General features: G+C 36.8%; 4 protein-coding genes across 8 annotated transcripts; 2 read left to right on the forward strand and 2 right to left on the reverse strand.

Moving 5' to 3' along the window:
- The first annotated feature begins 693 nt into the window (after positions 1-693).
- On the forward strand, positions 694-2,110 carry Tcs3 (Probable tRNA N6-adenosine threonylcarbamoyltransferase Tcs3). The gene is made up of 3 exons (XM_067792076.1): positions 694-955; positions 1,014-1,493; positions 1,551-2,110. The coding sequence occupies exons 1-3, from the start codon at positions 841-843 to the stop codon at positions 2,003-2,005; spliced, it is 1,050 nt and encodes a 349-aa protein (XP_067648177.1). The 5' UTR covers positions 694-840; the 3' UTR covers positions 2,006-2,110.
- Positions 2,111-8,595: 6,485 nt separating this feature from the next.
- On the reverse strand, positions 8,596-15,590 carry Pdh (Photoreceptor dehydrogenase). The gene is made up of 4 exons (XM_067787269.1): positions 15,274-15,590; positions 12,947-13,174; positions 9,035-9,208; positions 8,596-8,968 (listed from the first exon to the last, which is right to left on the reverse strand). The coding sequence occupies exons 1-4, from the start codon at positions 15,364-15,366 to the stop codon at positions 8,672-8,674; spliced, it is 792 nt and encodes a 263-aa protein (XP_067643370.1). The 5' UTR covers positions 15,367-15,590; the 3' UTR covers positions 8,596-8,671.
- A 6,520-nt stretch (positions 15,591-22,110) lies between these two features.
- On the reverse strand, positions 22,111-76,581 carry ringer (ringmaker). Of its 5 annotated transcripts, none has more exons than XM_067787280.1 (3): positions 76,367-76,581; positions 30,536-30,938; positions 22,111-30,412 (listed from the first exon to the last, which is right to left on the reverse strand). In XM_067787280.1, exons 2-3 carry the CDS (start codon positions 30,929-30,931, stop codon positions 30,230-30,232), a joined length of 579 nt encoding a protein of 192 aa, XP_067643381.1. In that variant the 5' UTR covers positions 30,932-30,938; positions 76,367-76,581; the 3' UTR covers positions 22,111-30,229. The 5 variants fall into 5 exon arrangements, with proteins under 5 accessions (XP_067643381.1, XP_067643385.1, XP_067643384.1 ...); XM_067787284.1 differs by lacking the exon at positions 76,367-76,581 and adding an exon at positions 34,967-35,115; XM_067787283.1 differs by lacking the exon at positions 76,367-76,581 and adding an exon at positions 33,464-33,611.
- Positions 76,582-123,231: 46,650 nt separating this feature from the next.
- Positions 123,232-124,108, forward strand: Cpr72Ea (Cuticular protein 72Ea). Its single transcript, XM_067792006.1, has one exon. The coding sequence runs from the start codon at positions 123,299-123,301 to the stop codon at positions 124,106-124,108; it is 810 nt and encodes a 269-aa protein (XP_067648107.1). The 5' UTR covers positions 123,232-123,298.
- Positions 124,109-127,215: the final 3,107 nt, after the last annotated feature.

Below are 127,215 nucleotides of genomic sequence, written 5' to 3' on the forward strand. Positions count from 1 at the left end.
TTAATGAATACAATTTTTCCTCTTAATATCGGGAAGCGTGAAAAATAATTGGATACGTTATGACTAAGAGACTTATTTTTGTGGAGTATGCTTGTAATTTTTAGCGTTTTCTTCATTTTTATGAAATTGTCACAATTTTTAGGTTAAGGCACCATTAATCGATCACATTGGAGATGGTTATGGATATGGGTATGGTTAAGACTATGGCGTTAGGGATAAAGGGCGAATTAATGGTGACTTATAACCATAAAGCCATAACCAGATAAAACAGCTGATGGAACCTACCTTAAGGAAATCAATGTAATCGAGTTAGCGTTATGGTATGGCCACATATAACACACAGAAGATTGCTCATTCACAAGTTAAAAATTGCTTCGTTCTGCGCATCTACGTCACTGTTGACTGCTTGAGCGAATGTAAGAAAAAAAAAACAAGAGCTAAAGGAAAATGACGTACGAATTTCCAATAAAAAACAGCTGATATTTTGTTTACATGCGCAATGCGCAATCTTCTGTGGTTTGTGTGGTTTGTGTGGTATGGCGCCATTAATCGATTACATTGATTTCCATAAGGTAGGTTCAATCAGCTGTTTTATCAAGTTATGGCTTTATGGTTATAAGTCACAATTAATTCGCCCTTAAGGAAGTTTAATAAGCCCTTTAAAGCGGCCATAGATGTAGTGTCTGATCCTATCGATCAGCTGTTTTTCGAAATGACAACTCACAAGGCCAGCTTTGTTTACAAATATTTTTAAATTAGCGTGGTGTTTAAGGATTCGGCAAACTAAACTTAAAACGAGAGTATTTAAAAAAATAGTTGCTTGACAATAACAAAACAAGAATGGTTTGCGCATTGGGCATCGAAGGAAGTGCAAACAAAATAGGAATTGGCATAATACGAGATGGAGAAGTGCTGGCGAATGTCCGTAAAACCTATGTAACACCGCCAGGCGAAGGTCAGATGGATTTATTAATCTTTCCCAATTGTTTTTATACAATTTCAAGTTTGAATAGGTTTCTTGCCCAAAGAGACAGCCCAACATCATCGAGAGGCAATATTGCAACTAATTAAAAACGCTCTAAAGGAAGCTAACCTGCAACCAAGTGAATTGGATGTTGTTTGTTATACCAAAGGCCCAGGTATGGCGCAACCATTATTAATTGGAGCAATAGTAGCGCGAACACTTTCGCTACTATGGAAGAAACCACTCTTGGGTGTTAATCATTGCATTGGACACATAGAAATGGGACGTCTAATAACAGGAGCGCATAATCCGATCGTCCTCTATGTGAGTGGCGGTAATACGCAAGTAATTGCATATTCCAATAAACGCTATCGTATATTTGGTGAAACAATCGATATTGCTGTAGGTAATTGTTTGGATAGATTTGCGCGCATCATAAAACTTTCAAACGATCCCAGTCCGGGATATAATATTGAACAGTTAGCTAAGAATGGAAAGAATTTTGTAAAACTACCATATGTGGTAAAGGGTGAGTGGGGATATCTCGGATGATAATATCTCTATATATAACAACCTTTATTAATAGGTATGGATGTAAGCTTTTCTGGTATACTTTCGCATATCGAAGAAATCGCAGATCCAAGTAAAAGACGAAATAAAAGAAAAAAACCTGAAGAAGCTGTGAAAGACGAACCAGAGTATACAAAAGAGGATTTATGTTACTCATTACAAGAAACCATATTTGCTATGTTAGTGGAAATTACAGAACGCGCAATGGCACATTGTGAATCAAATGAGGTACTAATTGTTGGTGGCGTTGGCTGCAATGAACGTTTACAGGAAATGATGCGTATCATGTGTGAAGAGCGTGGTGGAAACTTATTTGCTACTGATGAACGTTACTGTATTGATAATGGACTGATGATTGCACATGCCGGCGCTGAAATGTTTCGTGCTGGCACACAAATGCCATTTGAAGAATCGTTTGTAACGCAACGTTTTCGCACGGATGAAGTGTTGGTCACTTGGCGTGATGATTAAGTTGAAAAAAAGAAATAAAAAAAAGTGTTGAATTATATGTTACATTGTTGTAGAAATGGAATAAACCTTGATGGATAATTAAAATTTTATTTTCCAGTTTTTCCAAAATTATACAGTGCTATTTTTTTAATTTACTTATTTGCGTATGTATGTATGCTTAGCTTAGGAAAACCACTCCACGCAGCTTGGGAAAACGTGGATGTTTCAATAGTTCGACTACACGTACGATTCTGGTCCGCGCTGATGCGAAGTCTCTCTGGTCCAAGAACTCCGCTCTTTTGTCAGATCATACTGTGGCGCCGCTCTTGGTTTGTTTAGTAATAATGAAATATTCAATCCGGTTAACATTCGTTGCAAATAAGTAAGTTCTTTTTATTGTTGTTGTAGCATAACGTTAGAAGAAGCAGAACTTCTTCAAGGTTCAAGGGGTTGTGCTGCGCAACCCCTTCAAGGGGTTCCACATGCAACATATGTCTACTTCAACCCAATTGTTAACGTCAAGTATCCGTGGCGGGCAGGCTAGGCTCTGGCGGCTTCGAATTCCGCACGGAAAGAGAAGGTTGATTGACCGAGAAGGCTCGTCATTCCTGTTTTCCTATTTTCCGGAACGTTCTGGATCAATATCCGATGAAGGACCATTACCATTTATAAAACTCCCTAAAACCTTCGGATAGTCTTATCGCTAAATGAAGAAGAGGAAGTTCTGACCTCATGTTACAAACGCATCGCCACATAAATCCTTCCACCATACTCCTTTCGCTGGAGCGGTAATAATTCTTAATTATTATTAAATATTAAATCTTAAGATTTTCAAAATTGTACCTGTGTTAGCTTCATATACATATGTACATAGCTTGTTGTTGTTGTATTAGCGACAAATAGCTTCCTAGTGGTTTACAAAAACAAAGATATTTGAAATCGGCAAGTCAGGTGAAGCAAGTATTCTATATTGGGTGTGGAGATTGCAAATGTTAGGAAATGGTAGTGAGAGACGAAGGGCTGTCATTTCAATCTAACCCCATTTAATTTGTTCCGTTCCTCCCACAAATTGTCATCCTCCCAGCAGCTCCTTGCAGCGGGACTGCGCCATATTCTCCTGCTCCGGGAAGGTATCGAACCCAATCCGGGTCCTTTTCCTGACCCCGGCCCTGAGAAATGGTTTTGCTGCGTTTGCCGGAAAATAATATTTTTAGAACGGTCATACTCTTTTCAGTGTGTCACGTGCAAGGGATGGTTGCATCGGACAGGTTGTACCCCACCGGGTTAGGGGGTTAGAATATACCCGCGGTAGGTATGCCTGTCGTAAGAGGCGCTAAAATACCAGATTCAAAGAGCTGTGTAGCGCAACCTTCCAGGTTGCCTGCGCAATATATAGCTTCCCAAAACCCAATTGTCAACCTCACCTATCCGCGGCGAATCCTGTTTCACTAACAAACGAGGCTCTGGCGACCCCAAGCTCCTCATGGAACTTGGGGTGGGGAGGGAGGGATGGCCTGAAGGTTTAATGTGCTTATATAAATCGTTCCCGAGATGGTCGGGCTACCGCCTTAATGGTGCTGTGTTACCGGAGCGTACCGGATCTGTATCCGGCAAAGGACCATCACATCGATAACACTCCCCAAAGCCTTCGGGGAGTAACCTTATTGCTACAACAACAACAATATCGGACAGGTTGTTCGGGGCTAGATTCCAAAAAAAGACGTCCTCGTAACTTTTATAAATCTTTTGTGGCTCCTTGCTGTTCACGCCCGAAGTCTACGCCCCCCCACTACCTTCGATCTGTTGCTTAGCAAGCCACAACAAGTACCCGCTGCTGCTCGTGCCCTACGGCGCCACCAGCTCATACGGGCGCTCCTACTCATAACTACAATCTCCCCAGTAGAGTGGGTAGCAATGCCGAGCATCAGCCCTCGCCCCCGTCTTCTTTCCCCCTCTTTTCCGGCAGCAATCGTGTAGGCCAGGGAAACAGACTCTTAGTCCCTACTACCTTTTGCACCGTCTGCCAGCATAGAATATATATGTTTGCGACATCCGCCCAATGCATCTCCTGCCATGGACGGTGTCACTTTCCTAGATGTTCTGGTCTCCGCGACGGAAACTCCCCGACGGGCGCCATGTTGCCAGGCCGCAAACCCAAATACACCGGGTATTTCAATGCTTACCCAGGGCCGTCCAGTCCCAGGGCCACAACAGCAATTGCGTCCTATCCTTGCACAACCCAGGCGTAGTCACCCGTCACTTACTCCTAGAGTGACGACGTCTCCCCCGCTGCACTTCAGAATTCTGCAGTTAAACTGTAATGGATTAACTAGCAAGATCACGGAGATAGTCGATTTAATGAAGCGCACAACATCCGCATTGCTGCGATCCAAGAGACTAAACTCCCAGCAAAATCTGCTCTGCAGACCTGTTCTGGGTATAAGGTCCACAGAAAAGATCGCGAGAGCGGAAATGGAGGCGGCTTCGCGTTTATTATACACCATTCAGTGCAATATCATATATTTGATCCCGACATCGGCCGCAGGGACCATGTCCCATAACCTCACGGCTTATCTGTCCCTAGAAATCATCAACATCTACATCCCTCCTGCCACCTGCTGCCTCAGTGGATACCGCCCTAATATCAGCGTCTTACTGGCGATAATCGCATTATCTTAGGCGATTTCAATGCCCATCACGATCAATGGCATTCAAACTTGCAGGCGGACAGCAGGGGTGAGTTTGTGGGGGATCAAATAGAAGAAACGACGTTCTACACAATAAACGGATACGCCCCCACTCGTATGGTAGGAAGCAGTCACAGTTCGCCAGATATATCAATCGTGAGCGCAGGACTCGTAAACTGCGTCAACTGGCAGCCGATGGTAACATTGGCATCCGACCACCTGCAAATACTTATTTCGCTCGAGTGTACCGCCGACTTCATCGCCACCGAAAAACGCACTTTCATAAACTTTAAAAAAGGAAAGTGGGACGAATACAAATCCTTTACAGACAGCCGCTTTGCTGCCCTCCCTATCCCGACTGATGCTCACCAGAGGAGCGTGCTTTCCGCAAGGTCATTGAACCCGCCTCGGCTCCCTTTATTCCCGCCGGAAGAATTCCCAAAATTCGGCCTCAGTTTCCGGCGCAGGCCGCAAATTTAGAGACAGAACGTGACCTTATAAGACAGCTCTATCCCGGCGACCACCAAATAAGGGATATAAACAAACGCATCAGATTGCTTGTGGATGAACACAAGCGGGCGAAATAGGAGGAGCATTTAAGTGGTTGTAACCTCTCTGCCGGTGTGGGTAAGTTTTGGTCCACCGTTAAGTCCCTATCGAATCCGTCTAAGCACAATGAGAAAATATCCATCGCCTTTGGCGATAAAGTGCTGTCGGATGCGAAAAAATGCGCGAGCGCTTTTGCCGACATTATATAAAGCATTTTACGGTTGACCAAGTTAGACGGAGAGCCAACAGACACGCACATAAACATAAATTCAGCGCGTCCCCAATTACCATCACCGCCAAAGAGGTTGAGGATGCCATCGGTGAAGCTAAACCATCTAAAGCAGTGGGCCCAGACGGCATCGCCATGTCGATGCTTAAAAGCCTAGGAAAAGAGGGTTTTAAATATTTAGCACATGTATTCAACCTGTCCTTGTCCACCTTCGTCATCCCCGAAAAATGGAAAATGGTCAAGGTGGTGCCGCTACTAAAGCCTGAGAAACCAGCTAACATAGGAGAGTAATATCTCCCGATATCTCTGCTATCGCCAGTAGCCAAGACGCTTGAACCCAATTTGCTCCCCTATTTCAAAGCAAATTTGCAACTAGCCTGTCATCAGCATGGCTTTAGAAAACTTCATAGCACAACCACCGCGCTAAATGCCATTAGCACCCAGATAAATTGCGATTTATATCAAAACCCCCACCATAGAACAGTACTCGTTGCACTAGACCTGTCAAAACTGGAAGGTTCTACCCCTCCTCCAAGTCTTAAAAGGTGGACCGCAAATTATCTGGGTGGTCGGCAGGCATCGGTGCAATTTAGGAACGCAACATCCAAACCGAGAAGAATAAAACAAGGGGTGCCACAGGGTGGTGTCCTATCCCCACTTTTGTTTAACTTCTACATATCAAAGCTTCGCCACCAGAAGGAGTCACTATCGTTTCCTACGCCGATGAATGCACAATAATGGCCACAGAAGATCGATGAGCTTTGCAACAGAATAAACGGCTACCTCCCTGAACTCTCCAGTTTTTTCGCCTCGCGAAACCTGACATCACCGACTAAATCATCGGCGACCTTATTTACAACATGGACGTCCCAAATGTCGACCATTTTAAACGTCCACGTCAGTGGCACTACGCTACCGACTGTCTTACACCCCAAAATCTTGGGTGTGACGTTTTATCAGGATCTACATTTTGGTGAGCATGCAGCCGCAATTGTACCGAAAATCCAGAGCCGCAACAAAATCCTCAAATCTCTTGCTGGCAGTACTTGGGGTAAAGATAAAGAAACGCTCATTACCACTTACAAAGCAATTGGCCAGCCGATTGCATGCTACGCGTCCCCGATATGGTCGCCAAGCCTAAAGACTACTCACTGGAAGAAGCTACAGGCCTGCCAAACTACTGGCCTCAGAACCGCCACGGGTTGTGTACTTATGTCCCCAGAACACCATATACATAATGAGGCGAGAATACTCCCCATTAGGGAGATAAATGAAATGCTAACCAAACAGTTCCTGTTGAATACCCAGCAACCTGGGCATCCCAACAGACATCTGATTGATGAGCCAACACCGCCCAGGGGCTTAAGGAGTCATCTCCGTAAGCATTATGAGGAAATACGACGCATGAGAACACAGCCGTATGAAGTTAAAAAAATACAAGCAGGTCCTCAGTGAACTCCACAAACAGGCGTCGGACCTCTATGCCAGGAATTGCCCTGTACGTTTCCACTTATACTTGGACAAACTAAAAATGAATCATTAGCAGTACGTGGAACGTGGCTTGGATACTGATGATACATCAGGATATTTATATATTTTTTTAATTTTTTTGCATTATACCCGTAACTCCTCATGGACCGGCCGTAGGTCCTCATGGACCGGCCAGTTCAACCTACCTACCCGTAACTTTCATCAAACAAAAGTAGCAATCATCTACATGGTTTTCAGGTTCTCTCCAGAGCGCTGGCATTGAAAAGGAAAAGTACTCACGTTCTCCCAATGACCACTTATACAGCTTTGTTTTGCATGCGTTACAAGAAAATTTCGGTAACCATGACTTATGACTGTCTGCTACTCTGAAACCAAAGTAGTGCAGATACGCATCTTTGAGCGCCTTTGTTATTATTTTGCCACTTTTTTAATCATATAACAACCACAAACATAACAAAAACACTTTGAATCAACTTTGCAACACTGTCTCTGCATTTTTATTTGCTCTAATCACTTTTATTACTTTACAGTTACTGTTGAAATGACTTATCAAGCAGTGCCACTATTTAAAAGCTGCTATAACAGCACAATGGTGCTATCATGCCAGAAATCGGAAACTAGAATCAATCTTAAAAAACTGAATGCAGATTCGAATTCAGCATATCAAATATAGTTAAGAATCGTTATTATCTGCTCAGATCCAAAAGTTGACCTGAATTTGTAAACTTGTGTTATTGTAGGCTTTGAGCTTGATTCGAACCCGCGATCTTACAAATCAGTAGGCCGATATAACAACAAAAATTGTAAATTCATTTAAAAAAAGATAAACGCGAAAAAAATTAATTAATGACATGCTTGCTATTGCATACAATTCAAAATTATAGATTGTACTACTTTTTCTTTATACATAATTCCTTCCAAAGAAATAAACGTGATTGAATTTTGAGAAGAATTTAATGTTTTTTCTGTCGTTTGTTTACTTTCTGAATTTTGACTTCTGAATTTTGTCTTCTGAAATTTGACTTGTGAATTTTGACTTCTGCAATTTGACTTCTGAAATTTGACTTCTGAAATTTGACTTCTGAAATTAGACTTCTGAGATTTGACTTCTGAGTTTTGACCTCTAAATTTTGTCTTTCTGAAAAAAGGGTTATGACTAATGTTTTCTGAAAAAATGTGTTTATGAATTTTTGCTTTCTGAATTTATGGGGGGCACCCCGACATACAAAACATATGTCCTGCTTGTAATGTGTCCCCACATGACACCAACCATCTCTTTAACTGTATTGCGGAACCAACGCCTCTTTTAACACCCCTCTCATTATGGTCCACCCCTGTTGAAACAGCAAGTTTCCTTGGACGCCCTTTAGAGGATATTGATGACAATTTATGATCGGTCGTACCTATTAGCTGGGGGGAAGCACTGCTACAACAACAACAACAAGAGAGGTGGAGTGAGTGAGAGTGGAATTGGGGGTCTGGTGCGACTGGGAGTGGAAGTGAGAGTTGGAGCGGTGGTTGGAATGGGAATGGGTTCGGGAGGAAAATAAAAGAATTAAGGAACGGCAAGAATAAGAAGAAACATATATAATAGAGAGTGAAGAGCGGAAGCGAAGGCAAACCAATCGGGTAAAGCAAAGTATCTATCTAATCTATTTTTTTAAATATTTTTTATTACTTGTTTATTTGTAAATTTTTAAACATAATCTTACTTTGCTAAACAAAGTCGTGCTATTCATTCAACTCTTGTTCAATACCACGCCAATAACTCTTCATTTCCATTGGAAATAATCGTTTGCCCTCTATTATGTACACCTGACCATTCTGCTCTTTTTCCAAAGCACTCAGTATGCAACGCGAGACATCAGCTGCACTCTGTTTATTAAGACGATCCAACACGCGATAAGATTCATCGCCCATATCGGTGAATAGTATTTTCTCAGTAAAGTTGGTAAACATGTCGGTAATCGTGGCACCCGGACAAATTGTGATGAACTTGATGCCGGTGCGAGCCAAATAAAGATCAGACTGTGAATGAGAATAAAATTGATTGGATTATACGAAAATATTTCTAGTGAAAGTATGGAGACTTACACCCAAACAACGTGTGAAATGAATAATACCCGCTTTAGTTGCAGCATACACAGGCATCAGAAACATGGGATCCAAACCAACGACAGAAGACATATTTGCGACTACACCACCGCTACCGCCATCTTCCTTGCTCATCACTTTGAGAGCAGCAAGTGTAGAGTTTATCATGCCGCCCTAGAGGAAAATTTAAATATAGTTATCATATATATTATTTCTAATTGCCGTTTTTATGTACGGGTCCCTTTTTCGCTCTTATTTGGAATCCAAATCTATAAATAAAGTTTTGGTTGTAAAGATGGAGATTCGGGCTATTAGCGAGCTTTGGGCAATTTTGGTCGTAGAGCTTTTGTTTAGCTATATTTTATTAAAATAATTTCTTAAAAATAAACGATTGTGAGCGCACAAAGAATATTTGTACTGCATTACCGACAGTTGCTATCATACGCCAGATGGCAGCACAAGCACAGCTGACTGAGCTGATGTTTGTTTATATTTGATAAGAGAATTTTATATTGGTTGCGCAAGATGCGCACGGGTCCGGCTCGTTACTTTTATAACGAAATTAAATTATGTACGATCTGCGCTGGTTAATGCATTACTATTACAATTACATTACTCAGTAATTGTAAATTACATATGTGTAAATTGTATGATCATATCCGTGTAATGTATTTCAATTATAATTGCAATGACAATACTCAATGCAAGGCCGCATCAGTTATTACAATAAAAGAAAAAACAGCGGAATGGCGATCCCCAAACAATCTCAAAATGGCGCAAAACTATAAAAAAAATTAAACTTGTTCCAGAGGTAGTCCCGAAATGAATCGAACATAGTACTAAAACAGCTCCAAAATAGTTTTGAAATTATCTCTACAACAACCCCGAAAAGTTTTCGAAATAGTCCCGACATAATTATACCTTGAAACAGTCCCCGATTAGTCTACGAGAACAATCGAGAAACGGTACTGAAAACAAAAAATACTTTCCAAATATTCTAAAAACTGCCTTAAAATTATCCGAAGATTACTCCGAATGTTTCTAAGTGGTCCATGAGTCCAGCAATGGTTTCAAAAACAATTTCCAACTAGGTCCGACCACAATCCAAAACTTGTAACGAAATGATCCGTAAAAGTATAAACTAAACCAGTTTCAAAATGCACCCGAAATGATACCAGAAACTATTCCGACATGATTCTTAATTGATCGCCAAATGATTACAAAATTATATCGAAAAAGTAAAAGGAAGACAACACCGAAAGGATGTCAAATTTATCTGAACATATTTGGGAAGTTATCCCGAAAAGGTCTGAAATTTGTTCGAAAAAATTCCGAAATTATCCAAAGAATCCCAAAACTTTCCGAAGACATTCCCGAAACTGTACGCAATTAGTCCAAAACTGATTCCGAAAACAATTCCTAAATTACCACAAAATCATCCTGAAATAGCACTGAAACAATCCCGAAGTTATAAAAAAGATGGTACCTAAAATATCCTGTGTTAGACGCGGAAACAACACAGAAATGATAAGGAGATCACCCCAAATATTCGAAATCGCTTCCGAAAGCAATCTAAATGTGGTGCCCATATGATTTCGAGAACATGCACAGATAGTGCCGAAAACAGTTAAAAACCTGACTTTTATTCTTAATCCTCAATCTACTATATGACGTAGATATCAATTTAAATAGTTTAAGAAAATGTTTCTTAGGGGGAAAAGAGCGAGAAAGTTAGCTCTGTTCACTTCGAAAATTTGTTTATACGTAAGCCAAAAACACTTAATTTTATAAAAAGGATCAAGGAAGGAAGGTCATCACGGTTCCAAAAATTGATTAAATCTTGTTCTAACTACAGCAGCGAATAGAAAAATAGCACTGCTAATGTCTTCAAAATATCGCAAATTCAAATCTTTTTTTGTTATTTTCGATGTTTAAAAAACATACTGCTATGAATTTTGTAACCGAAACTATGCAAACCAATCTCAAACATGTTCCGAAAAGATTCAGAAATTCCATAAATGTTAAAATTTCGAACTTTTTGTCTGATGTTCTGCAATGTTTTGGGATATGCTGTTTTGTAGCCCAAAAATTTTAGTGGAACAAAGTACAAGTTGGAGGTCTATCAAAATTCGCATTGATTTTTGACAGTTTTTTTTCGAAAGGTGTGTTAAAATCTCTTCCATATCAAAAATTGGAACACGCTCCGGAAAAAAATTGCCAAAAATCAATGCAACTGGCCTACAAATTACATACTGAAAAAATTAAGTGAACTCGAATGAAAAGTTCAAAATTTTCGTAAAGTTTTTGAGATTAAATGAAATATGGCAATATGACTATCAAAATCTAAATAAAAATATACTTAATATCGATTACACGGGCTTGACTTCAAAGCATTAAATTTCAATTATTTAGGTCGCAATTTGACGAAAAAAAAAAAACATATGGCATGAAAAAGTTTGCTTTCCTATTCAGGAAACCGCTTGAACGATTTTAATTTTTACTTGAAAATGAAACAATTCAAATAAATATTTATTTTGTATTTTTGTTGGGCCAAGGAATAATAAATATTTTTATTAAGTTTTAATATAGAAATAACTTACAAAAAAGTGGAAAATGATTTAAAAGTGTACACTTTTCACTTTCTTTTATGTTCATAGGTACTATCCCCCAATAAACCCCAAATATAGTCTCCCATCATGTTTTCATTATATTGGCCTCGATAACGTTATTCGAAGAAGAGCTCTGCTTTACTTTTTGGTAAATTTAAATCTCTAGTCAAATCATTAAAATCTTCAGTAGTGATGAAATGATATTTTTTTGGTTGTTCTGGTGTCGGTAAAAACTCCTTATCGGCATTACTTTTATAAGAACTAAGAGATGAGCCACTTCGCTGCCATAATTTTTTCGGTGGCTCTGGTACTGGTCGTGTCAGATCATGTGCGACTGGAGCAGAAGAAGATTCAAGATCAGGGTATTCCATAGGTTTTGCATTTTTTCCTCTACGTCTTTTACTCGGATTCACAATGCAAAAGAAGCAGTCTTTAACGTGGTCTTTTGGTTCTCGCCCGATTCTTGGTGTTGCAAATTTCATAGATCTTTTCTCACCTCGATACCAACCTAATGTCTACTTTAATTGATTTACTATTTAAATAAAATTGGCTTACCTTCCAAACATCTTTTACAATAACTACAAGCAACATGTGGAGCCCATGTCTTGTCTTGATTCCAAACAGGCCAACCAAAATATGCTTCACAGAGGATGAGAGATGTATTTAATTCATATTTACACTTTCGCGACGACATTTTAGGTTATTCTAGATTTTTACAAAACACCTGATCGTTGTTTAGTTATCACTCTAGCGCCATGAGTATTGTTACTATAACTATTACGAAAGCAAACTTTATACCGAAAAAAAGGTGTTCTTTTCATTTTTGTTTATAATAAAACACAAAATCATGAAATAAACTTTAGGACAAAGAACAGCATTTTTTTTGTAGAGTCGTGTTATCTGTTTTAGTTGAAGTCTGGGCCCGTATTACGTGTTACGATCAGTGACTGGAAACCATTTTCACTCAAGCGGTAACTATGCAACTGTCAAACTTTTTCTAAAAATTATTATAAGTTATGGATCTAACGAGTACTATTTGTTGCTAATTCAAATATGCCATTAATCCGATCCAACATTTCAGAGCTACTGAGATTTAAAAAATATGAGTTTCGATCACGGATCTTAACACGTAATACGGGCCCTGAGTCGAAGGATTCATTGTAAGTGCGGACTATAAAATTCGATTGAATTCAAACCGTTTCAAAAAATTATTACTCCTAAAACCAATCATTTGATTAATCTTGCCATTCCTACCCGGCTCCGCTGTGACTTAATACGAAAATCCACAGCTTATAAAACTTACCAAGTTGACTAAAATTGTACGTTGCACATCTTGATCATTGAAAATTCCAGCTATATTAACAACAATATCAATCGAATCAAATGCCTTCTTAAGTTCCTCGTACGCATTTTCAATGGCCTGCCTATTCGCTACGTCCACTTTGACGAGCATAATCGTTTGTGTAGGATGAGCAGTACGTAATTTGGAGATGTCTTCCAAATTTTCTTGTATATCAATAATAGCAACTTTCTATGTAATAATAAAAAAAGGCGGAAATATTATACATCGTAGTTTGACGGCTAAGTGGAAGACGTCGTGTAACGGCTAGAAATTGCCAAATTTCGTAAAATATTTGAAGAACGTAACGTTTCAGAATTTGGTTTAAGCCTGAATTTTTAGCCATTCATCGGTTTTAACATTTTTTCATCCTTCATTTTACCTAAATTTAAAACCTCTCAATGTACTGCTACAGTTTTAGTTATTTTATACTTAAATTTTACACTTTACTGCCCAATAAGTCTATATTCGCAAAACTTTTTTTAAAAGAAAAACCAAAAATTTAAAAAAAATTTTAAATAGAAGATTGTACACTGTTTTAGTATTGAAAGACAACCAGAAAGTTTAAAAAATCTTAAAATAGAAATTTGTTGTCACTTCTGGTTTTAAAACAAAACCAAAAAGTATAAACTTATGTTGAAAATCTAAAAATAGAAACTTCATTTGTGGAAAGTGTCATAGATTCTTTTTCACAACATTTTGTCATACATATGAAGTGTTCTAATAAACAGTAGTAATAGTTCAGTGGGTAGACCGCAGGATTCTGATCCAGACACTTCGCTTTGAAACCTGTCTACGGACCGCTTACTTTTTTTAATACAAGTTTAGCCTGGTCTGGTTAATAATTGAAACCAAGCTCAACGCATTCATTTTCACAAAAAATGGTATAATCTAAATTTTAAACCAAATTTAATTTTAGTACAAAAGTTTCAGATTTAAGCTCAAACTTTTAAACGTGTTCTTATTCATGAATCGTGAATTTGTTTGAAGAGAACTTTAGTTTAAATCGCTCTCTAGCTTAACTGTCTTAAACGCTCACAGACGTTTATAAAGAGTGGACTAGACCTTTTCAAGTTTATAATGAGAAAATATTACTTTGTATTGAGAAATGTAACTTTATATGGAGAAAACACAAATTTATAATAGGAAATCCAAATTGATAATGAGAAAATGAAAATTGATAATAAGAATCGTAACTTCTTATTGAGAAAATATAAATTAGAAATCGATTGTGATTGCGATTTCAGTATTTTGACCGCGGTTCGATTCCCGGTGAAACCTGTTGAAATAAATAAAACATTACGAAATTTCCTGATGATGATGACGTGGCGGTTTTCGAAATGGGACCATAGCAATATACCATATAATATATAATAACAGTAAAAGTTTCCTTCTTATCAGTTTTCCCCAATAAAACCAAAAATAATAATTGAATAACAATTATCATTTCCCGGTGTTAAGCTCATTAATTCTTAAAAATCTTAAGTAAAATATTTAACTTTAATACTGTAAAATTGTAAGTAAGCTGATCTGGAGTCGATGAGCCAATGCTGCAATATCTCGGGGATACAGTATAAAGACAATATAAATTCTAATGATGTTTAAAGCACTCGGAAGCATTTAAAAAGCGTGAGGACGATTCCGGGAAACATATTTAAGTCTGTACTTGCACGTGAACTAAAACCAAACGTCTGTTTGGAATGTAGGTATGTGCGGTATTGCTCTCGCACATTCCCTCCTGTTTGCTCGCAGGCTCCTGTTCTCCTGATTTATGGTATATGTAAATGTACTATTACATAAGTTAAGTAAAGAGTTTTAAAATTATAACCACTACCGTCGCCGTTCAGAGCAGATATTTTTAAGCTGTGAACGCAGTGCAATACAAGTCTACTGAAGTAAAAACAAGTACAAATAAAAACGAAATATTTTTATTTTCTCATTATGAACTTAAATTTTCTCATTAAAAATTTTTTTTCCTCAATATGAAGTTCCGTTTCTCATTATTAATTTATATTTTCTCAATATCAAGTTACACTTCTCATTATCATTTTATATTTTCTCATTATAAAATTACATTTTTCGTTATCGATTTGCATTTTCTCAAAATAAACTCATATTTCTCATTATCAAATTATATTTTCTCAATGTAAACTTGAATTCTCTCATTATAAACTTTAAAAGGTGTAATTTTGATTTCAAATTCCTACACATCCTTCAACCATTTGTTGAGACATGATCGTCTTCCACTTAGCCGATTTTATACAAATTCTTTTCAAGTCATCTGTTCTCACCGACGCCTCATTGGCCAACAATTGTTTGCAAACTTGTAAACCAATTCCTCCCACTCCGCCAGTTATCACTGCATTTTTATCACGAAATGCCATTTTATATTTTAAATCTTCAAGTGTTAAGTGTTCGATTAAATTTAAATTTATTTGTTTAACAATTTGCCGATGTTGTTCACTCCTTTCGATTACAAATCGACTAACGATTTGAGTTCCAATTGCTTGCGCATATAATTTACAAAATAGGTTATAATAATCCACTTTGCGGTAGTTATGTGATTTTAGAATACTCGAGTATTTCGTTAACAGTTAATGCACCCACTAAAGCCCTTTAAAGTGGCCTAAAGCGTTTTTATAGTAAGCGATTTGCATGAGTGGTTTTAGCAAATCGACTTAGTGGTTTTCGCATTGATGATCCCTAAGATATTTTATATCAGTTGATATATATACTTTCTGATATGCACATAAATATTCGAGGGGTCTAATAAAGGTAAGGTACGTTAAATTGAAAAATTGCATCCAGCGATTTTTCTGTTGAGGCTGCAGATTTAGTTGGAAGACGCTAAGATTTAGTTGGAAACCGAAATTTATCCTCGTCTAAAATTTATCCGTTCAACCTCCTGAATCTGTGAACATTTGTTGGTAAGGTGTAATTTCAGTGGCTGTTCCAGCAAAATAGAGGGGCACGCTCTGGCCGGCTGGTCTGTTGATATATGACTGGATGGGCTATTTATTGGTCTACGGGATGGGAACAAATTTATTGATCTAAGAGCAAACAAAGTGATGTTGAGAGACATCATACGACTCCTACCCAGAGCAGACTAATTGGCCATTTTACTTACTTAATTGGCGCTTAAACACTTAAGCGCCAGTCGTTTGTTGGTTGTACTAACTTGCGCCAATTAGTTACGGCAAGGGAACTTAAATCGTTTTCAACCTGATGTTTCCAGCGGAGTATGGGCCACCCTCTTCACCTGCTTCCATAGGCGAGTTCGGATAAGAATATCTTTTGGCCAGAGAATCACCTTTCATTTGCATATTATTATTAAATCTTCTTTGGTGTTCGCTGTCGCCAACGCGTAGAGGCACGTAGATCTTTCGAAGAACTTTTATCTCGAACTCTTAACACAATTGGCGAATACTTTTTTTATTTATTTCGGACTTGCCACCGCTGCGACACAAATAATTCGTGGGATTTGCGTTCGCCATGTGCTTCCATCAGATTGTGTCCCATAAAAATTCCAATCGACGAACTTTATGGCAGACGATTAAGTGCCCCTGGTATAAGCATTGCGGCTGTTCATTGCATTTCTGTCATTCGTGTGACTTTTTGTCAGACTGCACTGATTCTTTCCCACATTTAAACACGTCTGTTTTAAAGGCGTAATGGCCATTTATAGTTTTTCCCGGTTCTGCGCTCCACATGCTTTCCTCAACAGAGATCTCTATACATCGACTACTGAGTGGAATATCACCATATCTAATAAATTCATAAAAAATGACCCCGGCTCCCTCTGAAAACGGGGGTCGGGTCCAACTTTCTGCATGGGCGGCACTCTGCCTCGTTATAAAAAAATACCCTGGCCGGTCCACCAATAGTGTGGAATCAAAATCAAATCCGAACAAAATCCCTTTGTATACAAAATGTCCCTCTGTGTACAACATTACAACAACCACATGACAATTGCCAACTTAAAACGCAGATATCTCAGGACAGAGATACAATTTACCTTTTGCGCCTTCGGAATATTGTTGTGGAGGTCAATACGCGTCGTTTGACACCTATCCTATTGACGTATATTAGTAGTCGACCCCTGTTGTATGGATTCAAGGGGTTGATAAGGGCAATACAAAGCTTTAAAACTTAACAGCTTCCGCAACCCAATTGTCAACCTCACCTACGCAAGGGAATCCTGTTACAAATATGAATTTATCATATGCATGTTTAGCAGGCGAGGCTCTGGCAACCCCAAGTTCATATTGGTCATATTAATCGTTCCCGAGGATATTGTCTTGTTTACAAAGAGGCACAAGGTCCCAAATTCAATCAGGCCTAAGTTAGGAGGGTTGACCATACAGGAGAAACCTTGCACAAAATATCTAGGAATCATCCTAGACAGTAAGCTGTCATGGAAGCTCAACGTAGAGGAGAGGGTGAAGAAGGCTTCAACGGCACTTTATGCATATAAAAGAATGCTGGGTTGTACGTGGGGCTTATCGCCCTCTCTTTTTCATTGGGTTTTACTGCGATTGTAAGCCCTATCCTATACTATGAAGTTCTTGTTTGGTGGAAAGCCACACAAAAAGCAACCTACCTCAAAAAATTAGAGGGGGTATGCAGACTATCAATGCTTAGCATTACGGGAGCCCTGAAAACCCCGACAGGTGCACTGCATGCCATTCTACACATTCCAACTGTAGACCTGGTAGCAAAGAACATAGCGTTAACAACTGCAACCAGGCTCGGTGCCTCGGGCAGCTTGAGCGCCGACCATACGGCAATAGTAGTATAGCGTCATCAATCAAAAGACGAACAGACTACTTGATTCCCTATCTGCGCTTCGAGGGCGATCTTAAGGACACAATAGAGCTGGATGGTTGGCGCAAGGGTGCTCAAATGGCGGACTAGGCGATACATGTGTACACAGATGGTTCCAAAGTAGTGGAAGGAGTACGGGCTGCGGTATACTGTGCTGATCCGGAAATAAACAGATCCTACAGGCTGCCGGATTACTGTAGCGTTTTCCAAGCGGAAATAGTAGCCGTAACCAAAGCAGTAGAAACCCTGGAAGAAAATAGCCCAAGCTGCAATCGTGTTAACTTTTATATTGAGAGTCAAGCCGCAATTAAGTCAATAATCTCGCATAGCACAGCATCTAAATGCGTATTAGAGTGTAAGCAGTCCCTGGAGAGAATCGGGACAGGGAGAAGCATACATCTACATTGGGTCCCATGGCATATGGGAATAGATGGGAATGAAAAAGCTAAAAAGGTGCATCCTTTGAAGCTTGCTCTGTAGACGTCTCAATTAGACTGGGCGAAATTAAGCGAAGGCGACAGGCGCACATGAGCAGGAAAGGCGTGGGTTCAAGCGCGGGGCTGTAAAGTGCCGAAGATTATGTTTAGGCCTTACAACCTTAGACGAACAAAGTTGCTTCTATCATTAAAAAGAGAGGACTGTAGACTCATGACGGTTATTCTGACTGGACACTGCCTTCTGGCGTCACATGCCTTTAAATTAGGCTTGGTCAGTGATAGCAGATGTAGGAAGTGCGGGTTGATGGAGGTAACGATCGAGCACATTCTGTGTTCGTGCCCTGTGCTTGCTAGGCTAAGACTCCAGCTATTAGGAGTGATACAGCTGTCAGATCTAGAAGCAGCAAGTGTATTAAGTTCTAGGAAGCTTCTAGTATTTGCCAAGAGGACAGAGTTATTTTATAACATAGGTCCTGGTTTTTGATAGGATTTTTCAGTTTGGTCGTTAAAACAAGCTTCTGGTAACACTACGGACTTATTCAGTCTATGTGAGGTCCTCATGGACCGGCCAGTTCAACCTGACCTAATCGTTCCCGAGATGGTCGGGATAGTACCTCTATGGTGCTTTTTTACCGGAACGTACCGGATCTGTATCAGGCAAATCACCAACAACATCGATAACACTCCGCACTCTATCGTTAATACAACAACAACAACCCCTATTGTATATTATTACCGTTTTCAAACCGGCAGCCGAAATATTCCTCTCAACCTTCGATAACTTCTCGAGAAAAGAAAATGTATGATTCCGTGACCAATGGAACTTTTGTTATTCCCGCCATAATATGTACTCTGATATATAAAGCGAACAAAAATTAAAAAAAAAACATGTTTAATTACGATGTTAAATAGATACATATAATGGCAGCTGATATTGCACTTCAATTACAACAAGTTAATAATAAAGACAATTTTTATACGTATGTTTATTAAAAAAAAAATTGTATTTAGTAGCTGTCAACATAATTTAAGTATTAGTTATCTATAACGAGAGACCAAAATCAATCTTCCAATCCTCACCACGATGATCCAACCAATGACATTGACTGTGGTGGCAGGGCCGTGGAAAGGGGGGGAGGCAGCTAGGGCAATTGCCCTGGGGCCCGGAAGGTTTTTGGGGGACCGGCAAGGCAAAGCAGTATTGACAGTACTCTAACTAGGATTTCATAGATACATACATATTTTGTTGCTACGAAAAATTGTTTTAATTTTGAAAATCACTGAGCTAAAATCATAAGCATCCAATCAAATACTATGGGACATAGTCGTAGTCGAAATAAAATGTGATTTTAAGTAAGATAAACGTTTTTGACACAATTTATAAGCGCTATCTGTCAAAAATGCTTCAACTAACTTAAAATCACATTTTATTTCGACTATAACTATGCCCCTATCGGTTTGGTCGTATTACTTTTTCATTTTTGTAAAAGCCAGCGACATCTGTAAATACAGGTTGATTATAAACTAAAGCGTTAATTTGAAAAAAATAGTACACTTGACTTGTTTTGCGAAGCGCAAATTTGTGCAAACATATGAGTATGCCGGGGATAAGCTTACATCAAAGCCCTCCACTTAGCAAATTTGGGATGTGATTCGCTGCCACCATTTCAACTTCTAAACAAATTTCATGACTTGAAGATGGAAGTATTATTTCCTAACATGGGAGCGTTCTTTTAGTCTATTGTCTCGCGTGAAAAATTTTTTACGTTCTACTAAGTATGAGCCAAAATCGCTTGACAAGCCTTGGAACATTGGCGTTGGAGTCCAGCCTTGCTCGCAGCATTATTTTTGAATCGGTAATTTCCTTATTCGCAGACCAAAAAGCACGGAAGGTTTTCCTTGGCTGATTCAAGCTCTTAAAATGTACATATTTAGAAAAAGTTGATGTAAGCAAATCAAACAATGAAATCTAACATTTCATTTATGTAGTACATAAGTGCTCCAGTAAATCTTATTTTATATGAAATAAAACTGACAATGTGAATTGAAAAATTTATGTATGTTATGTTATTTTTTTTTTACTGGATTGAGTTTATTTTTTAGGGGGGCCCGTAAACGCAAAGGGGGACAGCTGCCATTTCGTAGAACATGCCATTACGTAGACGTAACATCAGATGTCGAAAATGTCAGTTGAGAGCACTGTAAGGCGACCGATAGTTCTGCACTAGTTCGGAATTAGTGCATTCCGCTGCAGGGGAGTGACTTTTGCAAGACTTTGATCGATTTCTCAGTGGGATTTTAAATGTAGGTTACATTTACAATGGCAAAATCGTCAATCCGCTACATCAGAAAAACACATTTGGATGATGTGGTAAGTTGCTGTACTTTTCGGAAGCAATGTCTACCCTCAACTGTTGGTCAAATTAGGGAAGATATGAGGCGGAAATTTAAATAATAATATTGTAACGAATTTTGGGGAATTTCGCTTATTTGAAACCTGCTAGCGTTCGAATCGCTAAACTGTTGAATAAATCACTCCAATATTCAGTATTACAAACTTTATTTAGATTATTTTGTGAGTAGTACTTCAAAATTATAGTTCACAACCAATAGCGTGTTTAAATCAAAACTGATTCGTTATTACTCAGCTTGCGCTGCTTTTATACTCTCGGTTTCCTAGTTCGCCCATTTCTCCTAAGGTCTAGTAATTTCGCGAACAGTTGTAGCTCAATCTTGGTTAGTTTCCAGCTATATACATGTATATCTGTAGTCCCCGCCTCTCCCATAGCCATATGCGTGTGTATGTGTAAGTAACTACTTCGGCTGACGACTACATCTGGTTGTGTGAAGTATCTATTCGTTGCCTTGTACATACATAAGTGTGGCTAGCTTTAATGTGTACATGTACATGGCTGATTCATGTTTTTGTTGTAGTGTGATTATTAACTAACAGCTTAGTGATGCTGATATTCGTCACAATATTATGCCCTAGACAGCAAATGTCAACCAACGCTTTCTTATATGGGCTTCTAAATTAAGTGTCCATGATACAGTCGTTATTTACATTATGATATTTATTCCTTCAAGACCCATGTCTCTCAAAGTTTTTATTATTATAGCAAAAGCAAAACCGAAACCGGCATCAACTTTAAGAAACGAGACTAAAACCGAACAGGGGTTGAAGTTTAACCACAGAAGGGGTAACATTACCAAAAACAATTAAAAAGAGCTTAGTCGGCTGCTTCTTCTCGGCAACAACCGATACCGACAAGTTATTGTTTTATAATCGGCTTATTGTCGTTAGTGAAATTATCGTCGAGCAATCGGCTTGTTATCGCCAAGCTTTCGATTTCCTTTTGGTTTCTTATCAGCTTGTTATCGTAACCTTATGTGTCATCAGTTCTATATTGAAGTTTTATCGATATCTGTTTCATAAAAAACCGTTTAGTCGACGATAACACGGCAACAACAAATCGATAACACTCCGATAACTAAGCAATAGCTTTCTGATAACAAATCGAAAACCGTTTGATAACAAATCGATAACTTTTCGAGAGCAAATGGATAAATTTTAGATACATTTTTTATAAGATATCGATAAATTTTCGATACATTATCATTGTTTTTCGATAATAAATCTCAATAATAAATCGATAACTATCTGATAATAAATTATTAACAATCCGACAAAAAAATAAATAACTTTTTAATAATGAATCGATAAATTTCCGATAAATAGTCGAATAATAATCGATAACTCTACGATAAACTTTGCTATCAATAGGCTTTCCACCAGAAGGTTACCTCAAATCTGTTTCATTCTTTGGACAAAAGTGTAAAGACTTTATCAAGCAAATATTAAAACAGTTATTTATTTACTTTTATTAATTTAGTTTTATTAAATTTATTAATATGGAAATTTCATGTGTTGTTTTGTATTGCATTTATTTCAATATATTTAGCTACATCTTTTTCAAACACACAGCATTTTATATAACATACGTTGAATACTGTGTAAAAAGATCGACAAATTTTTCATACAAAGTTTAAAAAGTAAATTTTTCAAAAATAAAATGGATCGAAATTTCAAAAAACCTTTAGAAATTTTGTTTATTTATACATACATATACATACATTTATAAATATTTGATGAAATATTTAGTATAATATTTTTCCAATGAATGCGTAAACTTTAGTTTTTTCGTAATTCTTTTTTGACTATTTTTACATTTTTTCGTGTATTCTGACGCAATTATTCATAAAAAATAAAAAAATGGTTATAACGCTCTTATAATAGCAAATTTGTATAGAAAAGAAAATTTAAAAAAGTGTCACAAATCTTTTTTGTTTTTTATAAATAAGGGGGTTGTTATATAACTAGCCCTCACTGCGTACTTTTAGGTTGGGTTCACACATCTTACTTAAGTTTTGATCTCACGAATTGTCCAACTAAATCACAGCTTAGATACAATATGGAATCCGAACCTTAAGCCTATTTCACACAGAGGCTTAATGAAATAAATTGTCATTGTTCTACATTAAAGCTCATATTGAACTCAATATCCCATACAAAACGCAAATTTTTAATTATCTCATTACTGCCTTATTGAATACCTAACGGAGTGAAAGATCTAGTCGGTTTCAATTGGCGCTTCCAATTTCATTGTCAATGTAACAAATAACAATCAAAAACAAATTCAGTAATTTACGAAAAAAAGAAAAACTCATATTCATTAAAATTATTTTTTGCAAAAAGCATAATACTTTTTGGAGCTGCTGACAGCTTAATGAAGCAAGTGGCCCTGTGTGAAAACGAAAAATTAATTATTTCATTAAACGAAATTGTAACTCCATTAAGTTTCTGTGTGAAAGAGTATTTTACTCTTATGCCATTTGTAGCTCCAATCAGAACAATTTCAGTAAAGACTTATCTCCTTAGCAACAAATTTAAGTTTTTTCTTGACGTGTCTCTGTTAATTTTGGCACTGCTTTGAAATTATGTAATTCGTCTATGAAAGTTTTTCAAACAAAATCGGAAAGCAAACCAAAATTGTATAAGACTTACAACCTACATACGTATATATTAGAGCGGGTCAAATTTTTTTCCCATCTGGAGTATAGCAAAAACGTAATCTACAGATGATTCTAAGAAAAATTGCTTAAGACATCATAGCTCTGGATTTCGAGGTCCCCACTTTTGCAAAATAGATATTTTGCATTTGAATGTAGGGTTTGGCCAAAAAATCCTCATAGCTTCTGATAGAATTATAGCAAAAATATCATATTGGGCTTACTTTAAAGGTATTTTATGTATATTTCAGAATCTGTATTAATATCTATAGTTTTTGAATTTTAGTAGATATATTAGGCTTAAATTATGAGAAATTAGCCTAAAATGAACTTTTAACTATTATATTATCATTTTTAACAAATTTCTTATGGACAATTTTTTTTTTCCTTACAGCTAAAATAAGTTCAGTACATTTCCAACAACTTTCATTCGGACAGTTTTTCTTTTTTCGAATTCGTTTTAGTAGAAATACATTTTTGCTTATTACTTGCAAGTATAGGTTTTTTTTTAGGTTACAATTTGACCCGCTCTAATGTATATATAATATATATGTAAAATAGAAAGTTCCTACTAAAGTTAAATGTATAGATATGAAATCAACATATTCTATAGTATTGGTATAGACTATAATGAAATAGTTGCACAAATATTGTCCGATTTTACAAACTAATTTCATTGCAGTGAGGACGAAGTTGTATTATTATTTGATATTCGCGGAGCAAGCGTCAAATACCCGACACGCACACATACAAAAATTCAGTCAATCTCGTTGTTAATCGCCGGAGCCCTTTAGACGAAATTCCTTTCAAATATTTTGGCATTTTTAGGTTAAATGAAACTTTTTTCAAATTAAATAAAAAACTTTTCAAATCAAATGATTTTTTTTTATTTCATAGCTACACCAAAGTAAATATCAATATTGTGGGGCATTTAAGGGAATGTTTGATTATTCTGCACCTTCGGTTTTAGTTCGAATCGTTGAATTGTCGAATAATTAACTCAAATATTCAGCATAGCAAAATGTGCTTTAATTAAAACTCTACTGTAGTACTTAAATTTTTTACTCGCGTACTTATAGGGTCTTAAAATCAAACTGATTGATTCTCCTTCAGCTTGCGCTGCTTTTGTACCCTCTGTTGCCTCATTCGCCTTCCTAACTAGGGTCTAGACTTTTCAACAACAGCCTTCTCGAACAGTTGGTTATTTATTTCTCATTTCTGTGCTCGTATTCACGTTTGTCTTATTGTTATATGCGTGTATATATGTGAGTAATAACTTCTGCAGTTTTAGCTGTTGTTTACATGTATTTATAATAACGTCTGAGCTCTAATGACCTAATGAATGAAGACTAATCTCTTTTCTCATCAAACAGTGTTAGTTTTCGTATGGTACGACGCTATGTACATTTTAAACGCAATATTAAAACTAGCAAAAAATTGTTAGAGCCATCTATGGAAAAAAACTATTAAGGCGCCAACTCATTCCAAGCGATATTTTTCTTAAATAATTCGAATCAATCACCTATAATCTTTTTTATTTAACTCACTTCGTTGCCGCTTTTTTTATGTTTCTTAAAATGGGCCACATAGATTTCAATCAACTGTACCCAAAAAGGAGTAGAGGGGATCAATTATGCCCCAATGTAGACAACAGATACAGGGTTGGGTGTATACGGTGATAGCAGCTGCGCATTGTGTTTACAATTAAAAAGAGAGCGATATCGGCGTTCGAGCTGGTGTAGACGAAATATGTAATTTTGGCAATAGAAGGGAGCAAATACTCAAAGTGCGCGAGATAATTTTTAGTAATGGATGGAAGGAAGGATCATACGGTATGGATATCGCTCTGCTTAAATTGAAAGGATGTTTTTCAAAATGTGAGACCGTAAACCCAGTAGATATTTGCGGTTTCGAATTAAAGCCGAATATGCCAATGCAAATTAGTGGATGGGACACTGGACCTGTTAACGGTCGGGCAGATGAAGTTCACCTCAGAACAATTAAATTTCATACAATGCTAAGGGATGAATGCCAGCACCATTATCCATCGACCAAACTAGAAGAAACAAATATTTGTGGTCGATTAAGTGGAGGTACGGCGGAAGTAGGGGATAGTGGAGCAGGGGCAATCGTGGAAAATCAAATTTGTGCGGTGCTAACTGCTGGTGATATAAAAAAACAAATGAAAATATTTATAGATTTAACAAATAGAAAAGTTGCAGACTTTTTAAGACGCAATATAGATTGAAGTGTGTTGTTATAAATTCACTGTTGAGTGGAATATCACCCTTACTCGACAGAACACCGAATTTGGAAACATTTTGAGATAGGTCGTTTTCGAAATAACAGTTGAGATATGGTGACATTCCACTCAGCAGTCGAAATAGTGATATTGTTTTCATTTATATATACAAATAAATTGTTGTGATTGCGAGAAAATAAATATTTTTGATTGTATGCAATGAAAGTGATACACATGTAAATGCCTTAAATTGTGAGACCAAAGTTTAATCACTATTATAATAAAATATTATACTTTGTTCTTTATACTTAAATTTTTAAATATTTTTTTAATTGAGTTGTATTTTAAAAATGAAAATTTTGATATTACATCAAAAAAGAAAATTCGAGTAAGTTTAAAATAAATACTTCAAATGAATAAAATAAATTTAAAAAACATATAAATATTTTTATTATTTGGATTATCGCCAAATACAAAGGCCATGGCAAACTCCGTGTAAAACAGCTGATCCAACCAACTCCTTGGAAGCCAACGTAATCGGTTATTGAGGTCATAGAATAACGCCTTAGTCATAACGTTACCATAGCCAACCAATTAGTTTTCGGTTTTCCCCCATTCCCATAATCTATAAATTTTTACGCTGCCGAATTTATTCACATGGTGGATATTATATTTTTCATTTCGAAATTTTTTACACTTTCTATTTTATGAATGGTTAAGTGAAAATATGTTTACGAATTTGGCGTTGTGAATATGGAAATTTTTCCAGGGCTTTGAAGAGCTGATATTTATCAAAATATGATTTTACTTTGACAAAAGGTGTCGCTGGATGTCGCACTGAGCAAATTGTTTTGAAACCCTCAGAAAGCGGAGCCCCTATTAATTTATTAATTATTTTGGTTTTTCCTACAAATTCCTACCTGTTTAATGCCGACTGCTGAAATACACTCGGAGTGTTTGCAAAACTACTTCCAAAGGGGCGACCCCGCTTAGAAGAACTTGTTTTATAATTGAAATAACGTTTTTATTAGTTATTGGTGTTGCTTTGGCCGGATTTGAACGCAAGATCTTCAGCGTGTTTGGCCGAGCACGCTAACACCATCCCAGCGAAAACAGTATGTAAAGTAAGAGAAATATTGTGATTTTACATTAGAACTCTAATGTTGTTCTTTAGTGCATCTCTTATCGAAAACTAGGTCAGATTACATGGTTATAATTCGGCGGTCGCCGTGGTGTGATGGTAGCGTGCTCCGCCTACCACACCGAAAATCCTGGGTTCACGCCCCGGGCAAAGCAACGCTAAAATTTTAGAAACAAGTTTTTTCATGCACTCCTATTGTATTTCTGCCATGAAAGGCTATCAATGAAAACTCATCTGCCTTGCGAAAAGGTGCATATGACCGACCAAGCGGGAAAGGCGTGGGTTCAAGGGCGGGGCTGTAAAGTGTCGAAGATTATGTGTAGGTCTTACAACCTTAGACTAACAAAGTTGCTTCCATCATTAAAAAGAGATGACTGTAGACAGATGACGGATATTCTGACTGGACACAGCCTTCTGGCGTCACATGCCTTTAAATTAGGCTTGGTCAGTGATAGCATATGTAGGAAGTGCGGGTGCGCTTGCCAGGCTAAGATTCCAGCTTTTAAGAGTGACACAGCTGTCAGATCTAGAAGCAGCAAGTGACTTAACTCCTAAAAGCTTCTAATATTTGCCAAGAGGACGGAGTTATTTTATAACATAGGTCCTGGTTTTTGATAGGGTTTCTCAGTTGGGTCATTAAAATAAACTTCTGGTAACACTACGGACTCATTCAGTCTATGTGAGGTCCTCATGGACCGGCCAATTCAAGCTAACCTATTATCGATATGGCCCTTGAAACAAGCCTAAAAAAAGTTCCGATATAATTTGGCGATAGTCCCACAATATTCCCTAATTTATACCCAAGTTATTAAAATAATACATCGAGCCAATGCTGGGCCATTGAAAGTTCGATGAGATATAATTTATAATACTAATATGGTTTTAATTTTTTATTTGGAACTTTTTTTATTAAATATTTCATTGCTATTTGTTTTGTATGTATTTTTTTTACTGTTCATGGCCTAGTTCCAGCTCTAGTCGAGATTGCGTAAATTATTTCTTTTTGTTGTTATGTTGATTAGAATGCAAAAGTAGAAAAATATATTCCAGAATTTTTTTACATTTATTTTTAAACATACAATTTGCATACGCTCAACCTTCCCAAAATTAACAAAGTTTCCCTTAAAAAAAATCTCCAAAACAAAACGGGAATAAAACTCTTTACATTGAGTTGCTAAATGGTCCCAAAGTAGTACAAGTAGTAGTTGGCGCCGTTTATTGCTGAGTACAAGTATGTGTGTCCGGTTTCTCTTTCTCCTACGCTCTTAGCTTTGCTGTTTACATGTATGTGTGGCTTACTTCGCTGTTTTTGTGCATTTATTTACTAGCAGCATAGTGAATTATCGAAACTGCAAATATTCGCCACAATATATTTATGCTTATCGTCTTTTATGATATTGCTATTTATTATTTATTTCTTTAAACCGACAACTATTTCTTACTAATCTCATTTATTTCTTTAAACCGATAACTATTTCTTACTAATCTCAGACCCTGTCATCCAATGCCATCTGAAATCCGCATTGCTCGTCATTTAAGTACTATTATTTTAAGCACAGGTACATCTTAATATATAAAAATCACGTGTCACTATGTTTGTTCCCGATTGACTCCTAAACTACTGAACCGATTTTGAATTTGTTTTGCACCCCGTGTGTATTTCGATCTAACTTGAAATATATATTGTATCTCAGTTTATAGTCGCAATATTATTTTATTGCAAATTTTTTTGTTTGTTTATACGTAATAATAAAATGTTACGTATACGCACCGGCACTCACATTTTTAGGTAGTGCTGATATACTTCCGTGTAATTGGTTGGAGTTTAATTAAACAACGTGCTTATCAATAAAAAATATTATAGCGATTGATAACAAGTATAGCACATCACCAGGCCCGCCGAGAAGGTGGGGAGGGGGGGAGGGGTTTAGAGGTACTATGGCATTTTTTTTAATATATTATCCAGAGACGGTTTGGGACTGAGACTCGGAGTGGGACTGGGACTGGGACTGGGATAAAATACATACCACCCTCCGGGACAGGCAATAAGGGATGCAGAAGAATGAGAAGAAATTGAGAGAAGAGAAAAGAGAGGAGATTGAGAAAGAGATAGAATGAGACGAAGATGGAGATAGATGAAGCAAAAAAGACGGAGGGAGGAGTGAATAAAAAAAAAAAATAAATAAAAAAATAATGAATAAAAGGATTAGGAAAAAGTGAAGAGGGGGAGGGCAGAGTCAGACGGAAAAAGCTTATTAAAGTGTATGCAGATATGCCAAATTTAGGGCAGAACAACGTCTGCCGGGTCTTCTAGTTTCTTATAAAATATCAAAAATTTCCCATGCAATTTGTTTGGGGCACCTCTTTACATTCAAATTATAAGCTAAAACTTTTTCTTTGAAAAAAAAGGGCTTATCTGAAAAATCTTATCATAATGGCCTTATCTCAGATCAAAATTTATTGAATTTATGCTCAAATAGAGCAATTTTCTAAATAAAAGTCTTAAATATGGCGTTCTTCAAAAGTTGTATGAGATGGGACGCTTTCGAATCGGCAGACGAGATAGGATGGTATAACACTCAGCAACTGATATATGAAGCTAATACATCACACTTTCAAAATCACAATAGTTACTTATTGGGTGTAGAAGTAAGGTGCAAAACCTGAAGATCTCATAAGTCAAAAAATAGTTTCATTTGAATTGAAAGAAGTTCCATTTGACTTGAAAGAAGATTCATTAGAATTGAAAAAAATATATAATAATATAATTTGGGAAAAATTTAAACAACGGACAAACGGACAGAACGGACAAACGGACAGGACGGACAAAGCGACAGCTGTTTCGATTATACCTTGTAAATTTCTTAAAAGCCTTGGGATTCAAATCCGCACTCCTACGATGGCTGAAGTGTTACAAACGCATTCAGTCACGTCATGCCTTTTTTTATTTTTTGATTATTTGAAAAAAATTTCGTTTGATTTGACTTGAAAAAAGTTTTATTTGACTTGAAAGAAGTTTCATTTGACTTGAAAATGTTATAGATAAAATAATAAAAATATAGTTTAAGAAAACTAAACAACACGCTTTTAAATAGTTAGTTTTAGTATCTACAATCCACTTAGATATTTGATGCTCATAGCACCGTAGCACAGAGGTTCGTGTCTCCGCTATTATAAGCGTGTTGATAAAAACATGTTATGTTTTTACTAAATAAAATACTCAAGAAAAAAAATAGCTTTACTATTTAACTAATAAAATTATCACAAAAATTAATCAAACAAATTACTAAGTAAGCTGTTCTAAAAAAACATCCCTAGAAGTGTATTTTCTCTTTATAAGCAGTTTCAATATATAAAAAAAATTGTTATATGTAGTATGTTGAACACTAAAGTTTACATAAACCTACATTTATGTTTTATTGTGCATTTACGTGCTTTCATTTGTAAATTGTTTTTTGTTTTTATGTATTAAATATTCTTCTTAAAGAGATTATAAATTCATCTATACGAAGATCTTTGTGAAATTATTGGCTCTAATGAGCGTGGTCGTAAGTGTCTTTATGCTGATAACCGGATACATAACCAGATGCATCCACCAAATCCTTGCGCCCAGCCATACCCTTACCCTTACCACTAGCATCGAAACGTTCCTTATGAGATCCAGTATATTTGCTGGGATCAGTGAGACGTTCAACAGCTGACGCTGCTTTGCCGGCCTGAAAAATAAAAAGCTTTTAATGCCGCAAAGAATTTGAATACAGAATATCTAAACAGTTTATCACTCAGAGAAAGCTTTATAATATATGTATACGAAAATAAATAAAATCAGAGAAACTAACCGAAACTTGTGCCACACCAGGCGCTCCACAATTAGCCAGCTTCTTCTTTATTTCACTCAATTCAACATTTCTCGTCTTTGCCAAATCCTCAAGGAATTTATTATAATCTGCATAGGAAATTTTTAACGATTTGAACTTCTTAAAATGTATACCCGTATCTGTGGTAGTGATCTTTTTATCGATCACTTTAGCTTGTTTCATCCATTTGTCGCTCTGTGATAATGTTATCAATTTACCATCCGATTTTGTATCACCAAATTTGGAGAATGCTTTAAATTGATCTTGCAAACTGATTTTGGGTTCATCTTCCAAGGCCAACTGAGCTACCTCAGCTACTGGTGGTTCGGCGGAGGGAGCAGGTGAAGGGCTGCTGCCATTTGTTGTTTCACCGGACATGCTGGATCTGAAAAAAGTGAAATAAAAGAAATTAAAACTTAAGCGTGTGGTTGAAATGTTATGATTGGAAATGAATGATGAAATACATTTCAGTGCGCTTTTGTTTTGAATTTAACTGGGTTTCGGTTCAAACAATTAAGGAAGCACTTTGCTGGTTCATAATTCTTAAAAATAATTTTTTCATCCGAACCCGATATTGAAAAACAACCTAATTATGCCATCAGGTATGAATAAGCCTTATTTAAGTTAAAAAGTTCAACATAGCGTTTGACTTCAATGTTTGGGTATCAGAATCCCTCCACCCTCTCTTTCAAGAGTTGTCCCATAATATCCCACAAGTACTGCAAGAATAATTTTTCATCTGCATTTCATCATACTTTTTACTCCCGTTTCTCTCACCCTTCCTGCTCCACCTTCTGCTACTCTTACATATATGTTCCTCTAACTCCACTTTTCGTACTTTCTGCCTGATTTTAACAGTTAGAACCTTCAAAATTCACCATGTTCTTTCGTATATCGCAAATATTGTTGTCTGAAAAATTCGAAGAGATCGGTCGTATATATAGCATATGTCCCCTACAACCGATTGTTCAGATAAGAAGCTTTTCGCAATTTCTACACCTCTTTAAATTTCACCAAGTGCTTACGTATATAACATATATCGTTAGCTTAATGCGAAAATGTGCTAAGTCACTTTTTTTGAAAAATTGTATTGCAATTCAGTTTTAAAACTGAATTCAAAATACATCGATCACAAAAAAAATATTTTTATTTTTCATTTTTACGTGCTGTGGGCAATGATGTGTAAATGTGCTATGTCGTCAGCTGTTAAAAACAATGTGCTAAGTCAACCTGTCAATAATATCAATCTGAATTACTAGTCATTTCTTTGTGCGCGAATTTTATTTATTTATTTAATTCATTCAGTCTAAAAGTGCATGCTTTGTTATTGTTGTTGTATTAACGAGAAAGACACTCCCCAAAGGCTTTGGGGAATGTTACCGATGTTGATGGTCCTTTGTCGGATATAGATCCGGTAGGTTCCGGTAACAAAGCACTATTAAGGTACTAGCCCGACCACTGCTGGTATATGATGGGAGGCCGTCCGGCCAGTGAAGCATACGTAAAGCAATTTTTGTAAAACTTTTTTGAACTTTCTCAATTGTATAGCAGACCACTTCTGACCAAGGATATATAAAGTGCCTTCAACGTTAAAGGGGTCTTAAAGTCACTGGTGTTACGTCCACTGAACCCAACCATTGCAACAAATTTTGATACAATAAAGTCAATGTCACTAGAAAAAGAGATTTTGGATTCAAAAATTACACCCAAGTCTTTACTCTCTTGACAACGATTAAGAGATTTAGCATTTAGTTTGTAGATAAAGTATGTTGCAGTTGTCTTTATGGAATAAGACACAACACAGCATTTGTTTGAATTTAAAATAAGTTATTGTCGGCGCACCATCCGGCAAAAGAGCCCAGATCAGAACCGTTAGAAATAGTTTGACAAAAAAATAGTATTTTTTGTGAAATATATAGTTTTAGTGTTATATTTCAATCATTACAGGTGAAGAGTGATGGGGAAACATATTGAGTAAAAAGTGCTAAGTCAGGAGAAAAAAAATAGCTGCTGGGTTAGCATACATGATTTTTATTTATCTTTTTCAAAGCTTCTACACTCAAAAGTATTGCAACTAAGGTATCCTCATTCACAGTTTTGAAAAAAAAGGTTATTTCAAAAATTATTCATTTGTTTTTTGTCTCCTGTAAAATTCGTAAAAAGTGACTTAGCACATTTTCACATTAAGCTAACGATATTGTTGTCTGAAAAAATTATAGATATCGGTGGTATATATAGTATATACTCCATATAAACTCTAATTTCTGCCCCCTTTTTAACGGCTAGAAGCTTCAAAACTAACATTTACGTTTACGGCATATATTGTTGAGATAAGTGATTCATGGTCAAAGCTATTTCATGCAGGCCACAAAAAACGTGAAACTTTGCATCCTCACACAAACTATCTTCCTATTTTATATTTATCTTAAAAATCGCTTAGGTATGTACATCTGTTCACTATATGTGACCCGGCCAATGAAAAGGCGGCTTATGACTCAAAAAAAAAAAAAAAACAGCTGCTAATAGCTGTTTCTCGCAATTTCTGTTTTGAGTCATAAGCCACCTTTTCATAGACCGGGTCACATATATTTCATATCTTATACACCCAATTATTTGGATATTAGGAATAGGATAAGATTATTGTTCAGCCCCATTCATGAAAGGTATGAAGTCTTCGGTACAGCCGAAGACCGTCCCGCCCTTACTTGTTTAGCTTATTTTTTTGTCTATCTAGCCTTTTTTCTGAAAAATTCTGGCAAAACTGTATATGACAGGCGCATTCAGCTCTTTTTAATGAAATTTTTTATCCTTCCACTTGAGAAGCACTTCTTTACCTGTGCGCTAGAACACTTCTTTGCATAATGACGATTTTTGTTTGAAATAATAAAACAATGAACTTTTTATGAGTACCGGTAATTTTTCCGTCTGTCTGTTCACAACGTCTCCCTACAAATTTAATAGCTAAATAGTAATTCTGATGTCTCATTTGTAACAACAAATTCTCGAGGTATTTTTTTATATGACCCGTCCAACCATACAAATCAATAACAGACGGTTACACTTAAATAACTAATTGGAATGAATCAAAACACGCATTTGTTTGAAATTTCCAGACGCCTCGTGTAAACATAAATAGATTATACTATACATAATTTTTTTACTTATTGTAATCTGATTAAATATAAAAGAGATCATGAAATGAACTGATGCTAATCAAACTGTGCCCATGACTACGTGCTAGATCTAACAGTTATTGCTTGTACAATCTAAAAGTTTTTTCATAAAAAATAATTCCGTTTTTCGTTTTCCGGTTATTTTTGTGCATAAAAAAGCAAAAGTATCCCTGCAGAAAAAAATCATCAGTTGCTAAAAAAAAGCTGACTAATAATTGATCATGTTATGGGATTCAGGAAAGTATCTCACTTCAAGTTAACTTTAACAAGTACATTACATACCCAGCTGTGCACTTGAAAAACGCTGTTGTTGTTTGCCTTGTGTGGTTAATAGTGTTATAAGGCTGCGTTATAAGACCTTTAGAAAAAGTGGGCGTGGTCTTTAACCGATTTTGATTATCTTCACTCTAGTGTCTCTGCCGAATCACAATGTAACAAAGTATTGCATTTACAAAGTATTTTGATTTACTTCTAAATACATTTTTGGAATTTATGTTTTGCCTCATAAAATCAAATTTCATTAGCTTAGCGATATTCGTTTTCTAAATTTTTGATATCGAAAAAGTGGGCGTGGTTATCGCGCGATTTCGCTCATTTTCAATACCAAACTATATATATATATATATATATCATATTCTGGGTCCAGATAAGTCCATATACCGATTTTGGTGAAGATATCTCAATACTTGCTCAAGTTATCGTGTTAATAGACGGACAGACGGACGGACGGACATGCATTAATCAATTTTTTTTTGTTCGATACTGATGATTTTGATATATGGAAGTCTATATAGCATTTTCAGGTCAAATGAAACATTTTCAAGTCAAATGAAACTTTTTACATTTCAAATGAACCTTTTTTCAAGTCAAATGAAACCATACTACTAAGGTAATTGTCAATATATTTATATCGTACTTTATAACGCTAAGTATTTATCAAATTTTTCTTTAAGACAACTATTTCTAATTAGCCACATTGAAGGCAAAATTTTTGCTTAAATTTTCTTTGTGAATTTAAGCTGCAGTTAAGGTCGGCTCAGTTTAGCCTTGCCTTTTGATCGTTTCAGTTTTTAACAGATAACGTAGCAGGGTTTTACGCTAGGCAACTTATATACTACAGTTTAACCACCCACTTAAAATAAGCACCTATATTTTTTACTTGTATCTCCTCCTCTTATATATAAAGCATATTCTTCTTCTACATAGATTTCGTTAATACTTACTTACTTAACTTACTTACTTCGTTAATAACGTAGGAATAAAGCAATGTAGAAGGAACCAAAGAGCATGATGTGAGCGTATTTCCTATTTACTGTCTGACACCAACTAACACATAGGTTGAATCCTCTGTATTATGCTTTTCTCTTTGACCAACGTCTTACCAAACAACATAGAACGATAGCAAGGTATTGAGAGAAACATTACTTTTACCAACTATATAGTAGAGCATGTGGACTGTAGAGAGATCTTTTTTAACTATGCTGAAAAACATAACGGTAAAAAGTGATCTTTTCTACTCTATGGCGTAGTTACATTGCACTTCACTCGTTTGGGCCTTTGAAAACATATATATTTGTTTTTATTCCATTATTTTTTATTGTATATTGTATTTAAATGTAATACTTAGAATATATATATTAGAATGGGTCGATTTATTAACCGATATCGCGCCATCGATTTTTCGATAGGATTTGGGGTCAGGAAAAAACGTTTCACTACGCAAACCGAAACAAATAATTTTCGAGCCTGCGAAATTTCATTTTTTTGACTTTGATTTTTAAGGGTTTTTCTTGACCTACTAAACAAAATTTCATACGTCCGACCCAAAAGCGTCCGCTAAAAACGTTGGTATACATGAAAATTATACAATCAAATGAAAATTTTATAGTGTTCATAGTGTTTAATGTGACAAAGTGTACCACAAATCGATGGTACCGATTTTCTATGTAATTAATGGTCTAATTTTTGTAAATTTTATTCAATTTTAATTTGTAATTTTGTCAACGGCCATATCTAAAAATATTACGCCCCTGATGATGCCAAGGAAAATTGGCGAAACGTTGGGCCGTAAGGTGGAATAAACTTTGTTTTATTCGCACTACAACGAAATAGATCAGAATGGTTTAAAGGAATATTGATTTCCGAAAATGTTTTTAGTAGGTCATGAAAAACTCTTAAAAATCAAAAAAAGTTTAATTTGAAATGAAAAAAGTTTCATTTAAAATGAAAAAAGGTTCATTTGAAATGAAAAATGATTAATTTGAAATGAAAAAAGTTTCATTTAAAATGAAAAAAGTTTCATTTGACCTGAAAATGCTATATCTATTTGGATTCCCTTATACCTGTACAACCAACCGTTATCCAGTCAAAGTTATAATAGCCTGTGTACAAGTACAGCTGGATATAAAAAAGATGTTCGCAATTATAGACAGATTTCAATGCTATCTTCGGTGTCGAAACTTCTTGAAATTATTGTCAATGATAAATTGTATTTTGCGTTTAAAAGCCTAATCACTATCAACCAACACGGTTTCGTCCCAAATCGCTCCACTATAAGCAAACTAACAGTTTTTAGTGAATACTGCATTTCTGCTTTTCAGAATAGATTTCTCGAAGGCATTTGACAAAGTTTCGCACAGATTACTTTTATTGAAGCTGGCTGCTATGGGCTCCCACTCTACTTTTTTATCCAACAGGCATTGTGTTGTAGACGTTGATAATACCACGTCCCGTCCCTTCATTGCATCCTCAGGAGTCCCACAAGGTAGCATTCTAGGACCTCTCTTCTTTATACTTTTTATAAATGATATTGGATCATGCTTCTCGTTTGCGGAACATCTGCTGTATGCAGATGATCTAAAAGTGTTTGCTTTTATAAATAGTTTTTGTGACTCTGAACGTCTGTAATCAGACCTTAATAATATAATGGAAACTGGTGTAGTTTAAATCGTTTATCGTTAAACATAAAAAAATGCTTTCATGTGACTTTTTCAAAAGCAGTTAATACCCTTCGTATTTGCTATAGTAATTTAATATCACTACGCATGTAAACTATGTCATAACTCGATCTTACGCAATGCTTGCGTCATACGTCGTAACTGTTCCGCATTCACTGGCCCTTACACTATGAAGTCACTATATTGTGCCTTTGTCAGATCGAGGTTGGAGTATGTGGCTGTCATATGGATACCCTACCAAATTGGTCTCTCAAATCGGCTTAAGCGTGTTCAGAAAGTTTTTTTACGATTTGCTCTTCAATATTTGAACTTTTATGAACCAATGCCTTCGTATGAATTTCGATGCCTTTTAATTGAATTAAACACGCTTGCAAATAGACGATCCATTATATCTTGCTCATTTGTCATTGGCATAATTTCAGGGACCGTTGATTGTTCTTGATAAAATTCTGTTAATGTACCATGAAGAAACCTCCGACAGTTTGAACCCTTAAAAATTGGGGTTTCTTGAACTATTGAACTATTTATGGAGTAAATGCTCCCATCTCTATGGCTTGCGCTGATCTGCATATGTTTTTTAACTCCTCAGGTGCTGACTACACTTTTCCTTACGCTGCCTTAGTTAACCATTTAAGATCTTATTTTTCTTAGCATTAAATTATTGTAAAAATTTACATAATATAGTCTGTAAGAATCTATAAATTCAAATATTCAACTTAAATCAATAAATAAATAATTTCCAAGTAAATTTTAGCTTTAGTTTACTTATCCCATGCGTACTAATTTCTGCCTCTTTCTGCATTATGATGATTTGCTCCATTAATTGTGTTATGGTTTTTGATTTTCGTAAATATGTACGAATTTTTCTTGTTATGATGTCACAGTTAAATATATTTAAAAATTAGTTAATGTCCGAGTAGCCGCGTATTGTTATGTCCTATATAAATATTGTACAAAGACAAGTAAGGTGGTCGAAGCTCGAGTGAAACCGAACGTTATATATGTCCGTTCTTTCTTTTTATATATTCGATAAATTACAAAAGAATATCTATAAATTTTGTAACTGAAACTATGCAAACCATTGTCAAAAACTTTTCGAATAAATTCGAAAATTCTAACAAAAATTTACGAGAACTGGCGTGATATCGTTTTGTTTGTTTTATTATCGACGACTTATGGATATGTTGTAAAGCAGATACGGATGAAACTTCACTATAAAATCATTGACACAACTGTAAAAAAAAAAAAAACAGCTGTAACCCGGCTATAATAAGCCGATAGCAAACCGATAACTCGACGATGATAGTTCGCTGGAGATAATAAATCGATAATAAAACAGTAACTTGTCGGTATCGGTTGTTACAGATACTTAACCGACGAAGCTCTTCTCAATAAGTCCGAAATGATTTGTTTCTGGCAAAGTTGCCTCTGTGTTGATTTAGCATTAACGCTTAGGGGAGTTCTAGTTAGCTTAAGCACATTAGTTTTCTATACTGTCATCTGTAAGTTTACACATCGAACTTCACGAGTACCTTCTACTTGCCATCTTTTTTCACCTTTCATGAAAATGAAATGGTATATTAAGTTTGTCACGAATCTCAACATTGTAAGTCCTTAAAGGAGAAGATATAGACCCATCAGTAAGTATACCGAAAAGATCAGGATGAAGAGCTGAGGTGATTTAGCCATGTCGGTCTGTTTGTAGGCAAACTTGTCCCTCATTTTTGAGATATCTTGATAAAATTTGGTGAGCGGGTATATTTAGATATCCGCTTAGATATTTGTCGGAACTGGCCGGATTGGATAGCATATATCCCCCATACAACAGATTTTTCAGAAAAGAGAATTTTTGTCATATCTTCCTCAATTTATCAGATTGAAGCTTCAAATTGCACCGTATGCTTTCGTATATTGTACATATTGTTGTCCGAAAAAAATAATGAGGTCGGTATTATATATAGCATATATCCCCCACAACCGATTGTTCAGATAAGAAGCTTTTCGTAATTACTGCCGCATTTTATCATTACTACTACGAAGAACACAGAAAGAAAACTGAAATGGTGCGATCACTCACAAATCTTCACCATTATCCTCCAACAAGAATCCAAGGAAACTTGCAGTTTCAACAGGGTTCGATCAAAGAGACAGGAAGTTAGAGGCGTTGATTCCACATTGCGATTGAAATGACGGTTGGTGCGAGACATACTTTATATATGTCGACATTGCTTATGGCTAAGTAAGAGTTTAACTTATTACAGTATCCAGATCGAAGTTACGCCGGTGTGAAGCGCATCTCCCTAGGGAGATTGATTTGGTCAATTGTGAGTTTCGGGTAATTGTCATTCAGTACGGGGTTTCCCCGGCATTTATTGGCACAGTATGAATTCTCTTGTGTCGGGTTTCTTCTTAGTGCTTGCGGGAATGACTCCTTATATCCATGAAAGGCGGAGCTGTTTAAATCAGATGTCTATTGTGATGCCAAGGTTTCAACAGAAACTTTTTGTTCAGCATTTCGTTTCTCACTTTTATCAGCCTGTGCAGCGCCTTTGCAATACCCCCGCGACCTTCTGTCCTGTCACAGTGCATCTCTTCCAGAAAGGTTTGTCTAACACCCTCTGGAACCCAGATCTTCCGCAAGGATTCCTCGTCCGACATCGTCCGCTTGTCTTTCTTTAAGGGTTCTCTTGAACAGCAACAACAGATACACAAGATATAATCGAAACAGCTGTCGCCTTGTCCGTCCTGATGCCACGCTGTTTAAATTTTTCCGAAATTATTAAATAAATTATAAATTAAAAATTGCTTCAAATAAATGTTTTCATACATTTAAAGCAATGAGAGCAGTCCCCGCTTAATTCATACATATCTAAAATTTTGCCGAAAACATTCCGAAAATATCCTGAACAAATTAAAAAAAAAATTTTCGAAAATTTTGGGAAAATAACCCCAAATTTATTTCTGAAGATCAAAAATATCCGAAACAAATTCTAAAATATTACCGAAATAGTTTTGAAATGAACTAATAGAACTCAGTTATAAGCCAAAAATAGTCTCGAGGTTACAATTAAAGCGAAACCAAAATCATTCCGAAATACTTCTGAAACCAGCCGAAAAAAGGTTCAGAAATGTTACTGAAAACAATTCCGAAGCTATAATAAAAAAATTATTCCGGAATTATTACATAGTCATAATGTTATCCCGACCAATTCCAAAATAGTCACCTGATCCTTGCTGCCGTGGTGTGATAGTAGCGTGGTACGCGCGTCCCACCAATTTGTAGGAAAACTTAGAACTAGCACAAGACAAATTGAAAGAGGTGCTCGTACTAAATCTATTCCGAGGCTTAGTCGCGCTTGTTATTTTCTGTTTTTTGATCGCGAATAAAATACCGAACTAATCTCAAAACATTATCAATACTGTTAGAAAAAAAACAGTTCTAAAATGATTTTGAAATATGTCCAATTCTATCGAAAATAATTCCCAAATGAGTCCGAAGAAGTTCCGAAATTATACTAAAATATATCTTAGATGATCACGAAAATATTCCCAGTATGATCCGAAAAAATACTGAAATGATGACGAGATTGTCATAAAGATAACACCAAAATCTCTTTATACTACTAAATTTCCCATACAGTCCATATCATTGCTCAAAGTCTTCATTTTATGATCTGTACCGTGAGATGCCGCCTCCAATTAAAAAAGGTAATATTTGTAGAATCTACAAGGCTATCCGTATACCAATTCTCTAGGGCAAATTTCTTCCACATAAAAAAATATTTCTGCATTTCTGCTAAAAAAAATCGTTAAGGCAGAAACAACATGATGGGTCAAAAGGTGACTGTTTCCCGAAAAACCTTGGTAAACTTCTTCTACTCAGAACCCCAAGGCCACTGCCTTGGAGTTGTTTATGTAAATCTTCGTTTTAAACGCAGATGTCACATTATCCCAATTGGGATTATGACACCTCAGAAGCAGTGACATAATCTCAAGTAAAAAACTTGGGGCTATACCATTTGGGATTATATCATGTACATATACACATTAAAACATGTTTGTCCACGTTTTAGATTATGAGATTGTTTATTCTTAAACAAACAATGGGCCTAATAATTAAAAAATAAAGATCTGTTTTTTTGTACAAATTTCCGAAAACTATAAGAAAAAACGTGTGCTTATTTTTTATTTACACGACACAATGGAAAACTTAATTAACTTCTCGTTAGCAATTATTGTGTATGCTTTTCAGTTCAATAAATAAAGGCACCACTAATTAAAACCCCATGATCGCTAGATAATTTTTACTTTTTAATAAAAACAAGTAAAGGTGTCTAAGTTCGGGTGTAACCGAACATTATATACTTAGCGTGAGCTTCAATTGTACATTTCATTTCAGATAAATTACTTTTCTACATAACACGTGGCACCGCCCGTTTAAAAAAAATGTCTCCCCATTTCCTCTTACACTAAAACTTGATAAGTGAAATATCATTGACTCAAAACTATTTTTTGCTAAGTTATAGCTTATTATTCTAGTCTGCAACCCTTTTAAACTTGTTTTATATCTAATTTTCCGTAGTCTTTAACCGATCCCGTCCATTTCTACTAGAAATATTTTCTGATATAGGGAAAATTTAGTACCCAATTTTATTACGATCCGTTCATTTTTCTTCCAGTTATGGCTCCCGAAAGATAGAAAATTGCTTATACTAGGTTCAAACACACACCAAATTGGCAATTTATACTATTTCGGCAATTTATTACGCAATTTTTCATATAATAAATTGTAATAATAAATTGCCAATTTAAAAAAAATAGCGTAATAAATTGTTTCAAACTGCAAATGCAACATTGTAAAGTGTGTTTATTGAGTATATTTAAACGTCAGTTACGCATGGCTGAACTATATGGTTGGCTCATCTCATCAGCTGATTTTATGTCTTTCATTTCACTGGAGTAGGGATTTTCAAAAGAAGATGGCAAAATCAAAATGAAACCAAAACATTGAACACATTTTCTTACAACACACAAAAATTTCAAAGTTTTATGTTTTCATTCCATTTCATTCGCCTAATAATGTGCGTGTTTATTTTGACAGTCTGAACAAAGGTATGTTCTTGCTGTAGAGATGAGCCAACCAGCTATCAAATTACTATTGTGTAAGCTATATCGAGTTGTATGAACAGCACTAATACTATGTTCAAACAGAAAAATAAATTGAGGCTATTTCGATTTAAATTGAGTGGTGTTCATATAACTCTATTTAGCTTACACAATAGTAATTTGATAGCTGGTTGGCTCATCTCTACAGTAACAACATATCTTTGTTGAGACTGTCAAAATATGCGTGTTGGTATTAGGTGAATAGAATGGAATGAAAACATAAAACTTTGAAATTTTTGTGTGTTGTAAGAAAACGTGTTCAGTGTTTTGTTTTCATTTTGATTTTGCCATCTTCTTTTGACAGTCCCTACTCCAGTAAAATGAAAGACATAAAATCAGCTGATGAAATGAGCCAACCATATAGTTCAGCCATGCGTAAGTGACGTTTAAATATACTCAATAAACACACTTGACAATGTTGCATTTGCAGGTTGAAACAATTTATTACGCAATTTTTTTTAAATTGGCAATTTATTATTACAATTTATTATATGCTAAATTGCGTAATAAATTTCCCAAACAGTATAAATTGCCAATTTGGTGTGTGTTTGAACCTAGTATAACTTCAAATCGAAATTTCCTCAATTTATTTTTCTGTTTGAACATAGTATTAGTCATAAAAGGGGCGGTGCCACACCAATTTTCAAAAATTTTAGTGTTTTCCAATTTAATGTTATAATTCAATTTAGAAAGTAAAATTCTATTGACACATAGCTATTTTTCGCTAAGATATAGCTTATTATTTTCGTCTACGACCCTTTCAAAAATCTTTTATATAAAAGTGGGCGTGGTCTTTAGCCGATCTCGTCCATTTTTCTTAGAAATATTTCCTGCTATAGGGAACATTTTTGTATCCAATTTTATTACGATCCGTTAATTTTTCTTCGAGTTTTGGCTCCCGAAACATAGAAAATTGCTTAGTCATAAAAGGGGCGGGGCCACGCCCATTTTTTTAAATATGAAGTTTTTCATATTTATTGTTATAAATCCACTTGGGAAATGAATATCAATTTTTTGCAAAGATATAGCTTATTTTATTCGTCCACGACCCTTTTTAAAATCCTTTATATAAAAGTGGGCGTGGTCCTTAACCGATTTCGTTAATTTTTCTTCAAATAATTCCTTACAGTAAAAGCAACCTCTCTGCCGAATTTTGTTACTATAGGTTTAACGATTTTTAATCATAAATGAAAAATCGGTAAACCTTATATATAATATTTGTAAAATTGCTTTTATCATAAGTGGGCGGTGCCACGCCCATTTTGAAAAAATTTTCCATATTTTTATCAAGAGTCTCAATATCAGTCCACATGTCAAATTTCAACATTCTAGGTGTATTATTTACTAAATTTTCAGGTTTTTTGTGTTTTCCAAAATTTTATATATATAAAAAGTGGGCGTGGTTATCATCCGATTTCGCTCATTTTCAACACCAATCTATTCTGGCTCCAGATAAGCCAATTTGGTGAAGATATCTCAATATTTACTCAAGTTATTGTGCTAACGGACGGACGAACGGGCATGGCTCAATCAAATTTTTTTTCGATACTGATGATGTTGATATATGGAAGTCTATATCTATCTCGATTCCTTTATACCTGTACAACCAACCGTTATCCAATCAAAGTTAATATACTTTGTGTGCAAAGCACGCTGAGTATAAAAATATTTCATATTTCACACTAGCGTGTGACATAAGGCTATGCTCACATGGTTGCTATGGACTCCAGTAAAATTTTAGGTAATCAATGGCCACACAAATCACTTTTTCGCAAATATTTCGCTTTCCTAGACTATCAAACGTTCGTCGTGCAATATCAAGTTGTAGGTCTCGATGCAGTCCTCGCAGATCAATGAAAATTTGCATAAAAGTTTTGTGGCACCAATTAAGAACACATTTGAAATTTAAACAAAATTGGACATAGGAAACACTCACCTCAATTATAACTGGAAACTAAGACTATTGATTTTATATGCCTTCCCTGTTTCGAGATAACTGGCGCCAATTGGGAGTACCAAGAGAGGTCAGGTCTTCCTCCACCTGCCTCTCCCAACACAGTGGTGGAGGGCTCCCCCTTCCTCTGCTTCCAAACTGCGGTGTCAACTTAAATACTGAAATACATGCCTAGCCATCAAAGCCTTTGGGTTTAAATTCGCTGCACTATCGTCATATCATATATTTTCCGGAGAACTTTTCCCGCGAATACTTCAAGATCCATCTCATCTTCCCTCAACACCGTCCATTATTCAGCAGGACAGGTATGATTAGCGACTTGTAGAGCGTGATGTTTGTCCGTCGAGAGAGGAATTTACTTTTCAATTGCCCAAATTAGCACTTTTTGGCAAGAGTTATTCTTCGTTTGACTTTTAAGCTGACATTGTTCCTGCTGTTAGTGTGGATTCCTGAATAAACAAAATCCTTCACAGTCTCCGTCAACAGTGAAGTGACTGCCAAGGCACGAATGCACCGATGTTGGATTAAGCAAGTGCTTCGTGTTTTCCCCTTTGACCGCAAGTCCCACTTTGCATCTTTATCTAATGCCGAGAAGGCAGAACTGACAGCGCGTTTGTTCAGGCCAATAATGTCATTATCATAAAATTTAAACATTCAAGGAGACTTTTCACGCAGTAACAACATTTCCATTGACCTCATGAAAGCAGTGCTCAGACGTAACTTTAGGAGAATGTAACGTGGGATAGTCTGGTAAAGCGAGAAGTTGTGAGAAAAATAGATTTTTGTGACCTTTCACCACTGATTACCTAAAAATACAAGGCTGAGCATACACCTATGGCACACGCTGACGGTACTTACTCTGCACCAAACATTTTGTTTATTAAAACATAAATAAAATCTCGTCCCGAGGATAAAAACCCTAACACGCTAGAGGTGGGCGAAGTCGAAAAGGACCTCAAAAGCCTAAGGGAAAAAAAGACAGGTGGAGGTCCCCGACGTCACCACGAACGTGCTAGAAGAGGATCAACCGCTAAATAGTGCTGTGACTCGCACAGAGGAACACCCTGCACAACAGTCACGAGAGGCTGAAGGGGGCCTCGAATACTCTAAACCAAAAGGGCAAGGGGAGGACGACGACGTCAAGACGAAGGTGCTGGAGGGGGACAAACAAACCAATGATGCTGCGAGTCCCACAGATAAACCTCCAACACAGTAAAGTGGCGTCGAGCGAACTCCTCCTAACCCTTGAGGAGGGTTCGTTTGACGTGGCGCTGATATAGGAGCCGTGGCTCTTATCGGGAGGAAAGGTTTCTGGACTTAGCGCGCGCGGGTTTGGCGTCTACTACGCGCAAACGGAAGGACGGGTGCGAGCTGTAGTAATGGTAAGGAAACAGCTGCATTCATATATGCTGCCTAATTACACCACTGAGGATCTCGTAGCGGTGGCCGTTGAGCAAAAGAATAAGCAGGCATTTATCCTGGCGTCCTGCTACATGGCCCATGCTGCGGAGGTCCCACCGATGGAGTGCAAACGGCTAGTACAGGAGGAAGGCCGCAAAGGGCGGTTGGTCATAGGCGCAGATGCAAATGCGCACCACAATGCGTGGGGAAGAGCAGATACGAACGATTGAGGCGAATCTCTGTTTTGTTACATCCTGCAAACCAATTTGCAGATAGCCAACAGGGGAAATGTCCCTACACACATTGGTCCAAAATCCAGCAATGTTCTGGATATTACATTGAGCTCCGAGCGTGATATATCAAGGTATGATTGGATGGTTCTTGATAGACCATCCTTCTCCGACCATGCGTATATCAGCTTCAATATCCCCCTAAAGAGGGTACAGAAGGGAGGAACCTTTAGAAACCCTAGGTCAACGAACTGGACTAAATTCCAGAAACATGTAGTAACAAAACTGGGACAACCCAAAGAGGTTGCTAATGTAGAGGAACTGGAGGAGTCGAATGAATTCCTAACAAGGACGCTTACGACTGCGTATAACAAAGCTTGCCCTCTAAGAAGATTCAGAGGAAAAGCAAAGCCGCCATGGTGGAGCAATGAGCTGAGTCTTCTAAGAAGACAGGTAAAAGAAATGTTTAAGCTCGCAAAGACCGCGGAAAGCGAAGCGTGTCGGGACGAGTACAGGGATCTACTGAGGATCTACAAGCGTGAAATTACCAGGGCGAAGAGAAACTCATGGAAAAGTTTCTGTACGGACATAGAGTGCTCCAGCGAAACAGCACGGTTGAAAAAAGTCCTAGCAAAGGGAAACATAGTCCAGGGACTAATAAAGAAAGAGAACGGGGAATGGTCACGTAATAGTGAGGAATCCCTTGAGGTGCTTCTCGATACACATTTCCCATCGGGAGACGGTTTAGAGGAGCCAGCAGACATCACTCACACTTCGATCACGGAGCTAGTAGTGCCGGGCTTGGTGACCGATACCAAGATCGAGTGGGCAGTGAAGACGTTTTCTAAGTTTAAATCGCTGGGCCCAGATGGTATATTCCCGGCCATGCTACAAGTTTCAAGTAGGGCGGTCGTGGAATGGCTTAAAATAATATTCGATGGGTGCATACGACTGAATCATGTACCGCACTCTTGGAGAACTGCTCGTGTAGGCGGGGAAGATCGGTCACGTGTATCCCAAAGATTATAGACCAATTAGCTTAACATCATTTCTGCTCAAAACCTTTGAGAGGCTGATAGATGTGTACATAAAGTCCAACGTGGTGAAAAGCTGCTCTCCACAACACAGCATGCGTACACCAAAGGCAAGTCGGTAGACACCGCATTGCATAGGGTGGTAATAAGCATAGAGAAATCCCTGGAATATAAGGAGTATGCTCTAGGAGTCTTCTTTGCCGGGGCTTTCAATAATGTTGCAAAATGGGCGATTATGGATGGTCTTAATTACATTAAAGTACATCCTGCCTTAATCAGATGGATCGGCTGCATGTTAAATTGCAGAAAGATTACATCACAATGGGGATGGTACGAGGCCACGAAATCAGTGGACAGGGGCACGCCGCAGGGAGGGGTGCTATCACCTCTGCTGTGGACGCTGGTCATCAACCAACTGCTCAGGCAATTCGATGAGGGACCCGTAAAACTTACGGCTTACGCAGATGACGTTGCAATTGTCATAAGTGGAAAGTGAAAGAGTGTTTTCCAAGCGGAAATATTAGCCGTAACCAAAGCAGTAGAAACCCTGGAAGAGAATAGCTTAAGCTGCAACCGTGTTAACTTTTATATTGACAGTCAAGCAGCAATTAAGGCAATAATCTCGCATAGCACAGCATCTAAATGCGTGTTAGAGTGTAAGCAGTCTCTGGAGAGAATCGGGACTGGGAGAAGCATACATCTATATTGGGTCCCAGGGCATATGTGAATAGATGGGAATGAAAAAGCGGACGAACTAGCTAAAAAGGGCGCATCCCTTGAAGCTTGCTCCGTAGATGTCCCAATTAGATTGGGCGAGATTAAGCGAATGCGAGAGGTGCACATGATCGACCAAGCGGGAAAGGCGTGGGTTCAAGCGCGGGGCTGTAAAGTGTCGAAGATTATGTGTAGGTCTTACAACCTTAGACTAACACAGTTGCTCCTATCATTAAAAATAGAGGACTGTAGACTCATGACGGGTATTCTGACTGGACACTGCCTTCTGGCGTCACATGCCTTTAAACTAGGCTTGGTCAGTGATAACAGATGTAGGAAGTGCGGGTTGGAGGAGGAAACGATTGAGCACGTTCTGTGCTCGTGCCCTGCACTTGCCAGGCTAAGACTCCAGCTATTAGGAGTGATACAGCTGTCAGATCTAGAAGCAGCAAGTGGCTTAAGTCCTAGGAAGCTTCTAGTATTTGCCAAGAGGACGGAGTTATTTTATAACATAGGTCCTGGTTTTTGATAGGGTTTTTCAGTTTGGTCGTTAAAACAAATTTCTGGTAACACTACGGACTCAATCAGTCTATGTGAGGTCCTCATGGACCGGCCAGTTCAACCTACCTACCTAAATAAAATCTGGCTGTCATGTCATGATTAATTAAGTGTTCCATTGTGTCGTGTCAATAAAAAATAAGCAAAAGTTGTTTCTTCAAGTTATCAGAAAATCGTACGAAAACGACTTCAAAATTGAAGCTAAATCTATTTAAAGCAAATTCTAAGTTTTTTTCATTTAATTTGCCCATTCTCGTGCAGTCTAAAATAAACAGTCTTAATGAATAGAAAAACATATTTCAATATGTTTATATCTTTTCCAAGTAAATTCTTTTGTGTGCATACAATTTGGAGTAATAATTTTTCGTATAAAAGGACCGTTGGTTTCAACCCTTTTACAGTTATATATTCAACTTCGCTCGAGCAAGTTTGTCTCTAAATAGAAATAGAGCTCTCATTTCTATTTAGAGACAAACTTGACTACTTTACCAGCTGCCCTAGTAGCTTTGGTGTTGATGATGGTGATCGAGGTTTCATCTAACAGTATTCGTCAAACTGTCCTTGAAAATTATGATTCTCAACTTCCTAGGGAACATCTTCAACCACAAGGTGGTCCTGCTGCTGCTATTTTAGCTGACCGTGTAATAGATGTTCCAGGTAAAAATACACCATGTAAAGAGCGTCCAAAAGCGCCACCCAGTCCGGGACGTCGAGACACTACAAAAGTTGTACAACATCAAGGTGGGGAAAGCGCTGGTGGTAAACCAAATAAAAAGCGTCCAAAGCCTCCCCGCTTTTTAGATATATTAAACCCTGGTGATAGTTTTCAGATGTATACTCAACGATGTCTGGATTGTTGTTCAGCCCCATTCATGAAGGGTATAAAGTCTTCCGCACAGCCGAAGACAGTCCCGTCCTTACTTGTTTTAATTAAATATTCTTTTTAATTATTTACTCAAACCCAATGTCTAGTTAGGTGTAACTAATTCATTATGTATCTACAAACATGTTTGTATGTAATCTCGATTATTTTTTTAAGACAGATGAAGCCAATTAATTTTGAGCTGATTAAGTTAGCAGTCGCATGTTGGTATAACATTATCGTGTCAACGAGTCGCATATATGTAAGAGCTAATTGCTCGTATATTCTCCATCTCCAACCATAATGTGCTAAGTTCATTTAGCAAGTTTTTGTATGTTTTAAATTTGTTGGTAATAGAGACCATAACTTAATTGCTGTAAAAATTAACTAATTATTGGTTAATCATTTCCATAGTTTTAGACAAATATGTATGTACTTAGCATACAGCTGAAGCGATATATCGAAGATAGGTTTGCGGAGTTTCTTTTAGAAAACTCTAAATTCATACTTAGCATACTCTGTTTTGGAGATGCTAATGTGTAGTATCCCTTTTGCAGTCTTTCTAGTTTCCTTGATACCTGGTAGGTGAATGCTGCATGCAGTTTCGTATCTACATATTTACATACATATGCACATTTTCTTTAAATACTTAACTGAATCTTTGTTTCGATTAAATACGGGTTTAGTTTTGCCTTCTCTTTGCATAATCATTTTAACAATGCTTTGCTCTAGGCAATTTATGTTAACACTCGTAAATATTTTTTGAGATATTCTATATGCAACGCGTTAATGTAATATATGGTTATCAGTCATGCCAACAACTTTGTAAACATTTTTAATTTAATTCCTACATACCGTATATGTTTTGTGAATGGAGTAGGAAAAAAAGGCGTGAGTACCAAGTACTCGTGAATTTTCATTTGTTAATATAAAGGTGTATGAGACTCGTGTTTTTAAGTTAACTAAAGCTCGCCAAGGAAGTGAGGTTAACCCACAACAGATGTAACTTTACCAGAAACAATTACATAGCTCAGGACTTTTGAGAATTGTTTCTTCGGCTTCTTATCGGTAACAACCGATACCGACCAGATATAGTCTTATTATCGGTTTATTACTGATATCAAATCATTATCGCCGAGTTTTCGATTTGTTATCAGCTTGTCAACGTTTTCTTATTGGTTTCTTATTGGCCTTTTATCGAAAGCTTACATACGTGTCATCGGTTTTGTATTGGCTTGAATTATAGGTATCTGCTTCATAATAAACTGATGAGCCACTTTTAGCAAATCGATAACTTACCGATAACAAATTGGTAACACCCCGATAAGAAATCCACAACTTTTCGATAAAACTCCGATAACAAATTGGTAACACTCAAATAATAACTAAGTATGTTTGATAACATAGCGATAGCTTTCGCTAAGTAATGGATAACTTGTTGGTAACAACTTGATTCGATATGTCCCCAGAACACTACTGATACAATGAGGCGAGAGTACTGTCCATTAGGGAGATAAATTAAATGCTGAACAAACAGTTTCTGTTGAATACCCAGAAACCTGGACATCCCAGCAGATATCTGATTGAAGAGGCCACGCTTCCCAGTGGCTTAAGAAGTTATCTCCGCAAGCATTATGAGGAAATACGGCACGTGAACACATGAAATAAAAAACACAAACAGGTCCTCAGTGATATCCACAAAAAGGCGTCGAACCTCTATGCCAGGAATTGCCCGACGAACCCAGTTCGTAACGAAAACTACCCTGAACTCGCAGAAGAGGAAGGCACTCGCCCTAGTGAGACGCGCGTCATTCTAGCTCAACTTTGGTCTCCAATTCATGCATCCACTAGCTTAGAAGTAATTATGTAGATACTCCTAGAGGATAAGCCTCTTCGTAGACATTCTTTGTCGCAAACTTCTCTAGAATCAATTTTTCCGAAAAATTAGGATTGTATTGATTTCTTTAAGTTCGGCCCATGGATGCCAGCACCCGTTTAACAGTCATCAAATTTTGATCCATCCGTGAACCAGACCTCTGAGTCAGGGTCAGTATCCCAAAGAGTTCCTTGTATCCCAAAGAGTTTTGTCCACAGTGGGTACTCAAAACTTCTTGAGATTCTAAGAGTAGGGGCCATAGCATAAAGAAGTTGCAGTACGGTATTTCCTATGAATTTTCTTATTTCTTCATACACTCCGTCATGTTTCCGCACTTTAGCTAAAAATATTTTGAAATCTTAGTGCAGCAATTGCTGCCTCTTTCTCTATCAGAATAGGGAAGGGATGTATTCTCACTAGACACTAAGTGCATCAGCAGGACATGTTCTCATTGCACCCGTTATGCCAATACAAACTATACCATGCAGTGTGCTTAGTTTTGTTATTGCTGTCCTTCGAGTAGTCTTCGGCTACGAAACTAAGAAAGCTTGACTTTACAATAGTATTAATGTCTAGTTTACAATTTTGGATATAGACCCCATGTTGCTCTGTCTAAGGTGCCATCTAGATGCGCATTCCACGTGAGGGTATTTTGCTTCTATTGAAAATCGGATTTTGGTGCCACGTAGGAATGATTCTGGCATGAATAGTTTACTTCTCCGTATAAAAGCCACTAGAACAGTTTTGTTAGGATTAATAGACAATCTTTTGGTATCACACCACCTTTCTATGATCCGCAGAGCTTGTTACATGCGATTGGATATTGTTTCTCGTTCATCCATGTGATGCAGATTACATAGTCGTCTGCATACTCTTGTGTGTCAAATCCATAAGGTTTCAGTAATGGAAGGAAGCCATCTATGACTAGGGTCCATAAGAGTGAAGAGTGCACACCCCCTTAAGGGCATTCCCTCACATAGTTGTCCCTGCCAGCTCAAGACTGTTTTTATTTTCTTTAGCAGTGATAGCATCCAGCCATTGTTCATTGGGCTTACTTCCTTGCCAATCATAGCTTGTTCGATACCATGACGTTGTCAGCGCAGAGGGGTAGAGTCCAAAGCCTTTTTAGTTTTTTTCGCGAGGCTATGAATAAAAGTATCCGTGGATTTTTCTGACTGATAGGCGGGTTGAGTCCTACACAGACTTTTTTGACTTTTTTTCGACTTTGATTTTAAAGGTTTTTTTCATAACCTACTAAAAAATGTTTACTTGATTGTAAAATTTTGATGTATACCCTGTCCGACCTAAAAATGTCCGCTTATTAAGAATCAAAGTCGAAAAAAAGTCAAAAAAATGAAATTTCGGAGGCTCGAAAATTATTTTTTTGGGTATGCGTAGTGGAAATCCTATCGAAAAATCGATGGCGCGATATCGGTTAATAAATCGACCCAGTCTAATCTGACGATAGCAATAAATGTTTGGTAACTAAAAACGTATCAATAGCTATTAAATTTAGATATGTGTGTACATATTTACTTATGTAAGGCATACACAAATGTGCACCCAACACCCCATCAAATTTTCAACGAATTCAAGCACCCGCTTAAGCCGAGATATACTTTTGAAAATTGTACTTATTGTATTATGATCATGACATATGTATGTATGTATGTATCTATAAATTATATAACTAGGAATGTATACCACCCCCTAGTGCTGATCTCAATAACGAGATGACATAATTTGTTGTATTGTTGTAAACTTTTATTTTTGTTGTTCCATTTCATTGCTTCACGGTTAGTATTTACATACTAACTACAAGTATACAGTTATCACATTCGCGTTGCAATGCAAAAAAAAAAAATTTCTGTGGTACAAGCACTGAAAAGTGAAACTTCTATGCAAACATTCGTTTGCCCATATCACATTACAAAGGCAAACATATCTACATACATGTGTAATACGTAAACAAAAAATTTTACAAATTTTATTTTGTAATGAAAGTAATATGTAATGTCTATGTACTACAAGTATAAATGTACAATTCCATAAATAGGTACATGCACTTAGTACCGTGACGGAAACTACCAGGTACATATAGGTTAGGTTAGGTTGAACCGGCTGGTCCATGAGAACCTCACATAGACTGAATAGTACTACCAGATGTTTGTTCAACGACCAAACTGAAAACTCCTTTCAGAAAACGATGCCTATGTTATAAATAAACCACGTCCTCCTGGCAAATACTAGAAGTTTTCTAGGACCTACGCTACTTGCTGCTTCTAAATATGATAGCAGTGCCCCTCGTTATAGGTGGAGTCTTAGTCTTGCGAACGCAGTGCATGAGTACAAAACGTGCTCTATCTTTTCCTCATCCAACCCGCACTTCCTGCAACTGCTATCACTGACAATTGCTAATTTAAAAGCATGTGACGCCAGAAGGCAGTATCCAGTCAGACTACCCGTCATGAGCCTACAGTCCTCCCTTTTCAATAATATATTAATATACCGGAAATCTCATTGAACGGTTAACCAGGCAATTCTATTTATCACGGATAATAACCGATATCCAAGCACAAAAAATGGTTTATCAAAAATAAGCATATTTGAATTTTTTCGCTCTTTCACAATGGTTAATTTTTATTTTCGAATGTGTTCTCATATCACTGAAATCGTCTAGTGTGATATATTGCCTAAGGTTTGTTTTAAAAACTGTTATTTTGCGAACGAAAATAATTTCGGGAATAGCGAATCTCTCTATTAGAGTTAACAAAATGTAAACTTAACATTACGTTATTGTTACGGTCAGCAACTAATTCCTTAAAATTTAACTCAGTAAAATCGTACTACATCCGAATAATATATTTTTGGAATCATGCAAGGACTATTTCAGGACCATTCTGAAATCATTGCTGGGCTATTCGGAGACAATTTCAGGATCAGATTTTTATGTGTTGGGATCATTACGGGACTATTTGTGGATCATTTTCGGATTATTTTTGTTTTTTTCGGGATTGGTTTAGTTACCGTTTCGAGATCATTTTAGGAAGGTGTTAGGGAAACGTTTCCGGATTATCTGTACGAAAATCTCGGGATCATTTCGGGAATATTTGGGTATTATGTCGGTACTATTTGGCGATCGTTATAAAATCATTCCGAAGCCACTGCGTGGTTATGTAAATGACTATTTCGGGATCGAATAGTTATCGGTATATTACTGGTTAACTATCGACATATTATTTATCGAGCAGTTATCGATTTGCTATTAAAAAATATATTTGTTATTGAAAAAATATCGATTTGGTACCGAAAAAATATAAATTTGTATGTGATGACTCATCAGTGTGTTTTAGAGAAGTTGTCTGTCGGTTTACTATCTGTGTTATCACTTTGTTAACAATAACAACGTTATCGACGGCGCATCGGTTTTGTAATCAGATTTTTTATCGAAAAATAGCGACCTGTTATCGAAAAAATATCGATTTGTTCTTGATGATGATCGGTGTACTATCAAGCAGTTGTAGGTCGGCTTATATCGATGCGCTATCAGTATTTCACCGATAATAACGTCATCGATGGATTATCGGTTTGTCATAAAAGAACACAACCAAACTGAACTCTTGAGAGTTCAAACGACATTCTGAAAGAATCGATACGAATCTCGAAGAAGACCAATAAACAATGCCAAAAACCTGTACTATTGCCTATATTTCACTGCCGATTTCTAACACCAAAGTCAGTGACAATTATAACTTGTATTATGAAAATTCGAATCTTCATTATAGTTGGTAATTAGTTGCGTAATTAGTCACGCCAGTTACCCTGCTTGGTGTTAACCGACACCAAACCATCTTCATACCATGACCTACCTCAAAAAACGTGTAAAAAATTATTTTCTTAAGAATTTTTTTTAAGGACGCCCTACAAAGGATTTTTTTTTAAAATCGTCCTATTTGAACATAAATTTAATACATTTTGACAAGTGATAAGACGTACATATGTATATGAAAATAGTTCTGGTATAGGACATTCTTTAATGAAGTTTTGAAATAGGCAGCTTTTCAAACCGATATTGAAATTAGGCTTTTTTATAAAGTTTTCGGAGATAAAGCATTTTCAAGTCGGTGACAGAGTGTGCGAGGAGGAGAGTAATATTATACTCTGCATACCGGAGTCCATAAATAACAGCTCTTGATAGCACTTTCATTCTCTCTACCAGAGCAACTACTAGGTATATAAAGCGTCTGCTATAAAAATCAATAAGGGTCGGGAATAATTTGACAGGCAGTGATCACGACATTGATTTTCCTATGTACATCCTCAAAAAGCCGTCAACGAAATATTTTGGGCAATTACGAAGCGGATAAAATAGCAAAGACATAGACGGTGATATTGAAAAAAAATGTTAAGGAAACTTTACTAAAGTTGCAAGAAAATCGTCCTTGGGAGTTAGTAATCAACGAACAGCTTCAAAATTACACACCAAAGCTTGATGCCAGTAAGAGATTAGAGGTGAAGTTTTCTCCGTCACATCCACAATTACGGAACATTGAACCATGGGACGGTACGCAAAGAGAACGGGTCTACGTTATAACGACGTGTGCAGGACTCATGTTCGATAGGGATTTAAAGAAATATTCACTTATTTTCTCTAGAGATATTGTTCCAAAACCAAACAAACAACTTTGAGCAGGTTCGTGCATCTGGGCCTGAAAGTGGCTTAAAAATGCTTCATTTTGCAAACTAGCATAGCTCACAGAGTATATTAATTTTGTTGGCATAACGGTAGTCCAAAACGACATAAACTAATCGAGATAGATATAGACTTTTATACATCAAAATGATCTGGGCGAAAAAAGAAATTCATTTAGCCATGTCCGTCCGTCCGTCCATCCGTAAACACGATGACTTGAGTAACTTTTGAGGTATCTTTATTTTTATTTTTATTTATTTATTTTTTTTTATTTATTTATTATTACGGTCTTTAAGACCTAGTTTAGGTTAAAATAAGAGATTAAACATAAATACTCATGTCACATTTAGTGACGTACAATATAAAAACAATTTTTCTTTGAACTTACTAATATTTTCACAGTCTTTCAAATCAGAAGGTAACTCATTATACATTTTATACCCTAAATAGTCAAGAGACCTTTTGGCGAACTTAGTTCTTATTCTAGGCAGTCTTATATTATTGCAATTTCTAGTTCCATAATTGTGGATTTCATGATTATAATGTATTTTACTACTCAGGTAATTTGGTAACATTCCTAACCTAAGTTGGTGTATAAATTTCAATGTGAAATAACTAACTGACTGTTTAATACTAAGCCAGTTTAATCTATTGAGCATTACAATTTTTGGCGTTCTTGGAGGACATTTTAAAATAAATCGCATTGCCTTGTTTTGCTGTATTTGAAGTTTCTTAATATACATATCATTACTTAATAGTAGAATAGTAGGACAATAAATAAAGTGTGGTTCAATAATTGAACGATATACCAACATTTTATGACTTTGACTGATATGTTTACATGTTCTATACATGAAGCCTATTTTCTGTGCAATTTTCCTTTCCAGATAAGTTACATGCTCTCCAAAATTTAGATTATCATCAATCAAAACTCCTAAATACTTAATTTTGTCTACTCTTTGGATTTCCATGTTTTTTACCTTCAGCGTAATATTATTTAAACAATTGTTACTTATGATATTAGTGTTTTTACAAAATATCATGAACTTAGTTTTTTCGACATCTAATTTCAGTTTTCTAAGGCATAACCATTTGTATAGCGAGTCCAGGTCTTCTTGTACTTTCAGCATGGCACATTCTGCATATTTTTCACTTATGATAAGCAATGCATCATCCGCAAATAGACGTATTTTACAATATTTTAAGCATCTTTTGATATCATTGATATACAATGTAAACAATATTGGCGCCAAGACCGAGCCTTGTGGTAAACCAATGTTAACATCCACCACTGATGAAACTTCCTTTCCAATTATCGTTCTCTGTTTTCTGTCACCCAAATAACTCCGGAACCATTCCAACGCCTTTCCTCTTATACCAATTTCAAACATAACGTCCAATAATAGCTCAGATCTATCGACAGTTTCAAAAGCCCGTTTTAAATCCAAGAAGACAGACACCGTAAATTTTTTGTCCTCTTTCCAATCTGCAATTACCATATTCAACGCTGTTTCACAAGAATGGCTCTTCCTGAATCCCGATTGTTCTGGGATAATCACATTGTGCTTCTCTAAGTATGCCACAAGTTGATCCTTCACCACTGTCTCCATAATTTTTTCATCTGTAGGTAACGTGTTAATTGGACGTAGTTCCTCAGGTTTCATTGTATTTTTTACTTTTTCAACAAGTATTATTGTTGAAATTTTCCAGTAACTAGGTACAATACCGCTATTTAAGGATTCGTTAATTATGTCTTTGTAGAAATTAGCAGTATATGTCATGGCATCTTTAACGACATCCTCCGATAAAAGCTTGTCGCCGCCATATTTGTTTTTAAGTGATTTTGTGATAATAATAATATCGTCCACTAGAATGTCAGTAAATTTAAATGTTTCAAATGGATTACTATGATTTGCGCTTATTCCATCCCCAGTTACAATTTCTTCGATGCTATCATTAATTTCAACAATACTTTGTATAAAAAAGTTATTTAGGGCATTAGCTATATCATATTCGTTTTCCAGGCATTCACCGTTAATTACAATTTTAGTGATATGTTTTTTAACATCATTAAGCTCGACGAGGTCTTTTAGACACTTCCACATACGTTTCATATCGCCATTGTTATGATTTACTCTATCTTCCATGTATTTCTTTTTTTTATAAATTATGATTCTTTTATATATTTTCTTAATGACGTTATATTCGCCCCAAAATCCAGTATTTCGAGCAGTTTTATAAGATTCTATTTTTCTTTTATGCAGGTTTGTTAATTCTCGGTCGTACCACTTATTTCTTATCTGTATTTGGGTCGTCTTTATATAAGTCAGTGCTTGCATAGCCTCAGTTAAAACTTCGTTCAGGGCTTTAGTTTTAGTTTCTACTCCGGAAATTGACATAAAGCTGTAATCGCATGTTCGTAGCAAAGTTAAAAGATTTTCAGCACTATAGTACTCCCAACATGTAACAGTAGCATACCTTCTCATTTTACAAAGCTTTGTTGTTGGCACTTCGAAGTGGATTGTCTCATGGTCAGAAATGCGATGTTCACCTATATTCACTGCTTTAACTTTATCATTGTTACTGAATAGCAAATCAATTCTTGTAGACTAGTACTCTGTTATCCTTGTGTCGAAGTTTATCCTTTGTATCATTGCCATTTGTGCAAATAAACTTGTTAGCTGGTTTGAGTATGTTGACGATACATTTACATTGATATAAACGAAATTTGGTATGTAAGTTCCTTGGCAGTCATCTCAGATCGCTATTTAAAATGAACGAAATCGGACTATAACCACGCCCACTTTTTCGATATCGAAAAACCGGAAAAGTGCAATAATTCATTACCAAAGACGGATAAAGCGATGAAACTTGGTACGTGGGTTGACCTTATGACGCAGAATGGAAAATTAGTAAAATTTTGGACAATGGGTGTGGTGCCGCCCACTTTTAAAAGAAGGTAATTGAAAAATTTTGCAAGCTGTAATTTGGCAGTCGGTGAAGATATCATGATGAAATTTGGCACGTTACTTCTGTGTGTTAAATAAAAGTTAGCAAAATCGGATGACGACCACGCCCACTTAAAAAAAATTTTAAAGCCAAAATTTAACAAAAAATTGAATATCTTTACAGTATATGTATAAGTAAATTATGTCAACATTCAACTCCAGTAATGATATGGTGCAACAAAATACAAAAATAAAAAAAAAAAATAAAAATGGGCGTGGCTCCGCCCTTTTTTATTTAATTTGTCTAGAATACTTTTAATGCCATAAGTCGAGGAAAAATTTACCAATCCTTATGAAATTTGGTACGGGCATAGCTTCTATGCCGGGAACTGTTTTCTGTGAAAATGGGCGAATCAGTTGAAGCCACGCCCATTTTTTATGCACAGTCGACCGTCTGTTCTTCCTCTTGGCCGTTAACACGATAACTTGAGCAAAAATCAATATATCTTTACTAAACTTCGTTCACGTACTTATCTGAACACACTTTATCTTGGTATTAAAAATGGGCGAAATTCGACTATGACCACGCCCACTTCTTCGATATCGAAAATTTAAAAAAATGCCGTAATTCTATACCAAATACGAAAAAAGGGATGAAATATGGTGATTGGATTGGTCTTTTGACGCAAAATATAACTTTGGAAAAAACTTTGTAAAATGGGTGTGACACCTACCATATTAAGTAGAAGAAAATGAAAAAGTTCTGCAGGGTGAAATCAAAAGCCCTTAGAATCACTGCAGGAATACTGTTCGTGGTATTACATATATAAATAAATTAGCGGAACACGACAGATGATGTTCTGGGTCACCCTGATCCACATTTTGGTCGATATCTCGAAAACGCCTTCACATCTACAACTAAGGGCCACTCCCTTTTAAAACCCTCATTAGTACCTTTAATTTGATACCCATTTCGTACAAACACATTATAGAGTCACCCCTAGCCCACCTTTATGACGATATCTCGAAAAGGTGTCCACCTGTAGAACTAAGGCCCAGTCCCTTTTAAAATACTCCTTAATACCTTCCATTTGATACCCATTTCAAACAAACACATTCCAGGGTTACCCTACGTTCATTTTCTTACATGGTGATTTTGACAAAGGATGAAGGAAAATCGTTCCAAAAAACGTCACTCTTGGTCTACAATTTGGTCGATATTTGGCAAACGTATGTGATATGGAAAAAAAAAACCACTTACAAACCATCTAAGCTAAGCTCTCAGCTGAGTATGTAATGTTCCGTTACACCCGAACTTAGCCTTCCTTACTTGTTTTAAGTTGCGACTATTTTTGGTTTGGATGCGAAGTAATTTTTTTTAAATTCATGCATGACAAAATTTCCTACCAGGTTTATATCTCAGATCCCAACGTACATACATTCTTGTATTTAATGTCAACCACATTGACAGCATGTTGTTTCTATTTAGCTAGTTGGGTGATAGCCAGTGGGTGGTGAATGCCTCTTATAGGTGTGTACACACTAAGGCGGGTCGATTTAAAAATCGCTCATTGCTCTGTGAAAATCATATTCTAGGGATCAAAATAAGAAACTTTGCCGAAGGAACCATACCTCTAAACCGAACTCTGATGTCCCCCCTTTGGGTCAAACTTTTGGGTAAGGCAATTTCAATTCTACCTGATGTGTCTTGTGGTGGCTTAAAAAAACAACACAAGCAATTTTAAGATTTGCAATTGTGTCACAGTGATACCTTCACTTTTTAAAACGGTTGAATAAAAAACCCACACAACTATGTTTACGACATGCAAATGCATCACAGTGATGCCTTGGTTTTAAAAGGGGGTTGTAAAAACGCTAATATCTAATAATTTTTTTAAATTTCTTTTCTATTACTAAGTTAAATTCATTTTTTCATTTACATATATTCTGACTAAATAAATTTCTAAAGAGAAAAATAAACTCCAAAAAGAAAAAACATAGGCATTTCAAAGTGGGATTTTTCAAAATTTGCCCCTACGACCCAAAGGGGGGGACATCAGAATTCGTTTTAGAGGTATGGTTTCTTCGGCAAAGTTTCTTATTTTGATCCCTAGAATATGATTTTCACAGAGCAATGGGTGATTTTTTTGCCTCCACACAAATCGACCCGGCCTAGTACACACCCATTATCTTCTTTTATTTACAATTCGCTTTTATGACTTTTGTTTACAAATAAATGATGGCAATCTATGAGTGTATGCGTAAATGTGTTGCTTTCGCGGAAATTGCATTGTGGCAGAATTGCAATAAAAATCTATTTTGAAGTTGCTTTGACCTTGACCTACCCACAAAAGACGTGCAACTCTGGCATTAATAAGCGAATGTGGCTCAGATGTCGAGAAATTCCTTGTAGATGGAATAAATATACATACATATATTGCATTTTATGGGTAAATATCAAGGGAACCATTCTATTGCTGAAGGGCCAATTAAACTTCCTTATTCCTAACGCCACCGTGGTGTGATGGTAGCGTGCTCCGCCTATCACACCGAAGATCCTGGGTTCGCGCCCCGGGCAAAGCAACATCAAAAGTTTAGAAATAAGGTTTTTCAATTAGAAGAAAATTTTTCTAAGCGGGGTTGCCCCTTGGCAGTGTTTGGCAAGCGCTCCGAGTGTATTTCTGCCATGAAAAGCTCTCAGTGAAAATTCATCTGCCTTGCAGATGCCGTTCGGAGTCGGCATAAAACAAGTAGGTACCATCCCGCCACTTTGTAGGAAAAATTAAAAAAGAGCAAATAAGAAGAGAAGCTCGGCCTAAAATCTCTTCGGCGGTTATCGCGCCTTACATTTATTTATTTATTTATTTTTTAACCCTAACGCCATAGTCGTAACCATACCCATATCCATAACCATCTCCAATGTGATCAATTAATGGTGCCTTAACCTAAAAACCGTGAAAATTTCATAAAACAAAAAAAATTACAAACATATTCCACAAAAATAAGTCTCTTAGTCATACCGTATCCAAAACATCTTCAAAAAGTTATTAAATTCACCAACTCAAATATTTTTAGGTTATGGATATGGCGAGAAACCAAAAACCAATTGGTAGGCTATGGTACGGTTATGGCGTTAGCGTTATGGTATGGCACCATTAATCGATTACATTGATTTTCATAAGGTAGGTTCGATCAGCTGTTTTATTTGGTTATGGTGTTATGGTTATAAGTCACCATTAATTGGCCCTTAAGGCATGAACGACAAACTTTTGAAGAATCTCAAAACTGTAAGACATTAAAGAAGAAAAGATGCACACACCAATAAGTATACCGAAATGATCAGGATGACGAGCTTAGTTGATTTAGCCATTCCCGTCTGTTTGTCTGTATATTTGAACGTAAACTATCCCCTCAATTTTTGAGATATCTTAATGAAATTTGATGTGCTGGTATATTTGGGGGTCCGTTTGATCATTTGGCGGAACCGACCGGATTGGACCACTATAGCATACTATATCCCTGATAACACCAATTTTTCGAAAAAGAGGGTTTTTATCATTTATTTCTCGTTTTAACGGCTAGAAGCTTGAAATTTCACAAGATGCTTACGTATAAGGAATACATTGTTGTCTAAAAAAGTCATTTAGTCGGTCGCATTACTAATATATATCCCATACATCTGATGGCTCAGACTTTATGTTATTTTTGAAATCTGAATACATAATTGTTCAGCTCCATTCATGAAAGGTATATATGAGGTCTTCGGCAGAGCAGAAGACAGTCTCATCCTTACAATCTGCGCAATTGTTGTCTGTCAAATGACTATAATTGACAAGATTTGACTAAGCAGACCGACGATTCTACTTTTTCCAAAACACCCTCTGGATTTTTTATACCCAGCTGTACTTGTACATCGGCTATTATAACTTTGATTTGATAACGGATGGTTGTACAGGTATAAAATAATCGTGATAGATCTAGACTTCCATATATCAAAATCATTAGTATCGAAAAAAAATTTGTTTGAGCCATGTCCGTCCGTCTGTCCGTTAACACGATAACTTGAGTAAATATTGAGATATCTTCACCAAATTTGGTACACGAGCTTATCTGGACCCAGAATTGATTGGTATTGAAAATGAGTGGAATCGGATAATAAACAAGCCCACTTTTTATATATACAACATTTTGGAAAACACAAAAAACCTGATTAATTAGTAAATACTAGAATGTTGAAATTTGACGTGTGGACTGATATTGAGACTCTTGATAAAATTTGAAAAAATGTTTTAAAATGGGCGTGGCACCGCCCACTTGTGATAAAATTAATTTTACAAATATTATTAATCATAAATCAAAAATCGTTAAACCTAAAAAAATAAATAAATGTAAGGCGCGATAACCTCCGAAGAGATCTAAGGCCGAGCTTCTCTTCCAATTTGCGTCGTGCTCCTTTTGCTTTCCCCTACAAATTGGCCGGACGGAACCTACATGTTTTATGCCGACTCCGAACGGCATCTGCAAGACAGATGAGTTTTCACTGAGAGCGTTTCATGGCAGAAATGCACCCGGAGCGCTTGCCAAACACTGCCGAGCGGCGACCCCGCTTAGAAATATTTTCTTCTAATTGAAAAACCTTAATTCTTTAAACCTGTCGTAACAAAATTCGGCATAGATGTTGCCTTTACTATAAGGAATTTTTGAACAAAAATTTACGAAATCGGTTAAGGACCACTCCCACTTTTATATAAGAGATTTTTAAAAGAGTCATGTACGAATAAAATAAGCTATATCTTTGCAAAAAAGAGCTTTATATCAATGGTATTTCATTTCCTAAGTGGATATATAACAATAAATAGGAAAAACTTCAAATTTAAAAAAATGGGCATGACACCGCCCCTTTTATGACTAAGCAGTTTTCTATGTTTCGGGAGCCATAACTCGAAGAAAAATTTACATATCGTAACAAAATTGTGTACACATATTTTCCTTATAGTAGGAAATATTTCTAGTAAAAATGGATAAGATTGGTTAAGGACCACGCCCACTTTTATATAAATGACTTTAAAAAGGGTCACAGGCAAAAAATACTCTTAGCGAAAAATAGTTTTGTACCAATCGTATTTTGTGCCATTATAACAAGAAATGGGAAAAAATTCAAATCTTGAAAAAGGCGTGGCACTGCCCCTTTCTTACAATGCATTTCCCAACGATAAATTTGGTGTTTAACAGGAAATATTTTCAGTAAAAATGGACTAAATCGGTTAAATCGCCTTCTTTTATATACAAGATTTTGTGAAAGTGCGTAGATGCAGGTAATAAGCTATCTCTAGTAAAAGTCGGAAAATTTCGTTAATAACCCTGCTTTTTTTGTTGTAATAACGCTTTTTAGTACAATGGCACTTGTGTGTTTATGTTTATTGTTCTGTTATATCTTTATTTTAAAATAAACAGTAGGGAAATTCCCATATCTGAAGGAAAACTGGCGCTCAAGGTCATTGGTGTTAGCCTCTGTATTCTTTTTGCTTCTTTTAAACGAAAATTAGTTTAGAATAGAACCATATGTATATGTATTATTACGCAGCCTTGTAACACTATTAAGCCCACAACAACAGCATTTCAAGTGTACAGCTGGGTATGTAATGTTCAGTTTCACCCGAACTTAGACTTCATTACTTGTTTTAAATAACTTTTGAACAGTTAGAAATAGTTAAATTTGGCAATTAGTTTCTTATAGCTGGCAGTGATGCGCAAACGTTGATACCACTTTCGACCATATCCGACCAATTTTCGACATGAACAATAAATGGCCTAAACAGTCTTAAACGAGTATAAAATATAGTAACGTGCCGGACACCGCCGCCGCCGCGCCGCGCCGATATTTTTGACATTCGGCGGCGGCGTGAGAAAAACGCCAAAATCGGCGGCGGCGGCGGCGGCGTATATCTCTAGTACATACATAGGTTATTCGAAAATGATTTGTCTAGGCAATTCTGTGTTCATGGTTATTTATTTTGTAAATCGTTAATAATTACCATAATATGAGTACATAATATGCTTATGCCATAAATAGTTAATTAAATTCTGGCTTTCGTGACTTTTTACGAAAAAAAAAATACCAATTAGGTATGATTAATTAAGTGGTAAATTTTTTAATTTTATGCCGTTCGGCGTTGAGTTTCTTTCTTTTTAAATTTATAAAACAGGTGTAGTGATAACGTTATCGGAAAACTTTTTTAAGAAGTTGTAAACATTCCGCAGAATTGATTGTGTTCAAAAAAGATAACTGGCACGAATTTCCAAATGCAGCTAAAGATAAAAAAGACCAAAGCCTCGAGAATTTTGTATATCATTATTTGGCGATCTTTGAAGTTGGGTTTGAAGTTACCGCAGTCATACCTGCTGCAAAGTGGAAACACCAAAATAAAGTATTTTACTGCCTGCTTACCTCAACGAAAGCTTCCCTTCCCCTGCTGACGAAAACCGGTGTGGGTTGGAAAACTTTCTGGCCTATTCGCATAACATGTCAAAGCCAATGATGCCTTTGGACTTTCAATCGTTGAGCTCATATAGCTCCTCATCCTCGGAATGACCATAAATCTTCCGTAGAACTTTTCTCTCGAATACTCACAGAGCCATCTTCCTTCGACACTATTCATGATTCCGTTTATACATCAGGACCGTCTTTCAGAAGGCGGTAATAATCATTTTAGTTTTGTCATGATTTTAGTCTATTCACATTTAACGACTCATTGTTGATGCGAAAAATGAAACGATGTACCAAACCAATCTACGTTTTTAGATCAAATTTAATTTGAGTACAAACAGTACGACAGCAAACAAAATTTGTTTCCACATCGCCCTAAGTCAGCCACAATTGACATGTTTAAATGAATTACCAAAAGTGGGTCAACTTGGGCGAGCAAAGCACTGGGATTTGTTTGCTTCTGAACAAGTGCGATACACATATACTTAAACGTAGAACTATACACCCAAACAAACATTAAACCAATTTGCATATTGACCAAAATTATTACTTCCTTTATATTAGGTCGGTTGAATGTGTGTCCGCTTTTCATACAAATCTTGCAATCGATTTTTAAGTAACTTTTCATTGAGCTACAAACGTGAAACTTTACACATAGGTTAGAACACCGTGACAATTCAAAAAAAGGAAAAAATCTGTTAGGTGGGGCACGGATCGAAATAAGTAGATAAGAATTTGAAAATTTTCAAACCAGCTTTTAAGTAACTCCTCGATGAGCTAGAGACTTGAAATTTCAAACTTAATTCAGAGGTCGATGACACCATACAAAAAGATTCGCTAGGAGGCGCACGTGATGAGATATTTAGAAAAATCGTACGAAACGGAGGGAATTTTGGGATTGATTTTTATGTAAGTTCTCATTGAGCTACAACTGTGAATCTTCACAGATAGGATAAGACGCCGAGAAAATTTAACAAATGGAGAAAAATTCTGTTAGAAGGCGCACGGATCGGAATATTTAGATAAAAAATTTGGTGTTGTGAGATCGATTTTAAAGTAATTTCTCATTGAGCTACAAACATGAAACCTCAGAAAATCGGGTTTTAAGTAACATCTCGATAAGCTAGAGGCTAAAAATTTAGAGCTTAATTCAGAGGTTGATGACAGCCCATGACACACTACAAAAAGTTTCACTAGATGGTGCACGGACTGAGATGTTTAGAAAAATCAAACGGAATGGAGGGAATTTTGGGATTGATTTTTTATGTAAGTTCTCATTGAGCTACAAGCGTAAAACAGACAGATTAAGACGCCCAGAAAATGTAAGAAAAGGAGAAAATAAAAATAAAATACAACATTTTTAAGCACTTCCTTTATATAAATGGACAAAAACTAGCGAAAAATGTCTTCTTATATAAAGACATGTTCTTGCTAAACTTTGATTTTTAAATTTTGACATAGAAATTGCAAAAATATTTATGACAAATAAAAATATAAAGGTGGAGTGCAATTGATTGCCTAATAATATCTCCTTTCCTACCAACTTTCCAATCCAAGTAATGTTCCACTTTTATATTTTTACTTCTCATAAATATTTTTGCAATTTCAATGTCAAAATTTAAAAATCAAAGTTTAGCAAGAATATGTCTTTATATGAGGAGACATTTTTCGCTGATTTTTGTCCATTTATATAAAGGAAGTGCTTAAAATTTGTTTATTTTATTTTTATAAGTAATTGCAATTGCCCTAATACTTAGGCCTTATTCACATAGAACGCTGTGTTGCGTTGCTTCGCCTGAGAACTGAATTTAATGTACTACTGTAGCTATATATTCCCAATAGGAATGGAAATTAACTACAAACCAACGAGAAGTTAATTTCTGATAAACTATCATACGCTATTATCTGTGTATTGTGTTTGAAAAAAGGTACCTACTTTTCTAAGGCAATGGCCGAAAAATAGACATACATAGGTGGTTGTTATTGCTGTTGTGGTACAGATAAAGACCCTCCCTTAAGCTTTTGAGGAGCCTTGTCGATGTTGATAGTCCTTTGCATTCCGGTAACAAGCATCATCAAGGTACTAGTCCGACCATCCTGGGAACGGTTTAATATAACCACATTGAACTTTCTATTGTTAAATTATAGCGCTTTCAAAGCTTGTATTCGAAGCACCACCGCAAGCCTTTAATGTAAATCTGGCCTTAGTGGCGATCAACCAGCATAATAAACAACAACAAAAAATTCTCCAAGATATGAGAAAATGTTTATTCTGAATTTCATTCACATTTATGAATATGGAATAACTTATGTTGAGAAATCTGCTTAAGGTTGTTTGCGATGTATTTCAGAACTGACATAACTTTAGAATTATCCAAGGTCAACCTCTACATTCACTAAAATTTGAATATTATAAATAAGAAAACTGTTTTTTAGAGTTTTCAATCAAAGCCTGGAGACAAGGCCGAAAGAGATTAGATTGCGGAAAACAAAAATAATAGCAAAAGGTGGAACCTAAAATGAACAGGAAGAGAAATGCAAATAGAAAGGGATGAAGGAGTGGAAGAGGAATCGCAAATGATGTGAGTGAGTGAAATGGTGGGGGAGTGCGAAAGGGGGAAAAGGAAGAAACGGTGTAGCAAGCCGAAAAGTGTGAGCGCAACGTATGGAAAAATGGAAGCTGGACGAAGAGAAAGAGGACGGGAAAAGGGATGGAAAATAAAATAAGAGGAGCAGAAGAAGAAAATAAAAAGGACTGTTAAAGAGATAAGGATAAGAAGGAAAAATAGTAAAGTGGGCGGTGACGGGAAAAGAGTGGAGCGGAACAAGGCAGAAGTGGCGAAAAAAGTACAGAAATAGAAAAAATAAAAAAAATAGGAGGAACAATAAAGGAAGGAGCATGAGTACAACTAACTTCATACAAAAAAATATAAAAATTAGGAAAAATTTGTTAGCTTCTCCTGTAAACTTTTAAATTTGTTTGTTCCGTTTAGCCTGACGTAAAGTTGATTTATGTAATATTGTTATGGCAAGCACTATCAGGTCGGTAGGAAGGGCACTAATTACATTGCGCGATCCGCCAACGCTCTTGTTCCGAACTTGTGGATAACTACCACATTAAGCGACGATACTAGTTTTAACTATGTCGCCCTGAAGTACTCCCAGCTGACACTATTGACATTGTGATATCCTACGAAATGGCCATTACTCCCTTAACAGGCCTTTTGAATATTGACGGGTTCAGTCACAGGTAGTTCTGAAATAGCTTCTTCGTTTGATTAATTGATTTTACGAATGTGGCTACGAACTGTCCCGCTCTTCATATACCAGTTCAAGAGTAGCCGTGCAGTGCGAAACTATCGCTTTGCGGAATTTTCTATAGAAAATGTTCATTGGCTCATTTTTTAATAACCTCTTATATGACGGTAGTTAACCATCAAAGTCGCTGCTCAGTTGTTTGAGACCGTGATTCTTCGGTATCTGTTGGATCCGAATTGTTCGACTTTTTAAAATAATACTTTAAGTATTCAGACCCAATCCCCACAAATTTCAAAAACGTTTTAAAAATGTTTAGTTTGAGTTTTTAGAAATTTTTTTGGTATGTAGCAATTTTAGTCTGGGAAAGTACTTAATAGTTTAAAATCTCGCAAAATGCGCATCGATCTTAAAAAGGTAATTTGTAAAAAAACAAAACAATAAGTATAAATAAAATAATTTAATAATAAAATAATTAAAAACAAGTAAGGAAGGCTAAGCTCGGGTGTAACCAAACATTACATACTCAGCTGAGCGTTTTGGAGACAAAAGTAGGGAAAATCACTATGTAGGAAAATGAACCTAAGGTAATCCTGGAATGTGTTTGTTTTAAATGGGTATCAAATGAAAGGTGTTAATGAGTATTTTTAAAGGGAGTGGGCCTTAGTTGTATATGTGAAGGCGTTTTCGAGATATCGACCAAAATGTGCACCAGGATGACCCAGAACATCATCTGTCGGGTACCACTAATTTATTTATAAATGTAATACTACGAACAGTATTCCTGCCAAGATTCCAAGGGCTTTTGATTTCGCCCTGCAGAACTTTTTCATTTTCTTCTACTTAATTTGGTAGGTGTCACACTCATTTTACAAAGTTTTTTCTAAAGTTATATTTTGCGTCAATTAACCAATCCAATTACCATGTTTCATCCCTTTTTACAAATTTGGTATAGAATTATGGCATTTTTTTCATTTTTCGTAATTTCCGATTTTGAAAAAGTGGGCGTGGTCATAGTCAGATTTCGGCAATCTTGTATACCGAGATAAAGTGAGTTCAGATAAGTACGTGAACTAAGTTTAGTAAAGATATATCGATTTTTGCTCAAGTTATCGTCTTGACGGCCGAGGGGAAGGACAGACGGTCGACTGTGTATAAAAACTGGGCGCGGGTTCCATCGATTTCGCCCATTTTCACATAAAGCAGTTATCGTCATAGAATCTATGCCCCTACCAAATTTCACAAGGATTGGTAAATTTTTGTTCGACTTATGGCATTAAAAGTATTCCAGGCAAATTAAATGAAAAAGGGCGGAGCCACGCTCTTTGGAAATTTTCTTTTATTTTTATATTTTGTTGCACCATATCACTACTGGAGTTGAATATTGACATAATTGACTTATGTACTGTAAAGATATTAAATTTTTTGTTAAAATTTGACTTAAAAAAATTTTTTTTAAAGTGGGTGTGGTCGTTCTCCGATTTTGCTAATTTTTATTAAGCATACATATAGTAATAGGAGTAACGTTCTTGCCAAATTTCATCATGATATCTTCAACGACTGCCAAATTATAGCTTTCAAAACTTTTAAATTACCTTCTTTTAAATGTGGGCTGTGCCACGCCCATTGTCCAAAATTTTACTAATCTTCTATTCTCCGTCATAAGGTCAACCCATCTACCAAGTTTCATCACTTTATCCGTCTTTGGTAATGAACTATCGCAGTTTTTCGGTTTACTGAAATTTTTGATATCGAAAAAGTTTATAGTCCGATTTCGTTCATTTTAAATAGCGATCTGATACTACAAGTGCTAAGTGCCCAGGAACCTACATACAAAATGTCATCAAGATACCTCAAAATTTACTCAAGTTATCGTGTTACGGACGGACGGACGGACATGGCTAAATGAATATCTTTTTTTGCCCAGATCATTTTGATATATAGAAGTCTATATCTATCTCGATTAGTTTGTGCCGTTACGGATTACCGTTATGCGAACAAAATTAATATACTCTGTGAGCTCTGCTCAGCTGAGTATAAAAAATTTTAAGTTAAACGGTTTTATTGAAAACAATACTTACATGAAATAATAATAATACTAAAAGCTAGAAAATAATTAGGTAGGTCCTAGGTACTAGTCATCACACTCCTTATCAATCTAGGGCGTTGATCAGACAAATAAATAAAAGCGTTGGAAGCGTCAAATTTCCATTGACAGTCATAAGTAAGACCAACCGAACCTTAATCAGGTTATGCTACCCCTCACATTTGTAGAAATTTCACGCGCCCAACGCTTTTATTTATTTGTCTGATCAACGCCCTTGATTGATGAGAAGTGTGATGACTAGTATTGTCAATAAAACCGTTTAACTAAAAATTTTTTTTTTAATTACTTTATTTTCAAGTTTTTAGTCTTTATTTAATTACCTATTATTTCTCATTATATTTAGTTCATTTAGTGACTCACTATTACAAGGACTCTTACCTGACAATTTGTTACAATCTAAGCCCTCAATACATAATCCTTCCAAAGACTTTACTCCACTCAGCGCCACGTATGCTTCTCCCCCTGGAACTACAAAGTATTTTGATGTCACTTCTACCGGACAGTATGTAATATTTGTTCCAAATATTAGCCTTATTGGCCCACAAATACGGTTTTTTTTAATATATCGATCATTGCGGCACCTAGCGGGAGTTTTTTTCACTAAGCGACTTCTATTCATGTATGTAATATGTGTTCCAAATATGAGTCTTATTGGAGCACAAATACGATTTATTTTTTTTGAAATACATCGATCCATGTCTCACCTAGCGGAGCTTTTCTGAACTGTATTCCAAGTTTCAGGCTTATAGCTTATTGGGAAGTTACTTAAATTTCAATTACAAAATTCTGTTCGATACACAGAGTCAAACTAAATAAAACCGTTTAAAAAACTTTTCTCAGCACTTCCATACGCCCTCACATATAAATTCGATTCATATGAAAGTGTTTGAATTTCATATGAAAGTGCAAAGAAAAAGCACTTCCATATGAAGCCAAGGCACTTCGGTATGATATTCAAATTTATGCTAACAAATTGACAACAAGCAATGTTTCAAAAATATTGTAGCACTGAGAAAAAATTTAATGAAAAATTTATTCATTAAAGGGACCATCAAAATTCTTTAAAAATTAAAAAAAAAAAATTTTTTTTTGTTAATTTAAAAAAATTTCATTGTACATATAATTTTGTACATATATATGGGGTATTCCATCCCATTTCGACCAATTTTGAACCCGACCCCTTTAGAATTGGCTGAAAGTTTTTCTTCTTTTTCTAGCTTACGAAAGACGTTTTTCAGAATTTTTTCAAATTTTTTCATCCAACTCAAAAAAGTTATGAATTTAAAAAAAAAACACCGTTTTTGTTTTCAAAATGCTATAACTTTTTCAAAAATTTACGGTTTGGGATCTGTTTTTTTTTTTAATTTGTTTTTAAATGTACTTTTCGAAAAAAATACAAAAAAATTTTAAAGTTTTTTTTTGTAATTTTTCAGTTTTTTGAGATTTTTCGAATTTCGCCATTTTTTTTTTTTTCTTATAAAAAACTTCAATCAATTCTGCAATCATCCCCACTAATCCCGGAGTGGGCCGATTTTTTTTTTTTTTAATTGAAAAAAAAAAACTTTAAAAATATGTTTGTATTTTTTCCGAAAAGTACATTTAAAAAGAAATTAAAAAAAAAAAAACAGATCCCAAACGGTAAATTTTTGAAAAAGTTATAGCATTTGAAAAAACACCGGTTCCCAACTCAAAATAAGTTATGAATTTAAAAAAAAAAACGGTGTTTTTTTTCAAAAAGCTATAACTTTTTCAAAAATTGACCGTTTGGGATCTTTTTTTTTTTTTAATTTGTTTTTAAATGTACTTTTCGTAAAAAATACAAAACAATTTTTAAAGTTTTTTTGTTTCAATTAAATAAAAAAAAAAACAAAAATCGGCCCACTCCGGGATAAGTGGGGATGATTGCAAAATTGATTGAAGTTTTTTATGAGAAAAAAATGGCGAAATTCGAAAAATCTCGAAAAACTGAAAAATTACAAAAAAAAAAAAAAATTTAAAAGAAAAAAGATCCCAAACGGTCAATTTTTGAAAAAAATAGCATTTTGAAAACAAAAACGGTGTTTTTTTTTTGAATTCATAACTTTTTTTGAGTTGGATGAAAAAATTTTAAAAAATTCTGAAAAACGTCTTTCGTAAGCTAGAAAAAGAAGAAAAACTTTCAGCCGATTCTAAAGGGGTCGGGTTCAAAATTGGTCGAAATGGGATGGAATACCCCATATTTATATTGTAATTTTAACTTCAATATAAAAATTTTTGAACAGCCCTGTATACATACATAAAGATTTTGAAATACTTAATGAGTTATCGAAGTTTTTCAAAACGTTTTTGAAAATGATTTGCGTTATACAATTTATTAAAGTTTTCTCTAAACTAACTAATGAATTTATAGAAGGAAGTAACTGATTAAATCTGTTAAGATTTCAGTATTTACAGCTATACGAGTAAATATGTACTCCTCCTCCTCTGCATTAACTTTATTTACATAAAAGCGGAAGTTAAGAGGAAACCGAGTAGTTAGAAAGTCAAGAATATGATTCAGACAGGTCAACATAGAAAAAAAATCAAAATCAAAACAGCATAAAGTTACCGTTAAACACGCGAAAAGTTCATGAACCTATAAAAACGGCCGAACTGAAGAAGGAAAGCGTATAAAACCAGGAAGTTATAGTACGTCTAAAGCACGTATTCAAGCAGAAATAAAATGGAACAAAATTAAGAAATAAAATACTAAAGAAAAAGCTCTTTAAGTAGAACAAAACATTGTTGCAAAGTTTCAAAATTTATCGAAAACACTTTCGCTTCAACTACAAATGCGGCGCCTCAAACACGAGCCCTTCAGCATAAAACTACATACCTACCATTAAACAAGTGGGTGGTGGAGTAAGGGTGGTCAGTTACTAAACAACTGTTGGGTGTTTTTTTTTTGTTGTGTAGTTATGGTAGGGAAGTATGACATCATACCCCTGTTAAAGCATATGACAAACGAATGAAAATAAAACCGAATAAACACGCAGAGTTTATAGTGCGCATGTACGCAGCTTCGTGAATACTACATAGTAAAAAGTTTGGGTTTTTGCTATTTAAAAGAAGATAATTTTCAATGATAAAACTCTCTTCGGGTACACCTATTAAATTTTTTATAACGACATAAAACACCAAAGTTGAAAGAGTCTCCAACTTTGAAAATTCAAAAAACGGAACTTGACTTAACTTTACATTTACCACTACATAAATCAACAAATACACAAGGGCTCTAGGGTTCACTGTCAACAAACTAAAGGTCTTGAGAAATATCACACCCTTGCCCTTAGAGAAAGGGCGTCGTGCCACACAATGCAGACTTTGAGATATACTTTATCTCAATATACCTATATATCGATATACTTTATCAAATAACCTAACAAAGTAGATAAGGTAAGGTCAGGTTTATGGTCCGTTATGATGCTATAATATTTAGCGCCGACGCTCGTTTATAATCACTCAGTGAATCACTAAATAAGACAAACATCTGGCCTCGAAATTGTGTCCATAAGTGGATAGAGTTATCTATGCCTCGTCCTTGCAAAAAATGAGTACTTAGGCATTAAATTACTAGATTACTCCACCTCGTCATCTTCCAGACAACTACTACAACCAGAGTTGTCCAAAATACTGCGCATCATCGCATGGATACATATAGGGCAGTACCTCATACACACTCGCTATGAGAGATGGGTCTTAACGAAGTGAAGTAGTTCAGTTGAGCGGTCGGTATCAACAATCGACCATAGGAATCCTGCCCCTATTGACATCCAAATCTGAAACGAATACACGTACTCGAGCTAAGAGTTAGGAGGTGTAGCTAGTAGTCACAAGTGTTTCAAAGTCTCTATTGTCATCCAAATCTGATAAGAATCCACCTGCTCGAGCTAAGGAATCCGCATGGCAATTGCGAGTGTCCCGGATAATATCTATCGATAATTAACTCGATGCAACCGCGAGCGAGTTATGACACTCGCCTACTACGCGACGCACAGCACAGTTTCGGCGTCCTACGCCTTGATAGACACCTGGATGTCGGTTTAGGTAGTTAAACTTGCCAACACATGACGGCGAATTCTGCTTGCAAGACGATACAGTCATCGTGTAGCCTCAACTTTTGTCTGACTCCGACTTCTTTTCAGAATAGTGCCTAAACTTTTTTTCAGGTAACACTTATAAAACGTCATGCAGCATATCCTAGAATTTCCGTCTGAGGAGTATTGCAAGGTCGCCAGCATATGTCACCACTTAACAACCCTGCACCCAAGATCTTGGAATAGTTTCTAAGCCGACTACGGTTATCTAGTTAAGCCCTAAGGTTATCTAGTTGAACAATCTGCCAAGCGGATTTTCGCCTCCTTATATTTGTCTTTTAGATACACATCACAACCCTGTATTGTTTCCGACTAAAGGAAGTTAATTCCCCTTGGCCTTGATGAGAGGTCGTCAAGTGGAAACCATAAGGCATCTACCAGGTATAATGAGAGTGTGTTTGGAGGGCAAAAAAAAGTCGTAATAATTGCTAGATCAAATTTTTCAACCATATAAAGTGACTAGCCTAGCGCATTGGTATCTGAGACACACACGACATGGTACGAGCTACAGTATAGGTTGGGGTCAGTCATAGCTTCCTATTGCAGCTCTTCCTAAGCCTTTATTAAACTTATTCTAGAGATTGTTTTAATTTCCTTGACCTTTCCTACCTGCAAAAAGTCCATTTGGAACCTGCGAACACTATTGCTCAATAATCAGTTCACGCGTTATTCAAGTAAAAGTTTCGAATAGTCCCCTCGACTACGGTTGATTCTGCATAACCCGTAAGTGGCAGACCATCGGCCTTCTCAGTACCACAGCCTCTTTGATAGCTAGGCATTCAGATGTCTGAAAATCAAATTTTATAAATTTGATGTCAATTCTATACGTAGGAATGCGGGCTAGAAAAAATGTGCCACTAGGTTACAACTAGGGTTGTGTCTTTATTCGAGTAATCGAGTCAGCTGAATAATCTATTGTTCAATTAATCGATTAACCGATTCTTCAATTAGTTGGTTACTTGATTAATTAAATTTTTAATGAATCATATTCGAATACTTCTTTATTCATTTAAAAATTTGTTAATCAAAATTTATTTATTTGCTCAGATGGTATATGTAAAGTTAATTTTAAAAAGGAATGAAAATAAAAAGCATATATATGAATTTAAGAATCAAAAAGGAAGTGCAAACCAATTGAGTAATCGCCTTTTTGATTAATGACCGCTTGTATAAATAGAATAATCACAGCTCCTGGCCATTAATCACATTACCTGTACATTAATCTATTTATTCAAACTGTGATAAATTAAAATAGGCGATTACTCAATAAGTTTGTTTTAGATTATTCAAAAAACTGATTGTTAGAATGAACTTCTTTGAGCTTAATCAAAACAATTTTTATATCGATTAATCGAGTAGTTGGAGATGTGATAATGCAAAATGTTTAATAAAAAATCGCACAGTAAGTTACAACAACAGAACACTTTACCGGAAAGGTTTGACTTTAGGAGCAGCCAGAGAAGGCTTTCTCCGGAACTACTCACTCGACTGCTCTCAAAATTTTTACTAAGCTTATTCTCTTAAATTTTGCATTTGCACTCACACTTATAAATACTTACTTAAATGATGCATACAACTGCTGCTAAACTTAATCATGACTAAGAGCAGTTTACATATGCACTTTAACAAGGCTGTGCGCCTAAAAGGATGCTTAGTGAAATAGAACTGAATAATGCTCCAGGAAGCAATTCGTATAACAACAGGCAATTTGCAAAAAAACTATGTATTTATGCGTATATGTGAAAGAAGCGAGAGCTCAGAATCGGGAGCACATGAAGCGGAAGTGAGCACATGAAGCGGAAGTGAGCACATACACACCCACACATGTATACGCATATATTCTTACATAGATACAAACAAATATACATGCAAGGATATACAAGAAAGTTAAATGGCGCGCATCATGACCCATTTTAGGTGAATGGAATTTATGTATGTATATAGGTGTGTAAATGTCAAAATATTGTTTGCTGGTATATATACATACATATGTTCATATACAAATTTCAAAATTTAAAAAAAAAAAATTTCGCACATTTTAGCATTTTTTTTCATTTGACTTAAAAGCCACATTTCCTAGCTAAATAATATAAATGTAATTCAACCCTCCGCCCCAACTGACGAAATTTTTGTCTGTAAACAATTTGGGGGATGCTGGCGCCTTTTCACAGGCCATCTGACATTCCATTACTTGACAGATATGCGCGTATACACACTTCAAATTTTGCATTGCACTTTTCCTTTTATTACGCATTTATTTACTTCTTATAGACTTGCACTTACACTTTTTTGTTGAGAAAAAAATGACTTCTTGATAAAAGTTAAGTTTTTTGTTTAGTTGGTTATATTTTTTGTTGACTTTTTGGTAAAAACTTTTAAATTCGATTTTCAATTTAGTTATCGTTTTTTTTTTATTATATTTTGTCACTATAATTTTGGTCTTCCAACTTTGTCGTGGTCTGCTCTGCTGTACGCTGCGTACTGGACAAAAAATTTGAAGATATCTGTTCTGCTGGCACAGAGTGGCGCAAAGTGACGCAGAGCAAACAGTGGGAAAGGTACGCAAAAGCTAAAGCTAAACGTTTCTGTCGGACGTTGCATAGTGGACTGGCATCATAAAAACGTATTAAAATTTAAAACTTTTTTTTTGATGTGTTAATATTTTTGGCCATGGTAGGGGAGAATCCTGAATGCAAGCGTAAGGTGTACAGTGTAATCATGAGCGTAAGCGTAGTGTGCTGTATGAGGATATATGTATGGATGTAGAATGTAAATGCAGGCGTAGTGCATGGTGTTGGTATACTGTATTGGAAAGGAAAGGGAAGGAAATGACTGGGAAAGGTTTGTTAAATGTGTGTTAGCGACGAATATAGACGAGTTATCGATTTGTTATCGAAATGTTATAAATTTCCAATGAAAAGAGTTATCGAAGTGCCATCGAATTTTTATAGTTTCGTTAACGAAAAGATATCTGTTTATCATCAAAAAGTAAGCGACTATTTATCGGGATTTTATCGAAAAGTTATAGCTTTGCTATCGAAAATTTTCGATTTTTTATCAAAAGTTGATCGATTTGTTGTAACAAAAGTTCTCGAATTATCTTTGAGTTACGCTGGCTCGAGGTCTGGTATAATTAAAAAAACAATGGAAATATTATATTTGTTGTCAAAGTGCTTTCAAATTTCTTATCGAAAAGTTGATGACTTTTTATCGAAAAATATTACCAACTTTTAGCAGCGTGTTATCTATTTTTTATCAATTTTCTATCGAAAAGTTATCGGGTTACTCTTGAAAAGTTATCGAAGTGTTATAAATTTCCACTCAAAATTATTATCCAAGAGCTATCGACTTTTTATAGACGATTTTCGGTTTTTATCGAACAGATATCGGTTTATCATCAAAAAATTAGCGACTATTAATAGAAAAGTTACCGATTGGTTATCGAGGTATTACCAGTTTGTTATCGCCATTTTACCAATAAAGCTTTGTCATCGAAAAGTATCGATTTCATATCCAAAATTTATCGAATTTTTATGGCAAAAGTTATCGAATTATCATTGAGTGAAGCTGACTCAATGCAGCAATCGAATTATAACCGAAAATTTATTGTTTTGTTATTGAAGTACATCAAGTTCCTTACCGAAAATTTAACGACTTGTTATCGAAGAGTGTTACCAACTTTTTGTTGGCGTTTTATCTATTTTTTATCGATTTGCTATCGAAAAGCTATTGAGTTACTATTGAAAAGAGCCCAAGGCGGTCAGACATTGCGTATTTCGCAAAGATTAGTGCTAGAGTTGGGCTAGTCTACGTTAATCAGGGTCAAAAAGTCCCATAGACTAGCTTTTTGAAAATATATCCCATTCCAAATCTTTAAAGTACTTTTTGAAATCGTTTAATAAACTGTTGAACATGAGATTCTAAACAAGTCTTTCTTGGAAAATTTGGTAAATTCTTCTAATTTTCTTAGTTAAGTTTCTAATGTTAGTCCAAATACAAAATTTCAGCGAACTCGCTTCATAAATTATAGATATAGGATCTTAAGTCAAATTTTTTTTGCGATCCAAGAAACTGTTATACAAAATCAACGAAATTTTTTGATAGTTCCACAAAAACTCTCGATGACCTTTGATAGCATCAAAAAAAAAGCTATCGATAGCTCTAATACGAACCTATTTTACAATGGATTCAAGGGGTTGATAAGCGCAATACAAAGCGTTATAGCTTCAAAACTTCCGGAACCCAATTGGCAACCTCACCTGAATCACCGGAATCCTGTTACAAATATGAATGTATTATACACATATTCAGCAGGTGGGGCTCTGACTACCCCAAGTTCCCCATGGAACTAGGGGGTGGGCAGGGCGAGATGGTGTAGAAGGTTTAATGTGGTCATATTAATCGTTCCTGAGATGGTCTGGCTTGTACCTTAATGGTTCTTTTTTACTGGAACGTACCGGATCTATATCCGACAAAGGACCATCAACATCGATAGCACTCCCCAAATCTACCGGTGAGTATCTTTATCGTTAATACAACAACAACAACCAACCAATTTTACAAATCGTATATGGCTCACCGATTATATACTGTCAAATGGGAAAGGTCTTTTTATGTGATGATTACCCCTGATCAGAGCTGCCGGAATTGGTACTTTCGTACCAAAACTGGTACTTTAAAAACGATTTTATACGTTGGTACGTTGATTTTGATTTTGATACTTTTTCCTAGAAATATATTACTTACTTATTTTAATATATTTGTACTACTTTTGTTAGTCAATTAGAAGTACTGAGATTGAAGCCAATATGAATTACAAAAATTTTTCCAATCATATGTAAAAGGACTAAATTTTCATAGGGTCAAAAGCGTAACTACTTTTATTGAAAACTAATTGAACACTCGATCATAAAAATATGTATAATGAAAAACAACATTTTACAATTTTATGTTGAGCTATTGGACCAAATCAAATGCGGTTTGATTTTAATCGAAAAGATCTTGAATTTCTAAAAATTATAACACCTTCAGGAGTTTTGTCTCATTTTAAAATTTCAACATTTAAGTGATAACGATGATAAAATCATTAGCCAATGGACTTTGCTTAAGTTAAGTGACCACAATTTCAGAAGCGTTTTGGATATTAATTCTTTTTTGACAAAGGGTAGTGAGCTTTAAAAATGGATTGGGAGCTCTAATGTTCGCGGAATTGACTAAGTTTATTTTTAATTTGTTATCTTTGTCGCATAGCTCTGCAGCAGCAGAAAAAAAGATTTCATCGCTTAACCTTATAAAAACAACCAACGTGTTCACTAACAAAATACAATATTAAGTTTTATGACGTTTGCTTGCTGTCACTTTTATGTCTCAAATTCAGTACTTCGTTGATTTTCAGTAGATTCCAGCACACTGTGCGCTGTTCTGTACACAACTGTTGGTACGTAGATAACATAGATTCGTATGTACATGTCATACATATATGTATGTATGCATGTTTGCATTTTAAATGCGAGAACCTATAAATATTTACTTAGATATGTACATTTGTATGTTTATTAGACTTTGTTGAATATGTAGCTTTGGTAACTGTTTGAGTGAAAATGAGATTCTCTCACTCAATTTTTGAGTACATTTTATAAAGAGTTTTGTTTGCTTAATTTTGTTGATAAATAAATAATTAAAATAACTAGGAAACTATCATTTATTTGTTTATATGTTTGCATTTATGTATGTAAGTCTTCATTTTGTTAGACTTTATTATAATTTTTATCTGACGCGATAAATTGTTATTGTTTTTATCGGCCGATTGATAAATGATTCAAGCTTCGCTTCGAGTTCAAGGCCAGAAGAATAATTTTTTCTAGTGATAATTATTGTTATTTTTTAATTTTTCTATAATTGAGAAATTGTATTTTATTTTTGGAATAGTAAGTAGACAATTTTTTCCAGACAACCTGCCATAGCTGCGCAGATAGATCCATTTCGAAGGGGCTAAGCCTCCATCATCAGTACGCTTTAGGCACGCTGCGCTAACCATTTAGCTATACAGCGGTGGTTTGTTTGACTGATAAATTGCTAATTCTATTCCTTCTTACCAACTATATTTAATCAGGCGATAAATATTTTCAATTATAAAACTTTGTTTAGATGCGATCTTTTGTGACAGAAGGCTGTCTTGTGAGGTAGCGTCCCTAAAGATCGTCTTGAAGGTTAACAACAAATACTTAAACTTAATGAAGTTAACCTGTTTGAATACAACCGAATGGGACGGTCTTTGTTCTGTGCGGACTTTGGTGTTCATGTATTTAGAAATCATCCCTACCCCCCTCTCTCCATTTCCCCCGTTTTTTAGTTCTCATTCTCCTCTGCTATTCCAACTCCTTCAGCCCTATTCACATTTCCGCTCCCACACCCATCCCCATACGACGCCAACTTCCATTGTCACTCCCACTCCCTCTCGTACTCCCACATCCAGTCGTAATCATACCCCCACGTCCCCGCCTTCTCCCACTTACTCTCCCATAATTTATTAGTCGTGTATTATAGTCTCTTTGATATTCGAATTATTCGGTATATTCGAAGAGTACAAACTTATCATTTTATGGAATCACCCTAATGTCCTTCTAACTGAATTTATTTGCATTATTAATTAGTGCTAACTAAATTGTTCGGGCGTGTGCATGTTTGTACATAGTACATACATATTTACATACTTCTATGGTTGTTCTCTCTAAGATATTTTCTCATATCATTCGCAAGTCTATAATTCACAGCAAAATGAAACTTTTTAAAGTATTTTCAAATGATGATTTCATTTAGCGCTATACGACAATGGCACAACAAAGCTCAATACTAACAAAAAATTGCTTAACTTAGTCCTCTTTATGCACTAATGTTATTTGTTAATTATATATGTATAAATATAAGTATGTATACACAAAAAAAAATAATAAATAATAAGCGCTTATCAGCCGCTGAGAGTGTTCTTCTAATGCAATTTTTTTTAATATTTCGTCGATTTGAGCGTTTTTTTACTTCGCCTTTATTTTAATTCTACTTAACCAGTTACCCAAAAAGCACAAAAATATATTATTAAAAAAAAGTATTTTTAAAATACCGAGCAAGGTAATTTTGCTGAGGAAACCTTCAACCAAATGTCTAGAAGTAAGTCTTAACAACAAGTTTTCGTATAATGTGGAGGAAAGAGTGAAGAAGGCTTCCACGGGGGTCTTTCGCTCTACTTACCTCTACATTTAGGGGTAACGAATCATTTTTACTCGTGTGAACCAAAATTCCTATCATATTAGAGCATTTGGTCCCTTCAGTGAGTGACAGTAAACTTGAATATCTTTATGAAATTTTTGGTTACTATATAGTGGTGGTTGAGAATGTCATACATAATCTGTTATGTTTTTATACCCAGCTGTACTTGTAAACAGGGTATTATAACTTTGATTGGATAACGGTTGGTTGTACAGGTATAAAGGAATCGATATATATATAGACTTCCATATATCAAAATCATCAGTATCGAAATAATTTTATTGAGCCAAGTCCGTCCGTCCGTCCGTTAACACGACAACTTGAGTAAATATTGAGATATCTTCACCAAATTTGGTACACGAGCTTATTTGGATCCAGAATAGAGTGGTATGGAAAATGAGCGAAATCGGATGATAACCACGCCCACTTTTTATATATATAACATTTTGGAAAACACAAAAATAAATAATACACCTAGAATGTTAAAATTTGACGTGTGGACTGATATTGAGACTCTTGATAAAAATTAAAAAAAAATTGCTTGAAATGGGCGTGGCACAGCCCACTTGTGATAAAATCAATTTTACAAATGTTAATCATAAATCCGAAATCGTTAAAGCTATCGTAACAAAATTCGTCAGAGAGGTTGCCTTTACTATAAGGAATGCTCTGAAGAAAAATTAACGAAATCGGTTAAGGACCGCGCCCACTTTTATATAAAAGATTTTTAAAAGGGTCGTGGACGAACAAAATAAGCTATATCTTTCCAAAAAGAGCTTTTTTCTATGTGTCGGGAGCCATAACTCGAAGTAAAATTAGTTCAGAATAGAACCATATGTATACGTATTATTGCGCATCCTTGTAACACTCTTAAGCAAAAAAAAACAAACAACAACAGCATTTCAAGTGTACAGCTGGGTATTTAATGTTCGGTTTCACCCGAACTGAGACTTCCTTACTTGTTAAATTTGACTTAATGGTCATTTAGGAAATTTCCGTTTGACCTTATTATGTTCATTTCAAGAAAAAGGCCAATATCATATTTTTACTGAATTGAGACCAGGGGCCTATTTCTCAAAAGTACAAGTCTTGTAATACAAGCGAATTTCATGTAAAAGTCATAATTTTCACAAGTTTGTGTTTCTCCAAGTTATTCTTGTAAAATACAAGTCACAAGTCCAAATCTAAACTTTACAATTGAATTTAGAACTTGTAGCAGTTATTTTGTTTCTTAAATTCAGCTTGTGACATTTTTTATTTGTAAAATTGTTTACAATTTCTAGCAGTCATTGATCACCCCTAAAAAACTTTAAACGAAAAATTTACATTTCAGCGTGTTCCTAAACCATGTCTTCAAGTGACTGACGATGAAGATGTTATTATTTTTAGAAGTAAAATATTTAGGCAGCGAATTGACTATGGACATTTTGAAATGTCCTACGAATTCAACGAAAGATTTCGTCTTAGCGCACAGAAGATGGAGTGCATAATAAAAGTGATAGGTGGCCAACTCCATAGAAACACCAATCGAAGCTCTGCCCTGTCTTTATTTTTATTTTTATCTTTATCCTTATCTTTATCTTTATCTTCATTCTTATCTTTATCGTTGTCCTTATTTTTATCTTTATATTTATCTTTGTCTTTATCTTTATCCTTATCTTTATCTTTATTTCTATCTTTATCTTTATCTTTGTCTTTATCTTTATCCTTATCTTTATTTTTTTATATTTATCTGTATCTTTATCTTTTTCTTTACTTTAATTTTATTTTATTTTTATTGTTTCTTTATCGCTATCGTTCCTTAATCTTTAATGTTAATTAATTCTTGAATTTACCTCTTTGATTTAAATTTCTTTGAGGAGCCCTTGTTTGTGTACCTCCGGAGGCTCCCGCAGCTTCCGATGCACAATCTTGCTCTATTGTTTGAGCTGTTAAAGAGCCCTCATGCTCAGTAGTGACGAAACCTGTAATAATCCCTCTTATTGTGGGAGAAGCTTTCCCGATAATTTCGAGGACCATTTCGTCCACGGCAGTATATCTTTGAGCTCTCCCTCCAGCAGCGCCAGTTGTGTTGGCCGCATCTCTTTTCGCTGTGGCCCAATAATTCCCATTGATATGCATTTCAAAGTTATTGCATTCCATGTAGCGACTTTTAAGTCTTTAGTAATGGAATCGGAAAAAGCTCCAAATAAAATATCCTTGTTTTTGAGGATTTCTCGTAAAAAGCACAATTTTTGTTCTTCTCTCGACATTTTTATACTCAGTTGAGCAGAGCTCACAGAGTATATTAACTTTGATTGGATAACGGTTGGTTGTACAGGTATAAAGGAATCGAGATAGATATAGACTTCCATATATCAAAATCATCAGTATCGAAAAAAAATGTGATTGAGCCATGTCCGTCCGTCTGTCCGTTAACACGATAACTTGAGTAGATTTTGAGGTATCTTGATGAAATTTGGTATGTAGGTTTCCGGGCACTCGCCTCAGATCGCTATTTAAAATGAACCAAATCGGACCATAACCACGCCCACTTTTTCGATATCGAAAATTTCGAAAAACCGAAAAAGTGCGATAATTCATTACCAAAGAAGGATAAAGCGACGAAACTTGGTAGGTGGGTTGAATTTATGACGCAGAATAGAAAATTAGTAAAATTTTGGACAGCGGGCGTGGCACCGCCCACTTTTAAAAGAAGGTAATTTCAAAGTTTTGCAAGCTGTAATTTGACAGTCGTTGAAGATATCATGAAGAAATTTGGCAGGAACGTTACTCCTATTACTGTATGTGTACTAAATAAAAATTAGCAAAATCGGTGTACGAACACGCCCACTTTTAAAAAAAAAATTTTTAAAAGTCAAATTTTAACCAAAAATTTAATATCTTTACAGTATATAAGTAAATTATATCAACATTCAACTCCAGTAATGATATGGTTCAACAAAATAAAAATATAAAAGAAAATTTCAAAATGGGCGTGGCTCCGCCCTTTTTCATTTAATTTGTCTAGAATACTTTTAATGCCATAAGTAGAACAAAAATTTACCAATCCTTCTCAAATTTGGTAGGGGCATAGATTCTATGACGGTAACTGTTTTATGTGAAAATGGGCGAAATCGGTTTAAGCCACGCCCAGTTTTTATACACAGTCGACCGTCTGTCCTTAGGCTCGGCCATTGACACGATAACTTGAGCAAAAATCGATATATCTTTACTAAGCTTAGTTCACGTACTTATCTGAACTAACTTTATCTTGGTATAAAAAATGGCCGAAATCCGACCATGACCACGCCCAATTTTTCGCTATCGAAAATTACGAAAAATGAAAAAAATGCCACAATTCTATACCAAATACGAAAAAGGGATGAAACATGGTAATTTGATTGGTTTATTGACGCAAAATATAACTATAGAAAAAACTTTGTAAAATGGGTGTGACACCTACCATATTAAGTAGAAGAAAATGAAAAAGTTCTGCAGGCGAGATCTGGAATCTTGGCAGAAATACTGATCGCGGTATTACATATATAAATAAATTAGCGGTACTCGGCAGATGCTGCTCTGGGTCACTCTGGTCCACATTTCCATCGATATCTCGAAAACGCTTTCACATATAAACTTAAGGGCCACTCCCTTTTAAAACCCTCATTAATACCTTTAATTTGATACCCATATCGTACAACCACATTCTTGAGTCACCCCTGGTCCTCCTTTATGGCGATATCTCGAAAAGGCGTCCACCTATAGAACTAAGACCCACTCCCTTTTAAAATACTCATTAACACCTTTCATTTGATACCCACATCGTACAAACACATTCTGGAGTCACCCCTGGTCCACCTCTATGGCGATATCTCGAAAAGGCGTCCACCTATAGAACTAAGACCCACTCCCTTTTAAAATACTCATTAACACCTTTCATTTGATACCCATATCGTATAAACACATTCTAGAGTCACGCCTGGTCCACCTTTGTGGCGATGTCCCGAAATGGCGTCCACCTATAAAATTATGGCCCACTCCCTGTTAAAATACTCATTAACACCTTCCATTTGATACCCATGTCATACAAACACATTCCAGGGTTACCCTAGGTTCACTTTCCTACATGGTGATTTTCCCTTTTTTGTCTCCAAAGCTCTCAGCTGAGTATGTAATGTTCGGTTACACCCGAACTTAGCCTTCCTTACTTGTTTGAAAATATGTTTAATTTTTAAACTTCAAAATGTACTAAATGTCAATTCACTTGTAAAAAAAAACTTACAAGTACTTCAGTTTTACAAGTGTCAGTTTTTAGTTTGAGAAACGGAATTTGGTTCCGCTTGTAAAAATCGTACTTGTATTTCGTAGCTTGTAACATGTAAACTTGTATTTTTGAGAAATAGGCCCCAGCACGAAAACCAAAAAACGCCACAGAATGAATCAGACGTTTTGTTAAACAATTTCTTCATATTTTAAAGAAATTCACGCCATTTCCTTCTGCAATGAAACCAGAATATAGGAAAAAAACTGCCGCAGGTGAAAATTTCCAGTAAAAAATCACATCACACGCAGCGCCATCTAACATTTGGCGGGCATACGTAATGTCGCGCTTCCGCTTCGATGCCGATCTTACCCCTTATAAAGTAGGAGGGGTGGCGCAATGGTGCGGAAGTGGCGAAAGCTATAATACAATTGTATACTGATGGTTCCAAGCTAATGGAATGTGTAGGATTTGCTCCCCCATTTCACCGCAAACCTGCAGCTTGCTAACCACCAACATGGTTTTCGTAAATTACATAGCACTGCCACCATGCTAAATGTCATTAATATCCAAATAATTTTCTGATTGAATCACGAACCCCATCATAGAACAGTACTCGTGACGCTATAACATTCAAACGCTTTTGACATAGTCAAAGCTTAGTCTCATTTGAGTCGTTGGCAGGCATCCGTTCAGTTTGGGAACGCAACAACCGAACCGAGAAGAATTTACCAAGAGGTACCTCAGGATAGCTTCCTATCTACATTTTTGTGTAATTTTTACATCTCGAAGCTTTCTTCCCCACAAAAAAGAGCAACCATTTCTTACGCTTATAGGTGCACGTTAACGGATCGTGGCCATAGATGAACTATGATTTAAAATTAAAACAATCTACACAGCCTTTACAATTTTTTCGCCTCACTTAACTTGGCACTATCACCGATCAAGTCTACGGCGACCTTATTTACGATGTGCACCTGGTATATTTCGGCAATATTGTGCAGCCACACCGATCGCACCACGCTACCGACTGCTCTGCCCCAAAAATTCTGGGTGGGACTTTGGATTATGACCACAACTGCCACTACAGTTTGATGGCAAAGACAAAGAAAAACTGACAAAACAATTAGCCAGCCTCATTTAAGAAACAAACTGCCGTAAGCTGAAGGTCTGATAAAACAGCACGCTTAAAACAGACACGGGATTTCTTCTGAAGATGCTAAAATATCTTCAAAGCAATGATGCGGGAAACTGACAGGCATCTGATTGATGCGGATCTGCCACACAGAGATAATATGTGATATCTCCGCACGCTGATCGAAGAGATTCGACGGAAGAAACCCTGAGCCTCATACACAAAGTGTCAACAAAGACTTATGGCGATAAGTGGCCAGCGAACCCCATTCTCAGAATCCAATACTCAAAACTTGAAGTAGGGGGAAGTACACTTCCCATGTCTGAACCTCTTAAACGTCAAACCCCTTGGACCAAGCTTGGATCATACTTTTTATTAATTTCAAATATAAAAAAGAAGTTAGGCTTTATAGGTTCTTACTCGATACATACAATTATTATTATGTCACTTGCTTTTGTCTCCATTCCTCTCCTATTTATCGTTTTCGTTTTTACTGAAATGAAAAAAAAAAACTAACAAAGGCCTTAAGCATGAAAGTGTTTTATTTGGCATACATTTTTGAGGTGCGTTGCCAGAGCACGTCTGACATTGTTTCTTTTTATTGCGTCACTTGGGGGGATGGCTAAAAGTTTGATAACTACGCTGATAGTATTATGTACATTAGACTGGGTCGATTTATTAACCGATATCGCGCCATCGATTTTTCGCTAGGATTTGGGTTCAGGACAAAAAAGTTCCACTACGCATAACCAAAAAAATTATTTTGGAGCCTGCGAAATTTCATTTTTTTTTTTTTTTTGACTTTTTTCGACTTTGATTTTTAAGGTTTCTTTCATGACCTACTAAAAAAATTTTCAATTCATTATAAAATTTTCGTGTATCGTGTCTGACCCGAAATATTGGGTCGGACAGGGTATACATATGAAATTTTTTTTAGTAGGTCATGAAAAAACCTTAAAAATCAAATTCGAAAAAAGTAAAAAAAATGAAATTTCGCAGGCTCGAAAATTATTTTGTTGGGTAAGCATAGTGGAACTTTTTTTCCTGAGCCGAAATCCTATCGAAAAATCGAAGGCACGATATCGGTTAACTTTCGTCCATACAAATCGACCCACCCTAATGTACATACTTACATATGTACATGTATGTAGTTATATGCAATTTCAAGTAAAAGATGGCTAATAAAGTCACATTCTATTTAAATATTTCGAATGAGAACAGAGTTCGGCAATCAATGCCAACTTTGGGTTTTCAAACAAAAAGTATCTGATTAAAAAATTAAACTTTCATTTTAAAAAGTACCCACCTCTGAAACGAACAAAATATCAACTACTTAGTTGTATATCACCCTATCTGGGCTGCCGCTTCGAAAACGCCCTGTCTCGGGAAACGTTTGGAAAACATCCTATTCAAAATTCTGTTTGAGGAACGCACTATTTCAAAATATTATTCAAAGACGCCCTACTTGTTTCTAAAACGCCTAATCTGGGTGTACATTCGATACATTTAGCCGTGAGATAGAACGATTATGAAAATTTTTCTGAGATAGGCACTCTTGAATTCTGAGATAGGGAGCTTTTGAAAGAAATAATGTGATGAGACCGAGATAGGGCGGTCTTGAACTGGCTGAGGATAAAGAGTGATATTGCATATATGGCAAAGGATAAAGGCTGATGACCTCACGATGTGACGGAGCAGTGGAAGCATATCTATCTCTCATGTCATACACGGGTTGCCAGCGAACCCGCAAAACAACTAGTACGATGAGGAATGTCGCGCTGCCTAGGAAAAAAGAATGCTGCCTATAAGGCTGCGCTGCGTACAACGCGAGGTATAAATAAATAAATGTAAGGCGCGGACACCTTCGAAGAGATTTTAGGCCGAGCTTCTCTTTCAATTTGCGTCGTGCTCCGTTTAGTTTTTCCTACAAATTGGCGGGACAGGACCTACTTCTTTTATGCCGACTCCGAACGGCATCTACAAGGCATATGAGATTTCACAGAGAGCTTTTCATGGCGGAAATACACTCGGAGTGCTTGCCAAACACTGTCGAGGGCGACCACGCTTAGACAAATTTTCTTCTAATAGAAAAAACTTGTTTCTAAAACTTTGATATTGCTTTTCCCGAGGCGTCAACCCAGGATCTTCGGTGTGAATAGCGGAACACGCTACTATCACATCACGGCGGCCGGAGTATATTGAAGCATTATCGGGGCGAGAAGAAGGAACATAGACGTCTATTTAGAAGGAAAAGGTGAGGCAGAATGGCGTGAGTGCGAGGAGCTGCTGATGGAGGCTGATAGGAATAATACCCGAAAATGTATCAAAAAATCCGGAGGATGACGGAAGATTTCAAGAACGGGAAAAAGTCCTACAGGAATGATAATGGCAACCTGGTAACTGACGTTCAAAGTGTGCTTAAGTTGTGGAGATAACACTTATTCCCATTGCTAGGAAGCAAGGGAGAAGACGAATCCGATATCGACGAAGACGGAAATCACGTCACTCAACGGGTTAGGGGGATTAGAATATACCCGCGGTAGGTATGCCTGCCGTAAAAGGAGACTAAAATACCAAATTGATTCAAGGGGTTGTGTAGCGCAACCCTCTCAAGGGGTTGCCAGCGCAACATATAGCTTCTCCAACCCAATTGTCAACCTCACCTACCCGTGGCGAATCATGTTTCATTAACAGCCGAGGCTCTGGCGATCCCAAGTTCCTCTTGGAACTAGGGAGTGGGGAGGGCGGTATGGCCTAGAAGGTGTAATGTGGTAATATAAATCGTTCCCGAGATGGTCGGGCTAGTACCTTAATAGTGCTGTGTTACCGGAACGTACCGGATCTATATCCGACAAAGGACCATCAACATCGATAACAATCCCTAAAGCCTTCGGGGACGAAGTTAGAACGGCAATAATCGGATAAAGTGTAACAAGGCGCCGGTAATGACGTACTACCTACCGAGTTGCTCAAACACAGAGGCGAAAAGTTAATAAAGAGCATGAACTAACTACTATGCAAAATATGGTCGAAGGAGCGCATGCCTCCCGATTAGAATTTAAGTGTGCCCTGCCCAATTCACAAGAAATACGATCCCCCAAACAGCGCCAATGGCCGCGGGATCAGCATTCTTAATATCGCGTATACGATTCTATCGAGGCAACTGTGCGAAGAACTGAAACCTAAGGTCAACGAACTGATTGGACCTTATCGGTGCTGCTTCGGACCTGGTAAATCTATAAAGTTGTAATTATCGTACCCGTCCTGCTATATAGTGCAGAAGTATGGACTATGACAACTTCGAATGAATGGCTCTGGGAGTATTCGAGAGAAAAGTTCTTCGGAAGATTTATGGACCTCGACGCGTTGGCGATGCCGAGTACCGAAAAAGATTTAATGATGGGCTGTACGGACGTTACGCAGACATCAACATAGTGCAGCAAATTGAAACGCAGCGGCTACGCTGGATAGGCCATGTTATGCGAATGAAAGATGACGCTCCGGCTAAGAAAGCATTTTGATCGGAACCCGCCTATGGAAGCAGAGGAGGAGGGCGGCCCCACTCCGCTGAAAGGACCAGGTGGAAAACGATTTAAACTCCCTTGGTGTGATCAGTTGGCGCTAGTTGGCAGAGCGAAGAAGCGACCGGCGCGCCTTGTTGGTCGACCATAACCGTTTAAATGGCTATGCGCCAATTAAGTAAGTAAGTAGTAAACGTCTAGAAATCTAGGAACCCATATCCTGTTTACCTATATTGAAATAATAATCTTTGGTTGCGTATACTCCGCTTCATTCCGGAACACAGAAAAGGCTATCCGGAAAGGTGTTAGTTCGTATTGAATTCTTTATAGAAGTGAGCTCTCCGCATATATCGAACTCCCGCTGTAGCTATTGTAAAATTATAACATAAATCAAACATATATATAAACAACTATGGATTTCGCACTACTCAGAATTTGCTTATTCTCAAAGAAATGTCTGAATAAAGATAGTCTCTAATAAATGTATAAATATTCGGATCATAAGGTTCAAGGGATGAACAAAGTAATGCAAAAGTTGAATATGTGAAGTTTGGCACCTGACTTGTGGACATAAATGCAAATTCATTCACATAAACAATAAATCTAAATTGGGGCTGCTACAAATATGGACGGATCTACTGATATTTTACCATTCGTATTCAGAAAAGAATACACTTAAGAAAAAAAAAGGTTTCAGCTCAAAATTGCTGTGCCATAATGGGCGGCAAATGGAAGCACCAAATCAGTAGATGGGTCCCCCTTCCGTTGCCAGAAAATTCGGGTATAGATAGGAATACTTGCTGAGCTCTTTTATCCGTTCGCATGACATAGTCTAGTCTAGTCTTGGGGATTTATTCTTTAAACTATGTTAGTGTTAGTGTCTTTGTAAAGCTTGTATAACTCATTCATTTTCTTTCCTGCATTATCCGACGGGGTTGATGATTGATGTAAAATGGAACAAGTTGCCGTCACAGCATTTGCCAATCGGTCGCCGTTGTGTGGTGATAGCGTGCTCCGCCTACCACAGAACCTGGGTTCACGCTCCGAGCAAAGCAACTTCAAAATTTTAGCAACAAGTTTTTTCAATTAGAAAAAAGTTTTTCTAAGCGTGGTCGCCCTTCGGTCGCCATTTTGCAAGCACTCCACATATATTGCTGCTATGGAAAGCTTCTTAATGAAAACTCATCTGCCTTGCAGATGCCGTTATCTGTCCCGTCCTCTCCAATTTGTAAGAAAAATTAAAAGGAGCACGCCGGAAATTGCCAGAGAAGTTCTGCCTAAAATCTGTTCGAAAACTATCACGCCTCACATTTATTTTTTTTTATACTCAGCTGAGCAGAGCTCACAGAGTATATTAATTTTGTTCACATAACGGTAATCCGTAACGGCATAAACTAGTCGAGATAGATATAGACTTCTATATATCAAAATGATCTGGGCGAAAAAAGAAATTCATTTAGCCATGTCCGTCCGTCCGTCCGTCCGTAAACACGATAACTTGAGTAAATTTTGAGGTATCTTGATAAAATTTGGTATGTACGTTCCTGCGCACTAATCTCCGATCTCTATTTAAAATGAACGATATCGGACTATAACCACGCCCACTTTTTCGATATCGAAAATTTCGAAAAACCGAAAAAGTGCGATAATTCATTAACAAAGACGGATAAAGCGATGAAGCTTGGTAGGTGGGTTGACCTTATTAAGCAGAATAGAAAATTAGTAAAATTTTGGGAAATGGGCGTGGCACCGCCCACTTTTAAAAGAAGGTAATTTAAAAGTTTTGCAAGCTGTAATTTGGCAGTCGTTGAAGATATCATGATGAAATTTGGCAGGAACGTTACTCTTATTACTATATGTCTGCTTAATAAAAATTAGCAAACTCGGAGAACGACCATATTGAATATATTTACAGTATATACATAAGTAAATTATGTCAACATTCAACTCCAGTAATGATATGGTGCAATAAACTACAAAAATAAAAGAAAATTCCAAAATGGGCGTGGCTCCGCCCTTTTTCATTTAATTTGTCTAGGATACTTTTAATGCCATAAGTCGAACAAAAATTTACCAATCCTTGTAAAATTTGGTAAGGGCATAGTTTCTATGCCGATAACTGTTTTCTGTGAAAATAGGCGAAATCGGTTGAAGTCACGCCCAGTTTTTATACACAGTCGACCGTCTGTCCTTCCCCTCGGCCGTCAACACGATAACTTGAGCAAAAATCGATATATCTTTACTAAACTTAGCCCACGTACTTATCTGAACTCACTTTATCTTGGTATAAAAAATGGCCGAAATTCGACCATAACCACGCCCACTTTATCGATATCGAAAATTACGAAAAATGAAAAAAATGCCATAATTCTATACCAAATACGAAAAAAGGGATTGTGGAGATCTGGCAACGATGTTGATGATTCTGACAAGAGTAATGTAAGTGACGAGTTGTAGAAAAGCAGCAAAAACGAGAAGCGTCTTCTAAATAAATAGAAATTAACTAAAAAGTCGAGTTTCATTTAATACTGAAGAACTAAGAGGTTTGTAGCATTATTACATTGGCGACGGAGGTACAATTTTGGAAAAATAAAGGTAAATATAAAAAGAAAAATAAGCAACTGCAAATAATTTTGTTCATAGATACATAGGTATGTACATATGTATATACGTACGAATGAACATTGCAAGCATGGTGATTGCATGTATAACACTCATACAAAAGAAGAGTGTGCCAACGATCAAAGCAACTGGCATTTAAAAGAAATGCCGGCGAGCAAAGCAACTGGCATTTAAAAGAAATGCCGGCGAGCAAAGCAACTGGCATTTACGAGAAATGCCGGCGAGCTAAGCAACTGATATACAAGAATGTATATCAGCGAGCAAAAAGAAGAAAAAACAAGTAGGGAAGGCTAAGTTCGGGTGCAACCGAACATTACATACTCAGTTGAGAGCTATGGAGACAAAATAAGGAAAATCACCATGTAGGAAAATGAACCTAGGGAACCCTGGAATGTGGTTGTATGACATGTGTATCAAATGGAAGGTATTAAAGAGTATTTTAAGAGAGAGTAGGCCATAGTTCTATGGATGGACGCCATTTAGGGATATCGCCATAAAGGTGGACCAGGGGTGACTCTAGAATGTGTTTGTATGATATGGGTATCAAATGAAAGATGGTAATGAGTATTTTAAAAGGGAGTAATCCTTAGTTCTATAGGTGGACGCCTTTTCGAGATATCGCCATAAAGGTGGACCAAGGGTGAATCTAGAATGTTTGTACGATATGGGTATCAAACGAAAGGTGTTACTGAGCATTTTAAGAGGGAGTGGGCATTAGGTCTATAAGTGGACGCCTTTTCGAGATATCGTCATTAGGGTGGGCCAGAGGTGACTCTAGAATGTGTTTGTACGATATGGGTATCAAACGAAAGGTGTTACTGAGCATTTTAAGAGGGAGTGGGCATTAGGTCTATTGGTGGACGTCTTTTCGAGATATCGCCATTAGTGTGGGCCAGGGTTGACTCTATAATGTTTGTACGATATAGGTATCAAACGAAAGGTGTTACTGAGCATTTTAAGAGTGAGTGGGCATTAGGTCTATAGGTGGACGCCTTTTCGAGATATCGCCATTAGGGTGGGCCAGGGGTGACTCTAGAATGTGTTTGTACGATATGGGTATCAAATGAAAGGTGGTAATTAGTATTTTAAAAGGGAGTAATCCTTAGTTCTATATGTGGACGCCTTTTCGAGATATCGCCATAAAGGTGGACCAAGGGTGACTCTAGAATGTTTGTACGATATGGGTATCAAACGAAAGGTGTTACTGAGCATTTTAAGAGGGAGTGGGCATTAGGTCTATAGGTGGACGCCTTTTAGAGATATCGCCATTAGGGTGGGCCAGGGTGACTCTAGAATGTGTTTTTACGATATGGGTATTAAATGAAAGGTGGTAATGAGTATTTTAAAAGGGAGTAATCCTTAGTTCTATAGGTGGACGCCTTTTCGAGATATCGCCATAAAGGTGGACCAAGGGTGACTCTAGAATGTTTGTACGATATGGGTATCAAACGAAAGGTGTTCCTGAGCATTTTAAGAGGGAGTGGGCATTAGGTCTATAGGTGGACGCCTTTTCGAGATATCGCCATTAGGGTGGGCCAGGGGTGACTCTAGAATGTTTGTACGATATGGGTATCAAACGAAATGTGTTACTGAGCATTTTAAGAGGGAGTGGGCATTAGGTCTATAGGTGCAGGCCTTTTCGAGACATCGCCAATAGGGTGGGCCAGGGGTGACTCTAGAATGTTTGTACGATATGGGTATCAAACGAAAGGTGTTACTGAGCATTTTAAGAGGGAGTGGACATTAGGTCTATAGGTGGACGCCTTTTCGAGATATCGCCATTAGGGTGGGCCAGAGGTGACTCTAGAATGTTTGTACGATATGGGTATCAAACGAAAGGTGTTACTGAGCATTTTAAGAGGGAGTGGGCATTAGGTCTATAGGTGGACGCCTTTTCGAGATATCGCCATTAGGGTGGGCCAGGGGTGACTCTAGAATGTGTTTGTACGATATGGATATCAAATTAAAGGTATTAATGAGGGTTTTAAAAGCGAGTGGCCCTTAGATGTATATGTGAAGGTGTTCTCGCTATATCGACCAAAATGTGGACCAGGTGATCCAGAAAATCATCTGTCGGGTACTGCTAATTTATTTATATATGCAATACCACTAACAGTATTCCTGCCAAGATTCCAAGGGCTGTTGATTTCGCCTTGTAGAACTTTTTCATTTTCTTCTACTTAATATGGTAGGTGTCACACCCATTTTACAAAGTTTTTTCCAAAGTTATATTTTGCGTCAACAAACCAATCCAGTTACCATGTTTCATCCCTTTTTTCGTATTTGGTATAGAATTATGGCATTTTTTTCATTTTTCTTAATTTTCGATATCGATAAAGTGGGCGTGGTTATGGTCGGATTTCGGCCATTTTTTATACCAAGATAAAGTGAGTTCAGATAAGTAGGTGGGCTAAGTTTAGTAAAGATATATCGTTGTTTGCTCTAGTTATTGTGTTAACGGCCGAGCGGAAGGACAGACGGTGGACTGTGTATAAAAACTGGGCGTGGCTTCCACCGATTTCGCCCATTTTCACAGAGAACAATTACCGTCATAGAATCTATGTCCCTACCAAATTTGAGAAGGATTGGTAAATTTTTGTTCGACTTATGGCATTAAAAGTATTCTAGACAAACTAAATGAAACTGTGCGGAGCCACGCCCATTTGGAAATTTTCTTTTATTTTTGTATTTTGTTGCATCATATCATTACAGGAGTTGAATTTTGACTTAATTTACTTATATACAGTAAAGATATTAAATTTTTTGTTAAAATTTGAATTTAAAAAAAAAATTTTTTAAAAAGTGGGCGTGTTCTTCATCCAATTTTGCTAATTTTTATTTAGCACATATATAGTAATAGTAGTAGCGTTCCTGCCAAATTTCATCATGATATCTTCAACGACTGCCAAATTACAGCTTGCAAAACTTTTAAATTACCTTCTTGTAAAAGTGGGCGGTGCCACGCCCATTGTCCAAAATCTTACTAATTTTCTATTCTGTGTCATAACGTCAACCCATCTGCCAAGTTTCATCGCTTTAACCGCCTTTGGCAATGAATTATCGCATTTTTTCGGTTTTTCGAAATTTTCGATATCGAAAAAGTGGGCGTGGTTATAGTCCGATATCGTTCATTTTAAATAGCGATCTGAGATGAGTGCCCAGGAATCTACATACCAAATTTCATCAAGATACCTCAAAATTTACTCAAGTTATCGTGTTAACGGACGGACGGACGGACGGACATGGCTCAATCAAATTTTTTTTCGATCCTGATTATTTTGATATATGGAAGTCTATATCTATCTCGATTCCTTTATATATGTACAACCAACCGTTATCCAATCAAACTTAATATACTCTGTGAGCTCTGCTCAACTGAGTATAGAAAGTTATAAATGACATACATATGTATGTTATTTATTGAGAAAACGCCAAGGGTATGCTGACAAATAAAATATATAAAAGTACAACCCAACATACATAAGTCAATGAAATTATGAAATTGAAGATGCTAAATAACTATGATTTTTCTCTTAAGGTCGAAGTTGCTGGTTGCTATGAATACGACAGGAATAACACCATTTTTGTGCGAGGCAATTGACAAGGCGCTTATACGGTCCGAATGGGAGAAGTGGTACCGCGCTTTGTATTTGTACCTTGAAGCGGAAGAAATCAAAGATCCCGTGAAAAAGAAAAATAAACTTTTGCATTTGGGTGGAACGCAACTTCAAGAAGTTATTTTCAATATACCTGACGCACTTGTAGATTCTCAAGAAGGGTCGGATGTTTTTAAGCATTTGGTTGAAAAACTTAACCAGTACTTCTCACCTAAGAGAAATTCGAATTTCGAACGTCATTTATTCCGGTCATTACGACCTGAAGGGGGGGAAAATCTAAGTAGATTCGTACTCAGGTTGAGAAACCAGGCCGCTAAGTGTCAGTTTGGGGAAACGAAGGAAGAAGTTGTTCAAATACAGATTAAAGATAAACTTATAGATGCATGGGCGCCTACAGACCTAAAAAAAACGTTTGCTGGAAAAGGAATATTCACTCGAAGAAATCGTCGATAAGTGCCAGGTGTACAAACAAATTAAGAGCCAATCGGAATCTACTGCAACGCCAACGTTTTCTGAAAATGTTAACAAAATTTCATCATTAGGGTCTAATATGAATATATCTACAGAATGTGATAGGTGTGGTCGCCAAGGGCACATGGGTGCTAGTGCTCAATGCTCAGCGAAAAATGTTAAATGCAACAAGTGTAGCTTTGTTGGTCATTATGCAAGAATGTGTAAAACAGGGGCACGCAAACGTAAGCAAACCGATGAAGGTGGGAAAAATGGTAAACTACAAAAAAAAGATTTATCGAAGATACATTGGATTGCAGAGGAAGATAATGGGAAAAGTGACGTTGACAAACTCAATCCATTTGATTGTTTCGAGGTATTTGATAACTCAGCAGAATGTTCGCGTAAGCTACATCGGTGGGAAAAAGATTTCAATGCTGATTGACTCGGGATCACGATTTAATTTGATTAGTGAGGATGATTGGGAGTACTTACGTAAACGAAATGTTATTGTATGGAATATTCGTAGCGATTCAGACGTACAATTTCGGGGATATGCCGGAAATGATTTCTTAAAGGTGAAATTACTATTCGAGTCTGCCATTTGTACGGACTTAAGTTCTAACGTGATTTCTCCATTCTATGTGATTGAGAATGGTAGAAAGTCGTTGTTGGGCAGAGAAACGGCCATACAATTAAATGTTTTGAAGTTAGGCATGGAAGTAAATACCGTTCAATATTGGGTCCCTTTTCCGAAAGTTAAAGGAATGCAAGTATCACTAACAATTGATAGGTCGATTAAACCGGTACAACAGCCGCTAAGGCGAATTCCATCCGCGTTAGAGGAAAAGGTTGAGCGAAAGTTACAAGAAGCCTTAGCACAAGACATCATTGAATCAGTAACTGGGCCGAGTGCTTGGATTTCGCCCGTGGTTATTGTTTTCAAAGAGAATAATGACATAAGACTATGTATTGATATGCGGCGTGCAAATAAAGCTATTTTGAGGGAGAATTATCCAATTCCTACATTCGATTCTTTTATGACCCGTCTTAAGGGAGCTAAATATTTTTCTAGACTGGACCTTAAAGACGCATATCACCAATTAGAGCTCGACGAACAAAGCCGAGAGATAACCACCTTCATCACACCGAAAGGTTTATTTAGGTACAAGAGACTTTTATTCGGAGTAAATTCAGCTCCAGAAATTTTCCAGCGGATAATGGAAAATATTTTAGTGGGAAAGAGAAATGCGCTTAATTATTTAGACGATGTGATTGTATATGGTGAATCAGAGAGTGACCATGATAAGAATTTGGGGGAAGTTTTAAAAACGTTTGAGGAATTACATATAAAACTCAATGATAGCAAGTGCATTTGGAAAGCTCAGAGTTTGCAATTTTTGGGCCATGTGCTATCTTCTGAAGGTATCAATCCTGATCCGGGGAAAGTTGACGCAGTTTTGAATTTTCGAGCACCCTCTAGTAAAGAGGAAGTCAGAAGTTTTTTAGGTCTGGTAACGTATCTGGGAAAGTTTCTGCCAGATTTAGCCCATGTCACTGAGCCTCTCAGAAATTTGACAAAGAAAGATGTAAGATTTATCTGGGGGGAGCAACAAGAGAGCTCATTTAAGGAATTAAAACTTGGTTTAGCAAGTATTCCAACATTATCATAATTTGATCCAACCAGGCGTACCCAAGTGATAGCTGACGCAAGCCCAGTAGCGTTGGGTGCAGTTCTACTGCAATTCGAGAATGAGTCCCCTAATGTTATTTCTTTTGCCAGCAAGTCCCTATCAGAAGTGGAACGAAGATATTCGCAGACCGAAAAAGAAAGTTTGGCTCTAGTTTGGGCAGTTGAACGATTCTATTACTACGTTGCGGGAATAGAATTTGAGCTTGTTACAAATCACAAGCCACTAGAGGCAATTTTCAAACCGACGTCCAGACCACCGGCTAGGATCGAACGCTGGGTTTTACGTCTACAGTCATTCAAATTTAAAAAGTTCTACAGACCAGGAAAGCTTAATATTGCTGACACTTTCTCCAGACTATGTGTGGGTAAGCAGGTAAACACATTTGATAAATACGGCGAACAAAGTATTTGCTTGGTTATTGAAAAATCTGTTCCTCGAGCGCTTACAATTTTAGACATCATAAAAAACAGTGATTCAGATACCGAACTTTTGGAAGCAATAAACGATGTTAAAGGCGATTTATGGAGTGCTAATTCCACGAATAAGTTTTTTCCTTTCCGTTTTGAGTTATGCACTATGGGGAGTATACTTCTGCGGGGAACTAAACTTGTTATACCCTTGTCGTTACGATCACGCGTTCTGGAGTTGGCTCACGAAGGTCATCCAGGCGAAACAGTTATGAAGCGGAGAGTGCGATTTAAAGTCTGGTGGCCAATGATAGATAGAGATGTTGAAAAGTTCGTGAAGAACTGCCGAAGTTGCTTATTAGTATCGAAGCCCAATAACCCATCCCCGATGAGCAGACGCACCTTACCTGATGGTCCATGGATTGCACTCGCGATGGATTTGCTAGGCCCCTTACCAAGTCACGAATACATTTTTGTCATTATTGACTATTATTCGAGATATCAGGAACTCCGGTTTTTAAGAAAAATTACATCAAACACCATAATTAGAATTCTTGATGAGGTATTTTCAAGACTAGGATATCCAAAATCCATTACGGCGGACAATGGCCGACAATTTGTAAGCGAGGAATTCAAAAGCTATTGTGTTCAAAATGGTATAGAACTAATAACATCCCCACCATATTGGCCACAGGCAAATGGTGAAGTGGAAAACTTTAACCGGTCGTTACTTAAGCGGCTACAAATTGCTAATGCCCAGGGAGCAAATTATAAAGAAGAAATCCACAAATTTATTCTCATGTACAATGTAACCCCACATGGAACGACGGGGAAATCGCCATCAGAGCTTATGTTTAATAGGCGAATAAGGGATAAAATTCCTTGCGTGAAAGATATCGAAGAGCCTGTATTAGATTCAGAGGCTAGGGATTTAAATATACGGAACAAAGAAAGAGGAAGGAGGAGGGGAGACGAGGACCGGAGAGCCAAAGAAAGCGACATTGCAGTCGGAGATAAAGTGCTAGTGCGTAACGTGGTTATTCCGAACAAGTTGACAACGAATTTTAATGCAGAAGAATTTGAAGTGACGGAACGAAGAGGAAATGACGTCGTGGTCCGTGGCAATGGTAAAGAGCTCCGAAGAAATGTTAGTCATCTAAAGAAACTACCGGTACCTAGCAAAGCAGAAGTAGAGGATGGCTCAGTAAGACAAACTGGTAATCCACCGTTAACACTCAAGCTGAAAAACATAGGAGGGATGTGGAGATCTGGCAACGATGTTGATGATTCTGACAAGAGTAATGTAAGTGACGAGTTGTAGAAAAGCAGCAAAAACGAGAAGCGTCTTCTAAATAAATAGAAATTAACTAAAAAGTCGAGTTTCATTTAATACTGAAGAACTAAGAGGTTTGTAGCATTATTACAGGGATGAAACATGGTAACTGGATTGGTTTATTGACGCAAAATATAACTTTGGAAAAAACTTTGTAAAATGGGTGTGACACCTACCATATTAAGTAGAAGAAAATGAAAAAGTTCTACAAGGCGAAATCAACAGCCCTTGGGATCTTGGCAGGAATACTGTTAGTGGTATTGCATATATAAATAAATTAGCAGTACCCGACAGAAGATTTTCTGGAGCACCTGGTCCACATTTTGGTCGATATCGCGAGAACGCCTTCACATATACATCTAAGGGCCACTCGCTTTTAAAACCCTCATTAATACCTTTAATTTGATATCCATACCGTACAAACACATTCTAGAGTCACCCCTGGCCCACCCTAATGGCGATATCTCGAAAAGGCGTCCACCTATAGACCTAATGCCCACTCCCTCTTAAAATGCTCCGTAACACCTTTCGTTTGATACCCATATCGTACAAACATTCTAGAGTCACCCTTGGTCCACCTTTATGGCGATATCTCGAAAAGGCGTCCACCTATAGAACTAAGGATTACTCCCTTTTAAAATACTCATTACCATCTTTCATTTGATACCCATATCATACAAACACATTCTAGAGTCACCCCTGGCCTACCCTAATGGCGACATTTCGAAAAGGCGTCCACCTATATACCTAATGCCCACTCCCTCTTAAAATGCTCAGTAACACTTTTCGTTTGATACCCATATCGTACAAACATTCTAGAGTCACCCCTGGCCCACCCTAATGGCGATATCTCGAAAAGGCGTCCACCTATAGACCTAATGCCCACTCCCTCTTAAAATGCTCAGTAATACCTTTCATTTGATTCCCATATCGTACAAACACATTCTAGAGACACCCCTGGTCCACTTTTATGGCGATATTTCGAAACGGCGTCCACCTATGGAACTAAGGATCACTCCTTTTCAAAATACTCATTAACAGCTTTCATTTGATACCCATATCGTACAAACATATTCTAGAGTCACCCCTGGTCCACCTTTAAGGCGATTTCTCGAAAAGGCGTTCACCTATAGAACTAAAGCCCATTCCCTTTTAAAATACTCATTACCACCTTTCATTTGATACCCATATCGTACAAACACATTCTAGAGTCACCCCTGGTTCACCTTAATGGCGATATATCGAAAAGGCGTCCACCGATAGACCTAAGGCCCACTCCCTCTTAAAATGCTCAGTAACACCTTTCATTTGATACCCATATCGTACAAACAAATTCTAGAGTCAGCCCTGGTCCACCTTTATGGCGATATCCCTAAATGGCGTCCATCCATAGAACTCTGGCCTACTCTCTCTTAAAATACTCTTTAATACCTTCCATTTGATACACATGTCATACAACCACATTCCAGGGTTACCCTAGGTTCATTTTCCTACATGGTGATTTTCCTTACTTTGTCTCCATAGCTCTCAACTGAGTATGTAATGTTCGGTTACACCCGAACTTAGCCTTCCTTACTTGTTTTGTATATATTTGTCAAGTTTGATCTGCAAACAAACCGGTTGTAGCGTTGTGCCATCTTCAGCGCCGTTGTTCGTGGAGGGAAAACCTTTACTTTTACTTATTTTCACTGTTAACTCTAGTTCCCACATAGACGAAATCCTTGCACTGATTTTTTCCTTAAGGAGAGCAAGTATTTCATCTTGGCGTCGTTCGCTGAGAGACCCACTTGTCCGACTCCTTATCCGTTGTCAGGCATTTTGGTATAGGTTACGCCATCTTCTAACTTAAGTAGTATCTGATCTTGAAACATTTCGTTATCCGCCGAATTATCTCGTAACATTTTTGAGCATTATTCCTAACAGCGATCATTTAAAACTCCTCCTTATCGCTTATATAAAACTTTATTCGTATCGGCATCCGTATCCGCATATGCATTCTCGATGCCTCAAATTCTATATTTGACACATCCCTAGTGCACATAATCTCTAATTGCATTCATTTTTTTATCAGTAAAAATACAAAACAAATTACATCAGTTTGTGTTTTTTACATCATAAACAGAAATCTCCTGGAGATCTACGATGATTTGTAGTTTGTATTAAAACACTTGCAGCCTGTGATGGGTGCAGATGTGCTCGTAACCATTGGGAAACGAAATACTGCGGTACATTAGCAAACGCACTGGTTTAGCTTTATGGGTATATGAGCCACATTCACAGAAAGGAAACAAGGACTCCCTCGTGGTATCACAAGAGGACACAATGGCCGACGCGAATCTCCGCGTTGGCAGCGGAGGCGGCCACTTTAACCTAGCCTAACCTAACCTAACCATTGGGACACATACAAATGCATATATCAGACATTGAATATACACGGTAAAAAAATTTTAGTTTATTTTTTAAACCTTGCAAAATTTACTACTGATTTTAAGCTTTTTTATGCTATTTTTTAAGCCCCATTTTAGTTTTAAGCACTCTCTTCTATCTGTGTTTTAATTTTAGTCCAGACACTGGCGAAAAGTAGTTTTCGATGAAAAGTTTAAAACTAAAACCAAAAAGTTTTACCCGAACCACGTTTTTTTTACCTTTTTTTCTCTATAACATAAGCTATGAGAGGATATTAAGTTTAAATTTTAGTCCAGAATTTTAAATAAAATAATTTAAAAAAATTGTTTAAGTTAAACGCTTTTATTGAAAACAATACTTACATGAAGTAATAATAATACTAAAAGCTAGAAAATAATTAGGTAGGTCCTAGGTACTAGTCAACACACTCCTCATCAATCTAGGGCGTTGATCAGACAATTAAATAAAAGCGTTGGACGCGTCATATTTCTATTGATAGTCATAAGTAAAACCAACTGAACCTTAATCAGGTTATGCTACGCCTCACATTTTTAGAAATTTCATGCGCCCAACGCTTTTATTTAATTGTCTGATCAACGCCCTAGATTGATGGAGTGTGATGACTACCTAGGACCTACCTAATTATTTTCTAGCTTTTAGTATTATTATTACTTCATGTAAGTATTGTTTTCAATAAACCCGTTTAACTTAAACAATTTTTTTAAATTATTTTATTTAAAATTCTGGACTAAAATTTAAACTTAATATCCTCTCATAGCAATGATTTTGAATGAATTTTTTTAATTATTTTATTTACTTTATATTTATCTTAAAAATCGTTTAGGTATGTACATCTGTTCACTATATAATTCTTATCTTATACATCCGATTATTTGGAGATTACGAACGGGATAAGATTATTGTTCAGCCCCATTCATGAAAGGTATTACAGTCTCGTCCTTACTTGTTAACTTTAAGATCTGCGCCTAAAACCAAAAAAAAGTTTGGTAGTTAATGTAGACCAGAAAGTTTAAGGTTTAAACCAAAACTTTTAACCGTGTGTGGTAAAAAACAAACTCTTTAACGGCGTCTTACAAATTATTGTAGGAGCAAGTGGGTATGCCGATAATTCAGTCTTCATTGTGAATAGTGCTTTAGGATATTTTCTTTCCCTCATCAAACCAAATAGGTATTCTAGAGTAGGCTAAGTAAAGATCAGAATAAATATCGTAGTGATATCGAATATCATATACTCAGTAGTATTTCTTTTATCCAAGTCGCATGCTATAAGAACTTTAAATTTCGTACTTACAAGATCCAAACAATACACTGCAGTGAAAAAATGAACTAATCAGATAAGTTCTAGAAGCACTTTTCGAAAGAGACCAAACTTTTGAGAAGCTAACTTCAGGGTAACGGTGGCGACGGAATAGTCTTACTATATCTTTTTATTTGTATTTGGCTGTTCCTTCTATCATTAAAAAGAGAGGACTGTATACTCATGACGGGTATGCTGACTAGACACTGCCTTCTAGCGTCACATGCCTTTAAATTAGGCTTGGTCAGTGATAGCATATGTAGGAAGTGCGGGCTGGAGGAGGAAACGATCGAGCACGTTCTGTGCTCGTGGCCTGCACTTGCCAGGCTAAGACTCCAGCTATTAGGAGTGACTTAAGTCCTAGGAAGCTTCTGGTATTTGCCAAGAGGACGGAGTTATTTTACAACATAGGTCCTGGCTTTTGATAGGGTTTCTCAGTTTGGTCGTTAAAACAAACTTCTGGTAACACTTTTTCCGAAATCCGATTGTTCGCTTATAACGCCCCGTGTTAAAAATACCAATTCCTTATTTGGAACAAAGACAGTTGACCGACTTGAGACTCATACTAGTTGTTAGGTTGCTAACATAAAGTTGGTTTGACTGCTGGGATAACAACTGCTAGTACCTATGCATAAACATATATAACAATTTAGACAACATACGCATATCTAAATTATGGGTTCCATATTCGTTAACAAGCCCGAATCAAATATTTACGCAGAAGGTGCACTGTGGGCAAAACAGATCTTATATTTCTCCAAATTGTTGATTTTTGGTTTGAACAACAATAATTTAACAAGGCGTTTTCTTTACTACAGTTAAATAATTAATAACAACTATAAAGATACTAGCCAACCCCACTCCGCTTCGCTGCGGTCTGGGAAATAAAAATATAATTACAAAGTAATCTACCGCATTATATTTCTCTCAGCCGATTTCTCACTATTTGCCTCCTCCTTTTAGTTGCTACTCTTGGTCTTAACCCCACGGTCCATGTTCATATACTGATACAAATTGCAGGCAACAAATTTTTTTCTTTTGATTGGAGGCGAAATTGCGACGAGGAAGGGAGGCGGCAAAAGACGAATTCTTGCGTTTCCTTACTTCGTCGCCCTACTATCGACAAAAAGGCAATATGTTGCTCAAGTCGAGTGTCCCTGTGTATGGACATGGTTTGCCTTTTTTTCTCTTCTTCCTCACTCTCTCGTTCTTCTACACTCTCTTTCAAGCTTCCCCTTTCTTTCTTTCTCTATATCCTTAACTGCCCCGTTGATTTTCCACCTCTCTTCTGTATATTGACATTCCTTCACCTTTCCGGCCGTTTTTCTGTTCGCCTTGCTATCTGCATTTCCCTCTCCCTTCCTTCTCACTATTCGACCTCCAACCCACGCTTCTTCCCTTTCTTCTTTTCCTCTTCCACTCCACTTGACATCACTATTTTTTTCGATTTCTCTTCCACTCCTTTATCATTTTCCTTTGAAATAACTTTCTTTTACTCTTATTCTTCTACGGCGTCCTCATCCTCCCTCTCATTTTCCGCAACGTATTTCCTTTTCATTTTACCCATTCTTCCCACGTTCTTTCTCTTCCTCTTTCTTTTATATTATATCATGAACATGAAATGGTATATTAACTTTGGTCCGATGTTTGTAACGTTGAGAAATATAGAAGATAGACTCACCATTAAGTATACCGATTTGATCAGGGCGACGAACTGAGTTGATATAGCCATGTACGTCTGTCCGTCCGTCTGTCTGTTTGAACGCAAACTAGTCCCTCAAATTTTGAGATATCTCAATGAAATTTGGCACAAGGATGTATTTTTGTATTATATTAGACATTTGTCGGACCGCTATAACATATATCTCCCATACAACCGATCGTTCAGATAAGACGATTTTGGTCATTCCTGCCGCAATTTAGAAAGTATAAACGTGAAACTCGGTGATATATATTCTAATATATCATAGAAGATATCCTGAAAAAATAACTTTGATCGGAGCTATATATAGTATATATCCCATACAACCGATCGTTCAGATAGAAAGATTTTTGGCAATTTCTCCCTTAATTTCCAATATAAAAACGTTAATCTTGGTGATATTTATTCTAATATATCATAGAAGATTTCCTGTAAAAATCATTTCGATCGGAGCTATATATAATATATATCCCATACAACCGATCGTTCAGATAAGGGGGTTTTTGCCATTTTTTATTTTATATTTATCTTAAAAATCGCTTAGGTATGTACATCTGTTCACTATATATTTCCTATCTTATACATCCGATTATTTGGAGATTACGAACGGCCCCATTCATGAAAGGTATGAAGTTTTCGGCACAGCCGAAGACAGTCCCGTCCTTACTTGTTTTTATTTAATTTCGTATTCCGCTCTCTTATCTATTTTTTTCCTCCGCACCATTCTTTCCCTGGTTACAGGACAAACAGACCACCTCATTCCGTATATGCGCTTCAAAAGGGCTCTCAGAACTAAAACAGATGTGGATGGTTGGCGCAAGGTTGCCCAAATGGCGGAAGAGGCTATACAAGTGTACACCAACTGTTCCAAAGTAATGGAAGATGTAAGGTCTGCGGTAAATTGTGCTGATCCGGAAATAAAGAGATCCTATAAGCTACCAGATCATTGTAGCGTTATTCAGGCGGAATTAGTAGCCGCAACGAAAGCCCGCGTCAACAACGTGTACACAATCCCTGGAAAGAATTGAGAAGCATACATTGGGTCCCAAGGCATATTGGAATAGATGGAAATGAATAACCTAACCTAACCTAACTAAAAAGGGCGCATCCCCCAAACTTGGTCTGTAGACGTCCCAATTAGATTGGGTGAGATTTAGAGAAGGTGAAAACTGCACGTCACCGTCCAAGCGGGAAGGCGTGGAGCCGAGCGCGGGGCAGTAAAGTGCCGAAGATCATGTGCAGTTCTTACAACTTTAGACTAACAAAGTTACTCATATCATTAAAAAGAGAGGACTGTAGACTCATGACGTATATTCTGACTGGACACTGCATTCTGGCGCCACATACTTTTAAATTAGACTTGGCCAGTTATGGCAGATGTAGGCAGTGCGGGTTGGAGGAGTGAGAAATCGAGCACGTTTTGTGCTCGTGCCCTACACTTATCAGTCTAAGACTCCAGCTGTTAGAAATGATACAGCTCCCGGAAGTGTCATAGGTCCTAAAACGCATCTAATATTTGCCAAGAGGATGGAGTTATTTGATAACACAGGTCTAACAACCAGGATTTTTCGTTTGGTCGTTAAACAAACTTCTGGTAACACTACGTACTCATTTAGTCTATGTGAGGTATTCACAGACCGACCAGTTCCACCTAACCTAACCTACAAGGATAAAAAAAATAAAAAAAATGTCTGAAACTTTGTGAGCATAAGTTTCAAATTAAGGGGCGGTCTTTCGTCACTTTATTATTTCGTATTGAGATCGACTCCATCTTGCATCCAGTTTTTCTATGCTTGACTGAATCTTCATCTAAAAGTATGTATCGCAAAAAGCACATTCTAACTGTCACATAATGTTAACTTCTATTTAACTGACTTTGACGAAAATACGCCCCCTTCACCCATAGTGCGCCATTTTAATTATCTCCTTAATTGTTTGGTTTTTGCATCAAATGATGTGGATCAATACGGTCATACGCTGTATGAAGAGAGGATATTTACGCTGAGGCAGAACAACAAACCAGAACATTGAAATGCACTTTCGAAGTTGAATTCGACAAAACACTTGACATACCAACATGTCAGAATGGTGCCAAGAAGGACTTGACTTCATTTGACCGTAGAGACGAACGAAGGCATAAGTCCAAGTGGGCACGTTAGAAGAAATACACACAAGGTGGCGATGAGGTGTTGAAGCTTTTGAGCAAACAATGTGTGTTTGGTAGAATTACGACTAATCAGTAATGACAGCAGATTGCAACATTCATTGAGGAGATATAAAAACATGGGAAAATAGTTATGCAATACAATTTTTATACTCAGTTGAGCAGAGCTCACAGAGTATATTAAGTTTGATTGGATAACGGTTGGTTGTACATATATAAAGGAATCGAGATAGATATAGACTTCCATATATCAAAATAATCAGGATCGAAAAAAAATTTGATTGAGCCATGTCCGTCCGTCCGTTAACACGATAACTTCAGTAAATTTTGAGGTATCTTGATGAAATTTGGTATGTAGGTTCCTGAGCACTCATCTCAGATCGCTATTTAAAATGAACGATATCGGACTATAACCACGCCCACTTTTTCGATATAGAAAATTTCGAAAAACCGAAAAAATGCGATAATTCATTACAAAAGACAGGTAAAGCGACGAAACTTGGTAGATGAGTTTAGCTTATGCCGCAGAATAGAAAACTAGTAAAATTTTGGACAATGGGCGTGGCACCGCCCACTTTTAAAAGAAGGTAATTTAAAACTTTTGCAAGCTGTAATTTGGCAGTCGTTGAAGATATCATGATGAAATTTGGCAGGAACATTACTCTTATTACTATATGTCTGCTTAATAAAAATTAGCAAAATCGGAGAACGACCACGACCACTTTAAAAAAAAAATTTTTTTAATTCAAATTTTAAAAGAAAAGTTAATATCTTTACAGTATATAAGTAAATTATGTCAACATTCAACTCCAGTAATGATATGGTGCAACAAAATACAAAAATAAAAGAAAATTTCAAAATGCGCGTGGCTCCGCCCTTTTTCATTTAATTTGTCTACGATACTTTTAACGCCATAAGTCGAACAAAAATTAACCAATCCTTTTAAAATTTGGTAGGGGCATAGATTTTATGACGTTAACTATTTTCTGTGAAAATGGGCGAAATCGGTTGATGCCACGCCCAGTTTTTATACACAGTCGTCCGTCTGTCTTTCCGCATGGCCGTTAACACGATAACTTGAGCAAAAATCGACATATCTTTAATGAACTTAGTTCACGTGCTTACTTGAACTCACTTTATCTTGGTATGAAAAATGAACGAAATCCGACTATGACCACGCCCACTTTTTCGATATCGAAAATTACGAAAAATGAAAAAAATGCCATAATTCTATACCAAATACGAAAAAAGGGATGAAACATGGTAAGGTAATAGGATTGTTTTATTGACGCGAAATATAACTTTAGAAAAAACTTTATAAAATGGTTGTGACACCTACCATATTAGGTAGAAGAAAATGAAAGAGTTCTGCAGAGCGAAATAAAAAACCCTTAAAATCTTGGCAGGTATTACATATATAAATAAATTAGCGGTATCCAACAGATGATGTTCTGGGTCACCCTGGTCCACATTTTGGTCGATATCTGGAAAACGCCTTCACATATACAACTACCACCACTCCCTTTTAAAACTCTCATTAATACCTTTAATTTGATACCTATATCGTACAAACTCATTCTAGAGTCACCCCTGTCCACCTTTATGGCGATATCTCGAAAAGGCGTCCACCTATAGAACTAAGCCCCACGCCGTTTTAAAATAGTCATTAACACCTTTCATTTGATACCCGTATCGTACAAACAAAGTCTAGAGTCACCCCTGGTCCAGAAAGGCCCACTCCCTCTTAAAATACTCATTAACTCCTTTCGTTTGATACCCATATTGCACAAACGAATTCTAGAGTCACCCCTGGCCCACCTTTATGGCGATATCTCGAAACGGCGTCCACCTATGGAACTAAGGATTACTCCCTTTTAAAATACTCATTAACACCTTTTTTCACCTGGTCCATCTTTATGGCGATATCTCGAAAAGGCGTCCACCTATAGAACTAAGGCTCACTCCCTCTTAAAATACTCATTAACTCCTTTCGTTTGATACCCATATTGCACAAAGGAATTCTAGAGTCACCCCTGGTCCACCTTTATCGCGATATCTCGAAAAGGGGTCCACCTATAGAACTAAGCCCCACGCCCTTTTAAAATAATCATTAACACCTTTCATTTGATACCCATATCATACAAACAAATTCTAAAGTCACCCCTGGTCCACCTTTATGGCGATATCTCGAAAAGGCGAACACCTATAAAACGAAGGCCCACTCCCTTTTAAAAATACTCATTAACACCTTTCATTTGATACCCATATCGTACAAACAAAGTCTAGAGTCACCCCTGGTCCACCTTTATTGCGATACCTCGAAAATGCGTCCACCTATAGAACTAAGGCCCACTCCCTTTTAAAATACTCATTAACTCCTTTCGTTTGATGCCCATATTGTGCAAACAAATTCTAGGGTCACCCCTGGTCCACCTTTATGGCGATATCTCGAAACGGCGTCCACCTATAGAACTAAGGCTCACTCCCTTTTAAAATACTCACTAACACCTTTCGTTTGATGCCCATATTGTGCAAACAAATTCTAGGGTCACCCCTGGTCCACCTTTATGGCGATATCTCGAAACGGCGTCCACCTATAGAACTAAGGCTCACTCCCTTTTAAAATACTCACTAACACCTTTCGTTTGATGCCCATATTGTGCAAACAAATTCTAGGGTCACCCCTGGTCCACTTTTATTGCGATACCTCGAAAATGCGTCCACCTATAGAACTAAGGCCCACTCTCTTTTAAAATACTCATTAACTCCTTTCGTTTGATACCCATATTGCACAAACGAATTCTAGAGTCACCCCTGGCCCACCTTTATGGCGATATCTCGAAACGGCGTCCACCTATAGAACTAAGGCTCACTCCCTTTTAAAATACTCACTAACACCTTTCGTTTGATGCCCATATTGTGCAAACAAATTCTAGGGTCACCCCTGGTCCACCTTTATGGCGATATCTCGAAACGGCGTCCACCTATAGAACTAAGGCTCACTCCCTTTTAAAATACTCACTAACACCTTTCATTTGATACCCATATCGTACAAACAAAGTCTAGAGTCACCCCTGGTCCACCTTTATTGCGATACCTCGAAAATACGTCCACCTATAGAACTAAGGCCCACTCCCTTTTAAAATACTCATTAACTCCTTTCGTTTGATACCCATATTGCACAAACGAATTCTAGAGTCACCCCTGGCCCACCTTTATGGCGATATCTCGAAACGGCGTCCACCTATAGAACTAAGGCTCACTCCCTTTTAAAATACTCACTAACACCTTTCGTTTGATGCCCATATTGTGCAAACAAATTCTAGGCTCACCCCTGGTCCACCTTTATGGCGATATCTCGAAACGGCGTCCACCTATGGAACTAAGGATTACTTCGTTTTAAAATGCTCATTAACACCTTTCATTTGATACCCATATCGTACAAACGCATTCTAGAGTCACCCCTGGTCCATCTTTACGGCGATATCTCGAAAAGGCGTCCATCTATAGAACTTAGGTCCACGCCCTTTTAAAATACTCATTAATACCTTTCATTTGATACCCATATCGTACAAACGCATTCTAGAGTCAACCCTGATCCACCTTTATGGCTATATCCCTAAATGGCGTCCACCTATAGAACTATGGCCCACTCCCTCATAAAATACTCTTTAATGCCTTTCATTTGATACACATGTCATACAAACACATTCCAGGGTTTCCCTCGGTTCATTTTCCTACATGGTTATTTTCCCTTATGTTGTCACCATAACTCTCAACTGAGTATGTAATGTTCGGTTCCACCCGAACTTAACCTTCCTTACTTGTTTTTAATTAAAAAGGGATAATAAATGCACACAAGAATTTAACGGCATTGTGTTTAAATTTTGTAAGGTGGCTGCGCGATGATGACTGAAGATGGAGCTCAGTTTAAGCAGTGCCAATTAACACAACTGTCAGTCAAACATGAAGATTGTAGTACAGCCGACTTGCATAAGTACATCGCAACTAGAATGTACATTCCAATTCCGTTATATTAACAAAATGTTTATGATGTTGCTACAACAAAGTACAAGCGATAATTACGTTACTTTGAGTCATCCGTATTTTTATACTCAGCTGAGCAGCGCTCACAGAGTATATTAATTTTGTTCGCATTACGGTAATCCGTAACGGCATAAACTAATCGAGATAGATATATATATAAAAATGATCTGGCGAAAAAAGAAATTCATTTAGCCATTTCCGTCCGTCCGTCCGTAAACACGATAACTTGCAATTTTTAAATTGTGAGGTATCCTAATGAAATTTGGTATGTAAGTTCCTGGGCACTCATCTCAGATCGCTTTTTAAAATGAACGAAATCGGACTTTAACCACGCCCACTTTTTCGATATCAGAAATTTCGAAAAACCGAAAAAGTGCGGTAATTTATTACCAAAGACGGATAAAGCGATGAAACTAGGTAGGTGGATTGACCTTATGACGCAGAATATAAAGTTATCAAAATTTTGGACAATGGGCGTAACAACGCCCACTTTTAAAAGAAGGTAATTTAAAAGTTTTGCAAGCTGTAATTTAGCAGCCGTTGAAGATATCATGATGAAATTTGGCAGGAACGTTACTCCTATTACTATATGTGTGGTTAATAAAAATTAGCAAAATCGGATGACGAACACGCCCACTTTAAAAAAAAATTAAAAGTCAAATTTTAACAAAAAATTGAATATCTTTACAGTATATAAGTAAATTATGTCAACATTCAACTCCAGTAATGATGTGGTGCAATGAAATACAAAAAAAAACAAAGAAAATTTCAAAATGGGCGTGGCTCCGCCCTTTTTCATTTAATTTGTCTGGAATACTTTTAATGTCATAAGTCGAACAAAAATTTACCAATCCTTGTGAAATTTGGTAGGGGCATAGATTCTATGATGATAACTGTTTTCAGTGAAAATGGGCGAAATCGGTTGAAGCCAAGCCCAGTTTTTATACACAGTCGACCGACTGTCCTTTCGCTCGGCCGTTAACACGATAACTTGAGCAAAAAGCGATATATCTTTACTAAACTTAGTTCACGTACTTATCTAAACTCACTTTATCTTGGCATTAAAAATGGGCGCAATCCGACTATGCCCACGCCCAATTTTTCGATATCGAAAATTTCGAAAAAATGGAAAAAATGGCATAATTCTATACCAAATACGAAAAAAGAGATGAAATATGGTGATTGGATTGGTTTTTTGATGCAAAATATAGCTCTAGAAAGAAGTTTGTAAAATGAGTGTGACACGTACTATATTAAGTAGAAGAAAATGAGAAATTTCTGCAGGACGAAATCAAAAGCCCTTGGAATCATGACAGGAATACTGTTCGTGGTATTACATATATAAATAAATTAGCGGTACCCAGCAGATGATGTTCTGTGTCACCATGGTCCACATTTTAGTCGATATCTCGGAAAAGCCTTCACATATACAACTAAGGGCCACTCCCTTTTAAAACCCTCTTTAATACCTTTAATTTGGTACTCATATCGTACAAATGCATTCTAGAGTCACCCCTGGTCCACCTTTATGGCGATATCTCGAGAAGGCGTCCACCTATAGAACTAAGGCCGACTCCCTTTTAAATACTCATGAACACCTTTCATTTGATACCCATATCGTACAAACGCATTCTAGAGTCACCCCTGGGGCCCTATTCGCTAACTGTGAGTTTTAAAATGTACACAAGAAATTGTGTAAACTTAGAAATTCTGATTCTGTAAAGCAAAACTGTGAACAAAAAAACTCACTGATAAAAACTTCGTGAGTTTTCTTGGCAGCCAGTGTACACTATTCTGACATTTAAAACTCATACGCACTGCTGCAGAATGACTTTTTTGTTTTTATGGCTTTTGATGAATATTTTCTCACTGACATAAGACTTTTACATTCAGCGCTTATTCAGCAAAACAATGTACACAATAATTTACAGAATCGCATGAAAATTTAAAGTGTAAGTTGTGTGTGCAAATGAGTTTTCAATGAGTGTACATTTTTCAGTTTTTCACAGTTACGGAATTGACCCCCTGGTCCACCTTTATGGTGATATCTCGAAAAGGCGTCCACCTATAGAACTATGGCCCACTCCCTTTTAAAACCCTCTTTAATACCTTTAATTTGAAACACATGTCATACAAACACATTCCAGAGTTACCCTAGGTTCATTTTCCTACATGTTGATTTTCCCTTATTTTGTCTCCAGAGCTTTCAGCTGAGTATGTAATGTTCGGTTACACCCGAACTTAGCTTTCCTTACTTGTTTTTGTTTGTTGTCAGTTATGTTGGTTATGTACTCGCCGCACATACGAACTTGAGCCTTGGCCTTCACTTACCTTGAATTGTCATGACGATTTAATGGCCAACACGAACTGTAAAACATGATCAGGCCGGCTGGCAGCCACGCAACAAGCAAAACTGTCCGACTGTGTTGAAATGAATGTAGGTACAAATGTACATATGTGTCTACATATCAGAATTCATGTTGGAAGACCATCAGTTACCCACTCTGTAAACATTATTACATTTCTAGATATACATACATATCTTGCTTCAACCATAAATATTTATATCGTTGCCGATAAAGTCAAAACAAAATTTGGGAAATACCTTATTAACCATTGAATCGACATATGTAATTTGGCGCAGCTCGTGCACATATCGATTGTTTTTTCAGTAAACGTTTTGCACCTTCCCTTTTGATGTTTTAAGACTTCCGTGCAGATTTCATTTATATACGAGGTGTTTTCGAAAAATACTGTAGAAAACTCAAATACCAATTAAAAGGGGATGACCATAGCAAAACGTTTAGGGTTTATGATTTCATGGCAATATTGGGAGAGGTTTCTTATGGGCCTTCCGATGCGAGCTCAGTGTCAATTCCTAAAAAGTTGAGATTGTCTTATATACCAAACGGATGTTCTACCATCGCTAAACTTACTAGAACTAAATGGTATGCGTAGCTCAGGACAAAAAGCTAAGCTGGAACGACAACGTCATTCAGCGCTAAAGGAAGCCTACATTCATTACATACGTCTAAAAGAGCCTTTGACAAAATATGTAAATAAAATAATTTTTTAATGTAAACGGTTTTATTGAAAACAATACTTCCATGAAGTTATAATAATACTAAAAGCTAGAAAATAATTAGGTAGGACTTAGGTGCTAGTCATCACACTCCTCAGCAATCTAGGGCGTTGATCAGACAATTAAATAAAAGCGTTGGGCGCGTGAAATTTCTAAAAATGTGAGGCGTAGCATAACCAGATTAAGTATTTAATTGCCTATTACTTCTCATTCTATTTAGTTCATTTAGTGACTCATTATTACAAGGACTCTTTCCTGACAATTTGTTACAAGCTAAGTCTTGAATACTTAATCCTTCCAAAGACTTTACTCGAGACTCTGTGCCACGTATGCGTGTCCCTCCTCGAACTCCAAACTATTTTGATGTCACTTCTACCGGACTGTATGTAATATTTGTTCCAAATATGAGCTAAATCGGACATCATAGGTCGCTTTCTATTCATGTAAGTATTATGTGTTCCAAATATGGACTAAATTGGACCACAAAGATTTTTTTTAATGTCTCAATCCGTGCGCCACCTGGCGGCGATTTTTCTTCATAGGTCGCTTTCTATTAATGTATGTATTATGTGTTCCAAATATGAACCAAATCGGACCGCAAATACGATTTTTTGAAATATTTAGATCCATGCGCCACCTATCGGAGTTTTTTTATTATTGCATTGTTATCGGGTTCTGGACTATATTCCAAGATTCAAGCTTGTAGCTTATCGGGAAGTTACTTAAACTTTAATTACAAAATTCGTTCACAACGGCCGTGCCGCCGGCCTGTCAAGTCAAGCTAAATAAAACCGTTTAAAAATAGGGTCACACCCGCCATTACCGTGTAAACGAGCCATTGGCGAAAATTAGAGACGCAGTCCCAATACATGCAGATGGATTTATATCACGCTTATTCGACCCATACTGCTGTATGTGATAATCGTATGGTGGCTAGACTTGAGCAAGGCTTCAAACCTAAACTTGTTGGGTAAAGTCGACAGATCTAGTGTGATCAGCATAAGTGGTACTCCAAGAACAACGCCTTGCGAAGCTCTTCAGTTCATACTTGACATTCTTCCAGTAGGTTATTGAGCAACGTCAGCCTTGCGTTTAAGCGAGTGATCGAACAGTAATAATAAAACCAAGTGATCTCCGAACTATTGACGGGCTTAGATTTGTTATCGACGGGTTATTGGTTTTGTATAGCGGGTTAAGCTTTTATATCAATGAGTTGCCGATATTTATCAGCGAGTTTATTATCTAGCTACAAATACCAAACGGTATTTAGAGTTGCAATCTTTTCCAAACCGCAAATCCGACACCATGTCTTCCCAATTTTTTCCTTCCCTTTTTTCTTTACATGGCGGCCGCCGTGATGTGGTGGTAGCGTGCTCCGTCTACCACACCGAAGATCCTAGATTCAAGCAAAGCAACATCAAAAATCTAAAAACAAGTTTCTTCAATTAGAACACAAGTTTTTCTTAGCGGGGTCGCCCTTGGTAAACCCTTCAAGTGTATTTCTGCCATGAAAAGCGCTCCAGTGAAAACTAATATGCCTTGCAGATGCCGTGCGGGGATCGCATAAAACATGTAGGTGCCGTCCCGCCAATTTGTACGAAAAATTAAAAGAAAAAGACGCAAATTGGAAGGGAAGCTCGGCCTGAAATCTCTTCGGATGTTATCGCGCCTGGTATTTATTTATTTATATTTTTGCCAATTTTTTCATGGCTTACATTTTACATCGCAGCTCCTGTAAAGTGGCTATGCCCGTATTTGCATGCAAAAGGACAGCAACCTGCAGGACAGCGGTACCTTCCCTTAAAAGGATCCACTCTCGTTCCGCCGTGAACCAAGGTGCCACATAAGTTCGTTACCGCATCGTGGACTTAGGTAAGGTTGAACTCCGGTCAATAAAGACCAGAATTGGTTTGACGACCAAACATAATAACCAAAATTAGGTAACAGCACTTGTGTTATAAAAAAACTCCGTCCTCTTGGCAAATACTATAAGTTTTATTAGGGCCTAGCTTAATTGCATTCTTGAGATCTGGCAGCTATTCCGCCCCTAGTAGCTGGAGCCTTCACCTAGCGAAGGCAGGGCCCGAACACAGAATGTGCTCAATCGTTTCTTCCTGAGGCCTACACTTTCTACAACTGCTGCTACTAACAAGTTCGAAGTCTTGCACTTAAATAGCTCACAAATATGTAAGAGTTGGAACTGACCATGGAGTAAATATAACCCCATTTCTTTTGAAGCTTAAGCTCTTCCGACGTTAAGTTCAGCTTCAACGTACATTTCTTTGAAGACGCGTCAATTTCAAATCCATATAGTGCAGTTGTCTGGCAGAGTAGATTCAAATTCGAAGCCCACTGCACCTCCCGCTAAACATGCACTCTGCTGCATACACTTGAGATTTGCCAACCGGATTCAGTACAGCTCTACCTATGACGTAGGTTAGGTTTAAATGGCTGCCGTCCGCATTGGAGCGGCACACCTAGGCCTTTATAGGCCCATTCTGAAACCACACGGATTTGTTTCTACACTCTCCTAATCAGACCACTTCGTTGAGTTTGTGAAGCTAACTAAGCGTCGTGTATTGACCTCAGCTATATCAGTCAGATCTACGAGAAACATCTTGCCCATAAAACGTTGCCTTCTTCTACCGAGCGCTGGACATTCGCAGAGTAGATGCCTAAAAGTTGCAGGCTCTTCTTCGTTGCCACAGCTTCTACAATAGTCATTAAATGGAGCGCCAATCCTTTCCGCACCCGGTCTAATACAAACATGACCAGTGAGAAGACCTACAACTAATGAAAGATCCCTCTTACGTAGGGTGAGAAGCTCTCGCGATCTCTTCTCATTCCATTCCGGCCATGTGAGTTTTGCCGTGTGGCATCTGTCATGATGCTTCCACCTGGATCCGGCTTCCATCAGTAGGGCCTCCTTTATCTTGAGCTTGCAGGTGGAGAGCGGCATGCCCAACCTCTTCCAGGATGGCGAAATTGGAAGGGAGGTACAGTTCCTTGCAAGCTCATCCGCCATCTCATTACCTGGTATGCCTTTATGTCCCGAAACCCATACCAGATGCAGAGTAAACTGTTCAGACATCACGTTAAGTGATCTGCGACAGCCTACTACAGTTTAAGAATTAGTTGTGACACAGTCAATGGCTTTCAGTACTGCTTGACTGTCTGAGAAAATATAAATGTGCTTCTAATAGACTGGTCTCTGCCTAAGGCAGTCCACAGCGTCTTGTATGGCCGCAAGTTTGGCCTGAAATACGCTACAGTGATCCGGAAGCCGAAACGATCTTTGTGTGTCCAATCGTTCCGAATAGACAGCCCCTCGACCCTTTTATCCAGTTTTGATCCATCTGTGTACATCTGAATGCTGTCAGTGGGCCAATCTGGGTCATTCGCCCACTGTTCCCTCTTAGGAATTAATATTTTGTATCCCTTATTAAAGTTGGTATATGGTTTGCAGAATCTGTCTAGAATTTCATTATGGTTGCAGTGAGACCATGTTGTCAGTTTCCTCAGTCTAATAGCTGCACATGCTGCATATTTTATGCTTACTATATCTATGGGTAGTAGGTTCAGTATTACATTCATAGCCTCCGTTGGCGTTGTGCGGATGGCTCCGCTTATGCATAGTAGTGCAGATCTTTGCACCTTTTGAAGGGCAAGAACCGTCGACTCATGAGCGTAAACTTTGCTTAACGAGATATTTCGAGGAGGTGATGGTGTATGTACCAAATATGCCAAATGTACTAAGTCGGCCTTCAAGTTGACAAAAATGTAGTGTGCTTCAATCTCTTCGTCTTCTACTAAGGGCCCCGGCTCGTTGCTAGTTATACTTATGCTTAAATTACCTTTGAAGACAAAACATGCAGAAATTAAAATAATAAATACTTTTTGCTCGCTTTGCATGCAACAACGCAAACTGATCAAGGTCGCTGCTGAGGCCGATCTTGACCAAATGCTCAAATTGTTGACATAGGTTATTGTGAATGCAAAATTGGGATGTATAAGGCACTCAAATGATACGACGAATAGGCAACACCTCTTCTCAATTTTGCGTTGTCTACATCAGCTACAACAACAAAAACAACAAGTACAATAATATTCATTCAAACTTACAATTTTCGTACGAAGCTTTTGCTACCCAATGCAATTCCCTATTGATATATTGGATGATAATCGCACGCACCATAGAAGAAGAAGAAGAAGAAGAGGAAAGGCGTAATGCAGACGTACATACATATATTGCTAGTGCATAAAAGTTTACTAAGTCCCGGTTTTTCAGTACAAGTTCAACTCAGTTTTTCAGTTAAACTACGCTTAAACTTATTCTGCAGTTTTTCAGTATACTTTAACTGAAGTTTAAGCTTAGCTTAAGCGGCCGATCTGGCAGGGTTAAACTCTAGTTAACCTATCAGTTATTTGCGTTCGTTCGAAATGGCGTCGAATATACCCAACAAGCATATGGGCTTGAGTACCATTAGAACTTATGTTGATAACTAGGCTTACTTCTAAAACAGAGCCGGCCACAGAAATACTAAAACAATTGCATAAGTGTGTGTAAAAATTGAGTGACAACTCCCCACAGTGTGCTAAAAGAAAATGTGAACTCTGAAGTTTGAAATTAAAAAGGACTTTGGTTATTTGATTTCAAGTTAATCCTGACTATACTTACTTATATTCGTATAACTAAGAACGCGGAGTTCGAGCTAGTCAGATGAAATTTTTTTATAAAAGAAGGTATCGTGTTTATTCAATGCAAAATGTACTTAAAAAAATTCACTTTTTCATTAAGAAAGAACTATAAAACAAAGTAAATGTGAAGATATAAATATATATTTTCAAAACATAAAGTTATTCAATAAAAAAAAATTTATGAAAATTAATAAAACTAAGTAGAACTTATAAAAATAATTAATTAATTATTTTTAATAACTAAAACGTATTAAAAGCCACTTTAACATTGCAGCATATTGTTTTTATTATGTGCCCAAAAAGTAGCATGGACTTTTCCTTTTGCATTCACTGTTGATTTTAGTGAGTGACAAGCGAAAGCAAACGAGCGTGATCACACATCGTTAGTGTCGGTGTGAAAATACGAACTCAAATTGCACAATATGCAACTTTTGGCCGGCTTTGTTCTAAAACAGAGCCGGCCACACAAATACTAAAACATTTGGACAAGGGTGTGTAAAAATTGAGCGACAACTCCCCACTGTGTGCTAAAAGAAAATGTGGACTGTGAAGTTCGAAATTAAAAATGACTCTGGTTATTTGATTTCAAGCTAATCCTAACAATATTTACTTATATTCGTATAACTAAGAACGTGGAGGTCGAGCTGGCCAGATACAAATTTTTATAAAAGAAGGTATGGTATTTCTTCAATGCAAAATTTACTTAAAAAAATCATTTTTTAATTAAGAAAGAACTACAAAACAAAGTAAATGTGAAGATAGAAATACATATTTTCAAAACATAAAGTTATTCAATAAAAAAAAAATGTATAAAAATTAATAAAACTAAGTAGAACGTATAAAAATTTACTTATATTAAATTGTCAATATTAATATGTATGTTCAAAGAACTTAATAATACTAACTAAAACGTATTAAAAGTCACTTTAACATTGCAGCAGGTTGTTTTTATTATGTGCCCAAAAAGTACCATGGACTTTTCCTTTTGCATTCACTGTTGATTTTAGTGAGTGACAAGCGAAAGCAAACGAGCGTGATCACACATCGTTAGTGTCGGTGTGAAAATACGAACTCAAATTGCACAATGTGCAACTTTTGGCCGGCTCTGTTCTAAAATATCAAAAGTTGTTTCCAAATAGTGACTCAACACGAGAATCATAGCACACTCAGCAAAAGAGGGAATTTTTTATAAAGCAAAAATTGATATAACTTAAGTAGAAAAAATTTACTTCCCAACTTGTGGTTCTCTCACTAGACTCGAATGTAAGATTCCATTCTACAGTATTTTCACGAAAATAAACCAAAATATATATAATTTATTTTTGATTAATTACGCTTAATTACTGGTATCAACCAGGTGTTTATTTCTCACAATAAACAGCTGTTGGTTTTGGTGGTACCACATATCAACTCCACCTCAACTCGATATCCAATGTAGGATATCAACTTGAGAAATGTGTTGAATATTCCAGGGACGGGAACTATTATTCTTTTTATAATACAATTGCAAAACTATTAATTTTGGACTTTTAATATATTTGGATTAATATAAAAATTATTTTCCGATTTTTATTACCTGAGTCCGATAGAAGTCGGAGTTTTAAAAATAAAAGTCCGGAAATAAAAGTTAAATCCGGACTTTTATTTTTTAATTTAAAAAAATTTTTATCAAGCCGAACTATTTATTTTGGCCTTAAAAAATAAAAGTCCGGATTTAACTTTAAATGCGGATAAGTCGTTTCTTTGTTATCAAGCCGGACTTTTATTTTGGCCTTATAAAATAAAAGCCCGGATTTAACTTTTATTTTTGGACTTCTATTTTAAAAAGTCCGAGTTTAACTAGTTCTATCGGACTCATAAAATTAAAATACAGATTTTACTTTTATATGTGATTTTTATGGAAAAAGTTCGAAAAATAGAAAGGATGCATGATTCGGCATGATATTACTATAGGGATACCCTAGAACTCAAACATTTTCACGTAGGACAATTTTTTAACCCGGACTTTTTCGACTCCGAAAAAAAATTATTATTTTCCGTCCCTGGAATATTCATTTGAGAACTGTACATTTCGCAAAATCTCTCAAAAATTGGATAATAGTTTGATAATAGCTGTGTTTTTTTACATCTTTATACGTTTACGCTTAAACTTTATATGGACTGCTAAGCCACAAACTTTAAATACTCTTCTGAAATTGCTGCGCAAAAAATTAGTACTACTAAATTTCAATACGCATTATACTCAGATGTAACTGAAATGTGTCTATGTTTCACCCTATACACTAATTCTATGTATTCTATTGCGTGTCCACTATTCATCGCAAATGATTCAGCTGTATGTTATACACAGTCATACAACAGGGGGTTGCTGTCTCCGCTTTTCGGTACACCCTGTGCTGTAGCTAGTTGTTTAACCACTTCCGCTAGATGGGCTAATAGCCGTGTTTTTTTTTTTTTACACGCGTATACGTTTACGTTGTGTAAAGAAAACGCCTATCCTCGCTTAGATAATGCTTAGGAGTCCCATCTAGCGGCAGTGGTTAAATAACTAGCTACAGAACAGGGTGTACCTAAAATCGGAGATACAAACCTCTTGGCCAAAATGTATAACATATAGCTGAATCAGTTGCGGTGAATAGTGGACACACATAGAATACATAGAATTAGTGTAGAGGGTGAAACATAGACAAATATTTCAGTTACATCTGAGTATAATGCGTATTGAAATTTAGTAGTACAAATTTTATGCGCAGCAATTTCAGAGGTGTATTTAAAGTTTAACGCTTAGCAGTCCATATAAAGTTTAAGCGTAAAAGTCTGTAGATGTAAAAAAAACACAGCTAATGATAATAACGTTGGAGATAACTCTCGAGAACGTTGGATAGTGATTGGAGAATGAAGTTGGATATCAACACGATAGCTATTTGTTTTAAGAATAATTAAATAAGGATGTTGGATGTCACCTCCGGAAGTAGATATATATTTCGCTGGAGAAATTTTTTTCCATGTTTGTGGGGTAAACAAAATCCAGCTGTTGCCGTATCTAGAAATTATCTAGATAATAAAAAACCTATGTTGCCGCAGAAAAAAGCCAAAACCAAAGGAGCCCTTAAACTGTGACTGAAAAACTGCTAAGTAGTTTAACTGGAGTTAAAATTTCACTAGAGTTTAAGTAAACTTAGTTTAAGCTTAGCTTAAGCTTAGCTTAACAAACTACTGAAAAACCGGGCCTAAAGCAAAATAATCTTTAGCACGTTAACAAGTAGGTGCATTCTTGATGGTGAAATAAGAACAGGAATAAGATGGATGTGTATGTTAGACTTATTTATGCCTATTTGTAAATGCATACATATGTACCTACACATCAGCTTAAATATTGACGATGAAACGCATATAAAAGGACCCACAACCTTGGTAGACAGCATCAGAAAACAAGAAAGCGAGTATTGCTTCACATCCATTAGTAGCGCTTCCAAGTTCAAACACAATTTTAAAGCTCGATTCAAATTAAGAATGCGTCTCGCATTATTAGTTTTCGGTTTCGGAGTGCTAATCGCAACGTCCTGTGTTGAGGCTACCCCGATAGCTTACCTCGCCACACCTTTACTGCGATCATACCCATATGTTTATAGCGCGCATAGTTCCTCGTTGGTCACACCTAACCAACTGCAATATCACACCCAAGATGGTTTGGGTCACTATGCTTATGGTTATGCTGAGCCTCACTCGGCCAAACAAGAAACGCGTTCATTAGATGGCATCACACGTGGTACGTACAGCTATCTTGATCCGGCTGGAAAACTACAAGTTGTCGACTACACTGCTGATGACGATGGTTTTCATGTGGCTGCAACCAATTTGCCGCACGACAAAGCTGGAGTAAAAACACAACAACCATTGCAAGAAGCAACAGAACAACAGGAGCAGCAACAACAGCAAGAACTCCAGCAGCCCTTTCGTGGGACAGCAACGTCAGTTGGGGATTCCATTGCCACCGACGTTGCAACAACCAGTGACAATCGGCATACAAGTAATCCGGAGACTTTATTGCGCTTTTATGCGAGGCGTGAATCTGGTAGCGAATCCTCTGCAACCAGCTCAATTATTGGGTCTGTACAATTGCCTCAGCCCGTGGCCGATACAATTGCCGTGGCCGCTGCAAAGGCGGAATATCTAAAACGGAACGAACAAGAGACAAAATTACATGAATTAGCTCAACAAGGCCATCACGTTGTACCGACCGTTGTTTCAACTGCCATTCCGCGTGCTGTTATTCCAAGTATTTACCGTTACGGTTACCCATGGAGATATTACTATTATTGATAATGGTGCGTGAAAAACTAACAAATAATGTACCTAAAAGTATTTGTCAGAGTGGCTCTTAATAAAAAAAGAGGATCTAATGAAAACCTTGTTCATTATTTATAGATGGGGGAGCCGAAACAGCAAAGGCTGGGTGTTCAGAGAAGAATGCGCGTCCCAAGCAGCACTCGGGGAGATATTGGTTTTCCGACGGAGTATTTTTTTTTTTTGATGTATATTGGAACCATTTTCCGTCATTGGATTTGCCTACCTTCTGAACCCTTTTTCGAAAAATCCTTTTTTTGATTCTCTTGGAAGCATTTGTTCGGCTCGAACCATTTGGCTCGGTCGATCTGTCTGCATATGTCCGCGATGGAGTATTTTATGCGTCAGTGTTCCCATGTGGTCCTTACTTACTTACTTAATTGGCGCTTAACCGTCTAAACGGTGGTCCTCCTCATCGCAAATATTGCTTACAGCCTGCAGGTTCAAGGCGGTAATTCTAAAGATTTTCTTCTTATAAAGCTTGTATATGAACGCATCAGCAGCGTTCAGCCACTGCCCTTGTTAGCTCTACTGGCTTCTTGTTGTCCTCATAATCCTACATGGAGCTAAAGAGGTGCACCTTGCCATGGGCGCTACTCACAGGGGGCGCCAAATGGTCCGCAAATCAGAACTTCCTGGATAATTTTTATTTTTATTATAACTGATTTCTGGAAAAAAAATTCTGTATTAAAAAATGCATGCATTTCCGGAACACTTGCGACAGGTTGTGAAATACTTAATTGAAAGCATATACACATATTTTTTTTTTCACGTTCAACGTAACGATGGGAATTATTAAAAAATGCTTTAACGAAAACTGTCAAACGTGAATCTGAAACACGATGGAGCGCCAGAATACAAGCGGTTAGCGTTATTGTCCATGGGCTATGGAATGTAGTAAAACACTTAGAACAATTAGCAGGGGACACTAACACCACAAGTGACACCAGAAGCGAAGCTACAGTTCTGTTGTAAACTATACTAAATTTTAGTTTAATAACATGAGTTCATTTCTAGTATGATATCTTAAGTAGGATTGATCGTGTGCAGCTCAGATTACAAGATACGGGGATGAATATTAGAGAAGCGTATCATGATCTTAAATCATTATCGACCGAAATTCGAGACACTCTCTGTGAAGAAGCAATAGAATAGGCGAAGCCTCTTTGTGAAAAATGGGATATTGATATAGTAAAACGTGTAAGAAGGCGCCGCAAAATGCCCGGAGAATCGGCTAGAGATGTTGGTGGATCCGCAGAATGTGAAATTTCCCGCGTTATGAAAAGTGTTCTCGATCGTCTCCAACAAGAAATACGTACAAGATTTACACGACTAAAAGACCTTAATTTTAGATTTGGATTTCTCTTAGACGTTGGAAATTTTTTAAACAAGGATAAGAAGAACTTGGGTCAATTTTATAATACAGATTTTGATGGAACAGAACTTTTTATCGAAATATGTGACTGCAAAATATTACTTCGCAGTGGAAAAGAAAATGAACCTAAAACTCCCTTAGAATTACTTACTTTTATAAACTCGTATGGAGAAGATGATTTGCCAAACTTGCGAGTGGCACTTCAAATACTCTTGACTATCTCAATATTAATTGCTAGTTGCGAACGTTCATTCAGCAAATTAAAACTGATTTTGACATATTTACGATCAACGATGGGGCAAGGTCGCCTAAGTGACCTAATACTGTTTTCACACAGACGGCTTATTGAATAATAAAGGCAGTTTTCTACATTAAGACGCTTATGGAGCTCAATCTTCCCTACAAAATTCGAATCTATAATTATTTCATTAGAAGCTAATCGAGTGCCTAATGAAGTCAAAAGCACAATGCAACTCTGTTGGCAGCGTTCCGCTTCTTAGTTTTTGGTGTGTTCAGTGCTTAAAAATGGCATTTGTCAAAGTAAATGTCATTGCCTGCATGGCGGAACGATACAAGGTGGCCGCATCGAACAGCTCATTATAACCTTTTTTATTTGATTTGATACATCAACTACCGGCGCAGTACAATTTTGACATTTGTCCATCGAATTTACAAGTACATAGAATTTTTTTTTATGTTTGTAGGTATGTCACCATGCTGCCACCTTGTATCGTTCCGCCATGATTGTCTGTCATATAGCATTGTCATTTTATTCGCTTGACATTTAATCCTTCATACTAATCGAGCAGTTACTTCTGTGTGAAAGCAAAAAACTTACGATTTCATTAGAAGGTGAAATGAGATCATTAAGTTTCTGTGTGAAAACAGTATAACATTATTAAGTGTGGAAAAAGAAATATTTGAAATGATAAATTTTGATGATATTGTGACGAATATTAGCAGCACTAAGCTGATACTAAGTAAATGAAGGCACAACAACAAGAAAGCAAGCTACCACTCTTGTGTACATCAAATAAATCATCATTTATACACATACATACAAGGCAATGATGAGATACTCACAAAAGCATGTAGTCATCAGCCGAAGTTGGTTCTCACACATACACACGCACATATGTACCTCAATTACCAACAGGAGATACAGCAGAAGGCAAAACGTCTAGACTGTAGTAGAAATATGCGAATAAAGCGACGGAGAGTATAAAAGCAGCGCAAGTTGAGTAATCAGGAATCAGTTTGATTTAAACACGCTGTCAGTTGTGAAGTGAAGTATAAATGTGAAGTATAATTGTACTACACCCAAAGTAATCTAATAAAGACCATTTTGAATTACTGAATATTGGAGTTATTTATTCGACAATTTAGCGATTCGAACGTTTGCTAAAGGTGTAAATTAAGCGGAGTTTACCTAAATCCGTTACAATATCATTGATATATTTGCTTCCTCAAAGTCAAGCAAAATTTGCACATAGATATTAGTTTTACTAATGTATTTTAATCGTATTATTATTAAATATGTAATGGAGTCTACTTATATATGATATCTTCAGCCCATGATAAAAATAGAGGAAGGTAAGGCCATTATCTTTTGATCTTTAAACAAAATTTAAAACTCTCTCAAAAACTTTGTGGAAATGTCAAACCAAAGAACACAAATAAAATTTTTAGCATATTTGACTTTTACAAA

This window comes from Eurosta solidaginis, chromosome 5, assembly GCF_040869045.1.
Source record: "Eurosta solidaginis isolate ZX-2024a chromosome 5, ASM4086904v1, whole genome shotgun sequence".
Classification (NCBI taxonomy): domain Eukaryota; kingdom Metazoa; phylum Arthropoda; class Insecta; order Diptera; family Tephritidae; genus Eurosta; species Eurosta solidaginis.

Excerpts from the sequence above, each read along its gene's own strand:
- ringer (XM_067787279.1), bottom strand. The coding sequence starts at position 33,539 with ATGAGACATCAGAATTACTATTTAGCTATTAAATTTGTAGGGAGACGT. Across the intron at positions 30,939-33,387 it reads AGAAGTGTTCTAGCGCACAG|ATCCAGCATGTCCGGTGAAA; the intron begins GTAAAGAAGTGC and ends CACTTTTTTCAG. Across the intron at positions 30,413-30,535 it reads CTGGTGTGGCACAAGTTTCG|GCCGGCAAAGCAGCGTCAGC; the intron begins GTTAGTTTCTCT and ends TTTATTTTTCAG.
- Cpr72Ea (XM_067792006.1), top strand. The coding sequence starts at position 123,299 with ATGCGTCTCGCATTATTAGTTTTCGGTTTCGGAGTGCTAATCGCAACG.
- Pdh (XM_067787269.1), bottom strand. The coding sequence starts at position 15,366 with ATGGCATTTCGTGATAAAAATGCAGTGATAACTGGCGGAGTGGGAGGA. Across the intron at positions 9,209-12,946 it reads GTACAATTTTAGTCAACTTG|GGCGGCATGATAAACTCTAC; the intron begins GTAAGTTTTATA and ends ATTTTCCTCTAG. Across the intron at positions 8,969-9,034 it reads ATTTCACACGTTGTTTGGGT|TCTGATCTTTATTTGGCTCG; the intron begins GTAAGTCTCCAT and ends TCTCATTCACAG.
- Tcs3 (XM_067792076.1), top strand. The coding sequence starts at position 841 with ATGGTTTGCGCATTGGGCATCGAAGGAAGTGCAAACAAAATAGGAATT. Across the intron at positions 956-1,013 it reads TGTAACACCGCCAGGCGAAG|GTTTCTTGCCCAAAGAGACA; the intron begins GTCAGATGGATT and ends AAGTTTGAATAG. Across the intron at positions 1,494-1,550 it reads ACTACCATATGTGGTAAAGG|GTATGGATGTAAGCTTTTCT; the intron begins GTGAGTGGGGAT and ends CTTTATTAATAG.